We start from the raw sequence: 121,896 nt of genomic DNA on the forward strand, positions 1-121,896 counted from the left end.
TATCTTGACAGATACGTATTTCGACCTCAACAGTAAGGCCGTCTTACTGTTGAGGTCGAAATACGTATCTGTCAAGATACAATTAAGTGGTGGAATTCAATGGGATGGTATAAACTCGTCTTATGACAAGTGATTCCTCTGGAAGTTCCTCCAGGAATTCCTCTGGAAGTTCCTCCAGGAATTTCTCCGATAGATCCTCAAAGAAGTTCCTCCAGAAATTTCTGTGGCAAGTTCCTGCGGATGTTCCTTGAAGAATTCCTGTGAAAGTTTCTCCAGATATTCCTGCGGAATTTCCTCCAGTGATTCCTGTGGAAGTTCTTGCAGGAGTTGCTACGGAAATTCGCTTAGGAATTTTTCAGGAAGTTCATCAAGAAATTCCTCCGTGTGTTCCTGCAGAAGTTTCCTTCGGAAGTTCCTCCAGGAATTCCTGTGAAAGTTCCTCCAGAAATTCTTGCAAAATTTCTTCCAGTGATTCCTGCGGAATTTCTTACAGGAATTGCTACGGAAATTCTATAAAAAAAACTGCTAAGGAATTTTTCAGGAAGTTCCTCAATGAATTCCTCCGTATGTTCCTGCAGGAGTTTCTTCGGAAGTTCCTCCAAGAATTCTTGCGGAAGATCCTCCAGCAGTTCGTGCGAAAGTTACTCCAGGATCTCCTCTCGAAGCTCCTCCAGGAATTTCTCAGTCTGTTCCTCCAAAAGTTTCTTCGGAAGTTCCTTAAGGAAATCCTGTGGAAGATCCTCCAGGAGTTCCAGTGGAAGATTCTCCAGGAATTTCTTCGGTAGATCCTCAAAGAATTCGTCAGAAAGTTCCTCCAAAAATTACTGCGGAAGTTCCTCCAGGATTCCTGCTGAAGTTCTTCCAGGGATTGCTTTGCAAGATCGCTCAAGAACTTTTCAGGAAGTTCCTCTAGGAATTCCTCCAGAATTTCCTCCAGGAGTTCCTTCAGAAGTTCCTTCGGAAGATCCTCCAGAAGTTCCAGCGGAAGAGCATACAGGTATTCTTGTAGAAGTTTCTCTGGGATTTGCTTCAGAAGCTCCTCCAAGAATACCTCCGGAAGTCCTCCAGAGATTTCTGCGGAAGCTCTTCCAGAAATTACTGCGGAAGTTCCTCCAAGAATTCCTGCGGCTTTTCTTCCAGGAACTCCTGCAGGAGTTCTTCCAATAATTCCTTCCGAAGTTACTCCTTTTGAGGATGTTCCTATAGGAATTCCCCCGTATGTTCCTACGGAAGTCCCTCTATGAGTCCCTCAGGAAGTTCCTCCAAGAATCCCTCTGGAAGCTCCTTCAGAAAATTCCTTCGGAAGATACTCCAGGAATTTCTGAGGAATTTCCTCAATGAAATCTTGTGAAAGTTTCTCAAGGAATGCCTGCAGCAGTTCCTCCAGGAATTTCTGCTTCCTCCAGAAATTCCTTCGGAAGTTCCTCCAGGTTTTTTGAGGAAGTTCTCTCACGAATTCCTCAGGAAGTTCCTCCAGGAATTCATACGGGAGGTCCTCCAGGAATTCCTTCGGAAATTTTTCTAGGAATACCTGCGGAAATTTCTCCAGAAATTCATGCGAAAGTTCGTCAAGGAATTCTTTCCAAAGTTTCGCCAGGAATTCCTCCCGAAGTTCCTCTAGGAATTGATCCAGAAGTCTCTCCGGAAATTCATCCAAAAATTTCCTGTCCTGCGGTAGTTCCTCCAGAAATTCCTGCGAAAGTTGCTCCAAGAGTTCCTGCTAAAGTTCTTCCAGAAATTGCTCTAGAAGTTCCTCCAGTAATTGCTCCGGAAGTTCCTCCAGGAATTCCTCCGGGAGTTCCTTCAGCTTTTCCTCCGGATGTTCCTCCAGGGATTCCTCCGGAAGTTTCCACAGAAATTCCTCCGGAAGTTCCTCCAGAAATTCCTCCGGAAGTTCCTCCAGAAATTCCTCCGGAAGTTTCTCCAGAAATTCCTCCGGAAGTTCCTTCAGAAATTCCTCCGGAAGTTCCTTCAGAAATTCCTCCGGAAGTTCCTTTAGGAATTCCTACAATAATTTCTCCAGGAACTCCTCCGCAAGTTCCTCTAACAATTCCTAACGAAGTTTCTTCGCAAGTTCCTTCTTCCTTCCTTCGCAAGTCCAGAAACTCTTGTAAAAATTCATCCGGAAATTCCGCAAGAAGGGCCTACACGAATTTCTCGGGATGTTCTTTTAGGAATACTTTCGAAAGCGCCTCCAAGAATTTCTTCGAAAATTCCTCGGCAGGTTCTTCCTATAATTTTTCAGGAAGATCATCCAAGAATACCTCCGGCAGTTCCTCCATGAATTCATTCAAGAGTTTCCCCAATAGTCCTTCTGGAAGTTCCATCAGTGATAGGTCGAATACCTCTTCCAGGGATTCTTACAGAAGTTCCTCCAGAAATTCTTCCAGGACTTCCTCCACAAGTCCCTTCAGGGATTCCTGCCAAAATTCCTCCCGAAGTTCCAAAAGAAAGTCTTTCAAGAATTTCTTTAGAAATCTCTTCAGAAATCTCTCATGAATTCCTCCGGAAGCTCCTACGAGAATTACTCCGGTAATTCAAAAATTCCTAAAAACCTCCCAACCTGAATTCCACACAAAATTCCTCTGAAAATAATTTAAGAAACTCTCGCCACTTTTCCTTTGGAAACTCGTTCAGAAATTCTTTTAAAATTTTCTTCTGGGAAATCTTCAAAAAAAAATTCTCCTAGTACATCCCCCAAATTATCATCCACGATTTTTTTTCTGGAAATCAGCAAAGCAAAAGTATAGTGAAATTCTTATTTTTAAATCTTAAACATTATTAAATTTTCAAGTAATAAATTTTTTAATTTTTAAGTTTTTATTTTTTCAATTTTTTTTCAAGTTTTTAATTTTTAAATTTAATTTTTTTTTAACTTTTAATTTTAAAATTTTTAAATTTTGAAATTTTGAAATTTTTAAATCTCTAAGTTGTTAAATATTAAAATTTTTAAATTTTTAATTTCTAAAATTTTAAAATTTTTAAATTTTAAAATTTTTAAATTTTAAAATTTTCAAATTTTTAAATTTTTTTTTTAAATTTCTAGATTTCCAAATTTTAAAAATTTTCAAATTTTAATTTTTTTTGTATTTTTTTTAATTTTAAAATTTTCAAATTTTTGAATTTTAATTTTTTAATTTTTTAATTTTTTAAATTTTTAAACTTTTTAATTTATCAATTTTTAAATTTTTAAATCTCTAAACTTTTTAATTTATAAGTTTTAAAATTTTTAAATTTTCAAATTTTAAATTTTTTAAATTTTTAGATTTTAAAATTTTTAAATTTTTTAATTTTTAAAATTTTAAATTTTAAATTTTTAAATTTTTAAATTTTTAAATTTTTAAATTTTTAATTTCTCAAATTTCCAATTTTTTTGATTTTTAAATTTTTTAATTTTTTAATTTTCAAACTTTTAAATTTTTTAATTTTTAAAATTTTAAAATTTTAAATTCTTAAATTTTTAAATTTTTAGATTTTTAAATTTTTAAATTTTTGAATTTTCAAACTTTTAAATTTTTTAATTTTTCAAATTTTAAAATTTTTAATTTTCTTAAATCTTCAAATTTTTCAATTTTTAGATTTTTTAATTTTAAAATTTTTAGATTTTTGAATTTTTAAATTTTTGAATTTTCAAATTTTATAATCTATATTTTTTGTCAATTAATTTTTAAAATTTTTAAATACCTGAACTTTTCAATTTTTAATTCTGTTTATATACTTTATTTTTGTGATTTTTCATTGCATAATTATAAGTTCATCACATAAAAGTTTTAATTTTTTAAATTAATATATTTTGAGTTTTTAATTTTTATGAATTGCTAAATGCTATTTTTTGAAGCTCAAATTTTTTTTCATGTCTAAATTTTGAAATTTTTTTAATTTGTAAACCTTCCAATTTTTAGATTAGGATTTTTTTTAATATTTACTTTTTTAAATTTATAGATCCTGAAGTTCTTAAACATTTGAATTTTTATATTTCGAAATTCTGAATTTTACAAATTTTTATACAATTTCCAAAATTGTTATTTTAAAATTTGCAAATAATATAATTATGAAATTTTTTTTCAATGTTGTAACTTCAAAAATACATATCGCAAATTTGAACTGTTAACAGCCCTGTGTTGCATAATTTAATCATGGTGGCCAAATAGCCCCGTATATAGTTTTTAATCTGCATTTGTTTGGTTTAATCACTGCAGAATCAACATCAGAACTTTCTGGGAATGAATTGTTCCTTAAATCATTTCTTAACATCGTACTATTTGGAAATACATGCGCGCATTCAAGTATACCTATATTCCTGCATCACTTGAAAAAATCAAGTTTACTTCTGCTGATCAGAATAATGCCAACTTGCTTTGAGTAATCGTTCTGTGTCATCCAGGGTAGCACCGTTTCTCCGTCGTTTGCTGCATGACGAAAAAAAAACAAATGAACTTCCGAAGCATTGTTAATGATTATGGGTACCGTCAACTGGGGGGAAGATGATCATTGAGGTGAAGATGATCATTTGATGTGTCAGTCAAAAGTGCTAAATTTTTTTATGAAACGGTAGTCAACAATATTCTCCGTTCAAGTAATGTTACCGCTAGGTAGAAATCCGAGTTTTTCGATTATAATCATGAAAATGTATTTTGTGGAAGAAAGAGAGAGATAGTCATAAATGGCGCTATTTTCGTTTCAAATATTGACTTCGTAGACTTCTTTACGTAGTAAATTCAACATTCATACAAATAACCTAGTGTATTTTGACTACTAGGTCATAATGATTTTATAGGAGTTGTCTTGATCAACTACACCCCAAACCAGATTACTCAAAAAATGTGAGATAATTTAATTTATTTTAATAAATGCGAATGCATTTCAGAAAACTAAAGTTGTTGATTATTGCAACGTATAGCAGTACATGTTTTGAAAATATTTGTTTCGATTTAAAATGTAAACACACATTGTTATTGCATGTTTTGTCTTAAAAATGATCATCTTCCCCCCAGTTGACGGTACCTACCTTGCGGAATGGTTTCCTACTAGCGTCCAGAAATCTACCAAAAAATTGTTCATGGAAAATAACTCGCCAAATTCGGCGATGACTGCAACGAAAAGAGTATATTATATTAGGTATACAATTCCAAATGAAATAAAGTTCCAGCTGATCAGAAACTTACCTTCTTGATTCAATTGAACTTCTCAATCAGAGTATCGCGATGCCGGATTTTCCTTTGTCAAACACAAAAACCTTTCTTCCGAATGTGGGCGATCAGGGGACCACTGGTTTTCCGGAAACGCACTTAAATTATAACTATGAAAAAGTTTTCGATCAATCAGCACGCGAAAATTTCATCTGTTTGACAGTTCGTTTTGGGGTTTGTTTGGGCGCGATCGCAGCATCTTTATGCAATTTTACATTGATTTAACATAATAATATATCTGAATATGTAATATTGTGCAACTTTTTCAACTGGCATGATGTGCATCATTTTATATGCAATAAATTACAAACTTATGCAGGTAATTTTGTGTACTTTAAGCGTAACATGAAAAAATATTTTGCCCGTCACGGTTAACATTGAGTTATGTAATAAAATATCAAAATGGCTTAATAATACATCAAATTGATTATTACATAGAGTTTTTGAGTACATTGACCAAAATTGCGTCACAGCATATTAATATTTTTTTTTTTTGCTGTGTTCATTACATCAAACAACTGAAAACCAAAATTCGCATCTCCAAAATTACGAGGTAATAAGTTAGAATGAAACAAAAGATAGGAAAAACGACACGGCCTCCCCGAGCCATCTTAAATAAATCTGGACTCATAGAAAAATAAACCTGGAACGACCCCCTGGGAAGCGCATGATTCAAAATAAATTTTCTCAGATTTTGAGCAGTGGTCCGCCAATGCAGAAGGTTTGGCGATTGCGTGATACCAGAAGCTGTCGGTGGCGGTGCTGGCGCACATTTCTGTTGCACACATATAGTTCGTTGAGCTAATTCGATTGATAGGCATATAAAAATGTGGATTTCCGAGCCTGCTCTAAAAAGATCGTCCTTGGGATGAAAGCAGATCCTTTCAGTACAATTTTGTACTCCTTTGATCGGTTTGCATTTTAAGAATAGGTCAATTTACTAGAGAGCAGAAAACGTCACGTAGTAACAATTTCGAAGTGATATTAACAATAGTCGAATCCAAGTAAAAATAAGAAGAAGACACACGACGGTGTTAACCTTGACAGATCCTACAGCACAGCATAGGAAGATCATTTTAAAATACTTATAATAAATTCTAGACAAATCTTATATATAAAAATGAAATGGCCTGTGTTCGTATCCGCATAACTCGAAAACGGCTGGATGGATTTTTTTCATTTCTTCAGCAGAAACATTCGTTATAGTTTCTGACGGGTTTATATGGTATTTCCTAATCCAGAAAGTTGAGTAAATCATAAAAAACTAAAATTAAGATTCGAGTGGAAATTTCGCATGGGCGGTCCAGAATGCACATTTTCGCCTACTATGCAGGACAACGTCTGCCGGGTCGACTAGTTGTTAATAAAATCTGATTAATGTGCGGTACGGAATAAGTTCTGAATTACATATCTGGAGGCTTTTCTCGATTTTTTGAATATTTTCCAAAAATGTATCTATCATACAGTTCGGAACTTTTTCCGTATCATTCATCAATCAGATTTTAATTACATTTTGTCTAGAATTTATTATAAGCATTTTAAAATGATCTTCCTATGCAGTGCTGTAGGATCTGTCAAAGATAACACCGTCGTGTGTCTTCTTCTTATTTTTACTTGTATTCGTCTATGCTTGTTTGGCATAGTTATACATTGTGCAAAACTCTTAGTTAATAGTTTGATACTTCTGTCCTTTCTCAGATAACGTGCAGTCAGAACTAATTCTACGGGGACACGTAACGCCACTGTTAAGCTAGATCAAAATAAACTCGATTGAATATGTTACACTGTCTGATGATGATATGAATTCAAACTGCAAAAAAAAAGTTCTATTTGTAATCGAGAAAATGTTTGGAACCCATCAAAAAAATATAATGAATTACTCAAATAAACCACCTCGATTTAATGAATGGTTCCGTTCTATCGGCTCGGAAAAATATTCCCATTTTTTCCAACCGCAAATGCCAATCCATCATCGTGCTTCTTAGGCAAAAACTCAATTCCGATATCTACAGTTTAGCAAAACAAATACCATTCGAATCCGCATATTTATCATATTTCCACGGTGCTTTTTGTTAACATTATCTTTCGTCCTTTTGGTCCACATGGGCCGCTGAGTTTACGCCGAACCAAACCCATCCTATCGTCCCGATTGCCGTTTGGGATCCGTACCACCCCCTTCCGCCACGTCGTCGCAGGCATCGGTCGATGACCGAAGTTTGTCTGTTGTTTTTCCCGCTTTGGTCGACTTCGATAACGGCATGATAATCTCTTTTCGGAATGAGATTGATTAAATTTCGGTTTTCGGTGCTCAAATCGCAACGCGAATAGAAGAAATCGTCGACAATCCGTCTTAATCCCTTTTTGGGTGGAAAAACCTGTATCGAGCCTTGCATTATTTATAAAATGAATGAAATGTGGCCATGACTAATTGAATTGTTATATTTTGCATCAAAATATTTGTTATTACGCAAAATGGCACCGTTATGCGCCTATTTATTGAGTACTTCAAGAAAAAATCATTAATGAGATGACGACATTCACCTTCGAAAGTAATTTGCTATGCCAAAATCGAGACCTTAAGGTAAAGACTGTCTCACGCTTCAATAAAAATATTACTCTTTCTTGTGAAAAAAAGGCTCAAAAACCAAAAAGAGATTTACGATGCAACTAGTTAAAATTGAGCTTAGAGATGCAATTGCGGCTTTAGAGGGGTGTGACGAAGCGCAATAACCTGCCTGGAATACCTGCCGATACTTTAGTTGTATGGTGGTTGTATGTCAAATATCCTACAGTACGTCTATATAGCCAAAATTTGGGGAGACATAATTCAACCATATACTATCTTAATTTTGACAATAATTTTTCATTGATCTCTGTTGCACTTTGCTGGCTTTTTTTAAAACTGACGAGTGGACTGGAAAAACTTGACACGAAATTCGAATTATTAGTAAACGCCAATAGTGGTAGTGGAATACCTCCCTCCACTCTGGCTATCCTTATTCGGTTGTTATAAAAAAGTTTTTATTTATTTCGTGAAGCTTAAATAGAGTAGCCGGAAACAATGATGGAGGTGTGGCATGAGAGCACTATAGCCAACAAAAAAAAGAAAAAAAAAAGTTAACCAAATGAGACGAACTGCAAGCTGCGAGTAAATGAGATCAATTTAGTATGTGTTAAATATTCATACAAGACAAATTGAAATTAATGGAAGGAGTCGAGATAAAAGTTTCTTTCTCGCACGATTTTTCGCCAGCTGCGGGCACGTAGCTGACTTTTCCCTGCCAGCAAGGGGTGGAAACAACGACGGAACATTCTGGGTACAAGTGGTGCCACCGTTCGCCATTTGCCTTGAACTTCGCGTGTACCCACGTCGATGTAGATTACAATAGAAAGAAAGTTCAGCAAATTGCTGTCTTCAAACAGAGGTCGAGGTCTCGCTTGAATGGATGGTAATAGAGTGGCAGTTTTGCTGAACTTTTGTGATTGAGAACAGATTTGTGCACCTAAAAAGTGGCCCACACTGGCGCTTTTTTAACATCAATTGGACGGTTTTCATCTGGACGGGAATAGTGATTTTATAAGGGTATGCGAAATTTCAGATGATTCCGAACTTATCTTTCTATTTAATTTCGCTTTATTTTGCATATATTTATCTGTCTAAACCCTGAAACGGTAACACACAAGAAATCTTGATTAGACCCTGTTAGCCAATTACGGAGCACTGCAGGGGGAGGAAGTTGGTAGACGCTAGACTACATTCTTGGATACCTGATCAGCTACAGCATGATGGCACCTATGCCAGGCGAATTGTAGAGCTCCAAAATCGTCGGTGCTAGAGACATTCCTTCAGGGTCCCATTAGGTTTGATTCCACCGCACGTAGCTGGCGTGATCGCCACCTTCCACGGAGTGGCTGACCTTTTCCCGATTCTCTATTGAGTATTGTTTTTGCTCGTTTTCGAGAGGAACACAAAGAGTAAAATAGAACTGCGGTATAAAAATCCTATTCGATGGGATGTTCATGTCTTAGACACTTAGAGCCAGTATTTTCCATAGAAAAAACTTTTCGCACGCGACGTTATATGAGCAAATCAAGCCACCTTCCTGCTGGTGGCAAGATATAAGCACAGACAAACAGACATAACACATTGAACATTCACTCATCAAATTCATCGTCGTTCAAACACTAACGACATCTGTTGATTTTAGTTAGTTGAGCAAATCACGAGCCAGATGGCGGTAATGAGCAAACGTCAGACTAGAGCAAATCCGATGCGCGCGCCACGGGTGATCGATTGGCCAACTAATGATTTTTTGAATTGACCAGTAATTCAGTGAACGATGTAAATTTGATGAGTGTTATTTCTGTTTGTCTGTGATATAAGCTTCCATACTGATACTCTTCCCTTCTCTTTTATATGGAAGCTTGCAGAAGGAATGTCGTGAGATCTAAATCGTCACATGAAATGCCATACACAGGCTTTCAAATCCACTTCTTTATAAAAATAATAGATAATAGAATGATTTATTCATGCTTGCTTAATCCTAACGAAACTATCAAATCTTCACTTTCATCTACGCGATGCGTTTTTCGCTTCCTTTGACAAAGAGTTCTAATTTTAAAGTTTTCTAGGAGTTTCTTAGATAATTTCTCCAGGAAGACCATTGCAAAATTCTCCCGATATTCCATCGATAATTTATTCAAGAATATATCCAAATATTCCTCAAAATATTCAAACCCGGAATTCGTTCGAAATTTTTTACAGGAAATGCTGAACTCCTTCCGATACTCCTATACAAATTTTTATTGAAAATTTCTCCCGAAAAAGGAATTTCACGAAGTCCCTGGTGAAACTCTGCGGAATAACTTGAGGAAAATCCTGAAGGGTTGGGTTTGCATAATTTTCTGGAGAAGTTTCATGAGGAGTATCCGCAAAAATTTCTAGAACACTTCCGGAAGAATGCGCGAAGAAAACTTGGAAAACTTCTAGAAGGAATTTCCGGAGGAAACTAACTTCCGGGAGAACTTCTGGAGATACTTCCTCAAGAACTCCTGGAGGAACTTTCTCAAGAACTTCCGTAAAAATTCCTGGAGGAACTTCCGGAGGAATTCCAGGACGAATTTCTGGAGGAATTCCTGAAGGAACTTCCGGAGGAATTCTTGAAGGAACTTCCGGAGCAATTCATGGAGGAACTTCCGGAGAAATTCCTGGTGGAACTTCCGGAGGAATTTCTGGAGGAAGAGGAGGAGGAATTCCTGAAGGAACTTCCGGAGCAATTCATGGAGGAACTTCCGGAGAAATTCCTGGTGGAACTTCCGGAGGAATTTCTGGAGGAAGAGGAGGAGGAATTCCTGAAGGAACTTCCGGAGCAATTCATGGAGGAACTTCCGGAGGAATTTCTGGAGGAGTTCCTTAAGGAAGTTCCGGAGGAGTTCCTTAAGGAAATTCCGGAGGAATTCCTGAAGGAACTTCCGGAGGAATTCCAGAAGGAACTTCCGGAGGAATTCCAGAAGGAACTTCCGGAGGAATTCCAGAAGGAACTTCCGGAGGAATTCCTGGAGGAACTTCTGGAGGAATTCCTGGAGGAACTTCCGGAGGAATTCCTGGAGGAACTTCCGGAGGAATTCCTGGAGGAACTTCCGGAGGAATTCCTGGAGGAACTTCCGGAGGAATTCCTGGAGGAACTTCCGGAGGAATTCCTGGAGGAACTTCCGGAGGAATTCCTGGAGGAACTTCCGGAGGAATTCCTGGAGGAACTTCCGGAGGAATTCCTGGAGGAACTTCCGGAGGAATTCCTGGAGGAACTTCCGGAGGAATTCCTGGAGGAACTTCCGAAGGAATTCCTGAAGGAACTTCCGAAGGAATTCCTGAAGGAACTTCCGAAGGAATTCCTGAAGGAACTTCCGAAGGAATTCCTGAAGGAACTTCCGAAGGAATTCCTGAAGGAACTTCCGAAGGAATTCCTGAAGGAACTTCCGAAGGAATTCCTGAAGGAACTTCCGGAGGAATTCCTGGAGGAACTTCCGGAGGAATTCCTGGAGGAACTTCCGGAGGAATTCCTGGAGGAACTTCCGGAGGAATTCCTGGAGGAACTTCCGGAGGAATTCCTGAAGGAACTTCCGGAGGAATTCCTGGAGGAACTTCCGGAGGAATTCCTGGAGGAACTTCCGGAGGAATTCCTGGAGGAACTTCCGGAGGAATTCCTGGAGGAACTTCCGGAGGAATTCCTGGAGGAACTTCCGGAGGAATTCCTGGATGAACTTCCGGAGGAATTCCTGGAGGAACTTCCGGAGGAATTCCTGGAGGAACTTCCGGAGGAATTCCTGGAGGAACTTCCGGAGGAATTCCTGGAGGAACTTCCTGGAGGAACTTCCGGTTCCTGGAGGAACTTCCGGAGGAATTCCTGGAGGAACTTCCGGAGAAATTCCTGGAGAAACTTCCGGAGGAACTTCCGGAGGAATTCCTGGAGGAACTTCCGGAGGAATTCCTGGAGGAACTTCCGGAGGAATTCCTGGAGGAACTTCCGGAGGAATTCCTGGAGGAACTTCCGGAGGAATTCCTGGAGGAACTTCCGGAGGAATTTCTGGAGGAACTTCCGAAGGAATTCCTGAAGGAACTTCCGAAGGAATTCCTGAAGGAACTTCCGAAGGAATTCCTGAAGGAACTTCCGAAGGAATTCCTGAAGGAACTTCCGAAGGAATTCCTGAAGGAACTTCCGAAGGAATTCCTGAAGGAACTTCCGAAGGAATTCCTGAAGGAACTTCCGAAGGAATTCCTGAAGGAACTTCCGAAGGAATTCCTGGAGGAACTTCCGGAGGAATTCCTGGAGGAACTTCCGGAGGAATTCCTGGAGGAACTTCCGGAGGAATACCTGGAGGAACTTCCGGAGGAATACCTGGAGGAACTTCCGGAGGAATTCCTGGAGGAACTTCCGGAGGAATTCCTGGAGGAACTTCCGGAGGAATTCCTGGAGGAACTTCCGGAGGAATTCCTGGAGGAACTTCCGGAGAAATTCCTGGAGGAACTTCCGGAGGAATACCTGGAGGAACTTCCGGAGGAATTCCTGGAGGAACTTCCGGAGGAATTCCTGGAGGAACTTCCGAAGGAATTCCTGGAGAAGCCCTGGAGGAATTCCTGGACGAGGTTCCGGAGGAATTCCTGGAGGAGCTTCCGGAGGAATTCCTGGAGGAACTTCCGGAGGAATTCCTGGAGGAACTTCCGGAGGAATTCCTGGAGGAACTTCCGGAGGAATTCCTGGAGGAACTTCCGGAGGAATTCCTGGAGGAACTTCCGGAGGAATTCCTGGAGGAACTTCCGGAGGAACTTCCGGAGGAATTCCTGGAGGATCTTCCGGAGGAATTCCTGGAGGAACTTCCGGAGGAATTCCTGGAGGAACTTCCGGAGGAATTCCTGGAGGAACTTCCGGAGGAATTCCTGGAGGAACTTCCGGAGGAATTCCTGGAGGAACTTCCGGAGGAATTCCTGGAGGAACTTCCGGAGGAATTCCTGGAGGAACTTCCGGAGGAATTCCTGGAGGAACTTCCGGAGGAATTCCTGGAGGAACTTCCGGAGGAATTCCTGGAGGAACTTCCGGAGGAATTCCTGGAGGAACTTCCGGAGGAATTCCTGGAGGAACTTCCGGAGGAATTCCTGGAGGAACTTCCGGAGGAATTCCTGGAGGAACTTCCGGAGGAATTCCTGGAGGAACTTCCGGAGGAATTCCTGGAGGAACTTCGGAGGAATTCCTGGAGGAACTTCCGGAGGAATTCCTGGAGGAACTTCCGGAGGAATTCCTGGAGGAACTTCCGGAGGAATTCCTGGAGGAACTTCCGGAGGAATTCCTGGAGGAACTTCCGGAGGAATTCCTGGAGGAACTTCCGGAGGAATTCCTGGAGGAACTTCCGGAGGAATTCCTGGAGGAACTTCCGGAGGAATTCCTGGAGGAACTTCCGGAGGAATTCCTGGAGGAACTTCCGGAGGAATTCCTGGAGGAACTTCCGGAGGAATTCCTGGAGGAACTTCCGGAGGAATTCCTGGAGGAACTTCCGGAGGAATTCCTGGAGGAACTTCCGGAGGAATTCCTGGAGGAACTTCCGGAGGAATTCCTGGAGGAACTTCCGGAGGAATTCCTGGAGGAACTTCCGGAGGAGTTCCTGGAGGAACTTCCGGAGGAATTCCTGGAGGAACTTCCGGAGGATTTTCTAGAGGAACTTCCGGAGGAGTTCCTGGAGGAACTTCCGGAGGAATTCCTGGAGGAACTACCGGAGGAACTTCCGGAGGAATTCCTGGAGGAGCTTCCGGAGGAATTCCTGGAGGAACTTCCGGAGGAATTCCTGGAGGAACTTTCGGAGGAATTCCTGGAGGAACTTACGGAGGAATTCCTGGAGGAACTTCCGGAGGAATTCCTGGAGGAACTTCCGGAGGAATTCCTGGAGGAACTTCCGGAGGAATTCCTGGAGGAACTTCCGGAGGAATTCCTGGAGGAACTTCCGGAGGAATTCCTGGAGGAACTTCCGGAGGAATTCCTGGAGGAACTTCCGGAGGAATTCCTGGAGGAACTTCCGGAGGAATTCCTGGAGGAACTTCCGGAGGAATTCCTGGAGGAACTTCCGGAGGAATTCCTGGAGGAACTTCCGGAGGAATTCCTGGAGGAACTTCCGGAGGAATTCCTGGAGGAACTTCCGGAGGAATTCCTGGAGGAACTTCCGGAGGAATTCCTGGAGGAACTTCCGGAGGAATTCCTGGAGGAACTTCCGGAGGAATTCCTGGAGGAACTTCCGGAGGAATTCCTGGAGGAACTTCCGGAGGAATTCCTGGAGGAACTTCCGGAGGAATTCCTGGAGGAACTTCCGGAGGAATTCCTGGAGGAACTTCCGGAGGAATTCCTGGAGGAACTTCCGGAGGAATTCCTGGAGGAACTTCCGGAGGAATTCCTGGAGGAACTTCCGGAGGAATTCCTGGAGGAACTTCCAGAGGAATTCCTGGAGGAACTTCCGGAGGAATTCCTGGAGGAACTTCCGTAGGAATTCCTGGAGGAACTTCCGTAGGAATTCCTGGAGGAACTTCCGGAGGAATTCCTGGAGGAACTTCCGGAGGAATTCCTGGAGGAACTTCCGGAGGAATTCCTGGAGGAACTTCCGGAGGAATTCCTGGAGGAACTTTCGGAGGAATTCCTGGAGGAACTTCCGGAGGAATTCCTGGAGGAACTTCCGGAGGAATTCCTGGAGGAACTTCCGGAGGAATTCCTGGAGGAACTTCCGGAGGAATTCCTGGAGGAACTTCCGGAGGAATTCCTGGAGGAACTTCCGGAGGAATTCCTGGAGGAACTTCCGGAGGAATTCCTGGAGGAACTTCCGGAGGAATTCCTGGAGGAACTTCCGGAGGAATTCCTGGAGGAACTTCCGGAGGAATTCCTGGAGGAACTTCCGGAGGAATTCCTGGAGGAACTTCCGGAGGAATTCCTGGAGGAACTTCCGGAGGAATTCCTGGAGGAACTTCCGGAGGAATTCCTGGAGGAACTTCCGGAGGAATTCCTGGAGGAACTTCCGGAGGAATTCCTGGAGGAACTTCCGGAGGAATTCCTGGAGGAACTTCCGGAGGAATTCCTGGAGGAACTTCCGGAGGAATTCCTGGAGGAACTTCCGGAGGAATTCCTGGAGGAACTTCCGGAGGAATTCCTGGAGGAACTTCCGGAGGAATTCCTGGAGGAACTTCCGGAGGAATTCCTGGAGGAACTTCCGGAGGAATTCCTGGAGGAACTTCCGGAGGAATTCCTGGAGGAACTTCCGGAGGAATTCCTGGAGGAACTTCCGGAGGAATTCCTGGAGGAACTTCCGGAGGAATTCCTGGAGGAACTTCCGGAGGAATTCCTGGAGGAATTCTATACCGTCCTGCCCAGCCCGTTACTGGGGGGCATGGAGTGCGATCCTCTCGTTTAATAAACAATGTGCACTCGCTTGACTGTGGATATACAACAGTAAAGCACATGTGGAGATTGGGCAAATCAAGCATCCGAAAGATATTCAATTTGCAAAAAAAAGAGCTAACCGCGGTGGAGGTTGGTACTCGGATTCTGATGGCTTTTCCGCAAACGTGACCTTTAAGTGGTCTTGTTGTGTAGGGGTTATCACGCCTATCTAGAGAGTAGGAGGTTGAGGATTCGAGTCCCTCCAAGACACGTGGATTCTTTTTCGCAAATTTCATATGAATTTGTCCATTTCGAAACATATGCTGTGCATATGCACAGCCAAGATATTTTCCGGAGGAATTCCTGGAGGAACTTCCGGAGGAATTCCTGGAGGAACTTCCGGAGGAATTCCTGGAGGAACTTCCGGAGGAATTCCTGGAGGAACTTCCGGAGGAATTCCTGGAGGAACTTCCGGAGGAATTCCTGGAGGAACTTCCGGAGGAATTCTTGGAGGAACTTTCGGAGGAATTCCTGGAGGAACTTCCGGAGGAATTCCTGGAGGAACTTCCGGAGGAATTCCTGGAGGAACTTCCGGAGGAATTCCTGGAGGAACTTCCGTAAGAGCTCCTGGAGGAACTTCCGGAGGGCCTCCTGGAGGAACCTCTGGAGGAGTTCTTGGAGGAACCTCTGGAGGAGTTCTTGGAGGAACTTCCGGAGGGATTCTTGAATTAATATCCGACGAACATCCTGAACATGTCTATTTCATGTAATTAATTCGCGCCACCGCCGCTGTCATCCTTCTTCTTTCTCCCTTCTTTCTGGTTTCTTCCTTCCTCTTTTTCCTTCCATCTTGATTTTTCCTACTTCCTTTTTACTTATCCCTTCTTCCTTGGTACTTCTCCCTTTTCACTGCCCAATTCTGATTTTTACGTCTCGCTTTTCACTTTTCACTACTCATTACTTACTTTTCACGGCACGGCAAATGTTGGGTAAAGCGTACCATTGGTACTTCGCGTACCTGAAGGAATAAAATAGACCCCATCTCGCGGTCCTTAGCCTCTTACCCAGCAACTCCTATCCCTACCTCCCCACGGTGCTGGCCGGGATACGAGCAACCTTAGGGAAGATCGGGTAACCAACCCCGGTGGGAACTATGGTCGTATGCTGACAGGGAAGGGGGGGTTTGCTCCTCTACGGAGGTGCAAATCTTATTGAGCGTCTGTTCTCCATGTCAGGATCGGCTCACAACAGCGTCTGTTCTCCATGTTAGGGGCGGCTGATCATCGTCCGAGTGCCAGCGAGTGCCAGTGAAACTGTGCACTATGGTCCACCGGAAATAAGGAGGAATGGTCCTCCGGAAATTTAGAGGGTTTGGTGTCAGGCCCTGCTAGCCAGCCTTTAAAAATCATAAGCAACGAACAATCAACAAGAGAGTACGGACCGGAACCATCGGCGAAGACCACTGCGACGAAAAGGGACTAGCGATTGGAAACTCGGTTCGTGGAACTGCAAATCTCTCAACTTCATCGGGAGCACACGCATACTCGCCGATGTGCTCAAGGACCGTGGATTCGGCATCGTAGCGCTGCAGGAGGTTTGTTGGAAGGGATCAATGGTGCGAACGTTTAGAGGTAATCATACCATCTACCAGAGCTGCGGCAACACACACGAGCTGGGAACAGCTTTCATAGTGATGGGCGATATGCAAGAAGCGTGATCGGGTGGTGGCCGATCAATGAAAGAATGTGCAGGTTGAGGATCAAAGGCCGGTTCTTCAACTTCAGCATAATCAACGTCCATAGCCCACACTCCGGAAGCACTGATGATGATAAGGACGCATTCTACGCGCAGCTGGAACGTGAGTACGACAGCTGCCCAAGCCACGACGTCAAAATCATCATAGGAGATTTGAACGCTCAGGTTGGCCAAGAGGAGGAGTTTAGACCGACTATTGGGAAGTTCAGCGCTCACCGGCTGACGAACGAAAACGGCCTACGACTAATTGATTTCGCCACCTCCAAGAATATGGCCATTCGCAGCACCTACTTCCAACACAGCCTCCCGTATCGGTACACCTGGAGATCACCACTGCAGACAGAATCACAAATCGACCACGTTCTGATTGATGGACGGCACTTCTCCGACATTATCGACGTCAGGACATATCGTGGCGCTAACATCGACTCTGACCACTATCTGGTGATGGTTAAACTGCGCCCAAAACTATCCGTCATTAACAATGTTCGGTACCGACGACCGCCGCGGTACGACCTAGAGCGACTGAAGCAACCTGATGTCGCCACTGCATACGCGCAGCATCTCGAGGCAGCGTTGCCGGAAGAGGGTGAGCTCGATGGGGCCCTCTTGAGGACTGCTGGAATACAGTCAAAGCAGCCATTAACGACGCAGCGGAGAACAACGTCGGGTATATGGGACGAAGTCGGCGGAACGATTGGTTCGACGAAGAGTGCAGACAGATTCTGGAGGAGAAGGACGCAGCGCGGGCGGTCGCGCTGCAGCAAGGTACCCAGCAGAACGTGGAATGTTATAGACGGAAGCGGAGACAGCAGACCCGCCTTTTTCAGGAGAAGAAACGCCGCCTGGAAGAAGCGGAGTGCGAGGAGATGGAACAGCTGTGCCGTTCTCAAGAAACACGCAAGTTCTACCAGAAGCTCAACGCATCCGGCAAAGGCTTCGTGCCGCGAGCCGAAATGTGCCGGGATAAGGATGGGAGCATCTTGACGGACGAACGTGTGGTGATCGAAAGGTGGAAGCAGCACTACGAGGAACATCTGAATGGCGCTGAGAGTACAGGCAGTGAAAGTCAAGGCAGCGGAGGAGATGACTACGTCAGTTCAGCGGACGATGGAAGCCAACCAGCCCCCACCTTGAGGGAAGTTAAGGATGCCATTCAACAGCTAAAGACCAACAAAGCCGCTGGTAAGGATGGTATCGGAGCTGAGCTCATCAAGATGGGCCCGGAAAAGCTGGCCACTTGCCTGCACAAACTGATAGTCAGAATCTGGGAAACCGAACAGCTACCGGAGGAGTGGAAGGAAGGGGTTATATGCCCCATCTACAAGAAAGGCGACAAACTGGAGTGTGAGAACTTTCGAGCGATCACCATCCTTAATGCCGCCTACAAAGTGATATCCCAGATCATCTTCCGTCGTCTGTCACCATTAGTGAACGAGTTTGTGGGAAGTTATCAAGCCGGCTTCGTTGACGGCCGCTCGACAACGGACCAGATCTTTACTGTACGGCAAATCCTTCAAAATGCCGTGAATACCAGGTCCCAACGCACCATCTGTTCGTTGATTTCAAGGCGGCATACGACAGTATAGACCGCGTAGAGCTATGGAAAATTATGGACGAGAACAGCTTCCCTGGGAAGCTTACCAGACTGATCAAAGCAACGGTGGATGGTGTGCAAAACTGTGTGAAGATTTCGGGCGAACACTCCAGTTCGTTCGAATCGCGCCGGGGACTAAGACAAGGTGATGGACTTTCGTGCCTGTTGTTCAACATTGCGCTAGAAGGTGTTATGCGGAGAGCCGGGTGTAACAGCCGGGGTACGATTTTCAACAGATCCAGTCAACTTATTTGCTTCGCGGATGACATGGACATTGTCGGCCGAACATTTGCAAAGGTGGCAGAACTGTACACCCGCCTGAAACGTGAAGCAACAAAAGTTGGACTGGTGGTGAATGCGTCAAAGACAAAGTACATGCTTGTGGGCGGAACCGAGCGCGACAGGGCCCGCCTGGGAAGCAGTGTTACGATAGACGGGGATACCTTCGAGGTGGTCGAGGAATTCGTCTACCTCGGATCCTTGCTAACGGCTGACAACAACGTTAGTCGTGAAATACGAAGGCGCATCATCTGTGGAAGTCGGGCCTACTACGGGCTCCAGAAGAAACTGCGGTCGAAAAAGATTCGCCACCGCACCAAATGTGTCATGTACAAGACGCTAATATGACCGGTTGTCCTCTACGGACATGAAACATGGACAATGCTCGAGGAGGACTTGCAAGCACTCGGAGTATTCGAGAGACGGGTGCTTAGGACCATCTTTGGCGGTGTGCAAGAAGACGGTGTGTGGCGGCGAAGAATGAACCACGAGCTCGCCCAGCTCTACGGCGAACCCAGTACCCAGAAGGTAGCTAAAGCCGGGAGGGTACGATGGGCAGGGCATGTTGCAAGAATGCCGGACAGCAACCCTGCGAAGATGGTGTTCGCTTCCAATCCGGCAGGTACGATACGGCGTGCAGCACAGCGAGCAAGGTGGGCAGGCCAGGTGCAAAACGACTTGGCGAACGTGAGGTGCGAAGATGGAGAGATGCGGCCTCGAACTGTGTGGCGTCAAATTGTTGATTCAGTGTTATCTGTTTAGATGTTAACTAAATAAATGAAAAAAATACTTACTTTTCACTTTTTATCAGTCCTCACTTCTCACTACTCATTTTGATGTAGGACTTACGTCTTTCTTTACTATACTGGGTGTCATTTAGATTTCTGGAAATCGAGAGCGTTACGCTGGAAGGGAAGATTTCGAACGTTACGCCTTTATCGTTACGCCTTTACGTTAGCGCCTTTATCTTTCGGTGGATTTTGAAGATTTATATATCAATCGACTCGGACACTCTCCAGCAATTTGTTATGTTCATTGAAACATTAGATTATTAACGATTAGCTATTGAAATTTTCAATTCTTGTCAAAGCCAATGGCAATTTCATATATCACCAATCCCGTGCATTCCTAACAACAACGGGTCTTCAGATCCATCGCAATATTTTCTTTGTGTATAAAAGAAGCTGTGACTGCCGTGTGTGAGTCATTTTAGTTCGTGACAGCAGCGCGTACTGACGTGCTTTTTGTTTGTGCATTTTTTTTTTGGCTCGTTCGCTGTGTTTGCGTACAGTCGCCAGCGAGCTGCCCTGCCGGTCGGTGGATCTGCCAGTATTGTTTTTTGACGTAGGACTTACGTCTCTCTTTACTATACCGGGTGTCATTCCAAAATATTCAAATCGACCGCGTTACGCTGTGTTGAAAGATTTTAAACGTTAATAGCGTTCATCTCAATGGACGAATTTCTGCGGTAAGCTCCTCAATCGACAGATTTCAAGTATGCCTTTCATGTCCATGCTTGATAAGACCCGAAAAACTTGTTTCAATAGGCATGAAACTGTTTTCAATGAAAAACATTGAGATCAAGGGAACCTATAAATATGGGTACCGCATAATTCTTGCATCATTCCATTACCACGTTCTGATTGGTGCAGACACCAGCGAATGAGCAGCCGCTGGGTCTGCCGAGAAGCCATAAAATAGCGCAACGCGATTTTTTCCTTTCATTCTGACCGGGACAAGCGAAGCAACCGCATCATCGACAGCACTCACACCTTTTAGCAGGGAATGAAGTCATCGAAGCCACCATCATCAGCCGAAACCTAGCCAGTACAGCAGCAGTCCACCCTACAGACCCGACAAAGCAGCAATGCTGAGCAGCAGCAGATACCGGCAGCAGCAGCAGAGTCGAGCCGAGACCGGCCGGCATCGGTGATGAGCCGAGACAGGCTGAAGAAAAGCCACATGATGCAACATGTATGTCCAAAAAACAAACGGTTCTTCAGAGAGCCAATAATAGAGATCAATATCAAAGCTTTCAATACCCTTCGGGATAGAAATTGTACTTTGGTGCCAAATCCAATATTCTAGTGATAAAATTTTATGCGTGATTTTCATAAATAGCGTCAAAACTAACAGTGGATAACAGAGTCGTAGCGTGGACTCCCAGCGCCCTTGGCGAAACCTTTATTGTGCTCCCCTCACTTTCTGTTCAAAACAAAAATTTGATTTCTGCGTTGTAGACTTAGTGAGCTTTTACGTCATTAATTCTTGCCTCTTTAATCTCCATATTACATTATTCCAAAATATAGGAAGTAAGGTTTAGTAAAAGACCAGACAGTTTTTAGAAATCTATTTTTTTAGGAATTTTACGATTTTAATGACGCTAATAATAATACTGGATCCATTATTGCGTGGATCCATTCCAAAATAAAAATCGTTAAAAAAAATTTGCCGTGATTTAACGCACTTGCAGTGGATCAAGCCAATAAAATCCAACTGCCAGTCGATGGCTGGGTCGCTATCGGACCCAGTCGCATCAGTAAGAACTCTACTTCGGAGGGTATTAAAGGACCTTCGGAATCGTCATTAGACCCATTGATAAACTCCAACTGTAGAGTTGGTCGGTGGTTTAAAAGAACTATAGACCTTCAATGAAATTCAGCTTTGTAGTGAATTGGTATTAATAGCGATTGGACAAAGTCGTATCAAGAAAAAAATAATTCTGGACCTATTCGGATCAAAATACATGACTTTCTGGAATGGCTCTATCGTTTTGGTCTTGGTGGCACTGGTTGATTTTATTGGACCAGTAAATTTCAACTTTGAATTTGGTGAGTTACCATCATTACTGGAATTCCTAGATTCCGATTCTCGTATTCATCATGCCGTTAGATGAGTACCGTCATTTCAAATACTCATCCTTGTTTAAAGTTTTACTAGTTTATATACATAGATCCAAGAGATCCATTTTTTACAGTCTACTCTGTGTTTCTCCTTTAGCATATTGAAGTCCTTATCTAGAGCTCCTTCCTCAGAAGCTTATTCCATTCCATCCAATGGCCTTTTCTGTCTCTCTATTTAACTTCCTTTTCTGTCAGGTAAATGATGAATAAGACAGAGAAGGCGATGATACAAATCTCCAAAATTGAGGGGAACATGCTCTCTGTGCCGGCGTTGTGATACTTGTATCAGTTATCAACGGATAAGGGCCTTCCGGAAATTATTCGAACGGTTGATTATAGATGTAGTCTCTGATGGAAATCGTTTGATAAAAGCTTTAAACTGAACCACTTTAAACCAGTGAATATGAGAATATTTTTTCATCATTTCCCATAGTGAAATTCTGAATTTCGGCGCCCCCTAAGGCCTGGCGCCCTTGGCGAGGGCCAACCTGGCCAACCTCACGCTACGGCGCTGGTGGATAATTTTTCTGATTTAACCGCCAAGTGGACGAAGGACTTCGCTTGACCATGCCTAAAAAAACATAAGATGATTCAAATCTCTCACATAATATTTGGATATTTGGATTAAAAAAAACACCGATAACAGCTCAAACAATAAACTATCAATCGATTTTTCAAAAAATGTTGGATTTTTTGGCATTGATCAAGAAATATCTAGATAAACATTGTTTGATTCTGACCGCACACAAAGCGAACGTGACTGAATGATCGTCCCATGTTACCAATTCTAAATCTTATCACCCGAAATCCCATGTCCGGGTGTTTCCTTCCATCTACTACTAACCATGTTGTCTCAGAAAAAACATGTAACTGCTCACCTGAACTGCAATTCTAAGCTCGCTTGCCCGGCTTATTGGCCTGTATCAAGCGAAAAGTCCCGTTAGGAAATAGACGCCAGCAGCGAGCATCAAGCGTGAAAAGAAGAAGCCCTTCTCGAACGCGTTGATGATGATGACGCTTTGGCTTACACAGAAGCCGGATACAAGACACTGGCTGATTGGCCCACCAATTGGGAAGCAGAGAAGATTCAAAATAAGGTATTTTCGGAATGAACCATTGCGTCCATTTCATTGAACTTTTGTAGTATACCCGTGTCATTTGTTTAGTGCATGTCTTTCTGCTCCATTTCTATTGAGAAGAAATGAAGTAGTCGTTTTGACGTAGGATTTACGTCTTTCTTTACTATACTGGGTGTCATTTAGATTTTTGGAAATCGAGAGCGTTACGCTGGAAGGGAAGATTTTGAACGTTACTAGCGCCTTTATCTTTCGATGGATTTTTAAGATTTATATATCAATCAACTCGGACACTCTCCACCATTTTGCCTATTTCATTGAAACTTAAGATTTTTAACGATAAACTATTGAAAATTTCAATTCTTGTCAAATCCAGTAAAAATTTCATATGTAACCAATCTCATGCATTTCTAACACGGACATCAGAATGCGGTATGTCATGGGCCTTTGGGTCCACCGCAAGATTTTCTGTGTGTATAAAAGAAGCAGTGCGTGCCGTTTGCGAGTCATTAAAATTTGTGACAGCAGCGTGTACTGACGTGCTTTTTGCTCGCGCATTTTTCGTTTCGTTCGTTCGTTCGCTGTTTACCTACACAGCGACAGCATGCAGTCACCAGCGGTAGAACTGCCGGTGGGTCTGCGAATATGCATGAAAGAAGTGGGCGCATTTTTTGTCATTCTGTGCTTGATGATGGTCGGATGCAGTGGTGTTGGTTGCGATGGATGCAATCGCCCATCGCATCGCTCAGGCAGCGAGGGCAGCGGTGCTGGATGAAGCAGAAGAAAATTAGAGAGATTTAGTCTGCTCATCCACGAAAAGTGATTGGTTTCATAATCCACATGATCCCGGGATGGGTACGAGTCATGTCATATGACTGACCATATGTTAAGTTGTGCTTGATACTAAACGACACGTACATTAAAACATGGTTATACTATAACAGTTCTGATTTCCTAGCAAAAAATCAACTACACTGATGAAAATAAAAATTTGATTAAAATAATTACTTTCATTTATTTGCAGAAGGCATTAGCAATCAAATATGCACAATCAACAATAGTGGTAATATCCATTTTAGATTAAAAAATTTCGCTGTAGTCCCCAAAATAATTTCCAGAAAAATATTTGAATAAACTTAAATCTTATTCTTTGTTTTCTAATTTTCTGAGAAATTGTATTATTAAACTTGACGTAGACTCGGAGTTTGGAATCAAAACATAAAATACTTTTCCGTTGATGTATTAGCAGTACCTCCTCTATTTTAGTAGGGTTACTGCTCCTTGACTTGCTTCTTATTGTTGTGATTTTTTCATCAGTAAGCACGCTTGTTAACAAAAAGAAGCAACGAAATTGGTGCTGTATTTCTTTGTTTGGAAAACGGGATAGTTCCCTCAAAATAGCACATTTTGTCCAAGTTTGAAAAATTTAGAAATATAATTTTTAAACTTCAAATACTATCATTAATAAGAAATCAATAAATGCCCTACATTTGCTTGAGTAAATAAGGTCTTAATAGTTAGAATCAAAGCAATTCTAATTATGTATTTAATTATAAATTTTATTTCCAGAAGTTTTGAATAAACAAATTACTAATAATTCTACGCAGGTTGTCGTTTCCACTATACTATAATATAATCAAACTACATAGACCCAAAAGTTAGAAGTTAAATGTAAATACGCTACGTTTATACAAGTCCTACGTCTACTCACGGTTATGTTGAAAACATTACCCATTGCTCGTTTTTATTCAGATATTTTCTCAAGCTTAATGTAAGGCCTCTTTAGATTAAGGTACCGCTATTTATACCCTTCAAGAAACGGCTTATACCAACTCTCAAAGGCGCGCCCCTCAACAATAAGTGGGATAATACTGATTTTGACCATGCATCGGTACTGCAGTTCAAACATATTTTTGCGTCTTCTTATGAGTTCCGGACTCGTTTTTGTACAGAGATCTGATTTCATTGCGTTTGGCATTTCTGAATCTCACCTTTACACAGAGCTCTAATCAGTCAGAGGGTTCAGCAGATCCACCAAATTCGTATCCGCTTCTTTCCTAATTAAGCAGCGCTCTGGAGCTTTGAGATTCATGTCATCGGCTTTAAAACCAGCCTAAGATTGAGTTACGTTTTTTATAATTTACTCCATTGACTCCATCCAAAAGTGGCAAAAGGTGGGTCATCTAAAAGCAGATTATAGTCGTTCCATACTCTTCCGACCATCACTCATAAGTATTAACAAGAATAGTAAGAACTAGAGCACAGTGTGGTAGATCTTTCTCCGTAATGCACCACGAAAAAAGGTGTCAACCCAGCATTACAGGCTCCGTTAACTGCCTGGCTAATTGTTTCCTCTGCACGGGTCGCCTGACACCTTGGGATTCGGGGTTAGGGACGTCATATTGTCAGTTTCAGTGTTTAACCGAGCCTGGCGATATGACCGGATTTACACCGTTACGCACTACTTCAGAGTATCCATATCCCAGCGTAACGGGACAAAATAAGGTATAAAAGAAAAGTGCATTCGCTCGCAGAGCATTCAGTCTTTTTTTATACCACCACTAGAAATTCGCGGTTATTTGAAAAGATCGTTTTCTTACTTTTTGGACTTAGCCGAAGCAAACAGCCTTTTTCAAGAAGTAAAAATAATGTTCTCCTTCAGTCGCTATCGCACGGATTAGGAGGCCCTACATCCCCTGCTGGGCCAACTTGTGGCTTATTTCATGCAGTCCTTCAGTGGGAAGCTTGCCACTGTCGAGGCTAATATTCCGTGACCGGACATATACTTCCTGAATTGTTTTTGATGATTCTTGTTCGAGGTAGATTTGATTTCTGTGTCGGTTTGATGAGAAGATTTTGCCAAGGAATGGTATGCAACGCCGATTATTTATCCAAAATAGTTGATGTGAGAAATTTTGACATATTATGTATCTAAGGTTATTATACAATCAAGCCATGTGGTGAGTTTTAAATTCACCACACGGTTTCCTACTCCTATTATCAAAAGTTCAAATCTAGCGTAATAATTTTCGTACAATGCTGAAATTCAAGTCGATTGTTTAGCCTAAGTAAGCAAATGATCTACGGATGTTTTTATCCCCATGGGCATTGTGGTTCTCTCAATTCGTGCTCTTGAAAAATCACTAGAAAAAGCACGTGGTTTCCAAGATGGCCGATTTGTGGCTTTGTTGTATAACCACCTTAAAGGCATGGTCAAGTCAAGTCCTACGTCCACTTAGCGGTTATGTCACAGACATTACCCACTGTTTGTTTTTTCGTTCGTTCGCTGTGTTTACGTGCACAGCATGCAGTCACCAGCAGGAGAATATGCATGAAAGAAGTGGACATATTTTTTGTCATTCTATGCTTGATGATGGTCGGATACAGTGGTGTCGGTTGCGATTGATGCGATCGCTCATCGCATCGCTCGAAGTTCACGGCTATTCTGATATCTGATTATGTTTTTATTTATTAGTCTTATTTCCTGAAGTTTTGAATACATAAATCGCTAATGATTCCATACAAAATAATAATATCTTACGTTTATATAAGTCCTACGTCTACTCGCGGTTATGTTCAAAACATTACCCATTGCTCGTTTTTCATTTCTTATTTCAAACTATTCACTTCTCACTCTCATTTCTTTCTACTCACTACTCACTTTTGATCTCTTACTTTTCACTATATGTTCGCAATCTAATAATAATATTGCTTTTTGCATTGAAACTTTTCGTTTCGTCACTGAAACCATTGACACTTGTCTTCAGCGACTGCTTCCGCGATAGAGCATTTGCACATTTTATTCACTCATACATCTATATTGCTGTCAAAATATGCATTTGACAATTAAATTTTCAGCTAAAAGCTCTATTTTTTGACACCGATGCACTCACACAACCAATCGACATCAGTTGTCAAAAATTCAGGAGTACCAACTTGACCACTATCTCCTTGTCGCCGAGTCTGGCGCTGAGTGCTCGGCGCGGAAACCCAAAGGTGGGAATAAAATTTTGGGGCTTATGCGCAATATTTAATCCATCAATAGTTTCGTGCGAAATGGACTTAATGTTCGGCCAATTTTCCTAATCTCGGCTCTGGTGTTGGATGCTTTTTCGGCCCATGCAATGTTGGTACATTATTCACTGTAAATCGTTTGTATAAGCCGTGAGGTAGGCAATTATAATGTGCTGCTTCAAGTGAAAATCATAAGCCGTATTTTGGCAACTACCGCCAACGGGGGTGTCATTGGGCCAAAATGTGGTATGCTCCAAATAAATGTTACAAAGCTCTAGTAGTTAACATTGGAATCAAGTTTTAAGGCCCAAATTACCGTAATCCAGTCATTGACAAGAAAACAGCCACGTGCTTGTACCACCCCCAGGAAAAAATCCGCCCACTGAGGAGAAAATGCATTCCCCAGCTGAATCGGGGAAGCACTCTTGTTTTAAAACTACATCAACATATAGTGGTGACTTCAATACATCCGTGGGATGCTTCATTTGAACGAATTTCGTAATATTATTTTTACAAAGTTGAAATAATATTTTTCCAGGAGGGGAAATCGTCGATTTCTTATACTTCGCAGATACTTGAAAATCATCGTTCAGTGTTGCGTGTTGATTTGTTCTATATGTTATGCTTGTTTTCTCGAATGTACGTAAACATCAAGCAATAATCTATGAAAATGATGCTTTTCATGCTATATATTGACACTAAATATTAGATGTGAGCTAGAACTGTAAAAACGCAAGCATTCATAAGCAACGCGGGTTATTTATTTTTTCATAACTCAAGTGTTGATAATGTAATGTAATGCTAAAATAATAATGTAATGCTAAAACGGCATCACTTTTCATGTACACAGAGAGAAGATCGATCATATGGTCATGTAAACAATCCATTGAATCTGGACGAACATTTGAGAAGGTAGTCAACTGCATCATAATTTTACATTCATGTAAAATGCATGTAGGAAATTGTGTAATTAGGAGAAGGATGCACAACAAATCAATCTCAGATGCATGTTTGAGGTTGTTTATGCGTATCATTATAATCTGTGCACTGTACAGGTATTGAAAAGGACGTTAATATTTTGTGGAAATATATAGAGTTTGATACCTTTTGAAATGTTTGTGTACTTTGTACAAAATCAGATCTGAGCGAATAAGTAGGCTCTCCGCAAAAAAAAAGAAGCAAACAGCAAGAAAAAGAAGTCGATTTGATGTATGACATTTGAACCTTAATTAGTTTGGTACAAGCTTGAACAAAAGAGTGTATTTGGGCCTTCCAAAAATGCCATACTCGCGCGAACCTACTGCCTGCATTTTTCTGGCGCTTGCTTTGTTCGCGAGCACGGGCAGAGCAAGAATAAAAAGCCGGGCTGTATTTTGTTCGGGAGTAAAAACACGGTCGCGAGTTTTTGTGATTACTCCGAATAAAATGGATAGATTTGACTTGACATAAACGCAATAACAATAAACAATTGTGTTCTTGCTCGAACATCAGTGAGAAATAAGTTCCGAGGTTGTTTTATGACTTTTAGCAAATTAACCCGAATGACTCGCGAAGCTTCACGAACATTTTCGGGGTTCGTTTTTTAGTTTTCTCTGCGAGTACAGTAATATCCCGATTTTATCACCCCCCTGGTGAATTTTGGGGTGATAAAACAGGGTATGTGACAAAATTGGAAAAAAATATTTTCATTTTTTTTTTAATTCATTCCACAAATATGAATAATTTTATGCCTTGGAAAGGCCAAATGCGTGAACGGTACCCGTTATTTCTTGTCGAAATTGCTTACAGAATATTTCCCAGGTACTCAGAAGTCGTTCGTAATAAACTACAGGCGGTGAAAGTTATTTCATGAAAATCAATGTTATTTTTGGTATTATTTACGAAAATAAAAGAATAACAAAATTTTTAGGGTGACAAAATCGGGTGGAAAACGTGACAAAATCGGGACGTGATAAAATCGTGTCGAAAACAAGATAAAATCGAGGGTAGACAAAATCGGGGAGAGACAAAATCGGGGAGTGACAAAATCGGGTCAACACTGTAGTAGGTAGGCAAGAAAAAGGCAAAACAAATGTTCGCGAGTCTTTTGCATTGCCTACTTCTTGTTTTGTGAGTAAGATTCGCAGATTTCCACCACTGATCACAGTATGGGGAAAAAATAATAAATGAGGGAAATTCTTCAAAGTTATATGTTGTTTAAAATTGGCCCATTCTCACCCCTCACAGGGGGTGACATTGGGCCAAGTACAATAAAGTTCAACGGTGACGATGCAACGATTCAATCGTTCATTAAAAATAATTGCATACATTACGGCTCTTACCAACTATGTATGGCAAATCAACCAAAGGCTTGGCCCAATCTCACCCCTTTTCAGCGTACATTGCTCGTTGCTACGAAAAACCAGAACCGCTATATAAATATTCATAAAATTCGATAAAACAACAACAGATTATCGTAACATGATAACAAGGTATCCATCGATCCAAAAACTAGTTATGTAATAGATTTGTGAGGCATTACCGACACTATTTTAATACGGGTTCATTCGATGAATAGTTTTACAATCAAATTCCAAGCATTATGGTACGAGCACAATTAGTTCTTGGAATTTGTTTTGTGATTTCCTAGACGTGAATTTTACTGTAATTTCGAACCGTTTGAAGTTTTGATCAAAATTCGTAACAGTTTCTGAGATATTAGGAGTTGAAACATTTTTCGTTTTTGGCCCAATCTTACCCCCTAGGCCCAATGTCACCCCGAACGACGGTAGTGTTCTAATGTTGTTCAAAAAAGTTTTGGTTAATTGTGTCATTATACTAATGAAAATAGTGTATTTGATATGAATGCTAAAATAGTGTGAATGTTGTTCGTTCATCTAATGTGCGAAAATAGGTAAGTCCATTCCAAAAACCATTGGCGTAACTAAGGAAAAATTCTAGGGGGGGCTAACCTTTTTCTATTTTTACAGTCAAACACAAAAAAGTTATGGTTTTTGTTCAACTGTCCGCAAGTTGGCCTATCAAACAGCTATTTCAATACATCGAGTGACGACTTGAACAGCTCTGACATATAAGTCTAGAAATGTCGTGGGATTCGCTGTAACTTTGATACGTAAAAACCTAAGAGCTTTAGATACATAAGACTTTCGAGTTTTACATATCCATTAGAAAAAATTTCTAGTTATTGTGGGCTTCATGGCCGTGCGGTTAGCGACGTCAGTTGCATAGACGTATGTACTGGGGAGTATGGGTTCGATTCACCCCCGGTAAGGAGGAAACTTTTCGTGATCGAAAAATTCTCCACTGGTCCACTGGGTGTTATGTGTCCTGTCCGTTGTCTCATGCTAAGTGTTGAAGTACTCAGTCTGTACGAACTCTGTTCGAAGACGGTGTTCCTGTCTTTTTACATTTTAGTTAACTCTCCTTGAAATTTAAGGGTTTAGCGAGCTTTTTTCGGATTTCAAGGATTATGGATTTTTTTTTTCTAGATAATTGGAAATTCAAAGATTTCGGGAAATAGCAACAACATCGCTTGAACACTTTACCAGAGAAATCTGCAGAAAGAAATGTCTTCAAAATGTCTGCTACTACAGGCATACGATACGTTGTACTCCGTTATCACAATATCGAAAGGTTTCTCTTGATCCTTTCAGAAACGCCATGCATCTTTAAGGGTTATGTTGGAAAGCTAGAGGTCATAGGCACACTTTAAAAAAATACTCGCAATGCAATGCAACGCAATGTAACCACAAAAATCTTAAAGAGTTGATGATTTGCTGATAAATAAATTCTTCGGTAACATAAACATCCTGTGTCTCGTGCTCAAGTTAAACAATTGTCTTTTTCATGTTGTCTTAATATTACAGGCAGTTTATTATTTTACTTGAACTTTCTTTATTCAATCAAAATCGCATCAATTGTATTTGTTCTGTTCAAACAAAGGTAATTGCCTATTTCCGGGGATTAAACCACCCGACTTGGACGTTAATTTACAATGTTATGAAAACTCATATGTGAATATGTACGTTATGTGGAAGATATTGATTTGGAAAATGTATTGCACGCAGAAAAATGTATTGTAGAAACAACAATATTCCGGGTTGAATTCAACAATAAATATTTTTAACTCAGGGCTTATAATATTTAGCGTTTGAATCAATCCATAATATTGTTGTTTTTACAATCATGCTTTGAGCCGCGATATTGTTAAATCAACAATATTATTGTTGAAATAATTGTGCCTGTATTGTTGATTCAAACTATAAACACTGTTGATTCAACAATTCTATATTGTTGAAACAATAATAATGTATACCATTGAAAATTGTTTTTCTTTTTTTTACAAAATGAACAAATAATGAATTATTAAGAAATGTGTTTCAATGTTTATTCTTTTATTATACCATAATGTTTATTATACTCTGCCACAGCACATCTTCTGCTGATGTTCATCATGCAGCACACGCCATGCGTAATATAACACCTGAAAAGTCCCTGAAAATAAAATTGTGTCAAATAAATATAATCTTAAAGCTTTTAGCTAAAAGCTTTAGCTAGCAAATGCTTTGTTCTGAAAAAGGTATTTTAAAGTTCTGCATGTAGAAAACATAATAATTTATGTTTATTATTGGAACTTACCTATACCCAGAAAACTGCTTATCCAATTACAACTTATTAATTATTTTTAAAATAATAAATTCGGGGAGTCCATTGGAAAATTCCAGAGCTATATGTTAAGAAATTATTTGCAGATTTACACACAATAAAATTCACGTTTATTCCTTTTCTAACAAAGGCGATGAAAAATAAATATTGTTGGAATTAAATTTATATTGTTGTTTTAACAATAAAATATTGTAAAATCAACAATTACACCTTTTTGATTCAATAATTAATGGATTATTGAAAACAACAATACATATGTTTGGTTTAATCGTAAGAAATTATGCTGCGTGTGGAGGTAACCACTTTCCCTTCGATGGGACTCGAACCCATGACCCAACAGTACGCTAGACTGGTGCTTTAACCAACTAAGCTACGAAGGACCTCCGTCGTCCTTCGCAACCTAGCGGCTACTGAACGAGCTCGAGATTCCCAAATTGGACGCATAGTCAAATCACTCGCAATCCATTTCTCAAGCCAATACTTCCACATGTGTATTGTACACATCCACATTAGAGGAATATGGTCGATATAGCTCGAGGAATTGAGGTGATAGCTGGCTGCCTGTTTGTGCATGTTTGTATATAAGGGTTCATTCACGAATGATGACGCCAAACACCGATTTTCGGCTTCTACTCATTGCTCCTATTCCGGCTATATCCGTATTGCATGGGTTTCGATTTTTTAACAAACTTAAAGTGGGCATCTTATATATCAAAATGGCCTAAACATCTATTGCCGGCGTCTGTTCATCGAGCTCAGTCCGGCAATAGAGGAACGGATGGCGATATGCTCTAGCTAAGAAAAAAATTATAGCGCAGTTTTTTCACCTATGTATAACCGTTTTGATGGTTATTGTTACCTACCTCTTACAACAGTTGAGCAATATAGCTATCTGATGCCATCTTTAAATTGTAGATGTTCACTATCATAAGTATTGATTACATTCACATTTAAAACAAAGTGGTGATATTTTGTAACCGGAAAACTCATGAGGCAAAACGCCTTTTAGCTGGCAGCTCTTAGGGAACAATTCACCTCGCGTGCGTCGGCGAATCGGCATTCTGGTATTGACAGTATGTGGAGACGCGTAGTACATAGGTTAGTCCCACTAGTGTTTTGCATTCAAAAAATATCTGCTTGATATCGCGTTGACTCGCCATAACTAGCACTATGGGTCACCAAGCATCCCATAATAAGTTTATTTTTGAAGTGAACATATAGCCTTTCGGTACACTTAGTGTACGACAAAGGAAAAAACATTTCGACAGTTTCTTAAAACACACTGTAATATACTGCATTTGTTGTCTACTCCAAGTATCAGATCTCATGAAAGGGATTTCTTCTTGAATGACATTTTCAGATACTAGTTTCAAAATACATATTTTTTTTTTTGCAATTCCTGATCATAATATCTAGTTTACAGTTCGTCTTTGAGTGATAAAACGGCCTACTTTTCCATACAACGAAATGGGGTTTAATGAACATTATGCAACTCAAATGGGTTGCATAATATTCATTATAACACTCATTTGGGTGTTATAATGAAAAACCAACATCAGAACAGTAGTTACATGACTTCATTTTGCTGAATTAGTTTGGGTAAGTGCTCAAATAGTGTATTCTATGCGCCGCGAAATAAATTAAATAGTTTGGTGGACATGACATCATAAATTTCCAAAGGCAAGTACATCTATCGCTTCAGGGCTTGTAGAACTATGCATTTTGGATCGGTAACATGGAATCTGATTGTTTTCCACAGCAACATAATTTATTGGTAAGAATTATCATGTGGAGTAAATTAGACTGTACAATTTTGGTACAGATTTATAAAGCTAAAATTCATTTTTTGTCATCGCAAAAAATAGCGTGTGCAACTCGTTTCAAAACTCATTTTTTTCTGCACTCGTAGTATTTATCCAACTCGGCAAGCCTCGTTGGATAAACGTACAACTCGTGCTGAAAAAATCATCTTTTTGCAACTTGTTGCACAAACTACTATTTTGGTTGCAGTGTTTTTATTGCTTCCTACAAAATGTAATTATGAACACTGCTCCAGACAGCAGTCCGATCAAAACATTATTTCTAGTACTAGAGTCTAGATGTAGAACAGATTTTTGCGTTTTCGATTTATTAAATTGTAATGAGTTAGAACAAAAAACATTATCATTCAATTGAAATTTAGGGTTACTAAATCAAAAGAATAAAGCGCAAATAATGAGAATGATATACGCAGCAGATTATCCAAAAGAAAAGGGTGTGTCATACACTATTCGACATCAATATTCTCACAGCACTCTTCATTACTTCCTTTGTGCACATTGCAAAGCTACTCTTACCTAGAAAGAGTACAAATGTCTCGATCAAAGAACTGATAGCAATCACTACTCAACCAGGCCATTAGCGAGAATTGCACCAACTGATAAGACGGTGAAGTAGTTGCCAGTTGGAGCGCTCTTTCTCGCGGGGCAGCACACCATTCGCACAGCCGTTTGATAATGGATGTCTTGTCTTACCACACTTTCGTTCTTCGATTCCATTGAGCTTCAAGAGAGATCTTCCGCAGCCGTTCCGTCGGTTGTGTACCTATGCTTTTGTCAAAGCACTGAATGATTGCTCGATGGATGTAATGCAGGTAGTTTACTCAAACAGGTCGACATCGAGTACCACACTTGACAATCTAATTGAATTCAATTCCAGCTGTTTGTGTCGTGCCTTCGCGGTGTGTGCGCGCGTTATTTGTTCCGATCTCTATTCGAACATCAAGGGGAACATAGGTTTTCTATTAGAAATAAAAATATTTGTAGTTTTTGTTCGGTCGGAATTAAACCGGTAACAGAAGAAAAGATATCACATTTTTTACGTAGATGGAAATGATTCAAGAAGATAGTTACGATTGATTTCGGAGATATTGGTTGAGATTCTGCAGAGTGCGGGCAATTTGAAGCCCATAAATTTGTGCAGTTAGTTTAACTAATCATAGAGTAGAAGAACTCAGATAAAACTGGACACTAACATGAAGAATCACGGCAACAATATGAACTACTTTACTGAGTCATCTGACGATGATGACGAAGAAACCATGTTGATCAAAAAGTGAGTAATATACCATTTTCATAAAAGAGAGAATTGATATTTACAGTGCAATCTGTTGCCAGTAGCAAGCAGGAAGAATGGAACTAATATCAAGAAAAGAAAGTCTGTAAGACGCGCTTGAAGGAAAGTGACTCAATTGAATATTCAATCGAGGAAAAGAAAATTTCCACCCTCCAATAAAGGTAGTACCGCATTATAGATTCCAAAAATTCGTTCCGCATATTACACAGAGGCGTTTCCGGAGAACATGCCAAGGACAACGTGGCAAAAAGTATTTTGTGCAACCTGTTGCATAGAGATTGTTTTTTCATCACGATTTATACGTTCATCCAACAAGACTTGTCATATGAACGGCAAGAGACAAGATGATCTATTGAGTCATTGGACTGTCGAACTTTTTCATTACACATTTTCTAAATTAATTTCATTGTTCCACGAACACGTTTTTCTAAAAAAAAAATTTTTGTTGAAATTGGGATTGAAGTTCCCAATCGCAAAAAGTGTGAAAAAGGATCCGAAACGCGCAAGAATTCAGTCTCGCAGCTCGGAGTGGGACAAATTTTACAAACATTACATTTTCTCAAGTAAAAATTTCCTGAAAATCGAATGGAGCTGGTTTTCTAGACAATGCGGCACGAAAAACCAGAATATGGCCTATTTTTAGTCACCGCACGATACTGAGACTGGAGGTATGACTCAGTTTACTCCATTTTATATTTATTATTCAGACTAAGGCCGAAGTGGCCTGTGCAGTACAGGCCATATGTCTTCCTCATTCGGCTCAGTCCCTTGCTACACGTCGCCAACCACGCAGTCTACGGAGGGTCCGTAAGTCATCTTATACCTGATCGATCCACCTCGCCTTCTTGTGCCCGTCGAACCGTTGACGAGAACCATTTACACCGGATTACTGTCCGATATTCTGGCTACGTGGCGATGTGAACGATGGATGGTTCTCCCAGCAGCTCATGCAACCAGTACTGGAAAAGGTCGTGATCGTCAAAGGACAGAGAGCAAAGCGCCTTTTTCTATTTCAGGCGGCCAAATGAAAGAATCGTGGGTACTTTGATCAATTTCGCACGAAAGGCAGTCATGAAAGGATGTTGTGCTTTATTTTAAAATTTAAATTTCTAAGTTATTTTAATAGATACATGCGAAAAATAGTGACTAGTCGATAAATTAATCATACTTCTTTAATTCACCGAGTTGAAAGTGAAAATAAACACAAAAATAAAGCAGATATTGCACACTTTCATGACCTGTCACGGAACAAATATTTTGTGAGATTTTTGTAGCATGCCATTCATCTTTCGCGTTTCAATAGATTTTGAAAGGGGCAGATATGTAAATATCGCGTGACATCTCTTATTGAAAATGAGAAATTCCAGTACTGCATGCAACTCATGGTTCATTCGCCTTCTCCATGTGTCGTCCGTCTTCTGCACCCCACACTAGATGGTGAACGGTAATTTCCTTTAGAAAACTCGTGTGCGTGTTGATCCTCTACGAGCATCGTCCAGGACTCGTGTCCATAGAGAACTACCGGTCTACTATCGTTATCCGAGGACACACGAATTCTTCAACCACCTCGATTTCGTTACCACCGATACAAACTCGTGGTGGATGGTTAACATTGTCCTGATTGTATCCCGTTTGGCATAAAGTTGTTTGGCATAATGCCCTTTGGCATAAAGTCGTTTGGCATAATGGCCGTTTGGCATAATGGTCGTTTGGCATAAGGTCATTTGGCATATTTGTCATTTGAGCTGGGTTGAGATTTGTTGAGCCATTCAGTTACGTTGTTTCTTTCTTATTGGCAATACATGATAATTGGGAGCGAGATCGTACGGCGTGACAAATTAAGAATAAAGAAGCTTCATGTCAAAACAGGAACAGTTCAAATGTTGACGCATCTACCAGCAAGATAGATCAGCATTAAATAAATTTAACATTGGTGGATTATTTTGTTTTTCATGTACGGCCTTCCCGAGAACTTGCCCATTTCTTCCTTTTATTGGGGAACGGATTCTAATTTATATTATTTAATATTTCAGCTTGCCCTAAATAAAATGTTAGCTTGCCTTAAATCTAGCAAATACATCCTTTCAAAGAAGGGATCATATCTCCCCTTGCATTGAACCGAGCAAATGCTTGAATTGAAAGAAGGAATGCTATCCCCTTTTGCTTTCTACCGGGCAAATGCACCCTCTTAAATAATGGATCCTATATTCCTTTGCAAAACCGAGCAAACGGTTGAATTGAATAAGGAAGCTATGTCGTCTTTTACCTTTTGCCGGGCGAATGCATCCAAAGAATGAAGGAATCTCATCTTCCCTTGCATCTAACCGAACAAATGCTTGAATTGAAAGAATGAACCATATCGTCTTTTGCTGTCTGCTGGACCTTCTGCCACCCTCTGAAAGAAGGGATCATATCTTCTCTTACCATAAACCGAGCAAATGCTTCAATAGAACAAATTTGCTTGCTTGTAGATTAATCCACCTAGCGTTGGTGGTGACTTTCTTGCATTTAGTTAAAACACCAACCTTTATTTATTATCAGACTAAGGCCGGAGTGGCCTGTGCTGCACATAAAAGTCTTCTCCATTCAGCTCGGTCCAAGGCTGCACTTCGCCAACCACGCAGTCTGCGGAGGGTCCGCAAATCGTCATCCACCTGATCGATCCACCTTGCCCGCTGTGCACCTCGCCTTCTTGTTCCTGTCGGATCGTTGTCGAGAACCATTTTCACCGGATTACTGTCCGACATTCTGGCTACGTGCCCGGCCCACCGCAGTCTTCCGATTTTTGCGGTGTGAACGATGGATGGTTCTCCCAACAGCTGATGCAACTCGTGGTTCATTCGCCTCCTCCACGTACCGTCCGCCATCTGCACCACACGATAGATGGTACGCAACACTTTCCTTTCAAAAACTCCCAGTGCGCGTTGGTCCTCCACGAGCATCGTCCAGGTCTCGTGTCCATAGCGAACTACCGGTCTTATAAGCGTTTTGTAGATAGTCAGTTTGGTACGGCGGCGAACTCTATTCGATCGGAGCGTCTTGCGGAGTCCAAAGAACGTACGATTTCCAGCCACTATGCGCCTCCGAATTTCTCTGCTGGTATCGTTATCGGCGGTCACCAGTGAGCCCAAGTACACGAATTCTTCAACCACATCGATTTCGTCACCACCGATAGAAACTCGTGGTGGGTGGCTTACATTGACCTCTCTTGAGCCTCTTCCTATCATGTACTTCGTCTTCGACGTGTTGATGACTAGTCCAATCCGTTTAGCTTCGCTTTTCAGTCTGATGTAGGCTTCCTCCATCCTCTCAAAGTTACGTGCCATGATATCAATGTCGCCGGCGAAACAAAATAACTGAACGGGCTTCGTAAAAATCGTACCACTCGTGTCAATCCCTGCCCTTCGTATTACTCCCTCCAAAGCGATGTTGAATAGCAGACACGAAAGACCATCACCTTGCCGTAACCCTCTACGCGTTTCGAAGTGACTCGAGAATGCCCCTGAAACTCGAACTACGCACATCACCCGATCCATCGTCGCCTTGATCAACCGTATCAGTTTATCCGGAAATCCGTTTTCGTGCATTAGCTGCCATAGCTGGTCCCGATCGATTGTATCATATGTGACTTTGAAGTCGATAAATAGATGATGTGTGGGCACGTTGTATTCGCGGCATTTCTGCAATACCTGACGTATGGCGAACACCTGGTCTGTGGTAGAGCGTTCACCCATAAATCCCACCTGGTACTGCCCCGCGAACTCTCTTGCAATTGGTGCTAGTCGGCGGCATAAATTTTGGGGGAGTACCTTGTAGGCGGCGTTCAGCAATGTGGGGGAACTTTCGGAGGAATTCCCAGGGGAACTTCCGGAGGAATTCCCAGGGGAACTTCCGGAGGAATTCCCAGGGGAACTTCCGGAGGAATTCCCGGGGGAACTTCCCGGGGGAACTTCCGGAGGAATTCCTGGAGGAACTTCCGAAGGAATTCCTGGAGGAACTTCCGGAGGAATTCCTGGAGGAACTTCCGGAGGGATTCCTGGAGAAACTTCCGAAGGGATTCCTGGAGGAACTTCCTGACGAACTGCTGGAAGAATTTCCGGAGGAATTACTGGAGGAACTTCCGGAGGAATTCCTGGAGGAACTTCCGGAGGAATTCCTGGAGGAACTTCCGGAGGAATTCCTGGAGGAACTTCCGGAGGGATTCCTGGAAGAACTTCCGGAGGAATTGCTGGAGGAACTTCCGGAGGAATTGTTGGAGGAACTTCCGGAGGATTTCCTGGAGGAACTTCCGGATTCCTGGAGGAACTTCCGGATTCCTGGAGGAACTTCCTGGATGAACTTCCGAAGGAATTCCTGGAGGAACTTCCGAAAGAATTCCTAGAGGAACTTCCGAAGGAATTCTTGGAGGAACTTCCGAAGGAATTCTTGGAGGAACTTCCGAAGGAGGAACTTCCGAAGGAATTCCTGGAGAAACTTCCGAAGGATTTTTTGGAGGAACTTCCGAAGAAATTCCTGGAGGAACTTCCGAAGGAATTCCTGGAGGAACTTCCGAAAGAATTCCTGGAGGAACTTCCGAAGGAATTCCTGGAGGAACTTCCGAAGGAATTCCTGGAGGAACTTCCGAAGGAATTCCTGGAGGAACTTCCGAAGGAATTCCTGGAGGAACTTCCGAAGGAATTCCTGGAGGAACTTCCGAAGGAATTCCCGGAGGAACTTCCGAAGGAATTCCCGGAGGAACTTCCGAAGGAATTCCTGGAGGAACTTCCGAAGGAATTCCTGGAGGAACTTCCGAAGGAATTCCCGGAGGAACTTCCGAAGGAATTCCTGGAGGAACTTCCGAAAGAATTCCTGGAGGAACTTCCGAAGGAATTCCTGGAGGAATTTCCGAAGGAATTCCTGGAGGAACTTCCGAAGGAATTCCTGGAGGAACTTCCGAAGGAATTCCTGGAGGAACTTCCGAAGGAATTCCTGGAGGAACTTCCGAAGGAATTCCTGGAGGAACTTCCGAAGGAATTCCTGGAGGAACTTCCGAAGGAATTCCTGGAGGAACTTCCGAAGGAATTCCTGGAGGAACTTCCGAAGGAATTCCTGGAGGAACTTCCGAAGGAATTCCTGGAGGAACTTCCGAAGGAATTCCTGGAGGAACTTCCGAAAGAATTCCTGGAGGAATTTCCAAAGGAATTCCAGGAGGAACTTCCAAAGGAATTCCAGGGGGAACTTTCAAAGGAATTCCAGGAGGAACTTCCGGAGGAATTCCAGGAGGAACTTCCGGAGGAATTCCAGGAGGAACTTCCGGAGGAATTCCTGGAGGAACTTCCGGAGGAATTCCTAGGGGGAACTTCCGGAGGAACTCCTAGGGGGAACTTCTGGAGGAATTCCTGGAGGAACTTCCGGAGGAATTCCTGGAGGAACTTCCGTAGGAATTCCTGGAGGAACTTCCGGAGGAATTCCTGGAGGAACTTCCGAAGGGATTCCTGGAGGAACTTCCGGAGGAATTCCTGGAGGAACTTCCGGAGGACTTCCTGGAGGAACTTCCGGAGGAATTTCTGAAAAAAAACTTCAGGAGGAATTCACGGAGGAACTTCCGGAGGAATTCCCGGAGGAACTTCTGGAGGAACTTCTGCAGGAACTTCTGTAGGAATACCTGGAGGGACGTCCGTAGGAATTTGTCCTATTTGTCTTATTTGCTTTATTTGTCTTATTTGTTTTATGTGCTTATTTGTTTTATTTGTCTTATTTATTTTCAACTGTTTATCTGATCTTATTCATATAGGGGAACTGTTCCGTTTTTCATCTCACTGAACATATATTCATCTCATCGCAAAACAAAGAAATAAAGCACCAATCTCGTCGCTTCTTTTTGCTAACACGCGTGCTCACTGTTGGAAAAAATCACATAAATAAGAAACAAACCAAATTCCTTTTCATTGCTTTGTTTTTGATGGGATGGAAATAAGAGCTATGGGATGAAGTGCCTAACCGTTCCCCTATTTGATTACAATATATAATATATAACATTTGGTATCCTCGTGTTCACAAATAGGAATACGCTTTTTTCTTGTGTCACGCTAGATACAAAGTTGACGGACTTTCTACCGCTCTCATCGCTCCTTTCCTGCCGTGCGCCACAAGAAAATATGTTGTTGACTGCTCTCCCGAAATGGTAACTTTTGTATGGAATTTAAAAAACTTGGTTGAAGTAAAAAGAGCTTCCTGCAAAATTTATTGCGGTGACATATACTTTTTATTACATCAAAATGATCGTTGGAAAAATTCAAAACTTTTGTCAGTTGGGTTTTGCGAAATTCGGTTCCTTTGTGCTTCAAACTATCGGAGAGAGGTACTGAGAAGCGAAAATTTCAGTTCTACAATAGTTCAGTATTTAGAGCTTAATTCAAATTTGGGAAATAGTAGGTCCATGAAATTTTGTAGGAACATTCCTAGATAAATTTCAAAGAGATTGTCAGTTGGGATAAGCGAAATTCGATCCCAATTCCGAGTTATAGACATTTTAGTACGAAAATAGCGCTCTACCGCGAGAGAGCTTCCCTCAGACCTTAAGTGCCGCTTGGCTGTCAGAGAAAATACATATTTTTGCAAATCTATACTTTCTCCTCAGGCATAATAACACGCATTCTAATATTGCATATATTTCCGCCTGAAATACTGTGGGCCACTGTCCTAAGTGGACAGAAATTTGTTTTGTTGTAGGGCCATACATTCCGGATCCTGTCAGATTATTCATTTTCGAGCCATCTGTGAAGAAATTTATAGAGCCTGTTGGAACGCTGGGTCCACCTCCTTCCCACTCCTGGCGGGAAGGAATGAACACATCGTAAGGTAAGTCATAATTGACTACCGTTTCCATCCAGTCACTACAAATTCCTATTGCGGGATTTATGGCAAATTCATTTAATATGCTGAGGTGACCCGTAAGGTCTCCCGACAGCGGTGTTTTTGTTCTCTTTAAGCTTAGAGCACTTTTTCCGCTTCCAGCTTTATGAATTGATCTAACCGGGGCAGGTGAAGCATTGCGTCTAGGGCCAATGTGGGTGTACTACGAACTGCACCAGTGATGGCTATGCAAGCGGTGCGTTGGATTTTGTTGAGCTTAGCCCTTGCAGCAGCCTCATTAGTTTTAGGCCACCAGACAAGGGAAGCGTAAGTTGTCCTGGGACGGACAATGGTTTTATATATCCACATGATCATACTTGGATTTAGGCCCCATCTTTTACCAAGGGTTTTTGAACAAACCCAAAGTGTATTGAGACCTTTCTGCACAACTGATTGGAGATGAGAGTTCCAATTAAGCTTTGCGTCGAGTATGACACCTAGATATTTTACTTCACTTGAATAAACTAATTGTGTTTGATTCAAAAAAAGTTTCAGTTGTACCTTTCTCCGTTTGGTGAAAGGGATAATGGAAGTTTTGTAGGATTTATGCCTAGTTGATCCTTTTGACACCAGGAAAAGTGTGATTTAGGGCAGATTGCATTCTTTCCACGATAACACTTTCGAATTTGCCTCGCACAATAATGACAACGTCATCAGCATATCCAACCACTTCGAAGCCTCTTCTCTCTAAGCTGTCTAGAAGCTCATCCACCACCAGTGACCACAACAAAGGAGAAAGCACTCCGCCTTGCGGACACCCCCTTGTTGCTTTAACAGTGATGTATGAACCGCTAAGCTCAGAGGAGATTTTCCGATTAGCTAGCATAGCATGTACCCAGGTAACAATGCATGGGTCGAATTTTCTCCTCAACATTGCGACCCTACACGTTAAAAAAATAACCTTATATGTTATGGCAAAAAACCATTCGAAAATACTTATACTCTTCATTATGCCACCTAATGAATGATCCCATATCAAAAAGCTAATAACATTCATAAGTTAATGAAAAGTATAAGTTTCCGAATGTATGTGACTAATGCGATGTATAAGTTTTTTCTTATACATGTCATTAAGCGCCTGCTTCGGCAAAAAAGTATTAGAAATATTAATAATAAACAACATTAAATTTTTTTACGTGTATAGACGAATAAGAAGCGTTATCGAATGCGCCCTCAATATCAAGAAATGCTACAAGAGCAATTTCTTTTGCATTAAGTGTTTTTTCGATTTTTTGAACTACCGTATGTAGTGCCGAGATCGTAGATTTTCCACTTTGATAATCGAATTGGTTTTTTGACAAAGGCATTGCTTTCATAAATTTGTGATTTATGTACTCGCATAGTACCTTTCCATAATTTTGAGCATTACAGAGGATAAACTTATCGGCCTGAATGCTTTGGGGTTGGTTTTATCTCTCTTGCCTGCCTTCGGAATGAAGACAGCCCGGATTTGACGCCAATCGTTAGGTATGTGCCCCAAAATCAGACTCGCCTTAAAAATCTCAACCAAGGGTGGAACCAGTGTTTTCTCCTCTTTTGAGATCAACGCTGGGAATATTCCATCCATGCCAGGAGACTTAAATGGCTCGAAAGATCTCACAGCCCTCTCAACCCTGGCCCGAGTGAAAGCTTCCTTTGCAACCTTTATTGCGTCTTTTTTAGATCCAGAAACCCATGATTGGATCTCTTGTGGATCTGAGACAGCAATTCCAGTGCCTTGGTCGCCGATGCTCGACTCAGGGAAGTGGATCTTTAACAATTCGCTCAGTGTATCGCTAGGCTCTACAGTGCGCGTAGTCTTGGTCTTGTAGTCTTGTCTTGTCTTGGTCTTGTCTACCGTCTTGTAGCCACCCAATGTATAGCCGCGGCGGACGACTACGACGCGTGTTGATCACCGTCGAGAGTTTTGAGCGCAGACATACTGCAACGAGGTAGTGGTCGGATTCAATATTCGCACTGCGGTAAGTGCGGACGTTCGTGATGTCGGAGAAGAATTTACCGTCGATTAGAACGTGGTCGATTTGGTTTTCCGTTACTTGATTAGGTGATTTCCATGTGGTCTTGTGGATATTCTTGCGGGGGAAGAAAGTGCTTCGGACTACCATTCCGCGGGACGCTGCAAAGTTTATGCATCGTTGGCCGTTGTCATTCGATACGGTATGCAGACTATTCGGTCCGATGACCGGTCTATACATTTCCTCTCTTCCTACCTGAGCGTTCATGTCACCGATGAAGATTTTGACGTCCCGCAGTGGGCATCCATCGTATGTCTGCTCCAGCTGCGCATAGAACGCTTCTTTCTCGTCGTCGGATCTCCCTTCGTGTGGGCAATGCACGTTGATGATGCTATAGTTAAAGAAACGGCCTTTTATCCTCAGCTTGCACATCCTAGCGTTGATTGGCTGCCACCCAATCACGCGTTGGCGCATCTTTCCCAGCACTATGAAGCCGGTTCCCAGCTCGTTGGTGGTGCCACAGCTTTGGTAGAAGGTAGCCGCTCGATGCCCGCTTTTCCACACTTTCTGTCCTGTCCAGCAGATTTCCTGCAGCGCTACAACATCGAAGTTGCGGGGATGTAATTCATCGTAGAATATCCTGTCGAAACCTGCGAAGCCTAGCGACTTGCAGTTCCATGTTCCAAGCTTCCAATCGTGATCCTGTATTCGTCGCCTAGGTCGTTGCCGATTGTATCGAGAATGATGATGATGAGAGATGATGTTCACGGCATTTCTGCAGAACTTGGCGAATGTCGAACACCTGGTCCGTGGTGGAGCGTTCGCCCATAAAACCCGCCTGGTACTGCCCCCTCCTGTATCAAGCTCCAGAATTACCATTTGTTTCACGAATTCTTTATCAAACATGGATTGCCAAATACTTCGAGTCGCTGTGCACTTTCGGCTCTCGATTTAGTATTACTCTAATAACCAAAAGCCTTCGAATGAGTTTTAATTTATATTTTTTGTTCATAGAAATTATTTGAGTTTGAAAAAAATTTAAAAATTCATTCAGTGTCGAAAAATTTGCATCTACCCCACCCGTGATAAAAATCAAACAAAGTCATCCATTATTTTTTCAAGATTTTTGTTGTTCATATCAATAGTTTTGTAGCTGGAATTCAAAACTAAAGAGAAAATTATCAATGCACTAGTTGAACGTGATTTTAAAACAAACTTAATTTGTTATTGTTTTTTGCAATGGTTTTTTTGTTATTGTTAGTTATTGTTTTTTGCAATTATTTCATGTTTCAACCATTCAACGCATTGATTTTAATGGCCATGTGTGATAGTGAAGTGAAATGAATTAATTCTATGCTTTATCATTGGAAGCGGCCCTCCTTCGCCATGCGGTAAGATGCGCGGCTACAAAGTAAGACCTAGGGTGGTCTAACCGGTAGTACCGAAACCGATAATACCGGTATTACCGGCCAATTTTGGATACCGAAAATACCGGTTTTAGAAACGGAAAATACCGGTATTTTCGGTATTTCAAATTTTGTTGTCAGAATCAAAAATTTCGAATAGTTTCCACCTACATATATCAGCTAACTGCATATAATCGCATATCTTTCCCATATAAATAGGAAATCCAGAATAGATGGGAGAGATATTAGAAAACAAGCAGTAAAGACTCGTCGTGCAAAAAATACAACAATTGAATGTGCGCATGGATGAGCCTTTCCTAAGTAAGCATCATCGACAAAATTCACCTACAGCAAAAATCGATCATCATCGACATTAATCATACATGTTGCTTCATTCTCTTAGCCATCTATCAAACTGCCAATGACTTTTTTCTTCAATGAACATTGTTGACATCGTCAAGAATTTTCTCGCAATAAATGAATCGTAAAACACGATTTGCTGCAAAAATATGTCCGTTCTGAATTCGGAAAAGAATTTGAAGTGGCTGACCCCAAAGCGGGCTTTAACCCGAAATAAACTTCGGTGATATTTTTTTGGCGGTTGGGGAAGTAATTTAAGCCCTCGAACCTGTTCAAACTGCTGTGGAACTACTCTGCCGTGAGTTCTGCACGATCTTTTTGCTTTTTTGAATAATTCTGCTGTAAAGCAATTGATCAGAAACGTTTTTCTTCAAGACATTTAAAGCTACTTTGATGAAGAAAGCGAACAATATATTGAAGCGTCTGATAATTCCTGATGCGATCGTTGAAACTGAGACAATGACCATTCCTGAAGATCGGTATGAAGAAAATGCCTCTGAAAGGATTAAGAGAAAGTACTTCACACTGATTTTTGACGGCTTTCGAACCATTCGTCCAACTTCGGTTGAATCAAAAAAGGGATTCTCAGTAGTTGGCAACAATTAAAGACAGGGACACCGTCTTCGACCAGTGGTCGTACAGACTGAACACTTAACACCTAGCATGAGACAACGGACAGGACACATAACACCCAGTAGACCAGTGGAGAATTTTTCGATCTCGAAAAGTTTTCTCTATACCGGGCGGGAACCGAACCCACTCTTCATAGCACATGCGTCAAGGCGATTAACGTCGCTATTCACACGGCCACGAAGCCCACATTGCCAACAAAATCCAAAGCGGATTGGGAGACGAGTCCCTCAGTATTTTAACATTCGAAGTTTTTCAACAAATATTATTTTTCATCCAAAAGTCCAAATAAAAAGTTTTTCATTTAATACCTGAAATTTTCACAGAAACCGGTATTTTACCGGTATTACCGGTATTGACTCAACCAAATACCGAATACCGGTATTTGTCAAAAATGACCAATACCGACCACCTTAGTAAGACCATGCTGAGGGTGGCTGGGTTCGATTTCCGGTGCCGGTCTAGGCAATTTTCGATTTGAAAATTGTCTCGACTTCCCTGGGCATAAAAGTATCATCATAGATATAATAATCAAGATGTTGTGGTCAGAGCAAATTAGTACTTATTTTATGGTTCCATGTACTAATATTTCGGTACCCAGTAAAATAAAGCAACGCTTCAACAAAAATTTGAATTGTTCTAATTCTCTACTGTTGTCAAGGTTATCATCCTGACTGTTTATTTATTATTTTCCTATGGTTTGCGGCTGTTCTACGATAATTTTAATTTCCTTCAACATTAATATTTTTATTTTTTTTTAGATCAACGCTTAAAACTGTGGAATTTATTCCAATGTCTAAAAGGTTGAGGGATTTTAATCGATAGGTGATTGGCCAAGCCTTCGGGGATTTTCTTCCGGGCGGAAATCGAGAAAAGCGTTCTCCAACATTTGAAAGGGGCAGTTTGGTTTCTCAACGTCAACTACTTAAACACCACTTTCAAAAAGGAATGTTGCAGATGCACGATCCGTCTCCGAACAGAGACTCTTGCATAAAGGCGAGTGTTAGGCTTGATACTCTGGAACACTCAGCTTCTTCAATCTAAAAGAAACCCTGAAAGAATTCGAAACCAAACAACACCATGCAGAACGTTCTATCGTTTGCGTTGAATTCTACCCAAAGTAGGATAAGGGAGCGATGGTGCTGACCTACACGTGCCATGTCGCTTAGCAGACTATGTTTGGCCCGAAGGGAGCAGCGAGTTTGCGTTGTGAGCGACGGTGGCAATCTACCTCGGATCGCGACGATGCCTTGCCGCCGGTGGATTGGCTCAATATAGGCTACGTGCTGGTGAGCCTCAGGTTCAATCGGGACGTCGTTGATGGCCTGACGGACCGTAACGATGGTAGCGGTGGAATTCACGTTCGTGTGGATCGGACGATGGCAATTCTCCTGATTCTCGCACTATCGAAAGATGGGAGGCAGCCACTGGCTCGTCGCCGGAGCGGCACACTCTTCGAGTCGGTTCCGGGGGTGGTTTCGTAAGGCGAGAACAACGCAACGGATTTTCCCACCCAATCGTGATCCTAAAAGATGGTTTACCATAGGTGACGGTATTTTCAAGAATAATACCCACGTCAACTCGGGTTTGTTACCTGCTTGACGTGAACAATTAGCCATCAGGTTAACTTGTTACCAAAGACATGATGTTATCTGGTTTATCCAAGATCGAGATTTGGTTTAATCGGAAGGATTTGGAATTCACCGACACAGGGAGATCTAGTAGCATAACGATCAAGATCAACTTATAACAATAATGGCCTATTGTTTAAAATCACGTGGCAGTTATCTTCGATGTTAGACAATAAATCACAGCTTCGACCTGGGAATCCCACAGAGCCACGCATTTGCACACTTAAACCACCTTAAACTCTACTCGAGTATTTAGCAGCTCTTAAGCTAGGCCTAATCCTCATTCTAGTTGGAAAATAGTTAACCCTCTCCCGCCCATGTTGTCTGTAGAGCACCATCAAATGTTGCACCTTCTAACCTTCATCGAATTGTTTCAACAACAAAAAGCAGTATTTAGATCATCTTTATGATTCCATTTGACTGTAAATACAATCAATTTTAAGTACAAATAGTTAAATTATTGAAAACAGTCAAATAAGTACTGATTTTAAATCGAAAACATTTTTTTTTGTTTTTCACTAATTTTAGCTATTCGCTGGCGGCTAATTCGGTTTTGTATTGAATTGATAATATTGATGTAACAGATCGGTCGACAAACACCTGAGATATGGACATTTCTATGAAATCCGTGGAACCGGTTCTGAACATAAGGCCATTGTAAAATATTTTTCAATTATACCAATATGGGTATCAAACTTCACGATTCTCAAAGGCCATAATACACCCAGTTTTTTTACGCGATTAGAATTCATTAATTTCTCGGTTAACTTGAACTTTCACAGCTTTTAAAATACCCCCTGAATTTTCTATGATTTTTTTGTGAATTTTTTTGTGGGGTTAACTTATTGGTTCATTGACGCTAAAGGTCTTAAACGACTAAAACCAAACCGTGTAAAAAAAAACAGATTAATCCACCTAGCATTGGTGGTGCCTTTCTCGCATTTAGTTAAGACACCAACATTATATGGGCTTACATGGTTCGATGTACCATTTTCTACATTACTTTTAAACGCAATGACCGATCGTTTTCAAATTCAAAAGTGATCAAAAAGACTTTTCCCCATGTCGAGTAAAATTTATTGCGAGAAAATCGGTTAAGGATTACTACGCGAAAAGTTGTCTAATGTTTTTTAAGCTTTTGTGCACACACATACATACATTTATCCTCGAGTTATCCTCGACTCCCAACTCACGTACAAGCTGCACATCTCATATGTAGTGGACAAGGCTTCCAGAGCGTTAGGATTTATCTTTCGCACTACAAAGGACTTTTCCGATATTTATTGTCTGAAGTCCTTGTACTCCTCGCTGGTACGTTCTATATTGGAATACGGCTCCGCAGCTTGGAACCCAAACTATAACAACGATTCCGACAGAATCGAATCGGTGCAACGCCGATTTTTACGTTTCGCACTACGTAAACTTCCATGGAGGGATCCACAACGCCTTCCAAGCTATGAATCGCGATGTCAGTTGATAAATTTGGAACCGCTTCGACACCGTAGGGAGACAACTCGAGCTCTTCTGATTGCTGACATCTTTTCAGAACAGTAGACTACGTAAAGACTGATATGTTTTTGTAAAATGTTTTACTTTTAGTTTTGTTTTATATTCGCCCAAATATTTTTTTTTATCACACCATCATTGGGACAAATTAGTCTGTTGATGTAGCAACAATAAATATACGTTTATACACACGGACAGACATACATGTGCTCAGTTCGTCAAGCTGAGTCGATTGGTATATAACACTATGGGTCTCAGAGGCTTCTATAAAAAGTTCGTTATCGGAGTGAAATGATAGCCTTTCGGTACAACTTCGTTGTACGAGAAAGGCAAAAACCTGGGAGTAATGCAAATATAGTTGGTATAGGGATGAATGGTCTTAATGCACCCATGAGTATGAATAGTTAAAATTGTATACACTGCATTTCGGTGCGAATGTTTCCATTAACAATTGTTTGAGAGGTGGTGGCGGCAGTCATATCTTAAAAATATGATAAGGAAAGTCATATAAATTTCTCGAAAATCTTTTTCTAAATTTTCTTTGGATATACCTTTGGGAAATGCTTCTCTTGTTTACTGAACTTTTTCTCTACAGTTCCACGGAAAATTTATCTAAATTTATTTGAAGCTTCACAAATTTTGTTTTATAATTTAACCGAATATTTTTTTTTTAAATTTAAAGAAACACGTGTTTGCATTTCCACAGAATATTCATTTGAATTTGCTAGTGAAACGTTTTTCATCTCTCAAAAAAAAAATCTCACGAGTTCGCACCAAAATAGGTACCAAATTTTCAAGAAAATTTTGTAGGAATTCCCAAGGGAATTTTTAATTATAAATCTATATTAGAGACTTGCAGCACTCGGCTGGCTCATCTCTGGAACATCAATGAAATTTATTAAAATTCCAATGGCAGTGAATTGAAGTATCAAAAGAATGAAGATACATTTCGGAGGTCGATTCCTAACATCTCCAAAAAAAAAAAATAATCTTCCGAACATGTAAAAAAACTCCTTTGATTTTCCACAAAATTTTCTTTGAAATATCACGAATTTTTGTTTTGAATTTCGGAAGAATTTGTCATGGAAATTCACAAGAATTCAATGTGGGTGGATAGAAGAACATCCCTCCTTAGCCGTGCGGTGAGACGCGCGGCTACAAAGCAAGACCATGCTGAGGGTGGCTGGGTTCGATTCCCGGTGCCGGTCTAGGCAATTTTCGGATTGGAAATTGTCTCGACTTCCCTGGGCATAAAAGTATCATCGTGTTAGCCTCATGATATACGAATGCAAAAATGGTAACCTGGCTTAGAAACCTCACAGTTAATAACTGTGGAAGTGCTTAATGAACACTAAGCTGCGAGGTGGCTCTGTCCCAGTGTGGGGATGTAATGCTAATAAGAAGAAGAAGAAGGATAGAAGAACAGCGAGGACAGATTTTTCGTTTGTATAACTATATTTGTTTCGGGATTTCGGGAAGAAACTATCGTTACATAGAAATTAGTATTTTTTGTCTCCAGGCAAATTCAATGGAATTTCCCTTCGAACTTAAGAAAAAAAAATTCTTCGATGATTCAGTAGTGTTTTCTTTAGAATTGCATTACATATACATAAAGTTTCTGATTCGACGGATGTGTTGCAGTACATGTGTTAGAAGCTCCCAATCCCGTGGTCGAAGTATGTCGAAGGTTTTTTGATGAAGGAGTAGTTGCACAAGCATATTTTCTTTATTTTCTTATCTTTAATTTCGATGTAGCTTTTTAAAACGCATGGGCTCTCGGGATGGAGTTCCCGCTGAAGAAGAGTGAAACTGTTGTACAAATGTTGCCAAATAGTTCTGAGCGATTGGCTGCGCGATCGATTGACGTTTTATGTGCCTTCAAAGCAATTCGAAATACCTCAATTTGTGTTGGAATATCTTGCGGAAAAGTCTATCACGGAGCAGACCAGAAGAGTTTATTCTGTTGAGTGACGGCTACTCCAACCTAAGAGAATGGGAAGTTTTTCAATGCCGGTGTTGCCACAAGAGAATGCAACTGGGCTAGTAGTATGTAATGTTAAAATGATCGCTGCAGGTCTACATTGTCTACGGTCTACATCTTGAATGTCATCGTCGTGACGAAGCACATTATGAAATAACGCGAGAAAGTCGTAATTACTAGAACATTTATGTTATTATTGGAAAATTATTGCAACTGTGAATCTGAAATTGTAATCTGAAAGGTAGTGAATTATTAGCTAAGCGAGGTGCAAATCTTTAGATGTAGAATCAATTATTACATTTATGTCACGTCCACAGTTCCTTACTAAGCATATTCAAAGTTGATTCTGGAACCATAGAACTATGTATAAAGGTCACTGAAATGTAATTTCCACTAATATAATCTAGGTACACTGTCTCATACCCTTTGTATCATTCTAGTTTTGAAACGCTTAATAAACTGCTTACAGACTTCAGAAACCTTTTCTTGTTCGGAATCTACAGCTGGTAAAGACGCTTTATCCCGCAAAAAAGGTTGGCATATTTTGAGCGGACTTTGTTGGTTGTCTAGGGTTTTGCAGCTTGGAAAAACTCGTGTGTCATTCTCGATTCCAACTACACAAGATTCTCCCTGGAATGAGACTAGTTTAATGCTAATATAATGTTAATCGTTAGGCAAACCCGTATCGCCGGCGATTCGTGCAAAAACGTTGTACTCTGATTATCCATGCTGATGTAAGTAGCTCAAAGATCTATGAATTCCGGTGTGTGAATCGGATCTTCGGAATTGTCAACCGTAATCGTTTATACGACGGGAAATTTCTCAGAGAGCCCGGGAGACTGCCCACTACACACCGCTTCTGCATCGGTATATGCCTCCACCTGCTATTAATTTTGTAGTTTGTTTTAGTTTGGAAAGACAATCAACGAAAATGTTGCTATGAAGCAGACCCCACACGAGGCATATATTGACAATACTTTTTTCGTCAAACTTTTCATCAAACTTTTCTTCAATATTTTCACTGATTAGCCGGCATGGCCGTAGCTGAAGAATAACTCATTTTTTTCTTAAACTAATACGAATCAAATAGCGGTATAACGCACAAAACACGCACACACTCAACCGTCATCGACTCCTGTGGGAAAACTGCGGGGGGAGATGAGGGGAAATATTGAAAAGAATATCAAACTTTTCTGATTTCCCTCAATATTTACTTCAATATTTTGGGTTCGTACTCACACGATCAATCTTTTTCTTCAATAATCAAGAGTTTGTCAAACTTTTTCCGTCGTGTGGGTCTGCTTGACAGCAGTACTAAAAAAATCTGAAGGGGGCATTAATAGATTACGTACTGAAGCGACGCTTCCATGTCCTGGGTACCGAAGACCGTTCATAGCATGCGAAACTGGAACCACGAAAAATCACCAGTTTCATATTGATTGTTGGTATCATCGTGTTAGCCTCATGATATACGAATGCAAAAATGGATCTTCCTTTAGAACAGTGATCCCCAAAGTGCGGCCCGCGGGCCGCATGCGGCCCTCCTAGCTTTTTTCTGCGGCCCGCGAAGGATTTCAGAGAATACACTACATGTGGCCCATTGTTAGGCGTTATATGACCAAAGAAGCTTCTCATTGAGCAATTTGTTTCGTTGCATTAGGGTATTCTGTCAAGATTGCACCGTTGTTGATAAATGAAGCATGAATCGTGTTATTATCATGATTAATTAAATTGATCACTACATTAATATTATGTAGGCCAAGCCCGACAGCAAATACGCTTCATTATTATTGTCCCGGGCTATAAAAATAGCAAATGTGTGTTTTTTCTTCGCGCATTCCAACGAGCTTAGTGTTGAACTTCATGTAAGAATAATGTTGTCTTACACTGCTCCGTAAGAAGAATGCTTTACTCTTAAAAATAAGTTGGGGTTCAGCAAAATCCAACTGGAAAATTGCTGGATTATTAACTCCAGAAAACACGCTGACTATCACTTTACACACCAACGTACTTGAAGCTACGGAAATTTCAATCTCCGATATTGTTGAAGAAAAGGTTTCATGAATTGATGAATCAATTTGCACGAAAGCAAGGCTCGGAATGCAGATTTATTCGATTTCTATTCAACACTGCTGACATGATTATCTGGCTTCAAAAACTCTTTTAAAACATGCTGTCGTTATTGGCAGCGAAATAAAATTTCCATAAAGAATCTTCTTTAATTAAAATAGAAAATAGCCAAAATATTTATTTTGTGTAAAATTTTGTGATTATTCAAATCTATTAATTCATGGAAATTTTGTATTTTTTTCCGTGGAATATTTAGATTTTTTTATGGAAAATTCTGCTTGCATAATTGCAATTTTTGTTTTTAAAAGTGCTAATTTATTTTCGTTTTGTGGAAAATTATCAATTATTTGTGAAAAGTGAATATTTATTTATTGCTCATACCCTGATTTCTTCATAGGCAATTATCTTATTTTTAATAGAAAATTTCGATTTTTTTAGAGACATTTTTTATTTAGGTCGTTGTCATTTGCCCGACAACTTATGGTGAACAATATATCCTTAAAAATAAATACATTAGGTCATATAATCATTTGGAAACAAATAGCTGCTAACTGAACCGAAAAGATTGTGTTGCAAAAGAATTCTCTCGTATATAAAGTCTTAAAGAGCAGAAACGGTCAGTCAGCTACGGCGATAAATCCTGTAAAATTGAATGTCCCTCCTTACGGGAATAAAATATTTTGTTAAAATTTTTATTTTATTTATAAAAATCATGTTGCACTAAAATGAAATTGAAAAAAAAAACAAATATTGTGAATATACTGCGGCCCGCTTCACCAGTTCGAAATTGCAATGCGGCCCTCGATAGTGAACATGCTGGAGACCACTGGTCTAGAACTATCGGTTTTTTTGCAGATGTTATACCCCTTTCTGCGGTTTTCGTGTTTTTTTGGAGAACCTTTCACCTTTGATCACGTCATTGACAGTCCCTGCTTACTGCAAAAGAACGCCGCTGTGTAACTTTCCCATATTTACCAATCTTCCTTCCGTTGACATCCATCCGCGTTCGTTGTGGCTACCGCTGTCTGATATGCAGTCATAGCCAACATTTGGTTTTGGCTCAAAGCTTCGCATGCCAACAAGGGGATATTTATTCAGATTTATGAAAATTCAATCATGCTTGGCGAAAAATCTCGCTTTCAATTATCTTCTGTTTTTTTGATCCCAACATAGCTCGTTATTTTCCTTCAGTTTATGCTGAATGGCAGTTCTTTAACCTGTGAAGAATTTCAGAAGACCATTATGGCCAGACCATAATCAATCGATGTGATTCAAAACAAATAAACAGCATTTCTTCTTTTGAAGTGCTGTTATCTCAATTCCATTTTGAGGTAAAACAAGCTTGACACAGATCGACAAAGCAAAAACACTGATTCACTGTCATCACATTTTATTATATTATTGCGTGCACATCTGTCCACCGTATCCCAATTTACTCAACTCAGGCCTGACTGGCCGATAATTACTTAACGCTGTAATCGGAGCACCAACTCCGGTCCCTTTGGACATTCAATTCGATTCATCTGTGAACTGTCACCCGTGTCTCTGTCGGAGTTGGTAAATCCCGTATCCGGGACTCCAATTAGTCTTGCCTACTAAGTCACCGGATTATGCATTCCATACATGGCATCAAATCAAGCGATCCCAAGTATAGAACGCCTACTATTTAACACTAGTCGACCCGGCAGACGTTGTCCTGCATAGTAGGCGAGAATGTGCGTTCCGAACTGCCCATGCAAAGTTCGCACAGGAATCACAATTTTAGTTTTTCATGATTTGCTCAACTTTACTCGTAATTTTCGCATTAGGAAATATCATATAAACCCGTCGGAAACTATGACGAATGTTTCTGCTGAAGGAATGAAAAAAATCCATCCAGCCGTTTTCGAGTTATGCGGATACGAACACAGACCATTTCATTTTTATATATAAGAAGATTGGTGGATTATTTTGTTTTTCATGTACGGCCTTCCCGAGAACTTGCCCATTTCTTCCTTTTATTGGGGAACGGATTCTAATTTATATTATTTAATATTTCAGCTTGCCCTAAATAAAATGTTAGCTTGCCTTAAATCTAGCAAATACATCCTTTCAAAGAAGGGATCATATCTCCCCTTGCATTGAACCGAGCAAATGCTTGAATTAAAAGAAGGAATGATATCCCCTTTTGCTTTCTACCGGGCAAATGCATTCTCTGAAAGAAGGGATCATATATCCCTTTGCAAAACCGTGAAAACGGCTGAATAGAATAAGGACGAGTCAAGTACGAGACACTGAAGACGGCCTTACTGTTGAGATCGAAATACGTATCTGTCAAGATACAATTAAGTGGTGGAATTCAATGGGATTGTATAAACTCGTCTTATGACAAGTGAATAAGGAAGCTATGTCGTCTTTTACCATTTGCCGGGCGAATGCATCCAAAGAATGAAGGAATCTCATTCTTCCCTCATATTGAATTGAAAGAAGGAACCATATCGTCTTTTGCTTTCTGCTGGACCTTCTGCCATCCTCTGAAAGAAGGGATCATATCTTCTCTCACCATAAACCGAGCAAATGCTTCAATAGAACAAATTTGCTTGCCTTCGCCTTCTTTGAAAGAAGGAATTATATCTTCCCTTTTCTTGAACTGAATAAGGCATGCATTGAGAATTGGAACCGAACATATTCTTCCTTGTGCAAATGCATTTTTCGAATAAAAAAAAACGGGAACGTCATAAGCCGGAAAATGCTTTTTTTGCCTTTTCGTGTAAAAATAGTTTTTGCTCTTGAGAACTTACATTTTTGCTACTCGAGTTTCCGTCTTTTGTAGTTTGTCTTAATCAACGACGATCTTACTGCGACAAAATTTGCTGAAGTCTACCAATGTTCCTTCGAATAGTGATTTGATAGAATCCGGTCTTTAATTCAAAACAAAACAAAATCAAAGCATCTCGATCGCCTACAGTGTTCAAACTACAATCATTATAAATAATTGAACATATTATGCAAAAGCTCATTATGCTAAATGACCATTGATACTGGGTAATTAGGCCGAAGGTCATTAGGCCGAAGGCCATAAGGCCGAATGGCCATTAGGCCGAATGAGGACTGGGGAGTGAGAATTGACTAGCGCGAAGTGAGGAAGAAGTAGAACGGAAGAAGAAAAAACCCAGATTAATCCACCTAGCGGTGATGGAGCCTTTCTCGTGTGTTATAAAAATAGTATTTTGATCATAACTTCCGAGCCCATAGTCCGATCTGGCCAATTTTCAATAGGAAACAATGAGACAAGATTCTGCGTCGAATGCAACTTGTTGCAAGTAAAGGTTAAGGATAAGTGCCTGAAAAATGAGTGACACTTTTGCCACATTTTTTCTCTGGGGGCACACACACACACAAACACACAGACATCACCTCAATTCGTCGAACTGAGTCGATCGGTATATAACACTATGGGTCTCCGGGCCTTCTATAAAAAGTTTGTTTCTGGAGCGATCATATAGGCTTTACTTATACTTAGTATACGAGAAAGGAAGAAGGAAGAAGGAATAAGGAATAAGAAAGAAGAAACAAAGAATAAGGAATAAAAAAGAAGGAAGAAGGAAGAAGGAACAAGGAAGAAAGAAGAAGGAAGAAAAAAGAAAAAGGAAGAAGGAAGAAGAAAAAAGAAATAAGGAAGACGGGGGAAAGATGGAAGAAAACAGAAGAAAGAAGAAAGAAAAAGGGAGAAGGAAGAAGGAAGAAGGAAGAAGAAAGAAGAAACAAGGAAGAAGGAAGAAGAAAGAAGGAAGAAGGGAGAACGTACATTTGGCATAATTTTGAACTGTTTTTTACATAGTTTGAGTCGATCGAGGATATGTTCTGAAAGATTAAGACTGACGATAGACATTTTTCGGAATGACGGACAAACGAAACGGCCAAACTAATTCCAAGAAAAGGACCGCATCCATCATTGAGTTATTCCAGGAAAACGCTTCCATCCAAAAAAGATTCTTAATTTCCATTGAGGGCTGTCCATAAGCCACGTAGACTCTTTAGGGGAGAGGGTGTTTTAAAAAAGTCTACGTTAGTCTACGAAAAGGGACGGAGGTGGGGGTTTACTAAACTGCCGTAAATCGCATATCTGTCCCATCTTTGCTGGATTTCCTATTCATATGGGACAAATATGCGATTCACGGCAGTAAAGGTCTACGTAGAATATTTTTTTAGAACTATCTATACAGCACCTTTATACAAAGTGGACGCAAACGGAAGAGTAGAAGTATTCTGGGTTGATTCAGGACTTGTGGCGACCAGGGTTCGTAATGCTCACTTAATCTCAGGAGCACAGGATGCTCCCTCACGAAAATTTTCGGGTAAAAATCGCTTTTCGGGAAAGAAAAACAGCCTGGAGAGTGATAAACATTTTTCGCTCACTTCGATTGCCGTCAATCGTTGATTTGCTCTTTTTCTTTAATATTCGAGTCTTTTCGTGGCATCATTAATGTAAATTGTAGTGGCTTATGTGGAACAAATAACTTAATGCTTTCATACAGATAGCGTGGTGGTGTGGCTAGTGTGAGCGCATCCATACGGCTATTATTATTTCTATTCTGGGTTCGAATCCCGGCGTGGCCATACATTTTTGTAATTGTTCTTCGATAATTCTCGCGAAAAGTGAATGAGAGATAAAAGAGATGAAACGAAAAAGGATTTTCATCTAACAGGCAAGATTTTCATTTATCTCCCAGGGCTAATTCTAGAGAAAAGATTTATGGGTGAAAGATGATCCTCAACTTAAACAACGAAAAAAGATTCTCCCTTGGCCCGAAAAACGCTTGCTTTAGTCTCATTGAAACGAATAGCCAAAACCCTGATGGCGACAGATGGACTAAAGGGCTAAAGAGGAGTACATAAGGGCTTTAACCTATCCTATTAACCTATAACGGAAGTCGTTTAAGGTGGGCTAAACCCGCCTCTTTTCCCAGGGTCGGTTAAGACAAAGTGTGTGCTGGGGTTGATCAAAGAGCAAACGTATCACTTTCGGTCTTTTCATAATTTTTATTACTCACTCTACTTACGGATGGGGTCTCCAGTAGCCTTGCGAGCAAAGGCGTAGGATTGTCAATCTGCAGATGGCGAGTTAAAGCCCCTGAAACTCGAACTACGCACATCACTCAATTGTAACCGTTCGGTTCCAATATGGACTTGTTGGCTCCACCACAAGTGAATTTCCGTCACCAATCCCTCCCATTACGACCTTTCCAAAGATTACACCTCGGAACTGTCACACTCACTGGTCGAAGATTTATCTCACGAGTGAGTGCGTGTTCCACTTTCACGTCATACCAAGTGTGACCAGATGCGATAGACGTTCGAGCAGTTTGAGTTCGGGCAAAAGATACACAGCCCTGTTTCAGCTGAGCTTGCCCATAGAGGGAGCTCAATGTAACAGGATGGGCAAACCTAAAAAGCATAAATCATAATTTATGTAAAATGTGCTATATAAGAAGCGGAAAAGAAGGGTTCCCTCTCTTAAAACCAGTGATCCTTGAAAGAAGTAGTAGTGCGCGCGTGTGTAAAAAATAGAAGGATCTGTTAGTCGTTAAAAATAGTTGTTGTAATGGTAAAGTAGTACGGTTTTGTGTAGAATAAAAGCTATTAGTACGTTTAAATCCTGTAAAACAACACAAGAACAGAAAAACGACAGTAACAAACAAATTAAAAGTCACCGAGAAAAAGGTCCATGCCAAAGGGACCTTTTTCTTTTGTACCTTTTTTCCAAGGTCTCGAGAGTGCAGTGCCACAGTGGTGATTTCCGGGAAGATTTGGCGAGTGCCCGTTGGCTTGGATAAAGCAGCGTCATCGCTGGCCGAAGTGTGGCCGCCATCTTCCAACACCGATACGGAAAAGCCACGTCATCAATCTCGCAGGGCAACACTCGTTCCGTCCCTGGAATGATTTCCGGACTGAAGCGGCTCCGCAAAGAGCATCAAGCCGGCCAGATCAACGCTGATCGGTCACATCACCAGAAAACACCGAATCCAACAAGCATGCAAGTACCCCCGAATGTGACGTCACAAAATAAATTGTAAAATGTATGAGCCAGGTGTAGCCATCTTTAAGAAAGAGTAACCCTTGATTTTAAGGTCTTTCACCATTTTCTCTTGTGTCGTTTTCCCGGGTCCACAAAGGGACCACCAAGCCTCGTCTTTCTTGGATCACTGTGAATAGATCCCCCCCCTTCGAGTAATAGCTTTGTCCATCCTACCGCATTAGCGCTTTTTATGACGGCTCTGTTTTTATACTCCTGCAAAGAACAGAATCATCCTCAGCTTGAGTATTGGGGTGATTGAAGTAGCGTATCGACCCGGTAGAATACCCTCCCGTGAGCTAGCTAGTTTCACAATCCATCGTCGCTTTGATCAACCGTGTCAGTTTATCCGGAAATCCGTGTTCGTGCATTAGCTGCCATAGCTGGTCCCGATCGGTTGTATTATATGCAGCTTTGAAGTCGATGAATAGATGATGTTCGCGGCATTTCTGCAGAACTTGGTGAATGTCGAACACCTGGTCCGTGGTGGGGCGTTCGCCCATAAAACCCGCCTGGTACTGGTAAAATAATCAATGCACTAGTTGAACGTGATTTTAAAACAAACTTAATTTGTTGTTGTTTTTTGCAATGGTTAATTATTTCATGTTTCAACCATTCAAAGCATTGATTTTAATGGCCATGTGTGATTGTGAAGTGAAATGAATTAATTCTATGCTTTATCATTGGAAGCGGCCCTCCTTAGCCATGCGGTAAGATGCGTGGCTACAAAGTAAGACCATGCTGAGGGTGGCTGGGTTCGATTTCCGGTGCCGGTCTAGGCAATTTTCGGTTTGAAAATTGTCTCGACTTCCCTGGGCATAAAAGTATGATCGTGTTAGCCTCATGATATACGAATGCATAAATGGTAACTTGGCTTAGAAACCTCGCTGTTAAAAACTGTGGAAGTGCTTAATAAACATTAAGCTGCGTGGCGGCAATGTCCCAGTGGGGTGGCTGTGTATGTGTAGACTAGACTAGACTAGACTAGACTAGAGGCGGCAATGTCCCAGTAATGACAATGGAAAGATCGTTGGAATATTTGTGTGTTTTCACTTACCCAACTTACCATATCAGCTAAATCAAGCCGAATCAAGCTGATTATGGAGCGTCCACAAATCATGTAACGGTTAGAGGGGGAGGGTGGTGTGGCGATCCATACACATTTTTCGGATGTTTCATACAAAAAGTGCGACATAGGGGGGAAGGATGGTTAAAAATGCCCAAATTTTGCGTTACGTAATTAATGGATCTTCCCTTAGAACAATCGGTTTTTTTTGCAGATGTTATACCCTTTTCTGCGGTTTTCATGGTTTTTTGAAGAACCTTTCACCTTTTATCACGTCATTGACAGTCCCTACTTACTGCAAAAGTACGCCTCTGTATTACTTTTCCATATTTACCATTCTTCCTTCCGTTGACATCCATCCGCGTTCGTTGTGGCTACCGCTTTCTGATATGCACTCATAGCCAACATTTGGTTTTGGCTCAAAGCTTCGCACACCAACAGGGGGATATTTATTCAGATTTATGAAAATTCAATCATGCTTGGCGAAAAATCTCGCTTTCAATTATCTTCTGTTTTTTTGGTCCCAACATAGCTCGTTATTTTCCTTCAGTTCATGCTGAATGGCAGTTCTTTAACCTGTGAAGGTTGTCAGAAGACCATTATGGCCAGACGATTATCAATCGATGTGATTCAAAACAAATAAACAGCATTTCTTCTTTTGAAGTGCTGTTATCTGAATTCCATTTTGAGGTAAAACAAGCTTGTCACATATCGACAAAGCAGAAACACTGATTCACTGTCATCACATTTTATTATATTATTGCGTGCACATCTGTCCACCGTATCCCAATTTACTCAACTCAGGCCTGACTGGCCGATAATTACTTAACGCTGTAATCGGAGCACCAACTCCGGTCCCTTTGGACATTCAATCGATACGCTTCTCAATCAACCACTAATTCGATTCATCTGTGAACTGTCACCCGTGTCTCTGTCGGGGTTGGTGAATCCCGTATCCGGGATTCCAATTAGTCTTGCCAACTAAGTCATCGGATGAAGCATCGAATTATGCATTCCATACATGACATCAAATCAAGCAATCCCAAGTATAGAACGCCTATTAATAAATGTGGATTATGAAAGCTAGCCAGGTCCCGTTTGGATCGTAGCGTCACGGAAGAACGAATCAGCATTTCCGCAAGAGGCGGCCTGTTTCCATCAAACTGTTGATTTTGCTCTTCATTATTCACACTGATCAAAGCACGAGACCGGCCATCGTCGTCGTACATATTCAGGTTTGCTGCAACCCGTTTCAATAGTAGCCTATCTGCTCTTGGCCGGATTATTCAATCAATTACGTGCACCTTATCGTTTGTTCCTTTCGATCCGGAGGGTGAAGTATTCAGCAGGATGGTTTGGATATGCAATCACTCCTCATAGTTTCACATTAAATACCGAGACCTTTGGGTGGAGAACGCAGGACCACGAATTATTTGCATACATTACACAATCAAAGAACCATCGTGAGTCAAGTGGTAGAGATCTTTGCGTAGGTAAAACGTAGGAAGTGGAATTAAAGCAAACTATGCCCTACCGAATCTCGGCTTCCGCAATTGATTGAGAGGTCGATACTTGAATAAAAGATTTTCACCGAAAAAAAAGTGTCGACAAAACTTTAGCTATTGAAAATCATACAATACGATGTTTGCGATAAATATTTCTGGATTTTATCAGTATTAAGAATAGAACATCCAAATTTGAATCATATAGAAGAAACATTAACCCTTATGCTACCGACAGGGTACCCTGGTAACTTTTTCGTTTTCAAGTGAAACTTGTTTAGGGTTCTGAACATCGCAGGAAACTGAAATTCCGCGACGTCTTCAAATAAAAATCCAGTAAGGGGGGGGGCTTGGGTAGGGGCTTCTTAATTACCTCGTAACGTACCGACAGGGTACCAGGGTACCAGGGTCCTGAGCTACCAGTTGCGTAGAAAATGCGAGGATTATGACTTCACAACGTATCAGGACCTCGGAATGGACATCCGTGGGCCCTACAGTGACTACAAACTCATTTAGAAGAAACCCTGGCAATATGGGTATCAAAATTCTTGGAATTGTTTCGGTATCATGTTTTCCATGTAGTTGAGCAGGTGAGACCGTAGGATAGATGACAACCGAAACGGGCATCCTGGAACAGGTTCCCATGGAGCCTAAAGTGGCCACAAACTCATTTAGAAGAGACCCTGGCATCAAAATTCTTGTCATTGTTTCGGAAACATGTTTTTCCAAGAAGATGGGACCGATGCTGTGTCATTGGGCCGAATGGCCATTACTTTAGAGATGGCTTTTCAGTCTTGACAAAATCAAAACACTGTTATTTAGTCTTGTCCGACGTTTGGGTCCATTTGAGACCTTCCTCAGGGATAGGTAATCAGGTTCCTGAGGAAGGTCCCAAACGGACCGAAACTTCCCAAATGAGGGGGTTAGAAACACATGGGTGTAAGTGACATCTTGGTCCAAACTGAGTTGAGTACAGCAAAAAATGAGTTGGTTCTCGAGCATTGCGGCAATATGTTGATATAGTTTGTACGATGTTTATAAAAAATGATAAAATTTATAGAAAAATGGTATTTTTTTTAGCTACCAACGAAAAAATTGTTGAAAAACTTTGCACCCATTTTCCTCAAAACTAACTTTTTGCTACTTACACTCCGTTGCGTTTGACCCCCTCAAGTAACATTGTTTTAATTTTGTCAAGACTGAAAAGCCATCTCTAAAGCATTAAATCACAGTCGAAAGTAATAGAATGGCCATTAGGCCGAAAGGTCATAAGGTCTAATGACAAGTGAGGAGTTAATAGTGAGAAGTCAGCAGTGAGAAGTGAAAAGTAAAAAGTGAAAAGTGAAATGAAAGAAATCAGAGTGGAAATAAATTGAAAAGTGATAATAAGAAGTGAGAAGGGAGAAGTACGAAGTGAGAAGTGAAGAGTGATAAATGATATGTGAGTTGGAAGGTTGGAAGGAAAAGAGAAAAAAGAAGAGAGGAAGGAAGAAGAAAGAAGTGAGAAAAGCAATCTGTAAGAAAGTATGGATCTATTGCATCCTACCTACCTGGTTACCTGGTTGGCTACAGCGTTGATACACCTATGCCTGGCGTATAGTAGAGCTCCATAATCCTCGGTCTTGGGCGATGCCCAAGTAACCAAAAGTTCCTTTAAAAGTACGTTTTTCGATTAATCAGCTTGACTGAAGTGGCTATATAGCTTTCTAAGCAGCCAGAATTTTAAGTCGTTGAACAAACCTGAAAGTTCCCTAACGAAGTTGTAGAGCCTTCTAAGCAACTTCTAAAAGAACTTGTGAAAAATTATTTTCCAGGTGGTTAAAATTATATTTTTTTTCTGAGTGTTGGAAGGGGAATTGTCAAAGTCAATTTTTATTTATTTATTTGTTTGTCTCTTTCTTGCTCCTCTCCTCCTGATGGTGGTTTTGAACTCGATGTCTCAGTCCCTGCATAATCCGATGCGCCAGGCGACATATTCGAATGAGTGAGTAATGTCACTTACTGATTAAGTGCAAGTAATCTTCTATGCCAACATGATGAAATTTGAATTGTAGTCTTTGCATCTACACATCACAACACCTCGATAGTGTAGTGGTCAGCAATTGTGGCTGTAATGCAAAGTATGCGTGTTCGAATCCCAGTTCATCCTTATTTTTTTATGACTGCGTTAAATAAATATATTATGAAGAAACAATTTTTCGAAGTTTTTATGACGCTATTAGGAAGCTTTTATTCTACTTTGTAGTTGTTAGAAAGCACCTTTAGAACTTCTTTAGAACTTGAAGTTGCTTAAAGTTCACATTGGAACTTTTGGAATCCGGCCTTATTTAGCCTCTTAATCAGCTAGAAAGTGCTCTCGGAACTTTATATGAACTCATAGCAACTCCAAAAGGGATTTTATTATGCAATGACGAACTTTTGGTTGCTTGGGTGTTCCTCCACTTTCCACGAACGTTTAGGGTCCCCAGGTCGGATTCCAGCGCGTGCAGCCAGTTTGTTCGCCGGCCTCTATCTGGTTCTCTGTTGAATATTGGTTTCGCTATTCTTTCTTCCGACATTCGCACTAAGTGACCAGCCCGCTGAAGTCTGCCGTATTTAATATGATTCACAATATTTTCTTCTTTGTATACTTGATACAGCTCATGATACCTGCGTCTGCACCACACACCATTTTCTAGTTTCCCTCCGAGTATTACACAATTTATTTAAATTTATCCAGTATTTTTCAATCTTGAAGTAAACATTTTCTGTTTTTCGATTACATTACTAAATTAATTATTATTATACTATATACATATGAAAATGTGTTCTCGTAATCATATTTTGTTATTTTATTAATAAAAACTGACATTTTAATGGGTAAAATAAAACATCCTAAACAGAAAGAATCAACTAGCTTTTCTTAGCAAATATTTCATTCTATGTTCAACACAATAAAACAGAAGATAATGAGATATCTACTTTTTAGATTAAACAAATTCGCATTGAGCAAAAGCACCAATGGATCGACAAGTAATATAAACTTTTTATTTTACGTAATGTTATACAAACTGAAAGTTAATCTTTGGAAAACATGCCACCGAGTCTTTGTTTTTGTATTTAAAATTATTCAAGAGTAATTTTGAATTCCTAGTTTCGTGTGTTCCGCTTCTTTGCATCGATCAGATCAGTTCATTCCAAATTATTCTAACACAATTGTGTTCTAAGTGCAGCAATCTTGCCCGTTGAACCAATTTAATTCGGTTGCGGTTGTCTTTCTTTAAAAAAAAAATGATCGGTTTTAGATCATATTCTGCACAAATTGGTCGTCGTTAAAACCCTAGATAAACACGAAACAATGTGAAAACTAATCTACACCATCTAGCAACTACCGTACAGTAAATGGGATATTACGGGAGACCTAGCAACAAGAACTCCGGGACGGTTCCGCTACCACCAGATTAAAGTCTAGATTGCTGGGCCTCCCTGGACCCCTTCTTGATGCCGTCCCACCCATCTTCGACCTTGTACTCCCCAGACTGGATCCGGTTGTAGACTTCCTTGGTGACTAAACTGAACGCTTCCCGGACGTTCACACCGGTCCGCGCCGAAGTTTCGACGAATATCAATCCGTTCTGTTCGGCGAATGATCGTGCCTCCTCGACACTGACCTCAGAAGCCTGTTTGAACCCCATTATTGACTAGATCCAATTTGCAGTCGAATCTTAGCTACATTTTTCTCGTCCGTCACTCTCCATCAAACCAACCATTTCGTTTTCGTCGCCCGAGCAGCACAACTCAGGCAAAAATAGTAGCAGCAACTTGATTGTGACTAAATCTGGTCACATATGTGTTGCAGTAACCTAGGTGGAACATGTGTGCTGCAAGGGCGCTGTGCAGTGCCTAACACTTCCTGCGCTGTTGTAGTCACAGCTTCGTGGATATTTTCCCACAATCTGTTGACATCGCCAGATCTGGAAGCATCTCCTATCTGCTCGTCTAGCTTCTGGTGGTACTGTTCAGCAACTCCTTCAACTCCCCCCGTAACGCTGGGTACACACATTTCCGTGGTGTGTTACGGTGTAAGATCTACCATGGTCACATTGTCACACGAATACCTTCCCCAGTATCCAACTCCGTGGTACTTATGAGGGTGTCGCTGAGTCGGGGGCCTCTCATTGAGTAAGTACTACATCAACACTTTCTTCCCCTCCCTAGTTACGGTAAAGATGGGCGTGGCCAGGAGTAGTAATCCTCATGCTTTTGGGATTTTTATCCTAGATTGAAATCAAGGAGCACAACCACCTTGATTTCTGATAGCAATCTGAATAAGGATTTCAAAAGAAAAACATGAGTATCACTAGTGTCCTATCTACGAAGTACACCGTAACTATGCTATGCTACTGTTCAGCAACTCCTTCAACTGACAAGCGTTGGATAATGAAATGCATTGTTCTGTTGTTAAAAAATCTCATTTTTCTTCCCAAACTTTGATCAAAAATCGTATCGGATATCCCTCAACCTCATAACTGTGGATACTAGAGTGGGGCGCAGTTATATGGAAAAACGCAAACTTCGTCCAATCAAGTGAGATCAAGGTTTTTCTGAATCGTTTTGGGACCCCAATCAACTGTGCAAAATATGGGCTCGATTGGTTGCAACCTCGCATGCCGCATCGCGTTTCAAATTTACATGGAGATTAGTATGGGAAAACGTACTTTTTTACATTTTTGCTCGTAGCGGCTTCAATTTATCATCAATCACGTGACTCAATACGTTAGCATCTATTCTGGAAGATGCCTCTTCCAGGCAGTGGTGGCAGAATAAACGATTTTTTTCATATGGTTTGAACACTCAATGTTCTAAGCGTTGTAACTTATTTCGTGGACGTTCCAGCAACGTGCCTTCTTCAGCAAAGTTTTTCGGCATCCTTTGGATTATACTTTAACGCAATGTGCCACTTGGTTTACGATGAACTGAAGCCTCTAATAGTAGAAATGCAAAAATATACGTTCTCCCATACTAATTTCCATACAAACTTCAAACGCGATGCGGAAAGCGAGGAAGCAACCAATCGGTCCCAAATTCTGCACAGCTGCTCAGGACCTCAGGACTAAGGAATGGCTTCGAAAAACCATTGATTTGAAAAAATGACCATGACGCCCCACTCTAGTGGATACCCTTACGTCCGACGTCCGTTTTTCTTTTACAAAACAAACAAAATACCCCAGTCAGTCAAAAGCCCCTAGCAACACACATATTCCACATAGGTTACTGCAACTCATATGTGACCAGATTTAGTAACAATCAAGTTGCTGCAAATAGATTTTCCTGACCTGTGCTGTTCGGGGCCGCTTGGTACGGTTTGACTGAACCCCGACTATTTTAGACTTACATGTTTTTATTACCTTTATCGAGAAAGGCAATATTGCCACTAGGTGAATTAATCAGGGGTTAGGAGTTAGAACTGTACATGAACCATTTACTTAGTTCAACGTCTAGACAATTGATTAGTGGAGTGGCTTTCCAGGTTAGGTTTCTGGTTAGGCAAAACAGATACCCAGCTTACCGTCCTCAATAAGTGACGAGCTTACCCCTTGTTCGATAGCTCGATTAGGCTATCCATGAGGACATTCAGCGATGGGACTGACAATCGAAATCAAAACAAAGTGTGTATGCAGTTGAATGGAATTCACTTCTGGTGTAAACCGCGCTTAACAATTTCCTTCGGATTGTTCTGTCAGTCCGGTCAGAATCTGTCAAAAAATCAAGGTAAACAAAAATCGTCAGCTGATCGCAGCTGTCTTATGGATTGCCTTATAAGGACTGTTAATTGCACTCGTCGTGAGATTGACCGCCAGATAAACAGGGACACAGCACGTAATGTTATCCACTCCAATTTCTTCTTCTAGTTCAAATCCGATGACAGTCATTCAACAGATATTTACACACAATCAACATATACTTTAATTTTCTTAAATTGAACACTTAGAGTACAAACTTTATTGAAAACTAGCACAATTGAAACTTATAATAATTCAAATTAAATTCTACTAGTCGTTCACCACTTTTCTATTTCGGTTCGATGATGATGGCGGTGATGTGACGGTGTCGCTGATATTGTGAGTCCCAGCTCCCATGGCTGCTCGTCTTAAATAGCGGGTGTCTCCATCTTGCTTGTATCAGTTCCCAGAAGAAAAGTCTGCCTACATCATAGTATGTGTGCATGCTGTTGGTTGGTCGCTCTTCAAATGTAGATGGCCCGTCGATACTTTTCGCAACAGATTTGTGTGCGAACACCCCTGAAACTATATTTGACCCCGGGAGTCCTGCTACGTCCCAGAAGAAGATGTGCCTAAGCCCCAAGCTGCTGGTCTAGAGCCAACGGCAGCTTCCGGGGTGGGCACACAAGACCTCTTTTCTCCCGGGTCCCAGGGCGTTGTTTGAAAGGGAGAGTTTTCGGTGGGGTGGTCCTAATAAAAAATAAGTTGATTTACCTTTTAAGCTTTTTATTCGGTGGCTATACGGGTGACGGTGAGCTTCGCAACACTGCTTTGGCGAGATATCAGTGGAGAGATGGCAGCGGCGGGCGACCAGATGAGTGAGGGTCGGGTAGTGGCTTCTCGAAAGCCGATAATGGCGAGGAACGTAGAAGCGGCGACGGTGATGCGGAGTGAAGTGGGCTTTGCGATGGATGAATGGCGGCTGGATCACGGCCTGTCGAGGAACGCCAACGGCGGCTTCAATCAAAGATGGCGTTAGCTTGATGACGGCCCGAACAGCACACATGTTGCACAAAGGTTTCTGTGACCCATATGCAATCGAATTCAGTCACATAAGAGTTGCTGCAACCAAATCGGACTGGATTGTGCTGCTAGGCGGCCGACTGATGGCCTGTCAAGGGCGGCACGATGATGGCGTTGGCGGCGGATGGCTTCAATATAAGCGGAGCTTAGCAAGCGTGTAGTGTTGGCCAGTCGAAAGTTTCTGGCGGCATGAAGTGGCTTCAGGGAAGCAAACAGTGAGAGGTCTGGAACTGGCTTGATGTCGATGAAAGTCCCACGGTTGGCGGACGGTTTCGGCGTGGAAAGACTGCCGTAGCGCAACGCGGCGTAGTTGGTGACAGCAAGAAAATGGCTTGGATGGTGGATCGTTGGCAGCCATGGCGTCCCATGGGAAAGGTTCCTTCATCAGTGCTGCCACCTGGAAAAGTTTAGAGAAAAAGTAGAACCATGGAAATTTGACATGGCATGATATAGAAAATGAGAATTGAAATGTCTCTAGAACGTTTTAGAATTTTTTTTGTCAAACAATTTTTAGTTAGTGGGGTTAGAAATTCAACAATCTTAAGCATTAACTGCTTATTCGAAAAAAATATAAAAATCGAGATATCATGTCTATTTTGTGTGCTTTTAGAATTCTAACCCCGTAAACCAAGATTTTTTTGAGAAATGTCCTTAATTTTTGTTTTATAACAAAAATATACTTCATTTCCTATACCACACCGTGTGAAATTTCAATGCTTCTACCTTTTCTCTCGATGACAGCTGGTGGTCTTCTCTTCCCCTATGACTTGGACGGCCTCAAAATCCTTCTCCCTGTCGCCTTGACAACGATTTCCACCTTGCGGTCTCGGTGGCAGTCCACTCGAACGAATTACCTCGAAAAAACACTTTTTTTTCTCAACGAGTGATCTGTCGAAAATCACGACCGTATCATCGTTCGGTCACACGTCCAATCCATCCCTCATCTCTTTTTTTCGTCTCCACCTTTTCCACAGAGCAAAATCTCCCATCCCCCACTCGGTACTCACTCTCGCTACATCCAATTTCGCATTTGTTCTGCCTCATCACCCGTTATCGTTGCTTTTGGTAACCATCGTCACCGCAGCAAAACGAGCGAATTTTGAATTGCCCGTTGATTAATATTTGATCAAAATTCAACCCTACGACCCCACACCATTACTAAAAAAGTTACCGTTCGGTAACACCCCTAAGCCCAATTTATTTTCTAAAAGCAACATGATAATTTTTTTATCATATGCACCTTTCCGACAGCAAAGAGTACACAAAAGATTGTGTGTATGAAAAAATTGATTTTCTGGAGGCATTTTTAACATAAAAGCTTAAAATTTAACAATGAAATATTATACTCGGCAATGCGGCGGCGGTGTTTGCACTTGTTTTGTTAATTTTCTTTACTTTTGACAGTTCATCGTAGGTGTTATGTGATTCAGAATAGCAAAGCAAATAAAAGCTAACATGACATGTAAAAGTCGGGGTCGACGGGCTTACCAACATTCGCCTACTATACTACCAACGCCTTCGTGCTGCTGTGTTCACTCTGTGTCGAATCTCGTTTGAACTGAGGATTAGATCTAAACCCGCAAGTTGCCTGATTCTGATGTCTGTGCTTGCGATGCATGTAAGGAATCGGTTGGTTTACCTGTTTCGCAACTTTTTACCAATTATCTATAACAAATAGTTGAGAATCAGCATTTTCAGAACTATACAAAGAAGCGTTGACTCTTCCTTGATCGAATGGCCCAAAAAAAATTAAAACCCGTCTAGAAACGGCTGAAATATTAACGTTCAAAGTCTATCATATTTTCGTGACGGTCTTCGATTTTCGCAATCGCAATGTGTACCCCAATATTAAAAACACAATCGTAATCCTACGTCAAAAGATGGGCGAACCGTTGCTGAGTAGCACAAGGTCTGCAGTCTCGAACGATTCAAGTAGGGCGATAGCTAAAGTATAAGTCATAGAATCCAAATTTCGACAGGGTTGGTGCAGTAGTTTTGATGTTGTGAGGGACACAAGGCGGCCCAATCGGCACATCAAAGCTTCGGTAACAACAGTTTGGGTCGTGAAGGGATTACTCATACTTCGTTAATTGAGCTTCAATCAACAAAAACCAACAAATTGTGGTCATGTCACTGGTAGTATTTAACTTCCATCATAACACTCAAATGAGTGATATACTGAACATTATACAACCAATTTTAGTTGCATATTGGTCATTATAGCACTCTATAAAATGATGTAAAATAGTAGGCCTTTTTATCACTCGAGCACAAACTGTACAAACCAGTATTATGAATCGGATTTCAAAAAGCACACTTTCGTACCGGAAAAGCCATTGATAACGTTTTATTTCAACTACTGGGAAATGGATTAAGGTATCATTATTTAGTTCTGCAAAAACCATTTCAATACTATTCCGCGATCACCTTCAAAAATTAATAATAAATTCGTCTAAATGTACACCGTGAATCGTTCTCACGGTTCTCACTTAAGAAACTACGCATAATGACGAGCAATATCCTAAAGTCCGGTTCTGATAAATCAATTGGCTCATAAATTCTGCGGCTGCATTTACCAACTTCTCTAGTCAGAATGGTATGCGTCTGACTATAGTTAGGCATCACTAACTGTCGGTTATGCAGAACTTCATAATGGATTTATACGTACAGTGATATGCATTTGTCTTTCAACATGGCAATGTTTATTATTTTTAGGGAAGGCTTGAGGCTTGACGTTTGTATCCCGTAGTAATTTGGCTCAGCCAATATAATAAGCAGGCAGTGTATTTCTAGCACAGTGCATATTCTAAGTTACCCAATAATAAAACATACAATAAGTGTTTTAAGCGCCATATGAAAAAAGTATGATCAATTCTTGCACAAATCCGTGATGAGTTTAGCTTAGCTTGATTGATTGTACAAATCGTTATTTCTGGTTGTGAAACTATTCTGTCCTTGTGGATACAAATTGGGATGCTACTATTCATATGTCTACCACTGTACTGTCTCGAAAGTACTTACTCTCAACAGAAAGGGTGCCGTATTCCGGATGCGAAACAATCCCAAAGCAGTGGTGCGAACTCGTGCCATCCATACATCATGGTTTCCGATCTTGACCATTTGTCTGACCTAAGATGCTATGCTTTAGATGCAAATGTGGCTGTGCGTCTGTACAAGTGTGTACACGTGTTTCTCTGCCGAGGAGGATTATAATTTCCCATATTTATCAGCTGACCTTTTCGACAAGCCCGTTTATCATCGGCCCTGCTAACTGGAGCAGCAGCAATCAGCTAACAGTACTTCCTGCTCGTCTGCTAAGCCAGAATGCGAATAAATTTATCGTACCCCATAAGCTGTAATTAAATTCTGTTTGATATTTTGATTAATGCAAACCGCTTCCGTTCCGTTACCCCTCCCCCAGAGTTCAGCAGGACAACAAACTATGGGACTCATTCCAAGATCCACCGGTGCAGCAGACGTCCGGTTCAGCTGCCAGTCAGGAGTATCTGAGTGTGTTCATCAAATGCCTCAAAGTGTTTACGTACATCTTCGTCTTCCTGGTGACCTTGGCCGCTGCTTGCTTCTCCAAAATGTCCTTCCTGTTGATGGCGGCGAACATAAAAGAGGGAGTGAAAAACAGATACTGTGACGTCCGGCGTACGTTTATTGCCTTTCCACAAGGGTAATGACCATATTAACTTTGGAATCTCATTAATCTTCATCCACAGAACCAGACAAACAGTTCGAGGCTATTATTCCAACAGAGCAACGGATCGGGTGGATGTGGGCCATCATCATCTCGTTCACCATTCCAGAGGTTGGCACATTGATTCGTTCTGCCCGCATCTGCTTCTTCAAGAACATTCCTCGGCCATCATTCGGTCAGTTGACCGCAGTTGCCCTCATGGAAGGTTTCCACGTGACCGGTCTGGCCATGTTGGCGTTCCTCATCTTTCCCAATCTGGACTCGGTGAAGGCAGTGATGCTAACCAACTGTATCTGTTTAGTGCCGGCAATTCTTGGACTTTTTTCACGGTCTTCTGCGGAATCGAAGTTGCCATTCAAGTACACAATTGACGTGTTGGCAATCAGCGCTCAGTTGACGGGATTCGTAGTTTGGCCAATGCTGAATAATTCATTTGAGCTGTGGTTCATTCCGGTGGCTGTATTCCTAATTTCGTTTCACTGGTGGGAAAATTACCTTTCACTTAAAAGCTATTTCCGTAAGTCGCTTTTGTTCCAAGATACAACCAGAATCGCAAATCGAAATTCTAATCACAAGTCGTTTCAATTTTGCAGGACCATTGGCCACGTTGGCCACCATCCGGGAGAAGCTGACGGAATCTCGTTACTGCACCTATCTGTTCATATCACCGTTCAAAGTGTTGCTCTTCATGGCAGCCGGAGTGTATCTGTCCGGCCAAACGGTGCCAGATTTTTTCGCCATGTTCAACGCCGGCTGGGGAAACCACACCATTGTGGTCCGTGAGGTAGGACGAGTGCCCTGATTTCTATTCAAATGAAATGTCTTGCGAAGAACGTTGTTGTTGATGGGTCGCACGCATAGGCCCCCGCCCTGCAGCTCGGGGATCGTTTTTGCCTCTGTGAACGTGATTACATCAGCGCCCATCGGATTATCTCTTCCGTAGGTTTTTTTTCCAGTTGCCATCATCGAGCACTAGTACCGCATACCGATTTTTTCACACGCAGATGGGCTAGTTGTTGTTCCTCGAGGGAAAATGGGTGTGGCATGGAAAGCGAGTTACCATCAGCTTTTTTTCAGACTACACAGCCACTGATGATAGATATTCATTTGTGGTGCTTCGAAATACGACCATCAGTAGTAGATGAGTGCGATAGGAAAACGGGTAATCAATTTTCCAGTTGGCTGAGTGCGTCAATTTTCGTATGGTGTGACGTGCTTTAAAATACTTACCGGTTCTGTCATCGAATATTCATAGTTTTGAAACCAAAAAGTTTTGCAGTCGAATGAATTTGATTTTATAAATTTTTTAGAAGTTGTATTGCCACCTTCAACTGAAAGATTTGAAAGGGTTGAATGCGTCTGCAGATAAATAAAATATGTATCTTTTCTAGATTTTTGACTTGCGCGGAATTGATTTTTATACCGAGAGCAAGATATAACACTTATCGTTTTTACATTCGTCAACTAAGATTAAAAAAAAAGCTCAGAGGTGCAACCCAATCCGGTTGTACGCAAAGGTGATGTAGGACCACGTAGCTATACGAAATCGATGATATTTATTAACATTGCTAGACCTCGATCAAAAATATAAACACTCTCGTGACAGAGCATGAAAGCATAGACAAACAGAATCAAACTAAAAAAAACTCAAAAAATTCAAACAAACAATCAAACTCATCGTCGTATGAACACTTACGACATCTTTTGTATTCACTAAGTTGGGCAAATCACGAACTAGATGGCGATAGTGAGCAAACGTCAAACTCGAGCATATCTGATCCGCTCGTCACGAGTGATCGATTGGCCAACTAACGATTATTCAATCTGACCAGTAAATCAGAGAGCGATGAAAATTTCACGAGTGTTGTGTTTGTTTGTCTGTGATGAAAATGTGCAATATCTGCTGTACGGAATTGATTGTTTACCTATTTTAAGGTTTGTCAGAATGAATTCCTGGGGGAATTCAGAATGAATTCCTGGGGGAATTCAGAATGAATTCCTGGGGGAATTCAGAATGAATTCCTGGGGGAATTCAGAATGAATTCCTGGGGGAATTCAGAATGAATTCCTGGAGGAATTCAGAATGAATTCCTGGAGGAATTCAGAATGAATTCCTGGAGGAATTCAGAATGAATTCCTGGAGGAATTCAGAATGAATTCCTGGAGGAATTCAGAATGAATTTCTGGAGGAATTCAGAATGAATTCCTGGAGGAATTCAGAATGAATTCCTGGGGAATTCAGAATGAATTCCTGGGGAATTCAGAATGAATTCCTGGGGAATTCAGAATGAATTCCTGGGGAATTCAGAATGAATTCCTGGGGAATTCAGAATGAATTCCTGGGGAATTCAGAATATATTCCTGGGGAATTCAGAATGAATTCCTGGGGAATTCAGAATGAATTCCTGGAGGAGTTCAGAATGAATTCCTGGAGGAGTTCAGAATGAATTCCTGGAGGAGTTCAGAATGAATTCCTGGGGGAATTCAGAATGAATTCCTGGGGGAATTCAGAATGAATTCCTGGAGGAATTCAGAATGAATTCCTGGAGGAATTCAGAATGAATTCCTGGAGGAATTCAGAATGAATTCCTGGAGGAATTCAGAATGAATTCCTGGAGGAATTCAGAATGAATTCCTGGAGGAATTCAGAATGAATTCCTGGAGGAATTCAGAATGAATTCCTGGAGGAATTCAGAATGAATTCCTGGAGGAATTCAGAATGAATTCCTGGAGGAATTCAGAATGAATTCAGAATGAATTCCTGGAGGAATTCAGAATGAATTCCTGGAGGAATTCAGAATGAATTCCTGGAGGAATTCAGAATGAATTCCTGGAGGAATTCAGAATGAATTCCTGGAGAAATTCAGAATGAATTCCTGGAGGAATTCAGAATGAATTCCTGGAGGAATTCAGAATGAATTCCTGGAGGAATTCAGAATGAATTCCTGGGGGAATTCAGAATGAATTCCTGGGGGAATTCAGAATGAATTCCTGGGGGAATTCAGAATGAATTCCTGGAGGAATTCAGAATGAATTCCTGGGGGAATTCAGAATGATTCAGAATGAATTCCTGGGGGAATTCAGAATGAATTCCCGGGGGGAATTCAGAATGAATCCCCGGGGGAATTCAGAATGAATTCCTGGAGGAATTCAGAATAAATTCCTGGAGGAATTCAGAATGAATTCCTGGGGAAATTCAGAATGAATTCCTGAGGGAATTTAGAATAAATTCCGGGGGAAATTCAGAATGAATTTCTGGGAAAACTCAGAATGAATGCCTGAGAAAATTCGGAATGAATTCCTGGAAAGATTCAGAATGAATTCCTGGGGGAATTCAGAATGAATTTCTGGGGAAATTCAGAATGAATTCCTGGGGAAATTCAGAATGAATTCCAGGGAATATTCAGAATGAATTCCTGGGGGAATTCAGAATGAATTCTGGGGAATTCAGAATGAATTCCTGGGGGAATTCAGAATGAATTCCTGGGGAATTCAGAATGAATTCCGGGTGGAATTTAGAATGAATTCTGGGGAATTCAGAATGAATTCCTGGGGAATTCAGAATGAATTCCTGGGGAATTCAGAATGAATTCCTGGGGAATTCAGAATGAATTCTGGGGAATTCAGAATGAATTCTGGGGAATTCAGAATGAATTCCTGGGGAATTCAGAATGAATTCTGGGGAATTCAGAATGAATTCTGGGAATTCAGAATGAATTCCTGGGGAATTCAGAATGAATTCCTGGGAATTCAGAATGAATGAATTCCTGGGGAATTCAGAATGAATTCCTGGGGAATTCAGAATGAATTCCTGGGGAATTCAGAATGAATTCTGGGGAATTCAGAATGAATTCCTGGGGAATTCAGAATGAATTCCTGGGGAATTCAGAATGAATTCCTGGGGAATTCAGAATGAATTCCTGGGGAATTCAGAATGAATTCTGGGGAATTCAGAATGAATTCCTGGGGAATTCAGAATGAATTCCTGGGGAAATTCAGAATGAATTCCTGGGGAATTCAGAATGAATTCCTGGGAATTCAGAATGAATTCCTGGGAATTCAGAATGAATTCTGGAGAATTCAGAATGAATTCTGAGGAATTCAGAATGAATTCTGGAGGAATTCAGAATGAATTCCTGGAGAATTCAGAATGAATTCTTGGAGAATTCAGAATGAATTCCTGAGGGGAATACAGAATGAATTCTTTGCGGAATTCAGAATGGATTCCTGGTGAAATTAAAAATCAATTCCTGGGGGAATTCCGAATGAATTCCTGGGGGAATTCAGAATGAATTCCTGGGGGAATTCAGAATGAATTCCTGGAGGAATTCAGAATGAATTCCTGGGGGAATTCAGAATGAATTCCTGGGGGAATTCAGAATGAATTCCTGGGGGAATTCAGAATGAATTCCTGGGGGAATTCAGAATGAATTCCTGGGGGAATTCAGAATGAATTCCTGGGGGAATTCAGAATGAATTCCTGGAGGAATTCAGAATGAATTCCTGGAGGAATTCAGAATGAATTCCTGGGGGAATTCAGAATGAATTCCTGGGGGAATTCAGAATGAATTCCTGGAGGAATTCAGAATGAATTCCTGGAGGAATTCAGAATGAATTCCTGGAGGAATTCAGAATGAATTCCTGGGGGAATTCAGAATGAATTACTAAGGGAATTCAAAATGAATTCCGTTGGGGATTAAGAATGAATTACTGGGGGAATTCAGAATGAATTCCTGGGGGAATTCAGAATGAATTCCTGGGGGAATTCAGAATGAATTCCTGGGGGAATTCAGAATGAATTCCTGGGGAATTCAGAATGAATTCTGGGGAATTCAGAATGAATTCCTGAGGAATTCAGAATGAATTCCTGAGGAATTCAGAATGAATTCTGGGGAATTCAGAATGAATTCCTGGGAATTCAAAATGAATTCCTGGGAGCATTCAAAATGAATTCCTGAGGGAATTCAAAATGAATTCCTGGGGAAATTCAGAATGAATTCAGAAGGAATTCAGAATGAATTCAGAATGAATTCCTGGGGGAATTCAGAATGAATTCCTGGGGGAATTCAGAATGAAATCCTTGGGAATTCGAAATGAATTCCTGGGAGAGTTCAAAATGAATTCCTGGGAGAATTCAAAATGAATTCCTGGGGGAATTCAAAATGAATTCCTGGGGAATCAGAATTCAGAATGAATTCTGGAGAATTCAGAATGAATTCTGGAATTCAGAATGAATTCTGGAGGAATTCAGAATGAATTCCTGAGGAATTCAGAATGAATTCCTGAGCAGAATGAATTCCTGAATTCAGAATGAATTCCTGAATTCAGAATTCTGAGAATGAATTCCTGGGAATTCAGAATAAATTCCCGGAGAATTCAGAATGAATTCCTGGGGAATCAAGAATGAATTCTGGAGAATTCAGAATGAATTCCTGGAAATTCAGAATGAATTCCTGAAATCAGAATGAATTCAGAATGAATTCCTGGGGAATTCAGAATGAATTCCTGAGGAATCCAAGAATGAATTCCTGGGAATTCAGAATGAATTCAGAATTCAGAATGAATTCTGGAGAATCAGAATGAATTCTGGGGAATTCAGAATGAATTCCTGAAATCAGAATGAATTCAGAATCAGAATGAATTCCTCAGAATGAATTCTGAATTCAGAATGATTCTGAATTCAGAATGAATTCCTGAATTCAGAATCAGAATCCTGAAGTAGGGGTACTGTTGAAACCAAATTCCTGGTACCTGGTGCTGGGAATTTGGTCATCAGTACCTGCTAAGTTGCGGTGGACGACGGAGGTCCTTCGTAGCTTAGTAGGGAAAGCACCTGTCATGCGAACTGGGGTCGTGGGATCAAACCCCACCGAAGGGGCGGTTACCCTCCAATACCTTTTCCGAACTAAATCTATCACATGTTGTACATATGCATAATCAAGTTTCAGACATAGTAATTCATTCTGAATTCCCCCAGGAATTCATTCTGAATTCCCCCAGGAATTCATTCTGAATTCCCCCAGGAATTCATTCTGAATTCCCCCAGAAATTCATTCTGAATTCTCCCAGGAATTCATTTTGAATTCCCTCAAGAATTCATTTTGAATTTCCCCAGAATTCATTCCTGAATTTCCCCAGGAATTCATTCTGAATTTCAGGAATTCATTCTAAATTCCCCAAAAATTCATTCTGAATTTCAGGAATTCATTCTGAATTTCAGGAATTCATTCTGAATTTCCAGGAATTCATTCTGAATTTCAGGAATTCATTCTGAATTCCCAGGAATTCATTCTGAATTCTCCAGGTATTCATTCTGAATTCTCCAGGTATTCATTCTGAATTCCTCCAGGTATTCATTCTGAATTCCTCCAGGAATTCATTCTGAATTTCAGGAATTCATTCTGAATTCCCAGGAATTCATTCTGAATTCTAGGAATTCATTCTGAATTTCAGGAATTCATTCTGAATTCCAGGAATTCATTCTGAATTTCCCCAGGAATTCATTCTGAATTTCAGGAATTCATTCTGAATTCCAGGAATTCATTCTGAATTTCAGAATTCATTCTGAATTTCAGGAATTCATTCTGAATTTCAGGAATTCATTCTGAATTCCCCAGGAATTCATTCTGAATTTCCCAGGAATTCATTCCGAATTTCCCAGGAATTCATTCTGAATTTCCCCAGGAATTCATTCTGAATTTCCCAGAATTCATTCTGAATTCCAGGAATTCATTCTGAATCTTCCTCCAGGAATTCATTCTGAATCATCCTCCAGGAATTCATGCTGAATCTTCCTCCAGGAATTCATTCTGAATCTTCCTCCAGGAATTCATTCTGAATCTTCCTCCAGGAATTCATTCGGAATCTTCTTCCAGGAATTCATTCTGAATCTTCCTCCGGGAATTCATTCTGAATCTTCCTCCAGGAATTAATTCTGAATTCCTCCAGGAATTCATTCTGAATTCCTCCAGGAATTCATTCCGAATTCCTCCAGGAATTCATTCTGAAGTCCCCCAGGAATTCATTCTGAATTCCCCCAGGAATTGATTTCGAATTCCTCCAGGAATTCATTCCGAATTCTCCCAGTAATCTATTCCGAATTCCCCCAGGAATTCATTCGGAATTCCTCCAGAAATTCATTCGGAATTCCCCCAGGAATTAATTCTGAATTCCCCAAGGAATTCGTTCTGAATTCCCTCTAGAATTCATTCTGAATTCTCCAGAATTCATTCTGAATTCCTCCAGGAATTCATTCTGAATTCTCCAGGAATTCCTTCGGATTTCCTCCAGGAATTCATTCGGAATTCCCCCAGGAATTCATTCTGAATTCTCCCAGGAATTCATTCTGAATTCCCCCAGGAATTCATTCTGAATTCCCCCAGGAATTCATTTTGCATTCCCCCAGTAATTCATTCCGAATTCCTCCAGGAATTCATTCCGAATTCCTCCAGGAATCCATTCCGAATTCCCCAGGAATTCATTCTGAATTCCCCAGAATTCATTCTGAATTCCCAGGAATTCATTCTGAATTCCCAGGAATTCATTCTGAATTCCCCAGAATTCATTCTGAATTTCCCCAGAATTCATTCTGAATTCAGGAATTCATTCTGAATTCCCCAGGAATTCATTCTGAATTCCCCAGGAATTCATTCTGAATTTCAGGAATTCATTCTGAATTCCCCAGGAATTCATTCTGAATTCCCCAGGAATTCATTCTGAATTCTCCAGGAATTCATTCTGAATTCCTCCAGGAATTCATTCTGAATTCCTCCAGGAATTCATTCTGAATTCCAGGAATTCATTCTGAATTCCTCCAGGAATTCATTCTGAATTCCTCCAGGAATTCATTCTGAATTCCTCCAGGAATTCATTCTGAATTCCTCCAGGAATTCATTCTGAATTCTCCCAGGAATTCATTCTGAATTCCCCCAGGAATTCATTCTGAATTCCTCCAGGAATTCATTCTGAATTCCTCCAGGAATTCATTCTGAATTCCTCCAGGAATTCATTCTGAATTCCTCCAGGAATTCATTCTGAATTCCTCCAGGAATTCATTCTGAATTCCTCCAAGAATTCATTCTGAATTCCTCCAGGAATTCATTCTGAATTCCTCCAGGAATTCATTCTGAATTCCTCCAGGAATTCATTCTGAATTCCCCCAGGAATTCATTCTGAATTCCCCCAGGAATTCATTCTGAATTCCCCCAGGAATTCATTCTGAATTCTCTGAAAATTCATTCTGAATTCCTCCAGGAATTCATTCTGAATTCCTCCAGGAATTCATTCTGAATTCCTCCAGGAATTCATTCTGAATTCTCCGAAAATTCATTCTGAATTCCTCCAGGAATTCATTCTGAATTCTCCGAAAATTCATTCTGAATTCCCCCAGGAATTCATTCTGAATTCTCCGAAAGTTCATTCTGAATTTCCCCAGGAATTCATTCTGAATTCCCCCCGGAATTCATTTTGAATTCTCCCAGGAATTCATTTTGAATTCCCCAGGAATTCATTCTGAATTCCCAGAATTCATTCTGAATTCCCCAGGAATTCATTCTGAATTTCCCCAGGAATTCATTCTGAATTTCAGGAATTCATTCTGAATTCCCAGGAATTCATTCTGAATTCCCCAGAATTCATTCTGAATTCCCAGGAATTCATTCTGAATTTCCCCAGGAATTCATTCTGAATTTCCCAGGAATTCATTCTAAATTTCCCCAGAATTCATTCTGAATTTCTCCAGGTATTCATTCTGAATTTCCTCAGGAATTCATTCTGAATTTCCCCAGAATTCATTCTGAATTTCCCAGAATTCATTCTGAATTCCCCAGGAATTCATTCTGAATTCCCAGGAATTCATTCTGAATTCCCCAGGAATTCATTCTGAATTCCCCAGAATTCATTCTGAATTCCCCCAGGAATTCATTCTGAATTCCTCCAGGAATTCATTCTGAATTCCTCCAGGAATTCATTCTGAACTCATTCTGAATTCCTCCAGGAATTCATTCTGAATTCCCAGGAATTCATTCTGAATTCCTCCAGAATTCATTCTGATTTCTTCTGGAATTCATTCTGAATTCCACTTTGGAATTCATTCTGAATTTACCCTTTGAATTCATTCTGAATTCCCCCAGGTATTCATTCTGAATTCCTCCAGGATTCTGGATTCTGAATTCCTCCAGGATTCTGGATTCTGAATTCCTCCAGGATTCTGGATTCTGAATTCCTCCAGGATTCTGGATTCTGAATTCTCCTTCATTCTGAATTCCTCATTCATTCTGAATTCCTCCAGGAATTCATTCTGAATTCCTCCAGGAATTCATTCTGAATTCCTCCAGGAATTCATTCTGAATTCCTCCAGAATTCATTCTGAATTCCTCCAGGAATTCATGTGAATTCCTCCAGGAATTCATTCTGAATTCCTCCAGGAATTCATTCTGAATTCCTCCAGGAATTCATTCTGAATTCCTCCAGGAATTCATTCTGAATTCCTCCAGGAATTCATTCTGAATTCCTCCAGGAATTCATTCTGAATTCCTCCAGGAATTCATTCTGATACCAATACCTTTTCCGAACTAAATCTATCACATGTTGTACATATGCATAATCAAGTTTCAGACATAGTAATTAATTTCCACTCCGGGTGGCTTAATACCCGGCATATAGGCAATTAACTTTGAATGTACTGGTCAGAGTGAATTCCTGGGGAATTCAGAATGAATTCTTGGGATAGTTCAGAATGAATTCCTGGGGGGAAATCAGAATGAATTCCTGGGGTAAGTCGAAATGAATTCCGGGGAGAAGTCAGAATGAACTCCTGGGGAAATTCAGAATGAATTTCTGGGGGAATCAGAAATGAATTCTTGGTGGAACTTAGAATGAATTCCTGGGGGAATTCAGAATAAATTCCTGGGGAATTCAGAATGAATTCCTGGGGAATTCAGAATGAATTCCTGGGGAATTCAGAATGAATTCCTGGGAATTCAGAATGAATTCCTGGGGGATTCAGAATGATTTCCCTCAGGAATTCAGAGTGAACTCCTGGGGGAATTCAGAATAAATTCCTGTGGGAATTCAGAATGAATTCCTGGTGGAATTCAGAATGAATTCCTGGGGAATTCAAAATGAGATCCTGGTGAATTCAGAATGAATTCCTAGAGGAATTCAGAACGAGTTTCTGGGGAAATTCAGAATGAATTCCTGGGGGACTTTAGAATGAATTCCTGGGGGAATTCAGAATGAATTCCTGGGGGAATTCAGAAATAATTCCTGGGGGAATTCAGAAATATTTCCTGGGGGAATTCAGAATGAATTCCTGGGGGAATTCAGAATGAGTTCCTGGGGGAATTCAGAATGAATTCCTGGGAGAATTCAGAATGAAGTCCTGGAGGAATTCAGAATGAATTCCTGGGGGAATTCAGAATGAATTCCTGGGGGAATTCAGAATGAATTCTGAATTTCCCGGGAATTCAGAATGAATTCCTGGGAATTCAGAATGAATTCTGGGAATTCAGAATGAATTCTGGGGAATTCAGAATGAATTCTGGGAATTCAGAATGAATTCTGGCAGAATTCAGAATGAAGTCCTGGAGGAATTCAGAATGAATTCCTGGGGAATTCAGAATGAATTCCTGGGGAATTCAGAATGAATTCTGGGGAATTCAGAATGAATTCCTGGGAATTCAGAATGAATTCTGGGGAATTCAGAATGAATTCCTGGGGAATTCAGAATGAATTCTGGGAATTCAGGATGAATTCCTGGGGGAATTCAGAATTAATTCCTGGGGGAATTCAGAATTAATTTCTGGGGGAATTCAGAATGAATTCCTGGGGAACTCAGGATGAATTCTTTGGGGAATTCAGAATGAATGCCTGTGGGAATTCAGAAATAGTATTTACATGTCGTCTGTTTTAATTTAATTTAATATTTGTAGCTTTCGACGTTTTGCCTTTCTCGTACAACAAAGTTGTACCAGAAGGCTGTAATTTCACTCCAAAAATGTGTATGTGTGTAGCCCATAAATATTTTTTTTTGTTAAACGCGAAGTGAAACGAATATAGAAGAACTTGACAGGTTCGACAGAGCAAATTTCCTAATTGGACACTATTGTTTTTGTTTTTCAATAGATCAAGCAGTCTGGATAATATTTTTTTTAATCAATAAAAACATTCACACATTGAATCATTAATCATTTTCGCCTTGGCGCAACCCATTACTCTCATAATTGCGAATTTTTAAGGTGATTATAGAATAAAGTCAGAAATCGGCCATTTTGTAAACCACGTGCTTTTCCAATATGTTTTTTCAAGAGCACGAGATGAAAGATCCATAACGCGTATGGGGCTGAAATAATGGTAGATCGTTTGCTTAGTTATGCTGAACAATCATAATTTGAGTTTCGGCACTGTACGGAAACTATTACGCTAGATTTGGGACTTCACTTCACGGGCGGTAATAGCCGTAAAAAGCGAAGCAGTGCGGCGGTACGTTGGCCCTTGTCCCAGGAAGCGCGACACCCGCCGACGCAGCTCTCTCGAGGAAATCGGAGGCCGCCATCCCATTCGCAACTTTAGTTCGGCCATATTTGCACGAGCTTATCAACTACGCGCCATCCTGCAGCTAGGCGATTCTTCTGTCGCCGCCATCGTCAAGGGCAGCTTCACTGCCATTGCCACGAACCGTTCCGTTCCGAACCGGTTCGCCGCGGCGAAGAAGGGAACCTGCGCAGCTATGTGACTAGTGTGTAGACATATTCATGATCTTAAACGTACCTACCGTACCTACCCAAAACTGTGTTCAACCCGAAGCAAATAAACCCAATGAATTGTTGAGAAAAAAGATCGAGTAGTTCCGTTTTAGTTTTTTTTAATTGCAATGATCGCTAGGACATCGATCCGTTCCTACTTCGATTATTCACTTCGCAGAATTTTTCCCGGGACTTGTTAGTGAGTTGGAAGAGTTCAAGGGGAAGTAAATTAACTTGGGAGGTGGCCAAGCCTTTGGCGCAAAGCGTAATTCAAGGTTTCAGCTAGCGGCATTTGTGATGATTTTTTGGCATTTGTGATGATTTTTTTTATTCCTTTCTTTATTTGATGGGCACTCTGTGTTACTTAACCGCTACTGTGCCAAGATCTACTGTGGTATGCTGCTATACAGAATCCACACAGAAACTATTTTTAGATTTTCCATTACTCATGTATTGTTGTTGTTGCCAGTCCATCTCATCGTAAGTCCATTGTGTCCGTTTGTCCATACCGTGCATCCAATGATCGTTGCATTGTTCGGTTGCCATTTATCCGGGTAACGTTGGAGGAATGCCTCCGAGAAGAACAAGTTGTATGGGCTACGGATCCGACGACTGACGAGGGTTTTGGTGGAGGGTCTGGGGAATCGAACCCATGACCATCCACTTATAAGGCGAACGTGTAGCTAACAACGCTACGGGACCCCCTTTTTGTGAATATTGACCCCCATGCATTGAGCTGGGAGTGTTTTATTACTGCTCTCGACAATTTTGAATTCTCCCAGATTACTGCATGTACGGCCACGCTAGATTCTTTTATTTTCTGTGTTTCCACACCACTTCTGTGTTTGATAGATGTAAAGTACCATTTTGGCAAAATATCAGTGCCATCAGTCAGATCACGCGTGTAAAATGGCCTTCAACTGCCTTTTCCTGTTCCTTCACGACAAAATCCCTTAATCAACTGTCTTTACTTGAAAACAGAACAAATTAAAAAAAAAAAAACATTTAAAATTGCGCGAACAAACAAAAACAAAATAAACGCATCAAGAGGTTCTCCAATCCAACCCCCGAGGAATAGTTTGAAGAACAGTAATCAAATAATAAATTCAACTTATCCTCCCTTTTACAACTTTTGGGAAGCTGGATTGGAATACAGATAAGCACCTATTTGTCGGAACAAATCATACGTGTCAGCTTCAAACAAACCAAAAATACGCATCCAGCTCTAGCCGTTCTGTTTCCAAAGCCATTTCCCGCGCGCGGGACTTACACCACCGATCATAGATGCACAGAACCGCGGAAATCCTCTCGGAAAACTCATCGAACCATTAATGATACCAATAAATCCCGCTGCCGACGGCATTAATTTATCACGTTCATTTTTTCCCCGCAATATTCTATTTTTTTATCTGATGATGGTGATTCTCAATTGGATGAGGTTTTTTTTCTGTTTCATAGCAACGCGCATCATTGTGAATCCCCGGTATCAGGAGTAGTCCTTTGATGTTGTTTGCTGTTCCGCAGGCAATTGATACCTACTAAACACTTGTACTGGATCTATACTAACCCACTACTATTCGATGACGGCTTTGTGGGTGTTATGTGAGTCGAATAACTTTTTACATTTTTTTTTTGTGTAAATTGATTCAGTGTGCATTCCGTTCATGCTTTTATTTTTCATACGAGGCAATGGGTTTTTTACGCCTTCTATTTGTTGGTAAATTGGATCTCTGATGCGTGTTCGTTGACCAATTAGAACGTTGGCTGAACGCGTATTATTACCTCCAGTAGTACAACGGATTGATTAGAGTTCTTTATGTTTTGTTTCCCTTTGTTATAGTTTTACTGATACAGGCTATAACATAATATTATGAGGAAAAAGTTTGAATCACAAACCGACGTAACATTGATGAACAGCTTTATTCAACGTTTAACATTGTGTTTCGTTTACACTCAACAATGTCTCAAATTGGTTGCATCTGCTGCAGAACACTGAAATGCCAATGCCAAAATTTTTTGATCTTAAGAACTGTCGGAAATTCTCTAAGGAAGTAATAAGGATAAGTGTAAAAAACGACCCGAAAAATTGTAATTGAACATATTCCCAAGCAAGTTTAGATTATCGTCTTACTTTTTACTACAATGGAAAACTATATTGAGGAGAGTTTTGAGAAGATTCACTACAGCTGATCGATATAGAGAGGAGTGACATCAGACGCACTTACTGAACTTCGTACACTGAAATGTACACTTCGTTAAAAATAATCATCTAATCGTTGTAATTATGTATCTTGACGTAATAATATCAGATAGGAGGCAGCGTTCTAGCTAGTCATGCAAAATAATAAGCAAGTAATTGACCCCCACCCAACCCACACACAGAGTTGGTTCGCTCTGAGGAGTATTCAAGAGAAGGTGTAAAAACTTCTCTTTTCTCGATCTGCTATCCAAGTGTATTGTGCAGAAATACACTTTATCTTTGTATGAAGGAGCGTGCGTAGTATCCACTCTTCGTCGCACAAGTCAACAAGTGTAAAGAGTACAGGAAAATGGTAATTTGCTGTTTACCAAAATGCATACATTTAGGCTATATTCTAAATCTTCCATGTAAATACGCTGTTGTGAGCGCCTAAACATAGACCATTTTGTACACAATATCAAAACACACGCGACCGAAAATATTCTCACTCTTTATCGATCATGTTTCTCTTGGCTTCAATCACACTTACGTGTGAACGCTCTCGAGTGTGAATCAATACACTTCTCTTTATTTGTAAATTCTCCACACATTTCAAGACGAAGTGTGAGAAATGACCAACCCTGCCCACACATCACCACCACCCAGGAACCAAAATTTTAAGAAGAAAATGTTTGTTAAATAAAATAATATTGGCTGCGCCGCTGAATAGATCTTGAGTTTGATTTATTGGACTATAGGCTGTAAGCCCGTTACCCTACTTATACATTATACACATAATTATTGTCACATATACAATTGTCCTCTTAAAAATAATCTTAATCTATCACGAATTACTTCTGTTGTCATGTTTGTAGAAATTACATCTTGTAGTCTGTTAAATTCAGTCATGAACCTGCTGGTGCTGCGTGTAGTTCCTTGATCTAAATGGAGGATCGAAGACCCTCCGACGACGAACAGTAACCGGGCTAGTGTTAAAGTTGAGCCGGTTATAGAGATATGGGCTACTAATCCGCTTTCTCAAGATGTTACAGAAAAAGACAATGTCAGCAATCTTGTGTCTGCTACTGATGGTGTCGAGGTCAAATAACGAGCAGAGATTCTCATACACCGGTATCTCTTATAGTAAATACCCAAGCAACGCAACTTGTTCTATACATGTTGATAATGCAGTTTTAATACATAGTTGTTTTCTTCGCGATTGCTTAACTTTTTTATAATTAACTTTTTTTAGTAAGCCCAATAAACGCAAAAAATTGGCTTATTGTTGACTTATTAACATCGGTCATGCCATATTTTTTTTAATTCCGTCAGTATTACCATACAACACGTCTTATATGAAAACTCATATGTGAATATGTACGTTATGTGGAAGATATTGATTTGGAAAATGTATTGGAGGTAACCACTTTCCCTTCGATGGGACTCGAACCCATGACCCTACAGTACGCTAGACTGGTGCTTTAACCAACTAAGCTTCGAAGGACCTCCGTCGGCCTTCGCAACCTAGCGGCTACTGAACGAGCTCGAGATTCCTAAATTGGACGCATAGTCAAGACATTCAAGACGCCACCACCGCTGCAGTTTCGACATAATCTGTTGAGATGCTGTGTTCATCGCATTCCATATAACTTCCTCCCGGCACATCCTGTCGACGAAGTTGTCCAGGGTTGTATCCATACCGCTAACAAGCAGCATGGCATTGCGTTCTACCTCGAATCGCGGGCATGCGAATATCACATGCTCTACCGACTCTACCTCACCTACACATTCTGGACACTCCGCAGAATCTTCGAAACCAAACCTGTGTAGGATTTTATTAAAGCAACCATGTTCAGATAACACCTGCTCTCTTGACACGTCGCGCTTGCACCGAGTCCCTTCCGTTGTAGCACTCCACATCTTCCTCTAGGAGTAAGTCTATCGGCATCATCCCAGCTATAACGCACACCGCCTCATATGATATGGTGTGAAATGCGCTCGCGACACGTAGGCACATCAGCCGGTGTACTCTGATCAGTTTCTTTACATTGTACTCGGCCTTTAGTGCTACGGCCCATGCCGGTACGCCATAGCGAATGATAGACAATGCTACGCCCGCTATCAACCTACGCACTTGACTATGTACCGCCGATCTGTTGGACGTCATTCGTGATAAAGATTTTATCACCAATGAAGCCCGCTGACATGCATAATCGACGTGGCTCGTAAAATTGATCGTTATCGTCGATCATCACGTCCAGATGCTTAAGAGACCTCACGGAGTTAACTGTGCAGGTCCCTACTCTTATCCTCGCTTGCTGCAACCCATGGCGGTTATGCACCACCATGACTTCCGTCTTGTGATGTGCAAGGGATAACCACCTCGAGTTGAGCCATTCCTCCACTCTGCCAATCGCGTATGAAGCCTGCAGTTTGACTTCGTCGAGAGTGTCTCCTGTTACCTCTAGCATTACGTCATCCGCGAAGCCTACTATTTTCACATCGACCGGGAGACTTAAGCGTAATACTCCGTCGTACATAATATTCCACAGAACCGATCAGAGGATCGATCCCTGCGGAACACCCGCAGACACTATGATCGACTTTTGACCAGCATCTGTGTTGTATATCAGCACCTTGTTCTGAAAATAATTTTTCAGTATCCTGCACAGGTAATCCTGAACTCTCAATCGGTGCAGGGAGTCCGCAATAGCTGCCCAGCAAGCATTTTTTACATCAAGTGTAATCAATGCGCAGTATCTAATACCTCGCCTGTTCAAACCTCTCGCTATCTTGGCCGTATCCGTTACCGATCGAATTGCTTCAACGGTGGAACGACCTTTACGGAAGCCATACTGGTTGTTTGATAGCCCACCAGTACACTCGGTATAGGTCGACATCTGTTCAGAATAACCCTCTCAAGCAGCTTACCAGCTCCATCGAGAAGGCAAATCGACCTGTATGGTCCGAAGGTTCTCCCGGGGATTTCCCAGGCTTGGGCAATAGCACCAATTTCTGTCGTTTCCAACGATCTGGGAAGTTTCCTTCATCCAGGACAACGTTGGAGGCAGCTCCTGAACATATCTGGAGCGGCAAGAATCGCGTGTTTAAGGGCCAGATTCGGAATACCATCCGGACCCAGCGCCTTATTGAGCTTAAAACCTCTTGCTGGTGAATCATGTTTCGGGAACAGCCCTTCAACGGTCCTAGCTAACATCTCCGATCTCTCAGGAGCTGTGCTATTTGTTTTAGCCATCACTATCCTGTAAGCATCCCCCCTGGAGTGTTGTTTGCCATGCTGCACAGCTTGCACTACACTTTATTTCGTAGTTTAGAGTTCTGCTTGCTGTCTGGAATGTCCGGCGTCTATCAAGTCGATCAACTTTGTTTCTTGCACGTCGTAGTCTTCTTTTGGGATTAAGGCAAGATCTACGAAGTTCAGCTATCGCGTCAGTCCACCAGTACGCTGGTTTGCGGTTCCCATATGGCTTACACTTCCTTGGCATAGCCATGTCGTAAGCTCGTGTCAAGACATCGGTCAACTCGTCACCATTAAGGTTCAAGGTCCGATCTTCCCACTGTAATGATTCAATCAGCAGTTCTCGATCAAACTGTGAGGTGCGCCATCCTTGGGCAGCACCTCTGACATTTCTCGTAGCTCTAGACCCAGTGGGGGTATAGCTAACCATAAAACGAAGTTCCTGATGGTCACTAGCTGTATACCCTTCATGTACTCTACAATCCGGATTCAACGTCCATCCCGCGCTGCAGAAGGTCACGTCGATGCAAGATTCACCGTTCGGTCCGCTAAATGTTGACACTTGGCCTTCCATCAGCAGGACTACATTAAGTCCCGCTAGAGACTCAAGCAGATTATGAACTCCAGCGTTGGTGAACCGGGATCCCCAGTCACCACGCGTTGAAGTCACCTGCTACTACTAATGGTTTTAGACCAGTTAGTTTGACCGCAAGAGTGTCCACTACGCTAGTATACTGCCCTATACTCCATCTAGGAGGATAGTAACAGCTACAAAAGTAAACTCCGTTTACCTTTGCTATAACAAAACTCTCATCGTTAGGAGATGATATTATCTCCTGAATGGGGAACCGCCCGCAAGTCCAGATTACCACCGATCCGGACTTGTCTGCAACCCAACTGCCATTTCCAGCAGGGATCAGCCTTACACTCAGCAACATCAGCCTTACACTCAGTAACCGACTGTTGTAGCAGCGCTTGAGCTGCCTCGCAGTGGTTTAAGTTTAGCTGTGTTACTTGCATGTCTGGACCCTTCTAGAGGCCGGACAGGCCTGTGCACCGGTGAGGGTGCTGGGTGAATGTGTACATTTTATTGTGATAAATTTCAACTTCGAGGCGTACTGGGTGATGTGAGTTCTGTTGTTTACTCCTCTCCCTCTTCGGGAATGTGAGATCGATTTTAAGGAAGAAAGAAAATAAAAAAATGAAATAAAAAAACATCACTTCCATCCACTGCTGCCGAATATGTATAGAGTAGAGTGGCTTACAACAAACACTTAGTTTTCAATCGATCATGTGACATTATGTGGATTATGAAGCAAGCTTCTGCATATCAAATCAATGTCGATGATTCATATACTCTTCCTATATGCTACCCAGCGGAAAAAGTATTGAAATTTTTTAGATTCGTTTTAGTAGAACCATTAAGTGAAAAACGCACTCTTACCCCACCGGTGCGGTGGGGTAAGAGTGCGCATTTATCCAAGCATGTGCTTTAAGTATATATTAACACAAAAATAAGTGAATAACATATAATTGATGTTTAATGAACATATCGACACTGTTGTTTCATAAGGGCGAATGTCGCAAACGTAAACAATGCCTTTTCCTGCAAATTCCTCAACAACTAGAACCGCTCCCAGGTTCCAACCACTTGGAACTGGTGGCGCTCCGCGCCTTCTATCGAACGGAAGTGGAAAATACCGCCAGAAGTCTCTAATCTTCCTGAAATCAGCAAAAGAAGTCAATGTTTACGTTTGCGACTTTCGCCCTTATGAAACAACAATGTCGATATATTAGGAAATGTTTAAGGATTACGTAACTGTTAAAGGGAGGGGTCCTAGAAATGTGCATTTTCATACGAAAAACCATGTTTTTATATACAAAAAAAACTAAAAAAGAGGTAAAAATATATCAGGTGTCGCGTGGCGTAAACAAAGGAACTTTCCTCAAAGAAAGTCCACCAATCACGTAACGTAAAATTTGGCTATTTCAAAACCCATCCCCCCTATCTTACACTTTTTGTTTGAATCCCCTAAAAATTATATGGATCGTCATACATCTCGCAACCCCTCCCAACTAAGCGTTGCGTGATTTATGGGTGTTTCTTTTGATTAAATGAAATTATCATTAGGATGAAATTAGGTTTTCGTACTATATTTAGGTGTCCAACAAGAAGTTCTAATACAATTTCATTATTTCGCTTCAATCTTTTGTTCGCTAAGTCCTTTCTAACACCAAATTACTTAAGCTTATCCTTAAAACTTGTGATAATTTTCGATTTCTGTCCCTTTTTTCTTAATTGTGAATCTTTACGCTTTGGAAGTAGTCTTATTTCGGCCGGAGATACGGATTTGACATCAGAACTTGAAGATTCACATGCGTACTCTTGCCCCACCCGTTCCTGCGTACTTTTACCCCACAGTCCCAAAATTTATTCAAGTAATGGTTCTGACTTCTTGGAACACCAACCGGATTGGTGTTCTGCAATGGTATAATGTTCACTTTATTGAACGTACATATGGTAATGAAATACTACTTGCGAAAACACAATTTTCAGCAAAATGACCAAAAAATTATCTAACTCCATATCTTTTCTGTTGTTCATTCAAATCGTTCACAATTACACATGATAAAGGTTGGCCAGAATACCTGTCAAACCGATGCAGTGCTGCTAGTTTTTTTTCTTTATTACTTCAAAAAATCGAAAACGTACTCTTACCCCACGCGCACTCTTGCCCCACTCTACTCTAAGCCTGACGGCACCATTCGAAAACTTGTACTGTGACTGAATGAAGTCGAAGGCAATACACAAGGGCAACTTCACCAGTGGTCTACTATTGGTCCGAATTTATACCACATTTGGACCAGGTCCAAATGAAAAACGAACAGTGGGTAATGTCTGTGACATAACCGCTAAGTGGACGTAGGACTTGACTTGACCATGCCTTTAAGATACATAGTATGTCCAAATTTCTCACATCAGCTATTTTGGATAAATAATCGGCGTTGCATACCATTCCTTGGAAAAATCTTCTCATAAATCCGACACAGAAATCAAATCTACCTCGATCAAGAATCATCAAATAAAATCAGGAGTATCTGTCCGGTCACGAAATATTAGCCTCGACAGTGCACTATGGTCCAGGATACAGATTTACGCGGAAAGATGAATTTTACGCCAAAACTATATTTTTTAGAAAAAACTGTTGTTCTACAAAATTGTTCGAAATAGTAAGGCCATCATTATGGTTTTACCGAAAAATAGGGTGGCCCATCATATAAAAAAAATTAGGAATTTTTTTTTTTATTTCTTGGAATATTGACATGTTATGTTCTACAAAGTTGGAGCGTAGCTTATTCCAATCAATTTTGCTGAAAAAACTTTTTCTGTAGCTCTTAAGTTGGCTGATTTAGAGCAATTTTACCTAATTGGATTAGGGTGTACCTCAAAAAAACAGTATTTTCGATATAATTTTTTTGTTTTAGATTTCTCGAAAAAGTCGTCTTCAGGTGACTTTTAGAGCTCAAAAAAATGCAACTTTTGATGGGTAAATATGCACAATATCTTTTTCCAATCAAAAGTTATAATCGTTTTTCTTTCAAAATTACATTTTTTTCATAAGTTGATATCTCCGGTTAGGGCAGACCAAAAAAATATGTTTACACGGCATTTGAAAGAAAAAAATTTATATTTTTTATTATGTCGAAAAATTGGGGATATGTTATTTTTTTATCTTAAGTTTTACCAATTTTACTAAAACCATGTTTTTTCAAATAAATTAATATAACTCGACAACGGAAAAAGATACAGACGATATTCTTATAGCAAAACACGCGTTATGAAAAGCCCCAAAAGTCTTCAGAAGATGACATTCGTGAGAAATGAAAAATAAAAAATCTACAGCTCTAACACTTTTTATAAGTTTTATCATTATCATCGTATTGCAAGATTTACGAGAAAAGATGCATTTTCGGTCTGAAGCATACTTTTAAGAAACAAAATTTGTTCTACAAAGTTGTTCTGGATACTTGGGCCATTATTATAGAGTTACCAAAAATAGGGTGGGCCATTTTATAAAAATGTAAAATTTTCATTTTTTTTATTTTGCGGAATATTGACGTAAAATGTTCTACAAAGTTGTAGCGCAGCTTTTCCAATCAACTTTGCTATATAAACTTTTTATGTAGCTCTCAAGCTCACTTGTTTAGAGTAATTTTACTTACCAGGATTAGGGTGTCCCTCAAAAAACAAGATTTATGATCTGCTCATTTCATTTTTTATTTTTCACGGATGTCATCTTCTGAAGACTTTTGGAGCCTTTCAAAACGCGTGTTTTGCTATAAGAATATCGTCTGTATCTTCTTCCGTTGTCGAGTTATATCAATTTATTTGAAAAAACATGATTTTAGTAAAATTGGTGAAACTTGAGATAAAAAATAACATATCTCCAATTTTTGACGTAATGAAGGATATTAATTTCTCTTTAGATGCCGTGTAAACATATTTTTGGTCTGCCCTAACCGGAGATATCAAATTATGAAAAAATGTAATTTTGAAAGAAAAATGATTATAACTTTTGATCGGAAAAAGATATTGTGCATATTTACCCATCAAAATGCATTTTTTTGAGCTCTAAAAGTCGCCTGAAGACGACTTTTTCGAGAAACCTGAAACAAAAAAGTAGATAAAAAATACTGTTTTTTGAGGTACACCCTAAACCAATTAGGTAAAATTGCTCTAAATCAGCCAACTTAAGAGCTACAGAAAAAGTTTTTTCAGCAAAATTGATTGGAATGAGCTGCGCTACAATTTTGTAGAACATAACATGTCAATATTCTGAGAAATAAAAAAAATATATTCTAATTTTTTTTATATGATGGGCCACCCTATTTTTTGGTAGAACCATAATGATGGCCTTACTATTTCGAACAATTTTGTAGAACAACAGTTTATTTCTAAAAATATAGTTTTGGCGTAAAATTCATCTTTCCGCGTAAATCTGTATCCTGGACCATAGTGCAGTGGCAACCTTCACACTGAAGGACTGCCTGAAATAAACCACAAGTTGGTTCAGCAGGGGATGTAGACTGTATCTCAGCCCTTCCACTGAAAAGCCTTCTAATCCGTGCGTTAGCGACTGAAGGAGAACATTATTTTTAACTTTTAGAGCCTTGTTGCTGTTTGCTTCGGCTAAGTGCAAAAAGTAAGAAAACGATCTTTTCAAATAACCGCGAATTTCTAGTGATGGTATAAAAAAGACTGAATGCGAGCGAATGCACTTTTCTTTTATACCTTATTTTGAATCTTCTCTGCTTCCCAATTGGTGGGCCAATCAGCTAGTGTCTTGTATCCCGCTTCTTTGTCAGCCAAAGCGTCATCATCATCAACGCGTTCGAGAAGGGCTTCTTCTTTTTACGCTTGTTGCTCGCTGCTGGCGTCTATGTCCTAACGGGACTTTTCGCTAGATACAGGCCAATAAGCCGGGCAAGCGAGCTTAGAATTGCAGTTCAGGTGGGAAGTAGGGTGTTCTTTTCTGAGACAACATTGTTAGTAGTAGATGGAAGGAAACACCCGGACATGGGATTTCGGGTGATAAGATTTAGAATTGGTAACATGGGACGATCATTCAGTCACGTTCGCTTTGTGTGCGGTCAGTATCAAACAATGTTTATCTACATATTTTTTAATCAATGCCAAAAAATCCAACATTTGATGAAAAATCGATTGATAGTTTATTAATGTTTAAGCTGTTATCGGTGTTTTTCTTTATCCAAATAAGATTATGTGAGAGATTTGGACATCTTATGAATCTTAAAAGGCAAGGTCAAGCGAAATCCTTCGTCCACTTCGCATTTAAATCAGAAAAATTATCCACTGTTAGTTTTGACGCTATTTATGAAAATCACACATAAAATTTTATCTCTAGAATATTGGATTTGGCACCCAAGTACAATTTCTATCCCGAAGGGTATTGAAAGCATTGATATTGATCTCTATTATTGGCTCTCTGAAGAACCGTTTGTTTTTTGGACATGCATGCTGCATCATGTGGCTTTTCTTCAGCCTGTCTCGGCTCAGCACCGATGCTGGCCGGTCTCGGCTCGACTCTGCTGCTGCTGCCGGTATCTGCTCAGCATTGCTGCTTTGTCGGGTCTGTAGGGTGGACTGCTGCTGTACTGGCTACACGGGCAGATAAATCAACCCAAACTTTGAGTTCAATATACGCACTGATAAGAATATCGCAGAAAAAATTTACCCAAATTTGGGTAGTTTTCCCTTTCTTTCCCATGGTTGCTATCAAAACTAGAGCCACATGCAAACACCTCACGAGGTTGCTCAGCCCAATAACCCAAATTTGAGTAAATTCAATATTCTCTATTTTGGGTTGATTAAGGTCCGCTTTGGATAAAGTTAACTCAGCTTTGGGTAAATTGTTTACATGGGATTAAAGGCAAACTACCTAGTTCCAGAACAGTCATTTTACTCAAATTTGGGTTATTGGCCCAAACCACGGTTTTGAGTGCAAACAACCCACTTTTGGGTAGTTTTGGTTTTCAGTGTAGGTTTCGGCTGATGATGGTGGCTTCGTTGGTGTCGAGCCGAAAAAGCGGTCGGTGCAGACTTCATTCCCTGCTAAAAGGTGTGAGTGTGCTGTTCAATCGATGATGCGGTTCACTATAGGATTTCAGGCGGTCATTAATCGAAAATGTCATGTCTTCCGAATTATTTTAAAATATTTTCTCTCCATTGTCAATACTCTAATTAAGAGAAATTCTGAATTTGAAGTCTCTAGGTGCACTAGTTCCAAAGATATAAGGTGGCAAAGTCAGAAATGGGTAAAAAGTTAGCAAATTTTCTGAAAAATATTTTATTTTCAACTATTTATTGAAATATTTTTTAAATGTTTTTTCTTCAATGTTAATACATCATTACAAAGGTTATTGTATAAGCTTTTAAATGGTGTGCAAAACTAATGGTTACACTGTGAAAAAATTTAAAAAATGCGGAAGCAATATTTTTTCCAAAACGACGCTATTTTCAACTTTGATAGTGAAGAACTTTTTTCCTCAGGAATCCCAGGTTCTTTTATGATACACATCAAGGACAAAGCTTCGACTAAAATGTCCCGAAAGAATTTCTTGCCAGTATTTGCAATTAACAGAGTTAAGTCACTCTGATTTTTTTCATTTGTTTTTTTACCGTGTTTTGCCTCTCTCGTACTCCAAGGTTAATGCTCATTCCAAAAACGAATGTTTGATAGAAGGCCCGGAGACCCCTAGTGGTATATATCAACTAACTCAGCGCGAAGAATTGAGGTGATGTCTGTATGTGTGTGCATGCGCGTCTGTATGTATGTGCGCAAAAGAACGCAATCGCCATTTAGACACTTATTTGTGTCCGATTTTCTCGCAACAAGTTTCATTCGACGGGAAATCTAGTCCCATCGTTTCCTATTGAAAATGGGTCAGACTGAACTATGCGCTCAAAGGGTATGGTCAAAATACATTTATTGGTAATAACTTCGACTTTATTTATAACCATTTGAGCTCATTTAATTAACTTTTCAAAGGAGTAAATGAATAAAACCCCAATGCAATGCAGCACAACGGTAACGGAAGGATTTAACAGTTCGCTCATATATTTCCTGTCAAATTTTACCGTTTCCGTCGCCATTCCGCTGAAATGCGTTTGGGGCTTGAGTGGTTTGAGTCATTCTCTAAACCTAATTTTCTGAGCTATTCATTAGCTACTGATGGAGAACTAAATATGAGATTTCATAATATGTAAATATTTATAAATCTCCTGGAATCAATAATTCCCGACATGTTTATTGCAAAAGTAAAGACGAACAATATCTTAGTTAGAACGGAGCGTATGAAATTCCTGCTAGTGTTCATGAATGTCTGGCTAATGGTAGGGAAATATTTATTCACTCATCTACACTTTGAGGTTCACTGGCTGAACAACCAGCGGAAAGTCAATATAAACAGTTGAAGAAATTTAGAACTCATAATGCAAGAAAATGATCAAGAGAGGCAAATGTTGACATTTTCCTTCGTGCCTTACATGAATCAGATCCATTTTAAGCTCGATTTGGATAACGAGGAGACGTTGGAAAAAATTTTTCACTTAGTTATTCTTATGCCATGCGTAATTTTGTAATATTTGAAGATTTTCAAAAGTTCTTTATCTTCTAATACTTTAGATGAATTTATCTCATCTTCCATCGTTGATGGAATTGAAGAAAATATCATTGAAGACTTAAACCTTGACACAGAAAAGAATGATGCTGTATATAACTTGTAGAAATCATGAAAAAATCAAAAGTAATTCAAATAGTGTTGTTATTTAAATTAAAAGAATTTTGCTTTTCGGAAGAATGGAGCATTCTTACATTCCACAATGAATGTCCACATTTTTGAGAATATATTAATCTCATTTTTGAATAACTTGTACACGTAAAAATGTCATGGGATTGCGATTTCTAATTTGCTAATACCCTTTTTCAAAAGTTATTTTCAATTCTGATTATTTGATTAACATTTAATGCTTTATGATCCTTCAGATCCTAGTACTTTGTCAAACAAATTGTTCTAAATACAAATTGTGAGGCATGAGAGTGAGAACAAAAAAATATCACGGAATGTCATGAAATTAATGTCATTTAACATGATCGCCGCCATAATGTCCATAAATTGCTGAACTTAGTTTTTGTACAGCCCCCTTCCTTCTCCTTAAGAAAACGCACGAAATTTCAACTTCCCAAATAGGTTTGCTTTGTCACGTTAATCGAACCTATGAAAAAAATAATTACGTAATTCATAGACGATCCCCAAAGGGGGGGGGGGGTTGGAAATTGTATATTCATGCTATTTCGACCATACACAGCTAAAACTAAGTGGAAAATCACTTTAAAAGTCCAATTTTATTTTTGACCGCTCGCTTGTATGGGGATCCCCCATAGTGGGTTGCTTCACTTGTCCCGGTCAGAATGAAAGGAAAAAATCGCGTTGCGTTATTTTATGGCTTCTCGGCAGACCCAGCGGCTGCTCATTCGCTGGTGTCTGCACCAATCAGAACGTGGTAATGGAATGATGCAAGAATTATGCGGTACCCCTATTTATAGGTTCCCTTGATCTCAATGTTTTTCATTGAAAACAGTTTCATGCCTATTGAAACAAGTTTTTCGGGTCTTATCAAGCATGGACATGAAAGGCATACTTGAAATCTGTCGATTGAGGGGCTTACCGCAGAAATTCGTCCACTGAGACGAACGCTATTAACGTTTAAAATCTTTCAACACAGCGTAACGCGGTCGATTTGAATATTTTGAAATGACACCCGGTATAGTAAAGAGAGACGTAAGTCCTACGTCAAAAATAGACCGCGCTAGAAGTGTTCGCACAGTGGTCTATCTCGTTTGATGTAAATTTCTAGCGGAACATGAGAGATCGGCTGATAATTTGAACGGAAATCAAAAAAAATATAACTTGGAAATATGTTTCAGGAATGTTAAATTTGAATGAAACAGTAATAGCAAAACATTCATTTTATAAATTAAACAAATTATGTGGCAGGCCCTCCTTAGCCGTGCGGTAAGACGCGCGGCTACAAAGCAAGACCATGCTGAGGGTGGCTGGGTTCGATTCCCGGTGTCGGTCTAGAAAATTTTCGGATTGGAAATTGTCTCGACTTCCCTGGGCATAAAAGTATCGTGTTAGCCTCATGATATACGAATGCAAAAATGGTAACCTGGCTTAGAAACCTCGCAGTTAATAACTGTGGAAGTGCTTAATGAACACTAAGCTGCGAGGCGGCTCTGTCCCAGTGTGGGGATGTAATGCCAATAAGAAGAAGAAGATGTGGCAAGCACGACACAAACTTTGCAAACGAACGCATCAAAAATCAAATTTTTTGGAAGATAGTTTTAGTTTAGATTGATTGGCTAGTCCTGACCTGACCAACACAGATAAAAACATCTACCTCGAACAAAGGACTGTATTGTCACAAATCAAACATCTTTCGGCAGTTCTTCTCTCCCAGTCTCGACTGCGAGGGTGAACATCAAGACAACCACCTGGTTAAAATATAAAGATATATAAAATATTACAATATAATAATAAAAAGTGAAGAGTGACGATTTATGCAAGTAAAATGAAAAAAAAAAATATGACCAGGTTTTTTCAACATACTTAGCTGAATTGAAATACAGGGGCAGCAATGCGCATCTTGAATCGTACAGTCAAACTTCCATGAGTCAATATTGAATGGACCATCGACTCATGGAAATATCGAGATGCGGACTAGAAAATCCTTGGAAAGCAGTTTGAAGGGACCATCACAGAAACCCAGAAAAAAAAATGTTGGCAAGCTGTCGAGTCAAGATGCGCAATGAGACACCAGTTTTCAATTCAGCTTAGTAATCACCTCTGCCTAATCTAGACAAAGAATTAATTTTTCGGAAGCAAATGGTGTTCTCCCTCTCTGCTTTCCTTTTAAACTTTGTTATTTTATCAGATGTAGAAATATATCAATTTTCTGATAGTAACAAGTAACAAGCGGAACGAATTTATCTGAACAAAATAAATGTAATTCAATGTGTTATGGTATGTAGTATGGTCAAAATCCATAAATTCCTACGGTGTTAGATACAAATGGCTTTTCGTTCAGCTATTTGCTACAATTAATGGGTATGAAATTGATTTTTAACACAAAAAGAGATTTTTTTAATTTTTTGGCCTTAAAAATTTACTGGACAAAGCATTTGTAAAACTGCCTGTTCTTATTTTTTTGGTCAAAGTTTGGTCTAAATCGACGATGTGTATCACTGGTGAAGTTGCTCTAATGCCGCAATTTTCTCGAAACGAGTGCAAAAACGTACGAATCGAGTTATTCGATTCGAGATGCGCAATGCCACCCCAGGTCTATCGCACTTGTATGCAAGATGGAAAGGAGGCCGAGGGAGTTTAATAAAACGCTTTCTTCTTGCCCTTTTTATGTTGGGGACCATTTTTTTGACGTAAACTACGTTTAAGGGGAAGCCTCGGATACAGGGTGCAAAATGAAAATTTCCGAATTGGGGACCGTCACGAAATCATGTAAGATTTCAAACGGTAATAGCGTCTTTATCTTTCGATGGATTTTCGACATTTGCTTATCAATCGATTCGGAAACTCTCCAGCAATTTGCCAATTTTATTGATACTATTGATTATCAACGTTAAACTATTGAAATTGTTATTTCTTTCCAAACCGGGGGAAAATTCAATCCCGTTCATAAATCCCCAACACGGACACCAGATTGCAGTAACGTACGGGCCTTTAGATCCACTGCTTCGTTTTCCCTGTGTATAAAAAAAAAGTGTTTCGCGTGCGCGCGTCATTTTCATTCTGCATGTCACGGAGAACGGACGATTTCGTTCGCATGGGAGGACTCGTTGATTGAGATTTATGAGTGATGATGCGGATGAAATTTTTCGTCAGGTGGTGGTGGTGGTCGTGGCAACAGCAGTACATCTTTACATCCGTGTTCCCAACAGCATCGTTGAATCTGGCAATCAACGTCGTGCTGTTGATGAGGCACATAAGTGGAAATTAATCGGTTCTTTTCAGGACCACCATTATGTTTGGGAGGAAGGTTAAGATGAAATAATTTTTTGACGTAAACTACGTCTAAGGGGAATACTCAGATACAGGGTGTAAAACGGAAATTTCCAAATTCGAGACCGTCGCGAAATTAGGATAGATTTCAAACGTTAATAGCGTCTTTATCTTTCGATGGATTTTGAATCACTTACTCTGCAGAGGTCGAATGATGGGTTGAATCTTATGAGTTGTTGCGTTACTGCTGTCGATTTATTGCAACAATCTCATGAATTTACTCTCAGTCAAACCAAATTCCTCCAATGAACAATTTAATGCCCTGAAAAGGACAGATTTCAGATCATGCGGATTTCTAATCACCAACACAACAGCAACCATTCGATAGTCAGAATATCACAAGAGTATTTCACTCAAATGCAGATGCTGGCTCTATGGTTTTACCGCTACACTGCAACAGATTGCCATCGTTGGATTCTCTGTCGCAACGATCCTGTTACGAGCGCTACCTACGCCATCGGTGGGAACGAAGAGCGTGCGTCAGAAGGAGAAGCTGCAATACTGTCTTTGCATGGATGGAAATTAAACCTAAAACAAGTAGCAGTCTATCTACTAAAATAATAATCTTGAGGGGAAATTTCACTGGTATTCATGCTATTCATGCGAATAAATTTTTGTAGCGTTCCTAACACACGGTCGTGATTTCGCCACCGACGGAAACTATCAGCCATCACCAAGCGATTAATATGAACTTTGATCAAAATTCGTCTCGCCTCAAATTATGCCTTAAGAGCTGCTTTCACTGATGACACTTCAGGCGCAACCGTTGCAGAAATAAACACCACCATAGCCGCCATCGTAGACACGCCAGAAAATTCCATCTGAGTGCTGTTGATGCTGACGACGACGACCGCGCAACCCACACCATCGCCGGGAATAAAATTTCCGTTAGGAGCTCCGCCGATGCCGAAGGTCTGGGGTGGCATTGTGCATCTCGAATCGAATCACTCGATTCGTACGTTTTTGCATTCGATTCGAAAAAATTGCGGCATTATGTATTTCGATCGACTTCATACAGTCGCAGTACAAGATTTCGAATGGTGCTAAACTAGCTCAATCGAAATGTAAACAGAGAGAATAAGGGTCTGTCTCATTTGGAGAATTAAACTTAAAAGTGACAGTTCGAAAATTAGCCGGTCATAAGAATGGCTGGTGCTACCCAGCAATTCCAATAAGACATCGATGCAAAATGATTCGATATCTGTCAAAAGTAATCTTGCTCTGCGAGCAGGGTTATTTGATAATTATTGAAATGTCACTTTTAAGTTTAATTTCAGTTTAATTCTCCAAATGAGACAGACCCTAAGAGTTAGCTGTCTCCGTGTTGAGTATGCCGCCCGCTGGAGAGACAACCTTCAGCGCATGGCGAATGTGAGTAAATAGAGAGAATAAGAGTAATATCATCTGCTCGTAGCATGTTGCCTGTTGGAAAGGCATCCTTCAGGGCATGAATTGGCAGTTAGTTTATAAACAAGCCAATTGTGCTCAATGACTATAAAAAGGAATATTATTTATTGAGCAGTTGCAACATTATGTCGATAAATTGAAATATTGTTACGGCACAAATTATAAGTTTTATGCTTATTTGAGTTTATTGGCCCGTTTACATATTCGCTAGTTCTAGCGGACTATCCGACAATACTAGCGCAAAATTAACATAATGTAAACAGGAATTGTCATCTGCTAATAGTGTTTACATTATGCTAATATCGCGCTAGCATTGTCAGATAGTGCATTGTCCGCTAGAACTAGCAAATATGTAAACGGGCCATATGCCACAGATCCAATTTTGAGCTAAATAATTTAAAGCTAAAGAAGGATTCGATAATAAATTACTTTGATATTTCCATGTGTTTTAGTTAAATGCAATTGGGTTATCTCTTGCCCGTTTTTTTTTTATTTAACTCAACTATTTTTACGTAGATTTTGGAATATACACGTTTTTACGCAGATTTTCCCCATCGATTTTTAACGCGGTTTATCGAAATCGTCAAGAAATACGTGAAAAAAGCAAAAAAAAAAATTTAGTTGAAGTCGTTTTTAAGCGGATTTCGGGATAATTGGAGATTGCATATTGTCTGGAAACTATAAAAGTAGGCATACTAATGACATTCTCTCCTTCAAGATACAATAATGAAACATTTATTCTCTTCCCGTAGAGAAATAATAACAAATATAATTAAAACTTTCAGCAAGAAATGACTCTCGAACAACATTCGAAAGCTATAAAGGTGACGAGTGTTTTTCATTCGACTTGAGTCGTTTTCCAGTGTGCTATCGAGTATCCATAATGCCAAAACATCTCGTTATTCTTGTACCTCCTCGAGCATACTCGAACGATGAGTCGTTTTAGAGATCGAATCGAAAGCCGTAATGCCAAACATGTTCGACTCGATAAAATTACGTTCGAATCGAGATGCGCAATGCCACTCCTGGTGTCGCATTGCGCATCTCGATTCGATAGCATTTTCGTACGACCGTTTACATGGTTCGCTCGTTTCGAGTCGAGGTGCGCAATGCCACCCCTGGTCTCCGCGACATCTCGAACGAAAAGGCTCGCGCGCGCGGAAGAGCTGCTTTCTTGTAATCAATAAAGTTGAACCTTTAGCCACGCCCCTTTGGTGAGTGTTTGACGGTTACACAATATTTGCAGTCATACCGGACAACAAAAAGGAGGGACTAATGAGCCATCGTTATTGGTTATAAGAAAACTGCTCTCCCCCGCGCACGCGTGGTAGCATTCACGCTCCCCAAGTTCGAGACAGCAAAATAATGATTTGGCAAATGAGTGGAATGATGCGTTTTAGCATCAAAAATTCAAGCGTAATGCATTCATTTAAAATCGCAGACGATTTCGTTCACTCAGGAGGGCTCGTTGATTGAGATTTATGAGTGATAATGCGGATGAAATTTTTCGTTCGTGGTGGCAGTCGTGGCAACAGCAGTACATCTTTACATCCGTGTTCCCAACAGCATCTTTGAATCTGGCAGTCAACTCCGTGCTGTTGATAAGCCACATAAGTGGAAATGAATCGGTTCTTTTCAGGACCACCATTATGTTTGGGAGGAAGGTTAAGATGAAATAGTTTTGACGTAAACTACGTCTAAGGGGAAGCCTCGGATATAGGGTGCAAAATGAAAATTTCCAAATTGGGGACCGTCACGAAATCATGTAAGATTTCAAACGCTAATAGCGTCTTTATCTTTCGATGGATTTTTAATCACTTACTCTGCAGAAGTCGAATGATGGATTGAATCTTATGAATTTTTGCGTTACTGCTGCCGACTTTTGACGTAAACTACGTTTAAGGGGAAGCCTCAGATACAAGGGGTAAAATGAAAATTTCCAAATTGGGGACCGTCACGAAATCATGTAAGATTTCAAACGGTAATAGCGTCTTTATCTTTCGATGGATTTTCGACATTTGCTTATCAATCGATTCGGAAACTCTCCAGCAATTTGCCAATTATATTGATACTATTGGTAATCAACGTTAAACTATTGAAAATGTTATTTCTTTCCAAACCGGGTGAAAAATTAAATCCCGTTCATAAATCCCCAACACGGACATCAGATTGCAGTAACGTACGGGTCTTTTGATCCACTGCTTCGTTTTCCCTGTGTATAAAAAGACCCGTGTTTCGCGTGCGCGCGTCATTTTCATTCTGCTTGTCACGGAGAACGGACGATTTCGTTCGCACGGGAGGGCTCGGCTCGTTGATGAAGATTTATGAGTCATGATGCGGATGAAATTTTTCGTCAGGTGGTGGTGGCGGTCATGGCAACAGCAATACATCTTTACATCCGTGTTCCCAACAGCATCGTTGAATCTGGCAATCAACGTTGTGCTGTTGATGAGGCACATAAGTGGAAATTAATCGGTTCTTTTCAGGACCACTATTATGTTTGGGAGGAAGGTTAAGTTGAAATAATTTTTTGACGTAAACTACGTCTAAGAGGAAGACTCAGATACAGGCTGTAAAACGGAAATTTCCAAATTCGAGACCGTCGCGTAATTAGGATAACACTAATAGCGTCCTTATCTTTCGATGGATTTTTAATCACTTACTCTGCAGAAGTCGAATGATGGGTTGAATCTTAGGAGTTGTTGCGTTACTGCTGTCGATTTATTGTAACAATCTCATGAATTTACTCTCAGACAAACCAAATTCCTCCAATGAACAATTTAATGCCCTGAAAAGGACAGATTTCAGATCATGCGGATTTCTAATCACCAACACAACAGCAACCATTCGATAGTCAGAATATCACAAGAGTATTTCACTCAAATGCAGATGCTGGCTCTATGGTTTTACCGCTACACTGCAACAGATTGCCATCGTTGGATTCTCTGTCGCAACGATCCTGTTACGAGCGCTACCTACGCCATCGGTGGGAACGAAGAGCGTGCGTCAGAAGGAGAAGCTTCAAAAATGTATTTGCATGGATGGAAATTAAACCTGAAACAAGTAGCAGCAAAAATAATAATCTTGAGGGGAAATTTCACTGGTATTGATGCTATCCATGCGAATAAATTTTTGAAGCGTCCCTGACGCACGGTCGTGATTCCGCCACCGACGGAGACTATCAGCCATCACCAAGCGATTAATATGAACTTTGATCAAAATTCGTCTCGCCTCAAATTATGCCTTAAGAGCAGGTTTCACTGATGACACTTCAGACGCAACCGTTGCAGAAATAAACACCACCATAGCCGCCATCGTAGACACGCAAGAAAATTCCATCTGAGTGCTGTTGATGCTGACAACGACGACCGCGCGACCCACACCATCGCCGGGAATAAAATTTCCGGTAGGAGCTCCGCCGATGCCGAAGGTGGTACCATGGTCTGGTATCCGCGACATCTCGAACGAAATGGCTCGCGCGCGCAGAAGAGCTGCTTTCTTGTAATCAATAAAGTTGAACCTGTAGTCACGCCCTTTTGGTGAGTGTTTGACGGTTACACAATATTTGCAGTCATACCGGACAACAAAGAGGAGGGACTAATGAGCCATCTTTATTGGTTATAAGAAAACTGCTCTCCCTCTCCCGCGCGTGGCATTTTAGCACCTAAAAACTCATGGATGAGTTGAATCATCGTATGTTTTCTGTATGTACGTAGAATCACGAGCGCGCGTCAAACGGAGAAGCTGCAAAAATGTATTCGCATGAATGACTATTTACTAAAATTATAAGTCTTTCTCTGAATCGTGCTCTCGTGATTCTACTACCGACGGAAAATAATCTGCCATCAACAAGCAATTAAGTTTTACTTTGATCAAAATTCATCTCGCCTCAAGTTGTGACTTAAGAGCTACTTTCATTGATGGTAGCCAATCGTTAGTAGGGGAAATTACGGCTTTGGCAGGTTTTGTTCTATTATTGTCAGGGGGTTTTCTGTAACTAATTATGCTCAAATTTGGCCTAAACATTCTTTGCATATCAAAGAATATTGTGGCCAAATTTCATAAAATATGGCCAACAAAAACCCCCTGACAATAATAGAACAAAACCTGCCAAAGCCGTCATTCCCCCTACTTCATACAAGAAAATTTAATCTGAGCGCTGCTAATGTTAATGACGACGACCGCGCGACCCACACCATCGCCGCTCCGCCGATGCCGAAGGTGGTACCATGGTCTGCCCTCTGCGACATCTCGAACGAAATGACTCGCGCGCGCGGGAGAGCTGCTTTCTTGAAATCAATAAAGTTGAATCTGTAGCCACGCCCCTTTGGTGAGTGTGAGACGGTTACACAATATTTGCAGCCATACCGGACAACAAAGAGGCGGGACTAATGAGCCATCTTTATTGATGATAAGAAAACTGCTCTCCCCCGCGCGCGTGGCATTTCATTAGAAATGTCGCGGGCGGCGGTCCCAGCATCGGCGGAGTTGCTGAACGAATCAATCGGTTCTTCTCAGGGCCACCATCTTATGCAAAGGAAGAGGTGAGGCGAATATTGTTCAAAGAGCAAATTAACCACTTGGCGACGCCATAATGTTGCCGTCCGTAGCAGAATCACGAGTGCGCCCCGGGAGGAGATGCTACAAATATGAATTCGTATGGATGGCATCAGTGGCAGCCAGGTGAAATTTTCTCAAGATTTTATTTGATTTTGTTGCAGCTTGTGATTGGGAAGGCGGATTATTAACAATCAATCGAAAGATGGAGATGGAGACAGTTCAATCGAAATGATGCCGTCAGTAGCAAAATCACGAGTGCGCTTTGACGCGTGATCTTTGCAAAAACATGTGTGCGTCTTCAGTGATTTGACGGTAGTTATTCTCATTTCTAAAGTTTTAATGGTTAAATACAATAAAAAGTGCAATTAAACCTGATAAATTGAAATTTAGAAATACCCAAGTTTAGTTAAGCTCATTCAGAATATTTTTCGAAAAATTCGAAAAAGAACAGTGAATTGAATTTAAACAAACAAAACTAAACTACTCATATTATACAAAACTCGATAATTCAATAAATTTGTTTTAATTACAAAAATATATTAGTTCCTTTTAAAATGTAAATTTCATAAGAAATCCAAAGAGTAATTTTGTAATACTCATGGATAATGGCACTAGATTCTTCATTTCACCAAACTGTTTCACGTAGTTTACGTCGGGCGGTCGTGTCTTGTACACAACCCTTATGATTTTTTCGCACAGCTATGTAAAACAAGTAGAAATGCCGAATCTCACGGTGTGCTAACTATCGAGAGTGTACAGAATTCGTACACCACCTAATAAATCATTTCCTTTTCGATATAAAGGAAATATGTAGATTTTATGAAACTTTATTCACCTATAATTAAAGCATGAAATGTTAGTGTAAATGCATGTAGTTTATTTTTGCAAAACATTTTTTAGTTCACTGAAAATGATTTAACTTTTAAACATGTGTCAATATCCGTTCAAATTCGTACAGTATTAGTAATGTTTACGTAATTTTGAAAATGGAAAGCAATATTAAGATTTAATAATATTTGCTTATTATAACAGCTTTCAGCCTTTTTAGGACGCTATCCAAGCCGTTCCTGGGTGGACTTTAGGCAGAATAACAGCGATGCAAATCGGAGCCATAAACGCGTTAAAGCACGCCATTTTTTCTAGTTCCACATAATTTCAAAATTACAAATGATAATTCAAAGCAACTTGTTCTTGTTAACCCAGTAATTTGCTGCTTGTCACTTTCCACAATGAAATTGAATTCAAATCAATTAAACCTAACCGCTCTCTAATTGACGAGCGAGTTGTCCATTGATTTGGCCATTATCACAGCGTGAAACAAAACGAACGAATGTCCACCGTCTGTAATAGACTGCTCATTAACACCATTAGGCCCATGTGCGGAGGCCCTGCAAACTTCCCGAGATATCCACGCCTGCAACCAACAACGGGTGCACCGTAAAAACTTCCGTAATTAGGTTAATTAGTTTAACGTTGGCAAATCAAATCTCTCCCGCACTGGGCATGACTTGGAGCTGAAACGGGGTGCGATATTTGCAGACCATCAGCAACTGCAAATTGATAATGCGACTCATCATAAAAATAATAAATTTGTCGTAAAAATCAACGGCAGCGCGCATTAATTTGAATTGGCACCTAATTGGTTGTTTTAACGAGTTTATCTCAACTCAATTTGAGCGATGCGGTTAAACAAAATTAATTACGCTTCATTTAGATATTGTGCCAGCTACCATGTGAGTGTTAAATGCATTGTTTATTCTTTCAGATGGAAGCGATCCTAAACGAGAAATTTCCTGATCTGAGTTCGATAACGTCTGACCTGGAAGTGCTGGAGATTTTTCCCAACAAAAATGCAGTTCTTTGGATTACAGTCACCCATGTATTGTGCTCCTACATTTGCTACATTTTCAGCAAGTTTTCCTGCAAAATTCAAATCCAGAGTTTTTCAATGGCCTTTCCTATCAACCTTTGCGTTCCGGTTACAGTTACTCTCCTGCTGGTATTCTGCGGGCTACGTGAAGCCGATGTTTGCTTCTTCAACGGAATTCTTCCAGATTATCTGTTCTTCCGGATGCCTCCAATCTACTACTTGTTCGATTACGTTATAAATGAGTTCTCTTGGCTTTGGTTGCTGTGGCTGCTGTCACAGACCTGGATAACTCGACATCTGTGGATGCCGAAAAGCGATCGCAATGCATCCACCGAAAAGCTGTTTGTTACCCCAATGTATAACAGTTTGTTGGTGGATCAGAGCGTTGCTATGAACCGGAGACGGGAAGATCAGGAGGACTTTGTTAAAAAGATTGTACGTATTTTGTTTCGTAATATCAGGCAATATTTTAATTCATTGAAATATTTTAGGACATGATCAAGGTGAAGGATACGGAGAAAGCAAACGAAATCGATGCTAAGGCGAATGAACGGAAGAATGACACGATCAAACCCTACGACAGAATTCCTCAAATTTTCATCTGTGCTACTATGTGGCACGAAAATAAGGAGGAATTGATGGAGTTCTTGAAATCCATTTTGAGGCTTGACGAGGATCAGTGTGCTCGTCGGATGGCCATGAAACACATCCAAGCGTCTAAAGAGGATATCGATCCAGATTATTATGATCTTGAAAGTAAGTCAGAGTGAATATTGAAACAACCAACCATTGACTTTATTTTAACTTTTCTAGCTCACATATTCTTCGATGACGCCTTCGTCAACGACAAGTCCAAATGTGAAAGTGCTAACGATTCTCCTCTAAACTCCTACGTGAAGGCGCTTATAAACACCCTCGAAGATGCAGCCCTGGAAGTGTACAAAACCAAGATGCGTATTTACCCGCCAACCAAAATTGTAACTCCATACGGCGGTCGGCTCATATGGACACTTCCCGGTCGGACCAAAATGATAGCCCACCTCAAGGACAAAAATAAAATCCGCCACAAGAAACGTTGGTCGCAGGTTATGTACATGTACTACCTCTTGGGGTACAGAATCATGCAGCTGAACACCTCACCAGAGCGGAAAATGGTTATCGCTCAGAACACCTACCTTCTCGCCCTGGACGGTGACATCGACTTCCAACCGAAAGCCGTTTCCTTGTTGGTGGATCGTATGAAAGTAGATCCGGATCTGGGTGCCGCCTGTGGACGTATTCATCCGGTTGGTACCGGTCCCATGGTGTGGTACCAGATCTTCGAGTACGCAATCGGTCATTGGCTTCAGAAGGCAACGGAGCACGTTATCGGATGTGTACTCTGCTCCCCAGGATGCTTTTCTTTGTTTCGGGGTCGTGCACTGATGGAGAACTCGGTCATGAAGAAGTACACCACCAAGTCCGACCAGGCTCGTCACTACGTCCAGTACGATCAAGGGGAAGATCGATGGCTTTGCACTTTGCTTCTCAAGCAGAAATTCAGAGTTGAATACTCGGCTGCTTCGGATGCGTACACCCATGCTCCCGAAGGGTTCAACGAGTTCTATAACCAGCGTAGACGTTGGGTTCCGTCAACTATTGCCAACATTTTTGATCTTCTGGGAGATGCCAGCCGAGTTGTTAAAACCAACAACAGCATTTCGATGCCGTACATCATCTACCAGTGCATGTTGATGTTTGGAACGATCCTCGGACCCGGAACAATCTTCCTTATGATGGTCGGTGCTTTGGTTGCCGTATTTCGCATTGACATTTGGACGTCTTTTCTTTGGAACGGTGTACCTCTCGCGGCATTTATGGCAATATGCTTCTGGATGAAGCAGAAGTATCAACTGATGGCAGCCTTCTTCATCTCGGCCATCTACTCGTTGGTAATGATGGCTGTGTTGGTCGGTATCATCATTCAGGTCATGGAAGACGGCATTCTTGCTCCGTCTTCAGTATTCTTCATCGCCGTTGCGCTGCAAATAGTGGTCACGGGGCTGCTACACCCACAGGAAATGGAAGCTCTCCCCGCTGGGCTCGTCTACTACATCACCATTCCTTCCATGTACATGTTGCTGGTGATCTACTCGGTGTTCAACATGAATGACGTATCGTGGGGAACACGTGAGAATCCCGCGGAAGCACCGAAGGCTGCTCCAGCGCAACAGGTGCCCCAAGGCAAGATGCACAAACTGATGGGGTACTTACGGTCCGGCGATCAAGAAGACGAAGGCTCGATCAACTTTTCCGTGAGCGGACTGTTCAGCTGCCTGTTCTGTACACATCCGAAGTCCAGTGCAGAAAAACAACAAATGGTAACAGTGGCCACTTCATTGGCTGAAATGAATACCAAGATGAAGGATCTGGAAATGTGAGTAACAAATCTCTTTTTTGGGCACACATTCTCGTTGTATTGTTTTCAGTAGAAACTCCGACATTATTCTTGTTTAATTGCTTATTAAACGTGGATTTTTTTTAGTGACGAGAGTGACGAATCAGTTTTATTTATCAGGTTTTATCTAAATCTAATCTGACTCCTATACAGGATTTATTGGTTAGCCAACAAATCGTCACTTTCGTCATATTTTAAAAAATAAGACTTTTACGGTCGTCGACCACGATTAAAACTAAGTTTAAGACTAAGTGCAAACAGATCTAGCTCTAAGCATGTTATGTTACATGCTATTCAACCTTCATTTTTTTTTTCAATTCTCTAGAAACATATCAAAACTTTGCAAAAAAATATCTTATCCCAAAACACAGCGACCGATGCCCTCCATCCGTGCCATGGTTCCAGTAGCCTCAGTCCCGGAGACACGGAAAAATCGTATTTCGCCAGCAATTTGTGCTGCTTCGTCGCTTTTTTTTTCGCGAAACAAGTTCCCTCGCCATAAGCAAACCAATCACACGGTCGCCTTCGTCATACCGCTGCTGATGCTGCTGGCAGGATTGCCATTCCGGGCGCACACCTAACCCTCTTGGGGACCCGGTAAAATTGAAACCCAACTGAAGTACACCCATCATCGCCAGACCAAGTGACTCCCAGCCCAAGTGGCATCCGAGTGAATTTTTCTGCGGCTTCGTATCCGTTGCCGGTTCGGTTTGGCGGCAGAAAATAAGTTTCAATTGAATTAAAATACAATTTACGTTCTTTTCCACGATGGTTTCTGATCCCACTGGCCAAGTCGGTTGTACTCTAGTTGCCTTTATTTCTCCGGCTCGTGCTGGCGCCTTTCTGAAAGGAAGCGATGCAAACATCATCTTATTTCTGCCGCTGACATGATGCTACTTCACATTGCACGCTTATTTTCACCCCGTGCTCCCTGGTAGCAGGAAAACATTTACAATTTGCACATTATTTCAAGTTGAGTTTCCATTTACTTTTTCTACGGAGCGTGAATGCACATCGTGAAGCCCTCTTTCGCTGTTTTTAGATGTCGTCAGTCAAGAGTACGTGATGCAAATGAATGACTTTCAATCATTCTCTATTACAGCAGGATTAAACTGTGAAGATATATCTCTATAGAGTAGCTGAGCTACAGAATCCATTTATTTGAGATCTCATTTATTAATGTGAACAGTATTTTTGAGCACCAAAAAGTTCACGACTGTTCTTAATTGGGTTTTTATGGGTATTGTGATTATTACATATTTTGTATCTATAATAATAAAATGAGTCTAAATCCAAAAATTTATGAATTCTGGAGCACGGAATCAGCGTAGCGTAGCCATCAGCCTTGTCGAAAATTGCTTCGCCTCTGTCTTCCCTGCCGCGACCATTGGAAGGTTTGCCCTTTTCTATATAAGAACTCCCCTTCTTAGCCAGTGGCGCCTTCACAAGCTCCGCCGCATCATTTGCAGATTTCCACTTCTTCTTCGCCTTTTTAAGATTCACGACCCTATCATATGGTGAACTTCGGCATTCCGTGCTAATGGAGGCTTCCGAGCCTCTTGAAAGGAGGCTTCCGAGCCTCTTGAAAGGAGGCTTCCGAGCCTCTTGAAAGGAGGCTTCCGAGCCTCTTGAAAGGAGGCTTCCGAGCCTCTTGAAAGGAGGCTTCCGAGCCTCTTGAAAGGAGGCTTCGCAGCCTCTTGAAAGGAGGCTTCCGAGCCTCTTGAAAGGAGGCTTCCGAGCCTCTTGAAAGGAGGCTTCCAGGCCTCTTGAAAGGAGGCTTCCAGAGCCTCTTGAAAGGAGGCTTCCTGAGCCTCTTGAAAGGAGGCTTCCAGGCCTCTTGAAGGAGGCTTCCGAGCCTCTTGAAAGGAGGCTTGAGCCTCTTGAAAGGAGGCTTCCAGGCCTCTTGAAAGGAGGCTTCCGAGCCTCTTGAAGGAGGCTTCCTGAGCCTCTTGAAAGGAGGCTTGAGCCTCTTGAAAGGAGGCTTCCAGGCCTCTTGAAGGAGGCTTCCAGGCCTCTTGAAAGGAGGACCCTGAGCCTCTTGAAAGGAGGCTTCCGAGCCTCTTGAAAGGAGGCTTCCGAGCCTCTTGAAAGGAGGCTTCCGAGCCTCTTGAAAGGAGGCTTGAGAGGAGGCTTACGAGCCTCTTGAGAGGAGGCTTGAAAGGAGGCTTCGGAGCCGCTTGAAAGAAGGCTTCCGAGCCTCTTGAAAGGAGGCTTGAGCCTCTTGAAAGGAGGCTTCCAGGCCTCTTGAAAGGAGGCTTCCAGGCCTCTTGAAAGGAGGCTTCCGCGCCTCTTGAAAGGAGGCTTCCGGGCCTCTTGAAAGGAGGCTTCCGCGCCTCTTGAAAGGAGGCTTCCCGGCCTCTTGAAAGGAGGCTTCCGAGCCTCTTGAAAGGAGGCTTCCGAGCCTCTTGAAAGGAGGCTTCCGAGCCTCTTGAAAGGAGGCTTCCGAGCCTCTTGAAAGGAGGCTTCCGAGCCTCTTGAAAGGAGGCTTGAGCCTCTTGAAAGGAGGCTTCCTGAGCCTCTTGAAAGGAGGCTTCCGGGCCTCTTGAAAGGAGGCTTCTGAGCCTCTTGAAAGGAGGCTTCTGAGCCTCTTGAAGGAGGCTTCCAGGCCTCTTGAAAGGAGGCTTCCGGGCCTCTTGAAAGGAGGCTTCTGAGCCTCTTGAAAGGAGGCTGAGCCTCTTGAAAGGAGGCTTCCGGCCCTCTTGAAAGGAGGCTCCCAGCCTCTTGAAAGGAGGCTTCCAGGCCTCTTGAAAGGAGGCTTCCAAGCCTCTTGAAAGGAGGCTTCCAGGCCTCTTGAAAGGAGGCTTCCGAGCCTCTTGAAAGGAGGCTTCCGGGCCTCTTGAAAGGAGGCTTCCGAGCCTCTTGAAAGGAGGCTTCCGAGCCTCTTGAAAGGAGGCTTCCGAGCCTCTTGAAAGGAGGCTTCCGAGCCTCTTGAAAGGAGGCTTCCGAGCCTCTTGAAAGGAGGCTTCCGAGCCTCTTGAAAGGAGGCTTCCTGCTTCCGAGCCTCTTGAAAGGAGGCTTCCGAGCCTCTTGAAAGGAGGCTTCCGAGCCTCTTGAAAGGAGGCTTCCGAACCTTTTGAAAGGAGGCTTCCGAGCCTCTTGAAAGGAGGCTTCGAGCCTCTTGAAAGGAGGCTTGAGCCTCTTGAAAGGAGGCCTGAGCCTCTTGAAAGGAGGCTTCCAGGCCTCTTGAAAGGAGGCTTGAGCCTCTTGAAAGGAGGCTTCTGAGCCTCTTGAAGGAGGCTTCCGAGCCTCTTGAAAGGAGGCTTCCGGGCCTCTTGAAAGGAGGCTTCTGAGCCTCTTGAAAGGAGGCTTCCAGGCCTCTTGAAAGGAGGCTTCCAGGCCTCTTGAAGGAGGCTGAGCCTCTTGAAAGGAGGCTTCTGAGCCTCTTGAAGGAGGCTGGAGCCTCTTGAAAGGAGGCTTCCAGAGCCTCTTGAAAGGAGGCTCTGAGCCTCTTGAAAGGAGGCTTCCGGGCCTCTTGAAAGGAGGCTCTGAGCCTCTTGAAAGGAGGCTTCCAGGCCTCTTGAAAGGAGGCTTCCAGGCCTCTTGAAGGAGGCTTCCTGAGCCTCTTGAAAGGAGGCTTCCGAGCCTCTTGAAGGAGGCTCTGAGCCTCTTGAAAGGAGGCTTCCGAGCCTCTTGAAAGGAGGCTTCCTGAGCCTCTTGAAAGGAGGCTTCCTGAGCCTCTTGAAAGGAGGCTTCTGAGCCTCTTGAAAGGAGGCTTGAGCCTCTTGAAAGGAGGCTTCTGAGCCTCTTGAAAGGAGGCTTCTGAGCCTCTTGAAAGGAGGCTTCCAGCCTCTTGAAGGGCTTCCAGGCCTCTTGAAAGGAGGCTTCCGAGCCTCTTGAAGGAGGCTTCCAGGCCTCTTGAAAGAGGCTTCTGAGCCTCTTCAAAGAGGCTTGAGCCTCTTCAAAGAGGCTTCCAGGCCTCTTCAAAGAGGCTTCCGAGCCTCTTGAAAGGAGGCTTCCAGGCCTCTTGAAAGGAGGCTTCCAGGCCTCTTGAAAGGGAGGCTTCCTGAGCCCTCTTGAAAGGAGGCTTCCAGGCCTCTTGAAAGGAGGCTTCCAGGCCTCTTGAAAGGAGGCTTCCAGGCCTCTTGAAAGGAGGCTCTGAGCCTCTTGAAAGGAGGCTTCCGAGCCTCTTGAAAGGAGGCTTCCAGGCCTCTTGAAGGAGGCCTGAGCCTCTTGAAAGGAGGCTTCCAGGCCTCTTGAAAGGAGGCTTCCAGGCCTCTTGAAAGGAGGCCTGAGCCTCTTGAAAGGAGGCTTCTGAGCCTCTTGAAAGGAGGCTCTGAGCCTCTTGAAAGGAGGCTTCTGAGCCTCTTGAAAGGAGGCTTCCTGAGCCTCTTGAAAGGAGGCTCTGAGCCTCTTGAAAGGAGGCTTCCGAGCCTCTTGAAAGGAGGCCTGAGCCTCTTGAAAGGAGGCTTGAGCCTCTTGAAAGGAGGCTTCCAGGCCTCTTGAAAGGAGGCTCTGAGCCTCTTGAAAGGAGGCTTCCGGGCCTCTTGAAGGAGGCTTCCAAGCCTCTTGAAAGGAGGCTTCCGAGCCTCTTGAAAGGAGGCTTCCGAGCCTCTTGAAAGGAGGCTTCCGAGCCTCTTGAAAGGAGGCTTCCGAGCCTCTTGAAAGGAGGCTTCCGAGCCTCTTGAAAGGAGGCTTCCGAGCACCTTGAAAGGAGGCTTCCGAGCACCTTGAAAGGAGGCTTCCGAGCACCTTGAAAGGAGGCTTCCGAGCCTCTTGAAAGGAGGCTTCCGAGCCTCTTGAAAGGAGGTATCCGAGCCTCTTGAAAGGAGGCTTCCGAGCCTCTTGAAAGGAGGCTTCCGAGCCTCTTGAAAGGAGGCTTCCGAGCCTCTTGATTCCACGACTGGACTGGACTAGCCATCTGGACTGTATACCAGATGAGAGAAGAAGTGACCAAAGACATTCATCATTGTTATTATTATTTTTATTTATTTATTAGAGTGATTTTTTAATATTTGATTATGTTCATCACTGTAAGACATTCATCATTTTTGTTCTATGTTTGAGAATATAATAATTCTCATATGCTTTCAAATAGATGTAGATGACAACGAAAGCAATGCGCGATGTTAGTAAATTTGACCTTTCCTGTCAAAAATTGTATCTCGGTTTATTGTCGATTCTTTAGCTTATTTAAGACCAACTTTCCCAAAGAAACCAAATTTTGTTCACCCTTTAACTATTTTTTAAATTCGAAAACAAAAATCGAAAAAGTGTTGCACATGTGAACCGGCCTGAAAAATTCACCCGACGTTCGTTCGAAATTGGGCCTTAAAATCTTAAAAACCAGCACTTTTCCGACTTTTGTTTTAAATTTCCAAAATACTTAGAGGCGTCGCAAAATATGGGTCCTTTGGGAAAGTTGACCTTAAATAACCCAAAGAATCGATTGAGCGAATAAACATTTTTGACGGGAAAGGTCAATTGGCACCATGCTTATTTGTGTCCTTGTCCGTCTTTAAGATAAACAGAACTGGGAAGATTGTGTGAGTCAAAGTTGTATTGCTGTACACAATTCATATAGGGTATCTGTTCCATTGGTAATAACATGCTCCTATACCAATAACATTCGCAAAACACGCAATTTAGGGTCAATTTGTGTCGTGTTTGGTTGTTATCCGGCGTGCTCACTGATAAAAATAATCGCAAAAATGAGATAAAACAATTAACGCACCAATTCTTGGATTTCGAATTGTATTGATTTTGGTACAAAGTATGCATTCAAGGAGCAGTTCCCCTAGTTGTTCCTTTAACCCTTAAATGCGCAATGTTGTTTTAAAACAACAAACCTAAAATACGTTTATTGTGCATGAATTTAATAGTTATTTACGTTAAAAATATTTTCGGCAATTTCTAAAAAAAATAGCCTTGCGCCTTCAAGGGTTAAGAATCAAGAGTCTTAAAATGTATTAATCAAAATCAAATAAACTGACTCAATGAAATGAGCTAACATAACAAATATAACATTCTCTGAGCGGTTTGCATACGAGATGTGATACAGTATGTGTAATGCAAAGTATGTCATAAAATTTTGTTTCGCTAAGCGTATTTTTTGTTTGTTTTACGCGTTTGGAAATTATTACTTTGGATGTAACTTATTTTCAAAAGGTTACAATGGGCAAGATACCCTGTCGAATTCAACATGAAGTAACTTAAAATCCTAACCAAATACTCCACAGTCGTCTGAACATCTCGAAAATAAATTGTTTTATAACCAGTGACGCGAATCGCCATCATTACGACCGTTTTTCCTACTCATTCCTTCCTCGTGGCACCACAGTCATGAGCCGATGAAATTTCACCATAACTAGCACAGACCCATTATCACGTACATTGGCATGGTTATTTTCACTTAAAGCTCCGCACGCTAACCCCCCATCTACTGGCTCACCTGGCAGAAATCCTAACCCATTGCACACCAGCTAGCACATTTCTGTCTCATCATGAGTCTGAACATTTCTCCACCAGGAAATTAACCGGCACCGTTACCGTAATGAGATGCTCCGATGACGAGGATGACGTTGATGAGATGAGCTGCCTTGACATGCATCACAGGCGCCAGGAAGGTGGCTCACCGACCGGGGTTTCCTCTCCAATCCAAGTCAAGAATTCCGAAATGGAGGAGGTGAGTATTGTTTGAAGAATGCATTCAAAAAATCATTCATACACAACACAACAAGACCACTTAAAGGTCACTTTTGCGGAAAAGCCATCAGTATCCGATTACCTACCTTCACCGCGGTTAGCGCTTTTTTTTTGCAAATTGAACCGATACTTGATTTGCCCAATCGTCACTTTTGCCTTTTCCGCAAACAAGACCTTTAAGTGGTCTTGTTGTGTAGGAGTTTTTAATTTGATTTCTACAAGTGTTGTAATGAATTCGTCAGCCGTTATCGAGCGTAGAATACTTCTTCAACCCACATAAACTGTTTTTCTTCCAGCCCGAAAAGCAAATCAATTACCTACCAGACTGGCTATATGACGTGGACCTGCGTAACGGCGACACGGAAACCATCTCCGCCTCGGAAGAACAATTCTGGATTGAGCTGATCGAAAAGTATCTCAAACCACTGGACTTGACCGACAAACAGAAAAGCGAAATGAAGTCCCAGCTGAAGAACCTGCGCGATCTGGCCGTGTTCGCCTTTGTGATGGCAAATGCTCTGTTTGTGTTGGTCATCTTTCTGCTCCAGTTGAACAAAAAGGACCTGCACATTCAATGGTGGTTCAACGCGAAGAACACCATCAGCTTCGATGAGAGCACCGTTGAGATTATCGTCCGGCGGGAGTATCTGGAGATCGAACCCATCGGGTTGGTGTTCGTGTTCTTCTTCGGAATGATCCTGGTGATCCAGTTTGTGGCAATGTTGATGCATCGATTTGGAACGATTTCGCAGATTTTGGCGTCCACGCAGCTGAATTGGTATTGTTCAAAGAAGGCGAAGGACATGTCTCTGGATGCAGAGTTGCGGGAGAACGCAGTTGAAATCGCGCGACGGCTACAGCGACCTAAACCGCAATGGGATGAAGAAGATCTGGAAGATGATCAAAAAGCGATTGGAAGAAGGGATACGATTCATAGGATTTTGTACCAACACAAGAATAAGCAAGATTGGAGTAATCTGGAGGCGAACTTCAAGAGGAACTACTACAAAGATGGTGATCTAAACTTGGGAGGGCGATTGACGTTGAGCAGAAAGACTCTGAATGTATTAGACACAAGAAGAAAGTCGATGGCTGAACAGAGAAAAATTCGAAAGTCGATACTTCGGGGTCAAAACCCTTACGATACGGCAGGCGACTTGTGGTACCAGGGTAGTCCTGATAATGAATTGAATCAGCGAAAGAACTCTTCTCCACCAGGGTACAGTGGACCGGAGAGAGGTCGCATGTCGAACGGTAACCGATACAATCAATCACCAAACTTCCAAGGAAACAACGGCGGCAGAATGAACTACGCCTACCAAATTGATGAGGAACTGGAGGATTACTCTGAAGAAGAAGACACGGTGGAGTTTGAGCGTCCGACGCTGCAAATGGAAATGACCGAACGACCGACGCCCAACGCTAAGAGAAAGAGCAGAGTGGCATTTGCTTAGAAAGTAGTGTGTTTTCCAAATTATATCAAACGAACTAATTTGTCTGAATAAACAAGCAGAAACGTTGGCGTAATGTTGAAAAAAAGCGGTAGCGTATAGTCAAGCAACTGCAGTAAAAATACACTTTTCCAAATATAAACCTTCATGGCAGTTTAACAAATCAATTATTGGAAAGAAATCCCGCCCGAACAATAAACCAAATGCCACTAACCGGATTAGCTGCACGGTTTTCCGGACAGATATTTTCCACCGAGTTCGATGCCCCTGTATCCTCGCCTCATCTCAAACAAACCACCACATTCGCAGAGACAAAAAAAAATGCACACAGAGAAACACCATCTGCTAAACCACTTTTGTTGTCTCTTGTCCGTTTTTATTGCCATTGATTGGGCTTACTTCTTTACTGCTGGTGACCTCGCCACTGAACTGTTGTCAATCGAACCACTTTCTGTGCGAACCGAGATTCATTTTTCCGCTCCGGGTCCTTAATCAATGCAGAGCTGCCAAGGCGTAGCAGAAAAGTCATGAAGGGGCCATCCTTAACCGCGTGCGGTAAGATTCACGACTACCAAGCAAGAGCGTGCTGAAGGTGGCTGGGCTCCATTCCCGGTCAGGTCTAGGAAATTTTCAGGTTGGAAATTTTCTCGACTTCCCTGGGCATGAAAGTGTCATCTCCAAGTAACAATTTCAATACTTCTTGGATTTTTAAAATTCTTATTGTTGTGCTGAAGTGCGCTCTAACGCTCGGATAAAGCCCCAATTTTTGATAATTTAACATAATATGTGGTCAAATGAATTAACCCCAAAAGAATATTTCCTGTGCGAATAGTTTATAACAGTGTTCAATGAGAGCACCATTTTCTGATCCAAATTAATGATGGAAGATGCTGCCATGAAATGTGGGCTTCTGGGCCTCCGGTAAAAGGCCCCATTCGTATATGCGCATTAGTTCTATCTTTTGGTCTTTCGTTTGTTTCCACGTTTTGTCCTTCCGCCTCTCTGACCCTTCAAGCTTTTGTCATTTCGACCTCTTGACCTTCGACCTTTTGTCCCTTCGACTATTTGTCCTTTCGACCTTTTGACCTTCGACCTTTTGACTAAGATTTTTTCCTTCCTTCAAAGTTAATTGCCTATTTCCGGGGATTAAACCACCTGTACTGTAGGGTCATGGGTTCGAGTCCCATCGAAGGAAAAGTGGTTACCTCCAATACATTTTCCAAATCTTCCACATAATGTACATATCCACATATGAGTTTTCACAACATTGTAAATCAGATTTTTTGTTTCGACCTTTTGACCCTTTGACATTTTGACCTTCGACTTTTGTCCTCAACCAGCCGAACCAATAATTTGACCAAAAACGCCGATTGGCGTGAATGAAAAAGGTGAGAAATGAGAAGTATTAGCTTAGTATTCATTTAGCTTTTCCGCAATTATTAATTAGGTTGTAGGACAAAAGGTCGAAGGTCAAAAGGTCGAAGGACAAAAGGTCGAAGGTCAAAAGGTCGAAAGGACAAAAGGTCGAAGGGTCAAAAGGTCGAAGGTCAAGAGGTCGAAATGACAAAAGCTCGAAGGGTCAGAGAGTCGGAAGGACAAAAAGTGGAAACAAACGACAGACCAAAAGGTCGAAACAAAAAAAACTGCGTCAAAAGGTCGAAGGACAAAAGGTCGAAAAGATAAAAGGTCGAAAGGACAAAAGGTCGAAAAGACAAAAGGTCTTTCTTTTTTCTTACTTCTTTCTTATTTCTTTTTCCTTTTTCCTTCTATTCTCTTTCTTCTTCCTTTTTCCTTCTTACTTCATATGTTTCCTTCTTCTTTCTTCTTCCTTCTTCCTTTCATATTTCATCTTCTTTATTTCTATTTTCTTTTTGTTTGGAAGTCTCCCTAATAAAGACACAAAAAAAAATTTCCTTTGTCTTCCTTCTTTCCTTCATCTTTCTTCCTTTTTTCCACCTTTTTTCTTCCTTATTTCATTTTTTTTCCTTCTTTCTTCCTAATGGTTTTCTTCTTTCTTTTTTCTTCTTTTTTCCTTCTTTCTTTCTTTTTTTTTCCCTTTTTTCTTTTTATCTCCCCCCTTTTTGCTTCCATTTTGTTTTCTGTTTTTCTTTCTTTTTTCTTTTAACTTTCTTCCTTTTCTTCCTTCTTTACTCTTTCTTCTTTGCTTCTCTCTTCCTATTTTTATTTTTTCTTCCTTCTTTCATCCTTTCTTCGTTTTTCGTCTTTCTTTTCTCCTACTTTTTTTCCTTCTTTCTATTTTCTTCCTTCCTTTTTTTCTTCTTTCTCTTTTCTTTCCTTTTTTCTTTTCTTCTCCTTTTCTTATTTCTTTCTTCTTCCTTCTTGATTCCTGCTTTTCTTCCTGCTTGCTTTTTCCTTTTTTTCTTCTTTCATCCTTCTTTTGTCTTTCTTCCTTTCTTCCTTCTTTCATCCTTTTTTCTTCATTCTTTCTTTCTTCTTTGTACCTTATTTCTTCCATCTTTCTTCTATATATCTTCTTTCTTCCTTCTTTCTTCTTTATTTCTCTCTCCTTTGTTCCTAATTTCCCCCATCCTTCTTTTTTTCCTGTTACTTGCTTCCTCCTTCTTTCTTTTGTTTTGCTTCAATGTGTCTTTTTTCCTTCTTCTTCCTTCCTTCCTTCT

General features: G+C 41.1%; 1 protein-coding gene across 1 annotated transcript; it reads left to right on the plus strand.

The window, feature by feature from the left end:
- The first annotated feature begins 34,063 nt into the window (after positions 1–34,063).
- On the plus strand, positions 34,064–119,424 carry LOC134227659 (chitin synthase chs-2-like). Its single transcript, XM_062709311.1, has 9 exons — positions 34,064–34,479; positions 71,763–71,998; positions 72,070–72,564; positions 72,641–72,831; positions 108,623–109,162; positions 109,219–109,483; positions 109,541–111,143; positions 117,630–117,786; positions 118,103–119,424. The coding sequence occupies exons 1-9, from the start codon at positions 34,400–34,402 to the stop codon at positions 119,258–119,260; spliced, it is 4,725 nt and encodes a 1,574-aa protein (XP_062565295.1). The 5' UTR covers positions 34,064–34,399; the 3' UTR covers positions 119,261–119,424.
- Positions 119,425–121,896: the final 2,472 nt, after the last annotated feature.

The sequence above is a fragment of the Armigeres subalbatus genome, chromosome 3 (genome assembly GCF_024139115.2).
Source record: "Armigeres subalbatus isolate Guangzhou_Male chromosome 3, GZ_Asu_2, whole genome shotgun sequence".
In the NCBI taxonomy this organism is placed as follows: domain Eukaryota; kingdom Metazoa; phylum Arthropoda; class Insecta; order Diptera; family Culicidae; genus Armigeres; species Armigeres subalbatus.

Coding starts and splice junctions, on each gene's coding strand:
- LOC134227659 (XM_062709311.1), top strand. CDS start 34,400: ATGAAGAATCACGGCAACAATATGAACTACTTTACTGAGTCATCTGAC. Junction 109,484..109,540: donor AGATTATTATGATCTTGAAA/GTAAGTCAGAGT, acceptor TAACTTTTCTAG/CTCACATATTCTTCGATGAC. Junction 111,144..117,629: donor AAGATGAAGGATCTGGAAAT/GTGAGTAACAAA, acceptor TTTCTCCACCAG/GAAATTAACCGGCACCGTTA.